Raw genomic sequence first — 139755 nt, 5'->3', positions numbered from 1 at the left:
GTTAAAGAAAAAAAAAAAAGCCAAATCTTTGAATCAGATCTTTGTTTCGTCTTCTTTCACCTCATGTCTCAGTTATTATTTTGAGGTTTAATGTCAAGTGTCTCTTCCCTGTGAACTTGTTCTGGTGTGTTTCCTACAAGGGGGTTGTTGCATTTCTTCCTTTACCGTCCTTCTTCACCCCGTCTGTACCAGCACATTTAGAATATCTTCCCCCAGTTTGCTTTGTATATGTTTGGGGTTTGTTGTCAAATGTCTTCCTGTCTGAGAATGAACAGCAGATAACAACAGATTCTTCTATATCGGATCAAATACATTCAGGCAGAAAATACGATCAGTTTAGTGGGTACAAAAACCTGGACAGTGGCGAAACAAGTTGTGCCTTTTACTGTTCCAGAGTAGTGGCGCTATATTCAGTAGAAAATGATGGCTATTACATCAGCTCTGCAGTGGATAATCTTTATGAAATACACCGGTTCTTATATAGAATTGTCAGGTTGGGAATAGATGTGCAGTCGTTTCGGGTACCAGCTCATGCAGGGGTTGAAATGAGGGAAATATTAGATCTGAATGGTAGAATTGCTCTTGTCAGTGAGTACAACAGAAACAAAACCCTTCCAGCGGCAGAGGTTATGGGACGAAGCTCGTAAAGGCAGGTACTTGTGTCAGATCCAGCTGGAGGAAGGAGTGGGGTGGCCACCGGTGAGTAGCCTGGGACACACTCAGTTAAACTCAGCCTTACTCTTATGGGAAAGCATCCAAATGGAAAGTGAGCCTGCTTCAGCAGAGACTGTGGAACATGTTAATCTTTGTTTGTCCCAAATGTACAAATAAAAGGCAGTTATTAAGGAAGAAGCTGGAACTTAAGGGGATCAAACACCTGGACCTTAAAACAGCCGTTTTCGACAAACAGGACTGACTGGAAAACAGAAGGATTCCGTAACATGACAGCTGGTGGCGCTAACGCTCCGCCTCGTCACAATTCGCCATTCAAACGAAGACGAAGAAGAGGATTCGCTTTGGCAAATATGGCTGCGCAGTGTTGATGGCGGTGATGGAACAGCAACAAAGACTGACGCTCAGACCTTTCTTTGTTCGTAATTTAGTTTAACAGTTAACAGTGTTATCTTTTATTTTAATTCACGACCGTATCTGCCCGGAGCCCGCGCCATGGAAACAGGTTTGTAACCGTAATTTTAGCCGCTTGGCTCGCTGATATTAGCTTGCTAGCTTAAGTCCTGTATGCAAACGACGAAACTCCGTTAATAAATCACTCAAAGTTATGTCGGCTTCAGATGTTTTAAACCGTAAATGCCTGTTTTCGAAATGACTGAAGACGTTTTCTGTGTCGATGAGACCGACTCTTGAATTCGGCAAACATGATTCCCCATTGGCATTTCAACATTTAAAATAATACATTCATGTGGTGTACTACAGACATCTTGCACCATCTGAACGTGTGATGGTTTAATTTTTGCGTCCCACTAAAATTAAGTGCAGCTTGGTGAATCACACGATTCTTTACTTGGGTGGTAAATTGGAATTTGTAGTATTCCACTGATAACCAAAACGGAATTAAATTGTCAGATTTTTGAATGGAGTTCGGGTAATGCGCTCAGGTCTGTTTGTTCAAAGGGATTTATTAGTTACGTGATTTTAATATATATAACTACACGATTCAACATGTTAGTGAAGGCACTGTTACACAGATATTTAGCTATTGTCATCGTTTTAGCTGCTTTACTAGGCTTTTGTCAATAGGCATAACTGCCTATTTGCTTGTACGGAGACAAAATAATTCCGAACTGCATTAGAATTTTTTTCAGTTAAGAACATCCGTCTTGATGGACACATCTATATGTTTGTTTGAGCATGACCTAAGACAGTTTCTGATTAACTGAGGCTGACTCTTCAAATCGTCATCCCGTTCAGTTAACCGGTAAATTCACTTAATCGTGAAACTGATTCGTGATTACGTGCCTCCAGTATTCTGCTGATGAACATAACAGCGTTAAATTGCTAGATATTTTAATAGAGTCTGGTGCGATGTCTGATGTGAAAAGCACTTTCCCGGGCCTGTGTTCTGTGGTAGAAAACTAGATGTGCAGTGTTCATTAAAACCGACTTACTACATGAAACAGACTGAGAATTGTTTATATAAAAGAATATTTCACAACTAGAGTGGACCCAAATATTTATTTCATTTTTTAATTTTTTTTTTAAAGTGCTGTTAGAATTGTTTCTCTAAATCTGCCTGTGTTCCTCGTCACGTTGCTGCTGAATGTTATTTAACTGTTAAACTGTTGCTGTGTGTGTTTTCTGGTCCAGAGGAGCAGGCCAGGAACCGTTTCCAGTCGGAGCTGGAGTTCATCCAGTGTTTGGCCAACCCAAACTACCTGAACTGTGAGTGACAGCACGCACCAGCTAATGTTACTGTGGTTTTATGAAGGAATGAGAATTGACAAGAGGGGAAGGGGGCCTGCACAGGTTTTTTTTTTATCAACTGAGAGAATGTTATTACAGCATTCGTCTTATTCAAAGAAAAAATCTGCTAAACACACTTGTGTGACTCTAATGTTATTGTAACACAGGATATTCACCCTTGGTAGCGGACGTGCGGCTCGGTTGGGAAGCGGTGGCACACGTGCTTAGTGTCAAATACATGGCATTCCTGGAATTTAAGCGCTTTTAAGCATATATCTGGTGTTTCTAACTCTTACATGAAATAACCATTTTACAGACGTTACAACGAGCACTGTCGTCACCTTTCTTCGTTAAACGAAGCCACGCAGTATTAACCACAGGTCGAGAGCTCACTTGGGGTGGTGGGCGGTGCGTCGTGTCACCGATGTGCCTGCAGAGACTCACGTAGTTCAGGGAGGCAGACCGTAAGCAAGGTTATTTCCTGTAACTACAATTTACGGATGTGCCCTAAATGCCTCACATGCAGACTATTAGACTGTAGCTAGGCGGCTGAGCACAGAGAAGCCTCTGGTCCCCACTCTACGGTGACCCAGAGAGCTCAGCGCACTGCAGCTCGAGAAAACGCACGCAAAGAGACAAAACAGAGGCAGATTAACAACGCATGCGCTGCAAACGCGCACAACACAACCAAACAGACAAACGCGCTGCAATTAGGGCAGACGACGATGGAAGTGTTTCCACAGGACAGTGCTTGCTGTTCAGTGCTTTGTGACTTTTGAAGTAACTGAAGGCGCCTACTCGTCATTGGTGTTGGAAAATGAGCTCAAATGTAAGTTTTTGGTCAATTTTAACATCGTCATGTAGCACACTAAAATAAGCTTCACCTTCCTGTAGTGTTTGTAAACGACTTGTAGTGTTTCTACTGCTTCTTATTAAAGTCTGGTTACGTGATCATATTTTTATCTCGCTTCATATTAAGTTCTTCATTCTGCTTGTAATAAATAACTCCTCCTCCTCTCACATGAACACATTCGTAGCTGGATCAGTAAAGCCAGAGTTAACAGCTTCGTCACCCCGGTTATGTGAGATTCAGTGGAGTCAGATAACCCAGAGAGAGCCGGACTAGGCTTCAGTTGAAGTCTCTTCATGGTACAGCCCCTGACCTCCTGTGTTTGTTTTTTGTGCCTCCAGTTTTGGCTCAGAGAGGTTACCTGAGAGAGAGGCACTTCATTAACTACCTGAAGTACCTGCTGTACTGGAAGGAGCCGGAGTACGCCAAGTTCCTCAAGTAAGACAACCTGCTGTATTTTAACATGTTCTCTGTTAGAGGATAAGTGCAGAGAGATTCTGTATTTGTTTTTTGTTTTGTTTTGTCAACAAATCCCATGTGCAGACTCAAACCAACACTGAACGTCTCGTACCAGCAGGTACAGCGTGTGTATCAAAGCCTGATGCATCCGATTCCTCTGAGCCACAGAGCTCCATTGTTCCCAGACTATTAAAAACTCATCAGTGAGTCACACTGTAGTTTATTCAGACTCAGTCCCCCACACACCGAAATACTCACTAGAGCATCAAATGTGGTTTAATCCGCAGCTGAAAATAGTCCCCAACAAATGCACCGTTTCTTCCTGTTTGTTGGATTAAAAAGTACAGTCAGCAGCTGTTTTAAGGCCATTCAAAAATAACTACCCAAAAGTTACTGGAAAATGTAGTTTAACCGGTCGTGTCTCTTTTCCCTATCACTGTTCATAACTGTAGTTTGGGGATTTTGTAAATTATAAGATGTTAGCTGGACACAATCAGAATGAACACGTGCATCAACTGAGAGATATTTTAGTCTGAGTTTGGGTTTTATGTATGATTACTGTCCAGGCTTTGATAAATAGTTTTCCTTCTACAGTTTGAGAGTAAAAGTGAAGAATTTTAATTTTAATTTTTTTTAAACTTTTAACAGTACAGACCCTGACTTCCTGCTGCTTAACTTCCCCCTGTCCTCTCCCTCCGCAGGTATCCTCACTGCCTGCACATGCTGGAGCTGCTGCAGTACGAACACTTCAGGAAGGAGCTGGTCAACGCTCAGTGCGCCAAGTTCATCGACGAGCAGCAGCTGCTGCACTGGCAGCACTACTCCAGGAAACGCACCCGGCTGCAGCAGGCGCTGGCCGATCAGCAGCAGCAGCCGCAGCAGCCGCCGCACGGGAACGCTGCCGCCAAGTGATGATGCCACTGGAGGTGGGAGGAGGCGTTTACGCGGGAACGCCTGGATTGTAGCTCAACTGGTGCTGGATTTTGGAGGCTTATATCAATGTGTGAGAGTTAATGGAAAATAGCCTGACTTCAACATATCAGCCAGTTTTCTTTTTTGTACATAAACATAAATATTTTTGATAATGGTCTTTTTTAAAATGTGGGTATTACAGAACTGTGAGCACGACATGTACTGATTGGGACGTTTTACAGTGTAAAAATCAACTTGTCAGTGCTCTCAGGTGGACACTGATCAGCTGACATATAGACCGACACTGATAAATCTGTGATGAGATGAAGTCAGATTATTTACTCAAACTTTGTGTGGATCCTCACCCAGTAGAGTTTATTATGTTGGGAATTTCATTAAATACATGGAATCGGTTTATTTGTGAACTCTCCAGTGGCACTAAACCTCGGCAGCAGTGAGGAAGTCTGCTGTTGAAAACCTTCCGTGTTTCCCTCGTGCGTTCACCTGAAACAGAACGACACCAGCAGAGGAAAGATGATCCAGGGCTGTACGGATCTCGCCTGGCTCCAACATTTCACTCCCAGATTTCCTGCCATTCGATGAGCTCTTACTTTCAACTTTCTCTGTTAAGAATCTGTAACACTTTACTTTAAATCCCCTTGTTTAGCATTTCTAAGCAGTATATAAACATTTTAATGAATGATTTATAACAGACTAAATTGTCCTTAATGCTGCTTAATATTACACTATAAAGTGTTTATTAATTTAAAGTATTTGTCAGCAGTCATAACATTACCTATGAATATTTTCTATTATTCCAGCTGTGTTTTACTGTGTTGTCATTCATCATCTGTTCATCCAGCAGCCTCCACTGACGAGTGTCCACAGGAGGAGTTAGAGCTGGTAACACAGACGTTGATAAACACTGCACTATAGTGAGTTAATAGTGGATCTGTGACTGTAAAGTTCGGGAAATAGTAGTCCAGGACCGTATACTGCACAGTCCTGGATCAGGGTCGACAACTTAACACGTATGAAGCTTAGACTGTGACATTATCATTTCTGTTTATGAAGAGCGTAAAGTTAGTTAAACCTTTTTGAAAGAAAAATTCTATCTCCAAGGTCATCGTCACACAATTCGAGGCAAAATCATTCATTCGTGCCTCAAGGGGCAATCAGAGAGAGTTAAAATGCAGAAGGATTAATGACTGTGGTCAGTCTGGACAACAACATCCAACACCACAAAGGCTCATATTATGTTAAGAAATGCCAAAAGTGCAGTTTCCTTTCCTTTCCTGTTTGTTTTACATGCAGGCAATCTAAACACATCCCTGAAGGCATTAACCTAAAACAGCTGCAGACTGTGACGATAGTGGTAACTTTTAAATGGAAGAATCAACATTTCAAGTTGTTACAGATGGTAAAACCACAGACCACAGTGAGAGAATCTGACAAAAATGGACTTGCTGGATATATAAACAAAAGTGCAACAAACATTGCTCAGACAAGAACAGATTCGCTTTTGTTTTCCTTCCTTCCTCATGTCTAATTCTACACTGTTCCCCTTCTTTTTAATAAAATACTTGAGATTTGAAGTTTTATGGTTTCCTTCGATTTTTGAAATATTTAATATTTTACAGCAAGTTAAGCAGAAAGAGCTTTAGCTAACCGTGTCCTGACTGGTGTCGACGGTGCTCATTCACATTGTTGGTGTTATATGGTTGTAAATGCAGCTTTAACGTTTTTTATCTTTTCGTTGTGTTTGTCGATATCACAAAGACTAATAATAACTCACGTTGTGTATCTTCTTTTTCTTACACAAATTACTACGGGGCACACAGATATACCACAGTATTATAGGGCCTCAAAAACAGAACAGTCGACATGTGTTGATGCATTTATTTGTTTATGTATTCATTTCAATTTTTACTGTATTCATCAAATTGTGTATTTATCTCGCCATTTATGTATGTAATGTGTCTATGCATGCATTTCATTGATGGAGCAGTTATTCTTAGTCTTTCATAGATTTATTTGAAGAAAAGAAAATCATGCTAAAATGCTTGAGCAACAGTGGTGGAAGACGTACTCTGAACATCTACAAAATATATGAACCACGGTGTAAAAAAGCTGTTACAAGTAAAAGTCCTGCATTCATGGATTTACTGTAGTAGAGCAGAGAAGTAGAGAAGTACAAGCATCAACATATACTCAAATTACCAAAAGCAAAAGTACTCATATGCAGAGTTTCCCCTTTCAGAATAATAAATATTATACAATTGAATTATAATTATTAATGCATTCATGTGTTCATCGCTTTAATATTGCGGCTGGTAAACGTGGAGCTAATTGTAATTACTTTAAATACTGCTGGGTGGTTTAATCATATAATACACATAATACAATATATATTTTTTTGGCTGTATTTTGTCTTAATCTGAAAAGTAAGTAGTGAAGCTGTCAAATGAAGACAAATGTAGAGCAGTAAAAAGTACAATATTTACCTCAGAAATGTACTGAGGTAAGTACTGGAGTAAATGTACTTAGTTACTTCGTCACTCTTTATTAGTAATAATGTGTTTTTTCTGAGGCTGAGAGTAGAATAAGCGCAGCTTTTGTGTAACGCTGAGCTTTATTTTGACTCGTGGTTTTACTCTGAAGGACTGTTGTCGGAAGTCGTCCGCCACCCGGACGTTTCTCGCCGCTACACATCCGGCGTCGCGCTTGGCTGTAACGGTGCTACGGCGTCAACGGTCCAGCCCCTCGCCGAGTAGGTCGCTCTGCGTGTCAGCGGCGTTTCCCTGGCGTCCGCCGCCGACCGTCTGGACGCCGGAACTGCGGTAACGTTTACCTTATTGATCAGTGATGCGTAGTTGATGAATTTATGAAAGTGAGTGTGTTAATCTAGATGTGTAGCGGACTTTGTCGCTAGCTAGGTTTCACAAAAAGAAAAAGTTTCTTGCCGTTTTATGTGAGCATGCGCAGTTTACGATCGTTACAGTTCACCTAGGTGATGATCGTCAAGATTTAATCAAAATATCGATTAACAGGAATCATTCAATCTTTGAGATAAGGTCGTTTTGTTGACCTACTCTGTGTTTTGTTAAACCTGCTTCTCTGAACAACGATGAAAATCCCCCCCCAAAAAAAAAAAAAACTGCAAATTAAATGAACAGGTTTTATCTTGGCGGTGTTGAATCTCTCAGCGGGTCAGAGTCCAGACTGGATCCGCACTGACTGACAGTGGTTACTCATAAACCGACAGGTGTGAAGTTCACTACACCTGGTAAGATTTTTCTAGTCCTAATGTTCATGTCTAATCCACCTGCACTGGTGGAGGAAGAACTCAGACCCTTGACTTCAGTGAAAGCACTGACAAGTCACTGTAAACATACTTTGGAGTAGAAGTCCTGCATCTATAACCTTAGTTTGGTAAAAGTATTAAAAGGACTCAGTGCAGAAAAATGATCCCTGTGCCTTTTATGCTCTTGTGTATCACATCATTGGAGTATGACTGTAGCTGGTTGAAGTGGAGCTAATATTCAACGTTTATATTGGACTGCAAGCCTGAAATTATTTTTATCGAGAGCTGATTTGCTGATCATTTTTCTCGACTAATCATTCGTTTGGTTTGTTGAAATGAAGGAACCAGTGAGAAATGCCTTCACGGCTACCCAGAGCCCAGAGTGACACCTTCACTCAGTTTGTTCAGTCCAGCCAACCGTCAAACATCAAAATGATTACGCCCATTTTCAGAGGGAGGAGCGGCAGGTTTACCTTTGAAAAGCTGGAACCACGAGACATGAGACCAGAGATGATCACGATGGTTTCCAAGCCATTTTCTCAGTTGTCAGATAAACGCAGCGCAGTAAAAAAGCACAATACTTCCCTCTGAAATGTGGCGGAGCAGAGGTATAACGAGGCGTGAAAAGAAATCTGAGGTACTTTACTTAAGAACAGTACTTTAGTAAATGTACTCAGTTACATTCCACCACTGTCCGTCTGTATATCAGTCAGTGCAAGTAAGTTCGCTGACGACTGTAGCTGTTAATAAAGTTTACGGTTTATTAATTGCAAATGACAACAGGTAAATGGCACTGCCTCGTTGTCTGTGGTCGTTTCATTGACTTTCCAACAAGAAATGTCACCAGTCACTTCATACAGAGGTTCTGATTCTAACAGGCCCACCACCTACCACCTTCTTACTCTGGTGGGGGGCGCCAGGGATGGCCAGTCATATCCCGGGGGGGCCTGTGCCAACCCTCTGGCCCTGCCCCTGGTACACGAGGCTTCCAGCCTGTAGTTTAAAGCCCTGTTACTTTGGCTCGCGTGGGCAGGGGCCGGTCTGTCTCTCTGTCGTTAAGTGTTTCACCTTCCCTGAATCTGAAGCAAACCTTTTCCCTGATCCCAACCAGTCGTTCTCTGACACGTCCAACGTAACCCTGAGCTGACGGTGTTTTGGCGTTGCAGAGTAAAGACCTCAGCAGCTCTCTCTCTCTCTCAGGATGAGGATGATGTTGCGGCGGGTGGCGGTGGTCGGGGCCGGGGCGGCAGGACTCTGTGCGGCCAGACACATCCTGTCCCATCCGAACAGCTTCGCCCCCCCGGTGGTGTTCGAGCTCACCGACAACATCGGCGGCACCTGGTGTTACGATGAACGTGTCGGTACGTACGACAACGGACGTCCGATTCACAGCAGCATGTACAGAGACCTCAGGTATGTTCCCGTGCACACAGGTGTCTCTGTGTGTGTCTTCGTGTCGTCACTCTGCTCACTGCAAGGCTATAAATCTACACCGATGAGCCCCGACATCATGATCCCCCAGCGTCGACTATCTCGTAACAACAGCGAATCTCGAGCTCGGGGGTTCATCAGATGGTGCGTGAACAGTGGGTTCTCGTAGTCCACGCGTTGGATGCGGCAGAAATGAGCAGGGACCAGCTCTTTAGGGTCAGATGACTGAGTCGGCGCGTCTCTGGACCCACGAGGCTTGTGGGTTGCTACCGGTTTAGCAGTCCTGAGGACCTCCAGACATTGGTCCGAGGAGAGACAAACCATGAACTCGGGACAGGGTGCCAGGGGATTTGCTGGAATAACAAGTCAGATCCGTGTTGACGCCACGTCCCAACTTACAGGAACTAAAGGATCTGCTGCTGACGTCTTGGTACCAGATTCCACAGGACACCTTCAGAGATGTAGAATACGTATCTAGGTGGTTCGGATCTGCTTTGGTCGTAATGTTTGGGCTCATCTGTGTAATAGATTCATAATACCAGTGAATGAAATGGCAATGTGACAGGTGTCTCTGGCAGTCACGAACCCCAATCCCCACCCCCTACCCCCATGCAACTACTAGGGAAAGTGGCTAAATTGACTGTAAGATACCCAGTTGAAGTATCTTAGTTGGACTTGTTGCATTCACCAGTTTTTTGTCAGTATTTCCCTCTGAGGTACGAACCAAGCTCACGGGTGCTCCAGACCTGTTGTGGCCTGCCTCCACAGTTGGACTTCAGAAGTGTGATGCCTTCTGAATTCATTTGGAGTCAAGTGATTGCAATTTCCCGATCTCCCGACAGGACCAACCTGCCCAAAGAGGTGATGATGTTCCCTGATTTCCCCTTCGACCCTCAGCTGAGCAGCTTCCTGCCCCATCAGGAGGTCCAGAAGTACCTGGAGAGATACTGCCAGAGCCACAACCTCCGGCCTCACATCAGGGTGAGTCGTGCGGCTGCTGGATAGATATTGAAGCTGGTGTCGTGATCCTCACCGGAGCTGAAACCATGAGTCGAGTAATTGATCAGTTCATCCACAGAGAATTAATCTGTAACGATGTTGAGAATGGATGTAGAGCTGCAACGATTTGTCAATTTATCAATTAGTCGAAATTTCATCAGCAACCATTTTGATAGTTGAATAATCATTTTTCAAGCAAAAATTCCAAACATTTGCTGGTTTAAGCTTCTCAGATGTGAAGATTAGATGCTTCTTTTTGTCTAATGTGATTATAAATGAACATCTCAGAGACATCACTTTGGGCTTCTGAAATGATAAAAGCCTTTTGACAGTTTTTGGACATTTCTTGGCCTAAAAGATTAATTGATGTTTTGCTCAGCAGCTCTATTCTTTACTGCGACTCTGCTCTGTCAGTTCAGCACCGTGGTGGAAAACGTGAAGCCTGTCGTTGTGACAAAGGAGGGCGAGGAGGAGACGACAAGGTGGGAAGTGACGTCCTGCGATTCGACTGGTTGTCAGAAAGCCGAGACCTTCGACTCAGTCTTTGTCTGCTCGGGGTACGATGCGACGTAATGCGCATAAGACAGTTGGTTATTTTACTCTTCTTGTTAATCTTGCATTTGTCAAATGTGGATCTACAGGCCTTAACTTTACTATATAATACTGGTGATAATACTATACTTATAATAACTAATGTTATTTAAGTAATTACCTCCCGTTGCCACTTGGTGTCGCCAGAGTGCCGCATTTGTCTGTTTAAACGTGTTTGTTTGTGTTTGTCTTGCAGGCACTACTCTGACCCGCACTTCCCAAACATACCAGGGATACAGAGCTTCAAAGGTACCCTCAACATTGATCCGTAGGTTTTATATTAAATGGGCATGGTACTGTAAACTTAAACCACAAGCTGACTAAAGTAAGGGAATGTTACAGTGTCAGTTGACATCATTTTAGTATCATTTTAAATGGAAACTCCCCCTTAAAGTATAAATATGTGGCTTCTGAGAAGAGCAAGGAAACCTGCACCCTGTCAGTCACTTTTACCTGCTTTGTTAAACACCTTCACCAGGTGCAGCCGAGCAAAGCACAAACCACCCAGTCCAGTTTGAAATGTGCTTCTACGCAGACTCGACAGACTTCGAGTTGTTGGAAGATGGATATTTCCTCTTTTCAGGGCGCCACGCTAACGGCTTCCCTGCTTCCGGTCCATATGCTAGGCTAGGCTAAACATGCATGTACTGAACACACAGATGGAACTGACACCAGTCCTCGCTCTGTTTGCAGGAAAGGTGCTCCACAGTCATTCGTACAGGTATGCGGAGCTGTTCTCGGGTCAGTCAGTGGTGGTTCTGGGAGCCAAAGCCTCAGGATTGGACATTTCCATCGAACTGGCCAAAGCTGGTGCCCAGGTAACAAACGCTGATGTACAGCACTGTGCAAAAGTCAGAAGCATTAAACTAAAGTGAGGATGTTTGCAGAATCAATGCTATGAATAGTTATTATTTATCAGTGAACTTAAACCTAAGTCAAGTCAAAATTTGCATTTAAACCAGCACCAGTTCTCCTCGGTCCACCTGACCACAGTTTCCAGGTTCTTGGCAGGTAGGTTGTTCCAGCATCTCGGAGAACCTGCCTCAGTTCTCCTGTGGATTCAGTCTGTCTCAGTGTCCTCTGTCTCTTCATCGGATCCCAGACTGACTCCATGATGTCGAGCTGAGGTCTCTGTGGGGGCCAGACCATCTGCCTCAGGACTCCTGGTTCTCCTTGTCTCTGCAGACAGTTCTTTATGACTCTGGCTGTGTGTTTGGACTCATTGTCCTGCTTCAGGATGAATCTGGGACCATCATACGCCTCCTGATGAGACCGATGATGGCGAAGAATCTAAACATCTGAAGTGCCTAAAACATTTGCACAGTACTTTTTAACACCTCAGTAAGTTATAACTTTACAGCCGCTTTTAATTCTTTTGAACAATAACACATTGTCAAAAGAAAGGTATGAGAGTCCAGCTGCTGAAAACATAATGTGCCCACAGTGATGATTGGTAGCTCTCACGCTGCGGGAGTGGTTATTGTTTTCCCCCCACGACAGCTGTGAAACATGTTAGCAGTGAGTTTGTTCCGCTGGCAGCAGAAATCTGCCGATCGTTTTGTTTTGGAGGAACAGCATCTTCTGTCTGCTTCCTGTGACTCACAAGAGTTTTTCTAAATCCATGACAGTCTGCCTTCTTTAGAGACATCTTTCTCTTTCTCAGCCCTTTTTCCTCTGACTTTCTGCTGTTGGAGCTTGTAAAAGATCTCAAATGGTTCATCAACTTTTCAAAGCCGGTCGGGTAAATTCAGTGAGAAATTCAGCATGCAAACTGCTCTGAATGTCCCTGCTCACGTGGCTTTCCGTTTTGTTAGCATGCTAATAATGATAAACAGAGGCCTACGGACAAACAGCGCTTTTATGATGAATGTGGAATTAGTTAATGAGGACGAGGAAGGAGAGCAAGCGACTGTGCAACCCTTTCAGTGTGTTCTCCTACTAACAGCAAATGATGTTTTTACTCTGGAACTGCATCAGAACACACACTGTGACAGACAATCTTTCGGATCTTTAGAGAATACCTGAACCTGGAGAATCCCAGTGCATTGTGCAATTGATCAAGTAGCACAAAATCAGTTGAATAAATTCAGAAACACTAAATCTCTCTGAGACTGAACTCCGAGTCGTCCCAGCCAATCAATGTCTCCATCACAATATCAACATCAAACCGCCTCTTCGTCTCTCACCACAACCAAGGTCCCGAGAGACCCGGGTGTCACGTTTGATGACCAGCTCTCGGTCTCTCTCTCTCTCCAGGTGACTCTGAGTCACGGTCGCCCTCGTCTCACCTTTCCTCTTCCGCCTGGGATTCAACAGTCCAGTCCGGTGGTGGCGATCGAGGACGACGGCAGCATTCGCTTCCAGGTGACTGAACTCTCCCGGCACTAATCTGCTCTAATTCTGACCCACTTTAGTTTCTGTTGTGTCATCCGCTATTATTTTTCCACAAAGAGCAAAGAAATGGGGATATATTTACTGATTTCTTAGCAAAATTTTACTTTAAACTCAGTTCAAACTTTTGCTTTTTCCTAGTTAAGTTTAATTGACCACTGTTCCTTGAGTTGTAGGACAGTTTTGGACCACTTGTTGATTTTCCACCTCATAGGAAATTCTAAATACTAGAAAACTGGTGAGTTCAACAAATGCTCTTGCAAATCTGCTCATGCGAGCGGTTCCTGCCTGATGTGCGTGTGGACAGAAATTAAATGATCAGAGTCAGGTTGCCTCATTTGTCAGTGCACACTCATTTCTACGCATAGAATCCAATTTATCAGTTTCTTCTGGTGCTTGAAAATGTGCGTACACTCAGAAGCTCTCCCGACCAGACCTACCCACTGATTCCCAGTGATAGACAAGTATAAGCAAACCGATTCCTAAATTACAGTCACACAAATGAACTCCAGTGTCAACCATCTAATAATGCATATATAATAAACAATTGTTCCTGAAGATGTGAATTCCCAGTTTTGTTTGGGTTACAAGCTATTTATTTCTTCCAGAGTAAATGATGCCGTTAATGACTCTGTTTTGTCTTGTTTCTCTAGTACAGCATCACTGAGCACATGTGGTTTAATATAAGAGTTCCAGAGGATCTCAGTATCGGCCATTTTAATTGGTAGACATACACTGATCAGCCACAACATTAAAAAACGATAACTGGTTTTATGTTGTAAACTGTTAAACTGTGCAACAATTAAAAAACAAATTCAAACACATTTGTAGTCTATGAATTGCATCGAAGTGGTCTGTGTATCTGTTATGTGAACCACCTGTCCCCATACCGTGTCATTATTCCCCTTTGGACCAAACACGCGTGGATTGTTCATACACACGCATTTAGAGCTTGTTCTACACATGCTACGAGAATTGAGGCCCCTGAACTGTCAGCATGTGTTGCTTGATGTCAAAACTGTCCTATTTGACTCATTCATCACTGCAAAAAGTTGGAGCACACTCACTGAAGTATACGTGAGGGTTCAGAGGTTCAGTAAGGACGCCTTCTGAACAACCGTCCATTCATCCATTCCTTCTCTACGAGGGGAACTTTTTTAGTCATTTTCCAGCACTTCCTCATTGTGTATCCAAATAGAATTTAACACCATGTTAAAATGAAAACTACCTGTTGCAGGACGGCTCGGTGGGCAGGGCAGACGTCCTGATGTTCTGCACTGGGTACAACTTCAGGTATCCATTCCTGGACGCAGATCAGCTTGGTCTGGAGATCCAGGACCACCTGGTGTCGCCCCTGTACCGCTTCCTGGTGCCCCCTGCCTTCCCCACGCTCTTCTTCATTGGCATCTGCAAGATCATCTGCCCCTTCCCCAACTTCAACTGCCAGGTGAGCTGAAGTGTCAGTAGGTGGGCGGAGAGAAACTCGTCCAGGTCTCAGCAGAGACTGGAAAGACTCTTCCAGACTGTTCCAGATAAAGTCCGCAACTTTATTTACCTACCACTTTTCAAAACAACTTAGAAAGTGCTTTACAGAGAGAAGAAAGCAGAGAGTGAAATAAGAGAGAGAAGACAACATATAAATCAAAGGGAAATAAATTTACAACCCACAAAATAAAACATATAAAAACAAGAAAACACCAAACAGATGTTTTTTTAAATTATTTTTTAAAGCGCTGTTCCAGTCAACAACAGAAAAAGCTCCATCACTTTTAGTTTTTAGCCACAAGTCCTGAAGACATGAGGCTCCTCCCAGGGGTCAGAAGGTCCTGACCATGTGTTGGCTTGTATGTCCAGAGTAAAACATAAAAATCAAAACGCCAGGGAACCAATGAAGAGAAGCTCAAACTGGGGTATAGTTTTTACTAAAAGCCTCACTGCAAGATTATGTTTCCAAGGAGCAGTTTATACACAGAGAACAGGAAGGACCAAGAATTGAACCCTGTGGCACACCCCCTATCAAAGAGGCTTATGACGAAACATGATCATTAAGAGAAATACAGAGCATTTGGTTAGACTGGTCAGATTTAAACCAAATGATGTGGTTCTAGATATATATGTATGTATGCAAATATGTATGTATGCATGTATATATATATATTAATATATATATGTGTGTATGTATATATATATATATGTGTGTGTATGCATATATATATGTGTGTATGTGTATATATATATATGTGTGTGTGTATGCATATATATGTGTGTGTGTGTATGTATATATATATGTGTGTATGCATATATATGTGTGTGTATGCATATATATGTGTATGTGTGTGTGTGTGTGTGTGTGTGTGTGTGTGTGTGTGTGTGTGTGTGTGTGTATGTATATATATGTATATATTTATCTCCACAGGTCCAGTTTGCTCTGGCTGTATTGGACGGCTCAGTCACTTTACCGTCTAGGGCTGAGATGGAGGACGAGGTCCGCCGAGAGCTGCAGGAAAAGGAGGAGCGTGGAGTCCAGCAGCGCCACCTGCTGATCATGGACAAGGATCAGTGGGAGTATTGTGACACCCTGGCTCACACCGCCGGCTTTCCAAAACTGCCTCCGGTCGTACGCAGCCTGTACGAGGAGGTATGGCGACAGCGACAGGTTCACCCTGAAAACTACCGGAGATGCAACTACAGGCTGATCAGTGACACCCAGTGGGAGCTGATCAATTGAATGATGGAGAAACATTGATGGAAAGTGTAAAAATCACAAAAAACCATGTGACACAAATTAGCATTATAAACTATAAACAGTTAAACTATAACAGTTTCATACAAGAAGTACAGCTGAACGTTACAAGTCCATCAAATACTAGTTTATGAAGCGGAAAATGTTCGTTTTTGTTGAGACTGTCAGAGGTGTGGATTCACCTCGATGCTCATTTCATAAGCTGTTGTCTTGTTAAACAAATATGCTGTTAAGTGCCTTATATTCAGTCTTGTTGAAGGTCTTTTGTCCGCCAGTTGCACCACTCCACTCACTGAACGGCAGGAGACAAAATTATGCACCACCTTGAATTTTACATGAGCCCCATTGACTTTAATGACAATCACCTGCACTCCATCACATGTCGCCTGGGCCGACTACTTTGGTCCAGACTGAAGTATCTCATCAACTGTTGGATGGATTAACATGAAATTACACAAACAGTTATGGTCCCCAGAGGATGAATCCTACTGACTTTGGTTGTCCTCTGACTTTTCCTCTAGCGGAACCATAGGGGGGGGATTTTTTAGTCCACACTGAAATATGTCCACAGCCATTTGATGGATTGTGATGAAATGTGATCAGACGTTCATGTTCTCCTCAGGATGAACAGTACTAACTGTGATGATCCTCTGGTTTTTCACGTACCACCATCATCGGGTCAACATGTTAATTTGCCGAATCCTTTAGTTTATGACCAAATACTTGCAGAACTAATGAGGTTCCCGTCGGGCTCAGCTGTAGCTCAAACCACCACTGTGCCTAATTGCAGCTGCTCATAGCCGCTAGCATGGCTGCAGACTCCTAATGGAGCAATTCATGCGTTGCTACAGACCCTGCGCGGTTTGCTGCCACGCGTCTCCACAAAAATGTAACTACATGTGACCATGTGGAGACAACAGGAACTGTGATTGGTCAGCTTGTTATCTCCCGCAAGTTTCTGATTGGGGATTGTTGAGAGTGGCTGTTCCACCAAAACAGATCTAACAAAGCATCTCTACCGCAAACCTTCTTCTCACCACAATCACGTAACGTTAACACAATTACCTCTGCAGTTGGTGGCATGGGGGTATTTTCCTACTTGAACTTGCCCACCACCAATGTGTATCACAAAGTGAAAAAAAGAATGTAAACACAGTTACTGTGAGGAATATAATGAAAGTATACGGCCTGATCACATACGATACATCCATCTAGTGTTGTGGTTGGGAATTCTCCTTCTCCTGAAATAAAAGCATCAAGTTGTTCTTTGTTTTACTTAAGAAACTTGATGATCAATGAATGACTGAGATGTGCTCTGCTTTGATTAGTAGTAGTAAGACTGTCCTGGATCAGAGATCGATTAGTAGATCAACAGATAGTTAACCGGCAATTGTTTTGATAATCATAAAACATTTCTGTCATTTTTTAAGCAAATATTTCATGGATTCAGCTTCAAAAATGTGAGAATTTGATCCTTTTCTTTGTCAGCCATGATACTAAACTGAATAGTTTTGGGGTTTTGAACTGTTGGTCAGACAAAATAAGACATTGGAAGACGTCATCTTAGGCTGTGGGAGATTATAACAGGCATTTTTCAGTTTTCTGACCTTTTATTGACTAAACAATTAATCAAGAAAACAATTGGCAGAATAATCTGTAATGAAAAGAATCATTAGTTGCAGCCCTAATTTTAGTGACTGTGACCCTTCATGTGACAGTGCCAGGTTTTCACTTGTGCAGAGGAAATCTCAAAATCTAAACAGATTACCATAAAATGCTCTTATCACATTCCTGTTCTCCAGAGGATGAACCCTTTCGATTTTAATAACCTCATGATCTTTCCACTCTCAGGACAAACTTTACATTTTTAGCTCCACCACTACTATAAAGCTATGGAGTGGCTGTGTGGGTCGAGCAATCCACCACTGTGGTCCAGACTGAAATAACTCAACAACTATCGGATGGACTGTGACGAAACGTGGTTCTGATTTTCATGTTCCCCTCTGGATAAATTGTGATAAGTTTGGTGATCGGCCAGCTGAGTGTTGGAGTTTCCCCAATGGCTGTTGCTCTTTCAAAATAAATTGGCGCGGACAGTTTCTATTGCGTCACTGGGGGTCGTTTACAGGCAGTGTTGCCAATTTACCGCCTTTGTCGCTAGATTTACCGACTTTTTTTCACAGAAGCACCTAGTGTGTCGCCAGTGTGGCTCCAATAGCGCAAGGTCGATCTTTCCCTCCACAGACGCACGTCTCTATGCGTCCTTTTCAACTGACCATACAGCAGCTGAGACAGACGTGAGCGAGCAGGTAAATACACCTGAAATCTCAGCTCAGCCGTTGTCTTTAACTCGTGTGTCTGGTGATTCTGTCAGACGACGTCGTGGTCATGAAACCGGGATTTTAGCAGCAGAGCAGCAGCTTGGACGTGACTGCTGGTTAACGTGTCGTCTTAATGGGCCACGTTTCAGTCACTGTTTCATACTGGTTGTATTGGGAATTCAACTGTATTAAATGACTGTATATGTGAGCACAGAGAGCAGGAGAGAAGCGAAGAGATAAAGGGCTGAAACCACCGGACTCTAGGCAGGATGCAAATATGACACGATGACATCATGAATATGTTAATTAGTGTATTACATCATCGAGGGACATTTAACGACTTTTCTAGCAGGTTTTAGCTACTTCCCTCTGAAAGTAGTTGTTTACAGCGGATCCACAACAGTTTTTAACTGCGTCCTCAATTTCGCACTTTGACCACATGCGGTCCAGCCATAAACCAGGTTTTGCACTGGTCTTGTTTTGCATTTGACTTCTTTTAGACCATGGAAATGGTCTACAAATGCTGCCTTTGACCAGGACTCCCTGGAAGAAGAGATCTTGTAACTCAGTGGCACCTTCCTGGATATATAATGGATAAATAAAATAAATAAATGAAATGAGGATTTCAGTGTTACCCCACCAAACTTTAATTCCTGGCAGCAGGGCCCCAGCCAGGACTTTTGAAACAGACAAATAAAACAACATAAATACAATAAATAATTAATAATGTTAATAATCCGTTTTTAAATGGACTTTGGTCCACATGTCCTGCAGCTGTTATCTTTTAACTGAGTAAATCTATTAATTACAGCTTATGAGCCCTTTAAATTGGAAGCTTATCAGAAAGTGGTGCTTAAAAAACAAAGTATAGTTTGCTTTTGGGATTGGCCCTTGGCTGTTACCCAGCCAACCAATTAGCACTATATATTATTAACCCCTTAACAGACATCCCCATTTTTGTGCAAAGCACATAAACAATGAACCGAAAATAAAAAGGTTCCTTTTCTTCAACCTTTTAGATCACAGTCATCATACCCAAGGTCTCCTTAGAAAGGAACCTCTTTTAATTTCACAACCAAAAAGTCAGAGTGAGTATAAGATACTGAACCAAAGTCACAGAGGCACAAACATGAGGAACTGTAAGTTTGTTAACCAAACCCACTTTTTTTTTTTGGCATTAAAATGCAAATCTAAAGCCTGTAGTGGGACCTTTAGTGTGGAAAACCCTGGGGAGCCACAAGTCTGAACCAGTTCAGCGTGAACAGCTGCTGCAGCGACGCGAAGATCCTAAAGTGCTTTGCACAGACAGAGTCAGGAGACTTACAGCTCTCAAATGAAGTAGAATCTGTCAAGGTTGTGTGAAGACTGAGTCCAGTACAGACCGGAACACACCTACTCTAAAGTAGCGCTACCAAAGCCAAAGCGTCCCACAGGCGGGGCAGGGTGTTTTAAAAGGTTACGGCAGAAAAAGAGTAGGATTTCAAAAATACAGTTAAATAAAGTAAAGAAATAGGTTAAATAAAGGTCACTAAAAAAAAGCAATTCTTCAGATTTTGTGTAAAACTGAACTATTTGCAAAAATGCGTCCTGTATCTAGAAATGTTTGTAATTACTGAGTCAGTGTGAGATAAAAATGTGGTTTCTTTCAGTGCTTTAGTTGAACTGTCTGATCTGCAGAGTCAGAGAACCAGCGGATGTGTCTCATCCAGGCACACGGAGATGATAGTCCAGCTGATTAATCATTTCCGAGACGTTCACTGGGATCGAACGGATCCACGCGTTAACCATGAACGAGGCCGAGGACACGGAGAGCTGACGTCAACAACAGACTTTAATCCAGATATTTCACCATAAAACATCAAAATACACGAGTTGAAAAAATGAGGTCTGAGATCTCAGACTGACCTGAGCTCGAAAACGGCAGGAACGTCCGTCACGCAGACACCGGCACAGGGCAGCAACATGGCTCCCAGTTCACAAGACACTTAAAGGGGAGCGCCAACCTTTTTTAAGAATCATGTTCCAGGATGTCAGACGACGTCGCGGCTTCAAAAGTGAAGGTTTGTTGCTACCAATGTGACATGAAAACAACAAAGTCAGCAACTCGTTAATCCTCAACAGAACAGGGTCACAGGGTCAAAGGTCACCTCTAGTTTCTGGCTAACAGCAGAAGGTGCATGTTCACAATTATTGACTGAAACGAGTCTTTAAAATGGGAATAATTCCCCTTCAAGCCTCTCGACTGACAATAATTTCACGTGGACAGAAGCGATTTTTTTATTTCAGTTCTTTGCTACAGAGACAGTTTGGTAGAAATCAGGTGGAAATTTGCTAAATGATTTTCTCAAAATAACTGAAATGGCCCCACTCTCTTCTGGTGGGGGCAGAAGAAAAGTAGCGCTGAAGGTTTTAGTTGATTAATTGATAAGTTGATGGGTTAATCGTAGAAGTCATTCGTCCAATCGTTGTCCGGTTCCAGCCTCTAAATGTGCGGAAGTGTTGGTTTTCTCTGTGAAATATGTCATTGAATATCTTTGTGTTTTGGACAAAACAAGACATTTGAAGACGTTACCTTAGACTCTTGGAGCATTTTCCACTAGTTTTATTTTCATTTTATTATCTATAAAAGAATTTATTCTGAAAATAGTCAACAGAGAAATCGGTAATAAAAATAATCATTAGTTTGTGCCTTAAAGGAAACTGTCCCAGATGTTTACTACATACAGTAGTGTGCAGTAAACCCAATACACGCTGGTTGAAAAAACAAATCGTCAGATTTAACAGTTTAATACTAAGAGGAGACGATGCAGCAGCGGATGTCAAACAGTGACTTCAGAAGGTCAAACCCAACGAAACTTCTCAGAGAGAAGCCACAGCGTTTTTTCTTGAGATTTACTGTTTATCAGAGTATCCACAGAGTAGGTGGAGCTGGACAATTCCTTTCTTTTGGCTTCAAGAACGTTTTTACATCCCTATCCTTAATCCCTCCCACTCTTTTTCTGAGGTTTGTTCTTACGAATGTTCGAACACCACCTGTTCGTGGGGGGGTGCACGTCCGCGAGACGTTCACCCGTCCCGCCCTGTTTGTTTCATTCGCATAAACATCACCAAAGAGTAAAAAGGAGTTTCACTCTGCGGAGCTTCAGGTTCTACCGTCAGAAAGATCAGCAGAAAAGCACTTAACAGGTTTCGCCGTGTGCAGGAAATATTACCGCAGCTTACAACGACGTGTTAAGAGAGCGGAGACAAAGGGAGAATGGTTGAACGTGAGGTGTTACCCTAAAAAAACAAAGTGGTCCGTGACTGACACGAGGGGAGGTCAAGGGGTCGTGTCAGTCCCACACATATTAGTGGTGAGAAGGTTATAGCCTTCGGCAGGTGATGTCACAGTGTCATCACCCGCCGGACAAAGACCTGCAGGAATCGAGAAACTACTGAACGGAAAAAAGCTCCTGATGTGAAAAACCTCTCGGTAAATTGAGAAGCTGTTATGATGATAATAATATGATGAAGAGCGATTTAATGCTGGCTTTGGTTATGTATGTTAGTTTAGTTGTGAGGCGTTAGATTTAAACTCCAACCTACTTCAGATTCATGTTTCCTGATTCTCCAGCGCAGGAAGGTAAAGGTTCTGCTCATGACGACGGGTCTGGATCGCTTGTGAACCGGTTCAGAAAACTGGCCAACGAATCTCTTCGCGCGAGTGGTTCCTGTATGAGGATCGATGTTTTCCCGCTCTGAGCTGCTCCTCCGTTCTGTTTGTGCGTTGTGCTGCGTAGTGTAGGTGTAAAGTCCGTCAGCAGTATTTCCCGTGTGAAAACAGTGCATATTAAAAATCTGCTTAGAGTTAGTCTAGACTGGATTTGGGACACAACCTGTGTCTTTAACAACCAAAACCGCGAGTATATCCACAGACCTGAATCCAGAATCAAAATAAAACCACGTAGAGTTTTGGGGGTCAAATGAAGGTGATGACGTCAGGAAATGAATCCATTCAGGGGCTCAATTTAGTAATCTACCGGGGAACAAATGACCAAACTAAGAGAACAAAAAAACTTAATTTGAGTTAATCAGTAAATTAGTCATTTGAGGACGTGATATGTAATTTGGGGGCAGGTCATTTAAATAAACATCGTCCCCTGTATGATGCTCCACACATTTCTGATTCAGGACATGTGGCTCTTTTTCACAAACTCCCTGTTTCCTGTTCACTGTGGGAGCGATGAGAAATGAGACAGTCATACGTCTCATGGTAGCGCCGGGTGTTCAATGCCACTGACTGAAATGTGTCTGTAAAACTGAGTATTGAAAATGTCAGAAAAAAACCTTCTTTACTGATCTTTGATCAAATAGTTCCAGATGTAAAGGAAATTTTTGAGAGTTATATTAATTTAAAATAATCGTATTTCTAGAGACTTTTTTGTATGTCCACTTGATTTGAGACGACATTTATCAGGTATTGTGTTGTTTAAGTTAAAATGTTGAAGTTTTTATACTTGGCTGAGGTGGAAAAGTTGGTGTATCGGACTTCCAAAACTAATCATGTCAGGCATGTGACTTTAAACGTCCACGATGCTTCCGCTGCAAAGACGAAAGCATCAGATCTTTGTGGAACGATGAGGAGAATCGAACCCTCCTTGAGTTGACAAATGAAACAACCAAAACTCTGGTTTTCCATCTTTTGAGCTTTGACTGCAGCTCTCGTAATGACCCCATCCCGCTCTGTCCTCCTCTTCTGCAGTGATTTACTGGAGATTTAGCTTCACTAACTGTTTACCTCTATGCACCCAGCTCCTAAAAACTCCACTAACAGTAGTGGATGTAAACGTGCATTAATTAGCATTGTCTTTTACCTATTATCTGGAAATCTGTTTAAAATTTGTCCTAAATTTGGACGAAAACTTGGATAGTAACACAACTCAGGTGTCACAGATCCCCAAGCACTAGTCTCAAAGAAATTTCTATCAATACTCAGCACTATTGAGCAGCTATCGGTTCAATGGATGGATCTTAGTCCTGGTGCATAACATGCTGTTTTAAGTCTTTTATTTAAAAAAAAAAAAAACACTCTTATTTCCTAGAAGATTACCCTCGAAGACTTCGACTCATTCTCCATGTGCACTTCTCTTTCAACCTTCTCAGCCGCCTCCTGATCGTCCTCTCCCACCCCCTCCTTCTTTAGGATCTTCAGCGGCCACCAGAGGGAGCCATTCCGGCGGTCCCGGCGGACTGTGTGTTCTACTGGCCAGCAGCAGGGGGCGCCCTTATCCCCCGTCAGGAAGTAGAGGAGGGCATTGAGCCAGGCGTTGCAGGAGGCTAACGGTCGGGTTACCTTGTAGCAGATGGAGACGGTCTTCATGGCGTTGCAGCCGCCGAGCTGCCCCCGCCGCAGGAGCAGGAATAGTGTCCGGGTTACGTGGAACGGCAGGAAGCAGAGCGCAAACAGCAGCGTGATGGTTACGATGGTTTTGATGGATTTCCGCCGCCGACGGATGTAGTGGGAGTACTGTGAGCCAGAGATGGAGACTGAGGTTCTTTCCCGCTCTCTAACTCCTTCTGTTGCCCAATCCCCCACCTGACCGTCCTCACCGCCCTCTATCGAGCTGGGAGGGGAGCGCAGGGTCTGAAATATCGTCCTGACCACCTGAGAGTAGCACCAGGCGATGATGACGAAGGGCACGAAGAAGCCCAACAGGTGGAGGACGATGCCATACGGGACGTAGTCAGCAAACTCCTTATCGATGGCGTCGTCCCAGCAGTTCATGTACCCCTCCCCGTCCTGTTCCCCAGTCCTGTTCCCGCCGTCCCTTGCCCCTCCGGGCCCGGCAACTACGCCGCCTCCTCGCCTGACGTATCCAGTCTGGGCGAACCGGAAGATGGGGCAGGTGAGAATGAAAACCACCACCCACACCAATGCACAGGTCCCCTTCACCACCCGCTTGCTCTCCAAAGTGATGGTCCTCATCGGATGGCAGATCCCCAAGTACCTGGGGAGGACAACCAGCGGTAAGTTTGAATCCGTCACTTTAATCTCATTCTCCTTTTAGTTTAAAAAAGTCTTAACATTCAGGTGCCCAGCTGCTCAATTATGGGTTTATAATGATTTCTACTCACACAACCATGGATGAATGTCCAAACTACAAAAAACGGTTTTCATCGGTGAGCAACAAACTGTAATTTCGCCACCATTTTGGAGACCGTCGCTGTCCAGTGCAAGGGACAAAAGAGTGTCCTGAAAGAATAGTTACAGTGTGGCTGAAGGATCATTTTCCTGTTTTTATTTAAAGGAAATTTATACTTTTGTTCAGTTAAGAAGAGACAAAACCATCCAGAACAAAGAAGCAATTCCGGTTGTTGTCAAGAGTTCATTATTCTGACTTCTAGTTTACTATTCTTCACTCTTAATGGTTTTCCACCTCTTACCACGTTTTGATACAATATTTGCAATTTTCAAAGACAGCTGTTACCTTCTTCAGGTGTTTCTCGTTTTCCTCTTGACTCTGTACCTTTTCCGTTCAAGGTTTTCAATCTATGTCTCCGACTCTGTCTAGGGTGAATTAGTTCACTCCTTTACTCAACTGTGCCACCTCTAAAGTTTGTTTTTTCAGGCATCCCAGGGTCATTAAGCGCCAAGTCAAATAAAACAGAACTTTTCGATGTTCCCAGTCGTAATTACAACGTGGATGTCGACACAAATGCCACTTGCAAGTCATCATGTTCATCATGCTTTAGCATTAGTCCTATGTAGGGGGCCATCTACAGGTCAGTGCCAAGGGGCCCATTGTCTAATACTCCGTCCATGCTTCCATCCGCTACCAGGGAGTGTAACAGTGGTCCCAGATATATGAATTCAGGCTGGTAGCAGCTGTGTCCTGCTATTTATTGTATTTGGGTGAGCTGAGATATTGAGATAACGCTGCTTCTTTAGTTCCATGTTTCTACACGTTTCGTCAGCTGACTCTTGACCTGGGACATTAGCTTTAGACCACGTTCATGTCATATGGGATGGATGGCATGAATGGGAGATAGTCCCATGTTTATAACTTGTAAGAGTTCACATCACCGAACTATCCAAGACGATTGTATGATTATAGTTACTCATTGCTCGTGTGATGGTTACAAATACTGTGCATTGAGAACGTAACGTATTTATTTACCTTGAACGAGCATTTGCTCCATTTGTTTTGTTTTTCAGGCACTTTCCCAGCTGTAATCACTACTTGGTCGTTGACATGAACACTAATGGTTATTTTGATAAGTCTGATATGACATGAACGCAGGATTAGCCTCAGTCCTTTTTGCATCATGACAATGTGATGAATTAGCATAATATCATGTATGAAGCCATCTAATGAGTATTTAAGAAACTTTTGCAGGGTTTTCACTTTCACAAAAGTCAGCTTGAGACAGTCAAAGTCTCCAGCCAGTTAAGTTAAGAAAATTTTAACTCTACACTTCTGTGTAAGATCAGGGACCCCTTGTTTTAAAATTACTAAGAATTTAGATGGTAAATCTGCCATAGTTAATGTAAACAACCCGTGTCGTCAGATTTGATTGACACTAAATAGTCTAAAACCCACCCAATTGACATAAAACTACCCCAGGTATACCTAAGCTTAACTGCTACATTTTGTGGCTCAAATGAAGTCAGTGCCTTGTCAGTCTCAATCATAATTGGAAAGGAGGTGGGGCTGATTCACTGCCAAATGAAATAAAAAGTATCCTAATGGGGTGGAAAACCAACCAATCTGGAAACAGTGGTAGCTGTAGTACCTAAGGAGGTCTAGGCTTAGTGAAGGGCCAATTAACCTGAGAAAGAAAACCACCCAAAATGGTTAAGTGAAAACAAAATAGCAGCTTATCTCTGTGACTAGAATTTAATCATCAACTCAATGATTAATCTCGAAACTGAAAACAGAGAACAGAATTTGGCTAAGAGTAATGATGGTAACATTATTTTCCATTGGGCTGGCGTGTTTCCGGAACATCCTACCTGTGCACGGAGATGCAGGTGAGGAAGAAGATGGAGCAGTAGAGGTTGAAGTAGAAGAGGAAGCGTACGAGGCGACACATGAAGTCCCCGAACACCCAGCTGTCCCTCATCATGTAGCTTGCCACCAGAAAGGGCAGTGAAAGGCCATACATCAGGTCGGTGGTGGCCAGGTTCACCATGTAGGTCAGCGAGGTGTTCCAACGTCGTCCACCACCACTGCTACCACCAGCGCCACAGCAGCCGCCATGGTGGCGGCAGGAGCGCAGCAGCACCACTGAGTTGAGAGTGAGGCTGAAGAGGAAGGTCAGCGAGTAGCAGACGGGCAAGAAGACATACTTGTAGGATTCGTCGATGCTGCAGGACGACGGAGGGAGAGACGAGGTGGGCAAGGTGCCAGACATGTTGGGGTGGTCGCTCTCCGCCGCTTTCGCCACCAAACCGATACCTCGAGTGACGTTGTAGGCTTGGCTCAATCCCATGATGAACCTCTGAAGGCTATATCTGGCGGAGTTGGATCGGTTCAGGTTCCTTTGGCATTATCTCAGCTTCTTCACCGGACTCAAGTCTTCTCACTCACTGAGGTTTTCTTCATTTGTCCGTCCTCTGATCGATCTATTGATCCGTCTATCGAATCTCTCTCTGATCTCTACCTATCTGTCTATCTATCAACCTACCTACCTACCTACCTATCTGTCTATCTATCTGTCTAATCTCTGTCTATTTGTTGTCGACTGATCCATATCTCTGATAAGAAGGAGTTTCTGCGACAAAGAGGAAAGAAAACACACAGTCATTAATTTGGAAAAGCTCGTTCAGAACGTACAGCCGGCATTTTGCTGATGAAGACTGTGTCTCGCTCAATTAGCCCCTCAATCATTAACGAAGCTTTCCGGAAACCTCTCTCCATTCAGGTATCCTTTCTGTATGGCTGGTAGGCGGTCTGTTCCAGCTGTTGAAGCGTTCGGGTCAGGGTTTAAATTCAAGCCCGTGTTTTGAAACAACAGTGGCAAATAATGTAGCTATGATAATAATTTAGCAATGCTGGCCCAGGTAATACTGTGGCTCACACATAGTGTAAAAGACGTCGTTCCAGACTGTTACGAACAGCTTTACTTATATTTAAGCCCTAAAAACATACCAGACCAAGTAAACTGTAGACACATACAGGACAAAGATCAGGTGTAATCATTAAGGAGAAATGCTCTCTTATGCTAATGGACATAAAGGATACATGATTTGATTTAGAGAGAAGGGTTTGGACATTGTACGTGTTTTGAGGTGGATTTGGGGGATCTGAAGCGTAGCTTACATTTTCACGATTTAACTCTGTAATAGTGTCACCCAGTAAAAAGCAATGTTTTTGCTTTTTCAGCCACAGAAATCCCAGTCTTCTCTCAACTGACCACACAGTCAAATTTTGGTTTAAATAAACTAGGAATACTACCTTTACCATGAATAGAAATTTTTAACAGACTTTTATCATTAATGGTAACAACTAAATAAAGGAAGTCACATAACTAGGTAAGACAATAGCAAAATATTGCAGAGCAACTCAGATGATCAGATGAATTTGGCAGAATTCATTTGAAAGTCTGATCAGTAACCAGGAAGCCCATCATCCTCCTGAGAGCCGGACGAGTTTTTGCAAATACATCCGTTATTTTTACCATTCAAAGAACAGATTTGCCATAACAATGTCGAGGTTCCTGTAAATTCCACTCAGCCTGACAGAGTGTTGCAATCTGTAGTTCTTGGTGAACCATTTGGTCTGTAAAACACCAGAAAATTTGACGAATCTGGATGTCTTGCTTTGTCACTGTCACTGTTTTGGCCAACAGTCCAAAACCCAAAGACTGTTATAGTTCACTATCATAGAAAAAGGAGAAAAGAGGCCAATACTCACACTGGACATACAAAACTGTTGTCAGTTCACTTTCTGTTGATCAGGTAACTGATTATTTAATTGTTTCATTCATCAAAGAGGATATGTAAAAGCTGGATTTGTTTCAGAGCGGTTGACCTCACTTGTACAAAACGTGGAAATACGTCCAGTCAGTACAGTTTGCAGCATTTGAACTGGACAGACTGAATCTGCAAATACATTTAGCCTGTTTCTGATAATGAGGAACTGCAGTTTTCAGAACACCCGTGTGATCTGGATCAGAGGGAGTCTGACAGATGTATCGGTCCTACCTTCACTTTTGCTGCTGGTCCTGATCGTCCTCATGGTCTCATCTTGTCCGGTTTCTTCGCTGGAGCTGTGTCTGTTTCGGGGCCGAAGGGTCTCTCGGGGCTTCTCCCCTGACCTTCAGCTTCTCTGTAAATAATTGATCAGCGTTCATTCAGTCAGAACTGCAGGAATGAAACCCAATATAGGGACCGCGGAGCTGGGGGAAGAGGCTCTCACAGTGCAGCTCCGATCTGTTGCTTTTATGAGGCACGCTGGCTTTTTAAAGCGACTGAGGTGCGAAATAAACTCTTTTGTCACATGCCAACACGTTATGGCTTGAAACCACATAGTTGTCTGTTAATTTTGAATTCCACATCTACTTAACATTTCCTCAATTAATTATTCTATTGCGATTTATTTAGCTTTATTTTGCTGCCTATGCACTGCAAATGCAAATTGGCTTGATCCAAGCTGCTGTGATTGTGTTGAATTGTCTCGCATACGCTCCCTGCTAAAAAGACAGTAAACCAAACCACTGACTTCTGTTCTGACAAAGGAGTCATGCACTGTACGTATCTAAAACACAGCATGTTATTAACGTGCAACTCATTTTCACCAAGAAATCAAAAAATTAAAGGTTTATGTTCCCGAAACTCCCGGGAAAATGTTTCCTTGCATTAAAAAACATCACACTGATGATAAAGAGCAAGAATGACTAAGGCCGATAAGTCCTAGTTCATGAGACACCGTAGAAAATGTTCTTTGGAATGAACTATATCATTTACGTTTTAGAATCGCCAATATCCTGACATGCACAGGCCTTTAATCGATAGCTGATGTGTGATATAACCGTGAAAAAGCCAAATAAAGCAGCGGAGGTAATGAAGCACTCACCTTTTCTTCCAGGGAAGCTGCTGAAGCTTTGAGCGTCTCGCTGTCTCCTCTTCGCTCTGCCTCTCGTTATCTGAGGCTTTAATTAGAAAGCAAAGTGAATGCAGTGAACACGTCAGCCCCTCCTCTATTCTCCGTCCTCTACCTCCGACCCTCCTGCTCTGTTCCCTCCATCATCACCATCGTCAACCCCGCTTCAAACGGTAAAGACTGAGTTTGTCCTCTCTGCCAATGAACACACAAGTCAGAGAGCTGCGTGACAAAGCACTGCCCGGTTGTTTGAACACGCAACAGTGTTGAGTCTATCGAACACGGCAACATAATTGGTTGTCAAAAAACGCACAGGTAGCAGAGGTATGAGTAAACATGGCGAGAGTTGGGGCATTAAACCCCTCTGACACTTATTGCAAATCAAATACCTGCTGCAAACAATGAAAAAAGTCCCTCTTCATGTGACTGCAAAAGATCCAAGAATTGATCCAACTTATTAGCCCGGTTCCCAAAGCTGGACTACCACCGGGATCAAAACAGGCAACTGCCCGAAGGTCCCAGACCCCCAGGGCCTCCACTAATAATAATAATAATAAAAATATTGAATTCCTTTATTTTAAAGTTGTATTTTATCAAACTGCTTTTTACTGTGTGCAAAGTAACGGTAACAAAAAGAAGACCTCGGGCAAGGTCGTATTATTCTATTATAGAGAACTGTGAGGCTGCAACCAACAATTATTTTCATTATCAGCACATCTGACAGTTATTTTCTGCTATAATTGATTTACTGTTCAGTGTATAAAAAGTCAGAAAAAGGTCCATCATTATTCCCCGAAGCCCAATTAAGATATTCGTTAATATATTAACGAATACAAAGATGTTGACTTTACTGTCATAGAAAACAATGAAAAGTAGCAAAAATTCCCATTGAAGAAGCTGGTACCAGTGAATGTTTGGCTTTTTTTTTTTTTTTTGGCTTAAAGTTGTTAATCAGTTCTCAAAAATGTTGCTAATTAATTTTTCTTTCAGTCAGCTGAACAATGAATCAATTACTCATGTCAGCTCTAGCGTACTAGCGGGATTTTCGTGCCTGGGGAAATAATGAGACGACAGTGGATGTTAACAGGAGCCCAATAACAAATATTTGGCCTGGGGCCCTTAGGAGGTTAAACTGGCCACGCTGGTTCCAGGCATCCGAACATATGGAAACATCTCAAATTTTGTTGATGAAATCCGAGTTTCGTTAGCTATGTTAGAAAAGTTAAGTTAGCTAACATGTTAGCTCCGGTAGCGCTCCTGTTTTTCCTCATGTTTTAACAAAAAAGCTTTACTCCATATTTCTACTATCTCTAATGTTTTCTTTTGATACTGTTTTTGTAGAGCGCTGCAGGAATGAGTCCTAAAACCAAGAAATAAGTTAGCATTTTGCACTTCCAGTTCCCTCGTCCGAATGTCCAAGGCTTTTTGGATGGGTTTTTTTGGGTTAGATGCCTGAAATAATGTCTGTGTTGAACACAAGCTCAAGTAATTTTCACAAGCTTATTCTATGACATAAATTACGTCAGTAAATATCCCACTCGGGATTTTTTTAAGGTTTTACTTGTCTTAAAAAAGACAGTTGCCATTAAACATCATCACGGCGAACACGGGCACTGATCTACTCACCAGTCCCCTTTTACAGCCTCGTTGTGTTTATGCTCATGCTTTTGCAAACTGTTACTAACTTTCTAAGAGGAACGGCTTTCGTAGCGAGATGTAAGCTCGCTAAATCAAATTACAAGTCGGAAGCTTAGTGGTGGTGGTGCTCAAGTCAAGCAACCGTGGTGTAGTTTCATTTTAGCCTAATGTTAGCTTTTTACTTCAAGCGATTGTATTTAGGCTTCAAAAATCATAAAAGTGGCGTTAATTTGTGAAGATTATCTTGCTGAACAAAACGTGTAATTATCATATACTTTAGTTTTCCACAGATCTTATTTTCTGCAATAAACCAAAAACCAATGGAAAAATCCCATCGGGTTTTTGTCAAGGGAACCACAGTGATGCTAACTTCCGAGTTAGCCTAAAATAATACGTCATCCCTGCAGCACTCTATGCGAGAAAACAGCTGACTAAGCGTGGGACAGGACTAATGATAGCTAATAGGTTAGCTGACTAAGCGTGGGACAGGGCTAATGATAGCTAATAGGTTAGCTAATTTAGCTAGCTGTCTTTCAAACATTAGTTTTTGAGCCTAGCCAGCCTGTGAATCTGGTTTGCCGAAAGTATCGTACTGCTTCACATGCCCCATGTAGCGTCACCACCCCCAAGAGCTAGCTTTAGCATCAGCTCAGTGGTCTCATACACGCTTTGTTTCAGAGCCACTGCCTGTAAGGTTTTCGCTTATTATTATATGTTATGTACTATACTGTATCTACCTCACTACAGCAAGGACAACCAGAAAAAGTCCCTCTTTATGTGACCAAGAACTGATCCAACTTATTAGCCTGGTCCCAGGCACTACAAGTCAGTAGAGCCCAAATTTAGTTGAGCAATCAAAGTTTGGTTGGCTACGTTAGCAAAGTGAAGTTAGTTACGTTAGCTAATCTGTTTGCTATCGTTACAATTGTGCTCCTGTCCCAGCCCACTGACTTAATGTTCTAAAATGTTCTTAAAAATAGAAGGTAAATAAGAACAAACATATGTAAATAGAAATAATTAGTAACTAGTCTTGTTCTTATTATACTGAGAACACAAAGCATTGAAGCAATAAGGGGACACAAAAATACAACTGTCGCAGACCATCATCTTTTTGCCTCTCAAAATATATTTCAGATTAATGTTTACATTCACAAATACATTTGTAATTAATTTTATTTACATTTTAAAATACATCTCTAAATACTCTTAAAGTCACAGTGAAACGAAAAACAATCTCCACTTTGTTAACTACTTTTCAGGACAAAATATTATTCAGCACTTCTGAACAATCCCTCTCTGTTACATCTCACATTGACATAAAGCATGCTCCATTATTTTTACACTCTCATAATAACGTTTCAGTGTGACTTTAAATATTTGTGTGTGAATAAAAAAAAGTAAAAAAAAAGACATTTTCCCTTTACACCCTTTACAGTACATTGCCCTCCATTAATATGACATTCAGCTTCTTATCACAGATCAATGTTAGAAAATGTGGAAATAATCGATATCAAAATATAATTTCTTTTTAAGGCACCGGAGGACATTGCTAGTGGTTTCTAAAAGCCACGGTTTAGATCATCTAAGTGTCCTTGGCTGGTTTACAAACCAAAGGTAAATTGCCGCAGTTGGATGAAAACAAACCCTTAAAAACGTTCAGGAGCTAATTGGAACAGCATGGCGTTAAGGTGGACAACCATGTGGTGACATGAACACCAAGGTAAAAGAGGAATCATCACAGACAATTGGCTATATTAAGTGGATTATTCCCTTCCATTTCCTACAAGTAAACAATAGCATAATGGCTGCCTGTACCTGAAGTGTTTAGCATCAGTTAAAGAGGAATGCCACCAAAATTTCAAAATCCTTTTCTTGTTTTATGCATTTTTTGTGATATTAATATCATAAATTTTAAATGAATTTAAAAAGGCAGCTAACAGACTGTAAATACTTTTAAACTTTTAGCACAAATGGACGGCCTTGTTCTGGTACCTTTTTACTCTTAGGTACAAAGGACTGTCTGAGAATTTTACATTTGCTCAGTAATGTCACCATATATCAAAACAAAATTTGGCGAAATTCCCCTTTTGTTTTGTGTTTTTAGGAAGAAAAAACAAACAAGATATAACAACCAAACCAAAAAAGGTATCAGTTGTCTTGCTACAAATGCTGTATTGGTTTACTGTTCCCTTCTTATACCAGGCAAAAGTAAGAAAGAAAAAAACACAATAAAACTTCAATAAGTTAAGTTAGAAATGACCCTTTTTTCTGATAGCGTTGGACTCCTTTTGTCTCACTACGAAAGTAATATGGACTTTTCTATTTTGTGATGAGGCTCAAAGAAAAAAATTTGATCCCAAAGTTTTCATTCAGTTGTGGTGACCCTTAAATCTAAATGTAGTCCGGATGTCAAAGTGCTCAACTGGTTTGATTTCCACCAGAGAGGGAAACTGAGCGAACTCGCTGATGGACCTGAGATAAAAAATCATCTTTTTTTTTTTTTTTTTTTCCATCAGCAAACACAAATTGAAATGAACAGACTCCATCACAACATGTACGTGTCCTACATTAAAGTTCAATGCAAAAAGAGTTGTTCCAACTAGACTGTTTGAACACGTAAAAAAGAAGGATTTTTATCATAAGTTCCACATGCTCCGGTTGCTACCTGCCTGAAGTTTTAGTTCTTGTACATTACTGAAGGTTTCGTCCTTTTTTCTTCGACAACACCAGCGTTTGTTTCTTGAAAGCATCTCGAAGCCCCTGAAAACCACTTTTTTCTTCTTTTACATTAAATGTTTACGGCTAAATAAGCAACAATTAAAGTAAGTTTGGAAAAAAAAAACATCAACACTCATTATTAATTAAGCATGAAACACACGAAAAAACGGAGCTTATCTGCTTCATCAGAACCGCGTGAGTGTGGTTTAATCACATTTGATTGACATTAGCCATCAGACCCTGAATCAAATATTGCTCAAAGTTTGACTGGTGGATGGAAATGCGCGTCCTGCGCCCTTCAAACAAGTGAGAAGAGCTCGGAAAAAACAACGCTAACCAAAGTTCCTTACGTGAAATAATCAAAACTGCTCGAACTCTGACGGAAAATAGCGTGGGCGTGTGTTCACACCCTCATCTTTTAAAACTAGGTTTTTTGTTTTGCTTAGCGATTGTCTTCTGATGATGTTACTGCTTCTGTTTGGGTCCCATTAGCATTTGGAAATCACTGCGGCCATATTTGTTTTATGGTGGATCTCCACTAATACGCGACCGATTTACACTCAGCCACGTCACGCGCCTTGGGAAGCGGATATCAAAAAAGCCAAGTGCAGAGGCAACCGATGCACACTAGAGATCGACATCCAAGCGGCCTTTTCCGTGAAAGCATCTGTCTCTCCAGGAATAACTACGTAAGCGCTCTGTGGAAGTGAGACGCTCGCTGCGTCTGTCCTCTGTGATAGTAGCGACACTAGCGACACTGAAACGAAACCGAGATGAGCCATTTCTGACACGCTTGCACAACCAAACCAAAGCATCGGGCTGATAATCTAAACAGAGTGGGGGTGAAACTCGCACCCTGACAAACCCGTCCCCTGAAAGTTTCGTTTATTTGTGACTTTGGAGGTTTTGCGGGAAACCTAACTGCTTGTGGGGATTATATTCACTAGCAGAGCAAGTTTTTCCAGTTGATGAAGTGTTGCGCTCTCGTACTGGACAAAAATCGTAGGAAGGTGGTCAGCGTGGATGGATGGATGTATAGAGCTCAGGACTTAAACACCAGGGTCCGGGGTTCGCGTCTTGTGACCCACCTGTTTCAAGGTTCAAGCTACTGAAACACATGGTTAAAGATCTGGAAATACTTGTAGTTTTGGTTAAATATTAAAACGACACTTAAGCTGGCTTTATACTCCGTCCAAGCTGCTTGTTGGATGGGAGGGTAGCTTCGGACACCAACTCCCACCACACCCTCCGGACACTGGGTTGGGGTCAGGTCAGCCGTGCGGAGGTGGGAAAGTACGCTGGCTTTGAAACTACTCGTGGCACTTTACAGGTGAACAACAGACTGCATCACTGTGAACAGGAGAGACTCTGACCTGCTTAATCCAGGTAGCAATTCATTTCTTGCTGTTGTAAATTGGTCGCATATGACCAGAACCTTTAGGAGATGAAGAGGATTGTAATAGATTATAAATCCAGACGTCAATGATCCTTCTCGTACGGTTTTTCGATGGATCTGAGCAAATGACGTCCGAGTCCATCCAAACGTTGTTTCTGTCTGAAACCGAGTGAGATACTGTACAGCTCCTCCTTCCTTTGATGTTACTCGCGATCAGGAAGTGTCACCTGCTAATCATCCATGCATGATGAGAACTATGTCTAGTTTTCTTAACTGTAAAAACTGGCCACCCAGTCTATTAGCCCAAAATGATTTCTATACTATTGTGCTATTTCCACTCCCAGCGTCTACCTTCATTTCCAGGTACAATAGAAAAAACCTGAAAACACAGATCCTGAGTAGCTTATCAGAGGGACCAAAGCACCAACACGAGTCAAATGGCTGACTGCAGTTTAGAAGAAATTGTGACGGAATCTGTGTTGGAGAGCTGTGTTGTGTTTGTCCTTCTTCTGGATGTTTTACAGGCCTCGTAGTCGCGACTAGCTCCTCGCTAGCCAGAAGCTGATCGGAGATGTTGACGAATGGTTTTGGTCTCCCAACGATCCAACTGAAATCTTTGTTGATTTGTCCGTGGTTACTTCTTCTTGTCGTTTCATGTCAACCTGCTGTCGTGTACTCTCATATGAACTTTTCCATTTGGGGGGTTTTTGGGTTATTCAATTTTCCTTCAACTCGACCATCCACTCCTATCTCCCTCTTGTTGCTCCGCACGCTGGAGATTCGTCAGTTTCTATAAATTAGCAGGTTGGCTAACGTTTCGTTGAATTGAACGACTTCTGGTCTGACGTGGACGAGCAGCTCAACCTGGTCCCAGAATGAGCAAATGTCCACGTTAATGTGGAGAAAACTCGAAGGCTTGGTTGAGTTTGTGTGGATCGTCCGGTCTGTGGTCCCGGTGTTAGGTCAGGTCCTGGACGTCCAGGAGCATGGCGTCCTGCTTCGTCCTCAGCTGGTCCCGTACCAACAGGTGGGCCACCAGCTCGGAGCTCAGAGCTGGAAGAAAACCACCAAAAAAAGAACTAGCTGAGGGACGATTCAGCAACTTTTAATGGCCACGGTCTAAATGAATGTGAATAACTTTTATTCTGAAAACACAGAACTCAAGGAGAACAGCAGAACTGACCTGTAGCTACATTACAACAACACATCTGATGACACGCTCATTCCCTAGCCCCCCCAGCCCCTGTGTGTGTGTGTGTGTGTGTGTGTGTGTGTGTGTACGTACCATGTACATCCTGTTGAAGTGATGCTCTCAAGCTGCTGAGCTGCTGCACTGAACACTCCTGCAACTCCCAACGCTCCAGATGTTTCCGCTTAGCAACACCGCTGCTGCCGGCCTTACGATGCGCACACACACGCACACGCACGCACACACACACACACGCACACAGTTATCAACTGAACACACCACTTCCTATACAGGGTTTCTGCAGGTTCACCAAGTTAGATTTAAGACTTATACAGACCGTTTTAATACTACAGAGAAAGTAGCTTAATACCTGTTTCACCATCAAACCGTTGAAAGGCAATTATTTCCAGCAGTATATAACATGAATTCCTAAAGATATTAGAGCTGCAGCTATCGACTATTTTCATCATGGAATAATCTGCCGATTCTTTTTTTAAAAATGCCAGAAAACTGCGAAAAATGCCGGGTCAACTAATTTTCCCTCAGGCCAGGCTGACGTCTTCAAATGCCTTGTTTTGTCTGATCAACAGTTTAAAACACAAAGATATTCAGTTCACTATCATGTGTGACAAGGACAAGCATCACATACTCACGTCTGAGACGCTACAAACAGAAAATATTTGAATCTTAAAACCATTGTCGATTATCAGATTAGTTGCTGATTATTTATTCATTTATTTATATTCAACAGCGACTATAAGCCAAAGACATAACACAAATTAGGGTAAAAGCAGTAGATTTCATTGTCAACATTTACATCTAGGTGTGACAGTGTTTTTCTGTTGATCAACTAATCAATTAATTGACTTATCGTTGGAGCTCTGAATGATATGACTCATTGAATTAATGTGATCTGGACCCAGATGAGCGACAGAAAATGGATGGATCAACCAATAAAAATGATTCATTCTTTTTAGAACTAATATCATTAGATGATGAGTCCACTGAAAGTAAATTAACGGCAACCCTTTGGATACTCGATTAATCAGTTCAGTCAATTTTCAAATAAATAAACTGAACATTTGCTGGTTTTAGCAACGAAACGTAAAGATTTCTGTCATATACAATAGTCAATGAAATATATTTGAATTTTGGACTGATGGACAAAACAAGGGGGTGACAGCAGACAAGAGAACATATTTACAGGCTCTCTTCCGGTTTTACAAAGTTCACAAAGGTCTTGAATATTTTTGCTGTGGACAGTAAAATTAGTTATAACCTCTGGTTGTCAGGAGGCTCAGCAACTCATGATGGACAAGAGTCGATTTTAGCAAAAAACGTCCATTAACAAGCGGATCATTTATTTTAATTGGTTGACCTGTGTCTCTTCTCTGGGTCCAGAGACACAAAACAACTCAAACATCGTTTTGCGTCTCTGTGGTCGTTGTGAGTTGCTTCTTAGTCTTTCAACTGAGCTCTTTTAACACGGAATATAAACAGACGCTTCAAACTAAAGCTCTGGTCCAGGGGCCCCCTGATCCCTCTGGCACCAGGACCTGTGTCCTTTAGGCCATTGATTAAGTGATTACTAGGGATTATTGGTCCACACAACTGAGAAGTCCTGACAAAAATGTGATATAAATAACAATAAACGCATGTACTTAATAAATAATTCTAGGTCTTATTGGTGGTATTGGTGCACACTGCAGAAACCCTGCATTCAAGATGTTTTAAGACCTTCTAAGGCCTTTTATTTTATTTTATTTTATTTTTCTGAGGGAACTGAATCCCTGCTTCTTAAGACCGTGGGGGACCTGAAGACAAACCCCGCTCTAATCGTCTTCATTTCCTCTGTTACTTATTTCGTTCTTGCTTTTCATCCTTCCTTTCACCTCCTTCTCCTTCTGTTCAGCCAGCAGCTGGTCTCTCAGCGTCCTCAGAGCCGTGGCCACTTCCTGTTTCAGCCCGGCGGCATGGCAGCCGTTGTGCCCTGTTCCCATGGAAACCTGATGGCGAGGTAAGGTCAGCGGTCAGATGAAGGCCAACGATTACACAGACTTTGAGCAGTTTAGTCAAACAAATACAAAGATCTACGTGACTTCTCCAAAGGTCCGACATAAAGGTTAAATTGAGAAGCGGCTGCGTTTCGATAGTATTCAAGGACTCGTGCAGCCGGACATTTAGATCATTCACCCTGAAGATACTTCCAGGCTTCTGTAGAGTTTCCGTGCTCAGATTTGGCTGAATAAAAGTTCATTTTCACACCATAATGAAACAGGAGTGGGAGGGTCACATTCAAGGGCATTAAACGCTCGAGTACGATGTGCTACACAATCAGCCGTAGGGCCGGGTATCGAACCTCAACACGGGATCGGAATCCTAAACTGTCCCGGACGGAAAGTTGACGTCAGACGTCTCGTCAGGTTCAGGATCTTGTTGTCTTCTTCGTTGATCTGATGGGTTCTGATTTAAGTCTTTGCCGCAGTTTTAGGCCGTTTTTTATTTAGGCGGACGTCGTGCGCAGCTGCTTGTGTTTAGTCAACATCTGGCTAATTTGGCTTCTTTTGTTTTTGTGGTAAAACAAAATGTCTTTTTGTCATTTCAAGTGTCTCGTGTCAGATAAAATCCAGATGGGATTTTAGACTCTCTTGTTTACACGGTCACATATCTGCGTCTGTGTTGTTCAAATCTCAAATCAGATCACAGTCCTCCTGTGTTTTTGTAGATCAGGGTCAGTCCAGTCCAGAAGGAGTTGGTGATGCACCTGAAGCTGTTCGACAACTGACGAAACCACCAGAAGAAGAAAAACTTCGGATCTTTAGCAGTTTAGTTTCAAGAGTCGTGTTTGTGAACTACAAGACAAGAGTTTTATCGTCTTCACGGCTCTAGGTCACGTCGCTCTCTCGGTCCCACAGATGGTTCAGTGGGGGAACTGATCAGGGATCGGATAAACGCTCGTTGCGTCGACAAGTCTGGAGCCGTTTCTCCTTGTTGCTTTAATGAAACAGAACAACAGCTCATTTTATTTCAGTGAAACGTCAGCTGCCGTTCTCACGAGGACAGAGCAGACAAGACCGAAAATCCACACCCTGTTACTGACACGGTTACGCTACGGGAGTACGGAAGATTACAGATGCGTTTACACTTTTTCAACATCTGGACAGAATGTGTCCAAAGTCTCCTCCAGAGGTGGCTCCAGCGCTCACATTTCAGTCAGCTTTGAACGCTTCTTGGAGGCATCTAGACTGAGCTTATTAGAGATGAGGCAGACATCTGAGTCACCCAAGACACGTGAGGTGACTCTGCAAATGGGGTCAGAAACACTATTGTTCTGACTGGCCGCGGAACTCGAGTATGGCATCGACACTAGTACCAGAAAATGTCATGGACAGCCAGCCCCGGTCAGCAGTAATGTAGAACAGACAGAAAGTGACCTTTTTGGTGGTTCCTTCCTCCTCGTCTTCGCTGTCGCTGTTGTTGATGAAGCACAGCTGCAGGTTTCTGTGGTTGTGAAATCTGTAAACAGAAAATAAACATCCTGAAACTCCGACGGCAGGAGAGCAGAAGGTGGTGTTTGGTTGGTGCTGCTGGTGTTCACCTCCACGGCACTTCTGAACCCCCCCAGTGTTGAAACTCTTTACGCAACGTTACTCTGACCTGTTTATTCCCTTTCACGGTTTCACTTTTTGTTTGGTTTTTTTGAGCTTCTCCTGCCAGTCGAGCTTAAGCAACTTTCCATAAAGTCTGTTAAAGTCTGATCACAGCAGCAAAAGTTTGCAAATTTCTGGATTTACTCAAACTGATTCGATGTCGTTCTCAGTTGTTTTACAAATTTCAGAAACATATTCAGTTGTGCTGAAAACAATAAGCGGAATTTAAAAAATTCATCAACAACCGTTTTGATAACTGACACTTTCTGGTTCCCAAGGATTCGCTGCTTTCCTCAGATTTACGAAACTATCATTGTTATTGTTGTTAATGACAATAACGATGATCATAATACGCTTTATTTATACAGCACTTTTCATAACACAGATATAACACGACTGCTTTGACAAACAGTACATTGGTGTTCAGGTTTGCTGCCTGTGAAGCCAAGTAAAACTGTTGTAACCTGGTCAATAACTATTAGATAGAAATGATTCTGTCTGGGCAGCAGCTTGCAATTATTTTTATATTCGATTAATCTGCCAGTTATTTTTTCAATTAATTGCTATTAAACAGTCTATTAAACATCGAAAAATGTAGTTGAACGTGACGTCTTCAGATGTCTTGCTTTGTTCGACCTAAATTCCAAAACAGCAGCAAATCTGGTCTTTTCAGAGTCTGAAATCTGAAAACATTGGCATTGTTTCACTGGTTTTCCTTGAAGAGTTAATTGATTATCCAAATAATTGCTTTTTTTTCTATTGAATTAATTGACGAATTGTTTCGGCTCTGATCCTGACGCCTTAAACAATAACAAAACCACGAATGTCACCCTGTGTTCAGTACAACGTCATTACACTGAACATACTGAGTTTTTCTGCGGCCTGAAGAATAATCAGACACAAATAAAAGATGAATTATGAGCTTTTAAACCGTCGTAAATCTGCAGACTGTGTGGCTCTGTGTTACCGTGACGTGACAACAGCGACCGGACACCTCCTGAGGTCTTCCTCCTCTTCCTCCCACACGTTTCTCCACACTCTCCCCTGGCTCTCGTCCATCCCCGCCCCCGTCCCCCTCTGCACGAAGACAGGATACCACAGTAATGACAATATTACCCCAGACAGATCCTCTGACATCACATGACCAATGAAACTGGTTTTACTGACATTTTCTAAAGGTTTCTGTAGGAAAACAAAGATTCTAGACAACTGGAAATGGCTGAAAATGGTGTTCAGGCCCTAAATAAATTCTGTGCTTCTTCACGGCATCAACACGTGGATCTTATGGATTCAAGAAAAGCCGCCAGACTGATCACAAATCAGAGCAACAGAAGACGAAATGTCTGAATTGAAGCACAGAGAGATCTGATCTGAGGCCTGTCTACTGAAGCAAAGAGGAAACTGCTGTTGGGAGGTTTTCAGACAACTAAGTTATCATTATACCACCAGAGAATGTACAAATATGCAGCCACAATAAACACACAGTGTCGATAATGTCAGGGTGGTTTGACCGTCTCATTCTTCTTATTTTAGCTCCTCCACAGTCAGAGATGGATTAACAGCCACAACAACATGTTCTCATCCTTTTCGTAATGTAACCAGACGGGGACAAAAATAACAACAAGGGGGGCAAACGGCAGGAAAACGTGAGAGCCTCTTTCAAGAAGGGGGGGGGGTCAAATGTCTTCAGACTGCAGTTGAACTTCCTGGTTCCCTGCAGTGATAAACTGACCGTGATCAATATTCACTCTGTTCATCCACCGTGACCAACGAACGTCAGATGAACAAGTTGAAACGCTCCGATACGAAATAACGTCAGTGAACAGCTGCTGTTGGTAACTGCGCATGTCCTGCAGCCATGGACACACGATGAGACAACGGGCCCTGGACACAGAGGACCACACCCCCAGACTTAGAGAGACCTTCAGGTCATTTTTTTGTGTCATGGTGGCTGTTTTTCGTCTGTTCGTGGTCAAAATACAACCTCCTTACTTCCATTAGATGAGTCTGAGGCTCCTACTCATTAGAGGAGGAACCAGAATCACCACCTCGCGCTCGTCTGCCTCCACCAACTGGTCACGTTGCAGGAAATATGGTCTCGATCGTCCCGTCCGTCCCTGACTTGTGGCGTTGAATAATGGCCAGAAAAGTGTTTGTGCAGAACATTATGATGTCACAGTGAAGTTGAGCTTTGACCTGTTGGATATAAATTGTCATCACTTCATCATTTTAATCTATTAGACAGATAGCGTATGAAATTTTGAGTTATGGCCAAAATCATGTTTCGTGAGGTCACAGTGGCCTTGACCTTTGACCTTTGAGGACCAAATTCAAATCAGTTCATCCTTGAGTCCAAGTGAACGTTTGTGCCAAACTTGAACCAATCCCCTCGAGGCGTTCCTGAGATATCTCCTTCAGCAGAATGGGACGGACGGAGGGACGACCGGGAAACATAACGCCTCCGGCCACGACCGTCGCCGGCGCGGAGGCATAAAAATCTGCGGGACCGAAACTTTTTGAATACACAGCAGTAACAGAAAACCTTTCCAGTCAAAGCTCAGCGTCAACACTCTTCAGGGACAGAGAGAGAGAGACAGACACGGGCTTATGGGAAATGTAGTCTGTCTTTTTTTTTTTTTTTTTAGCATCGTAACCGCTAACAGCTAACCTTGCTTGGCTAACAGAACCACAGACTCAAACCCCGAAGCCCACGTCATCCAGTAAATACCACCGCTCTTCCTCATGGCTGACCTTCGCCCTTTCCCTCCTCTCCTGCTCCTGTTTCTCCAACTCAGCTATCCGCTGGCTCAGTTCCTCCCAGTGCATGATGGGAAGGTCCTGGTAGTCCACAGAGGACGCCGCTGCAATGTGATGATGAAGCTCTTTCTCCTCCTCCTCCTCCTCCTCCTTCTCCTCGGCCGTCTCTTTCTCTCCCTCCATCTTCCTCTCTGGAAAGAAACAACAGCACAAGATCAAGGAAAGTGAATAACAATAATGAAAAACGTCAAATGAAACTTCTGTGTTTTCATACATGAATGATAAATAAACAGCCGACTGTCAGACAGTAAATAAACCCGCTGTGACATTTATGACGTCAAACTTATAGAGAAGTTGGGTTTAGTTTATACTGTATGTACGTACCAAGCTTAGATGATTACAAAATAGGCTTTACCTTCTACCGTAGTGGTAAAATTATAAAGTAAAAAGTAAATAATAAATGAGTTTCCCTGGGTACAGTGGTGGAAGAAGTATTTCGCCTTTTTACTTTGGTAAAAATGGCAATAACACAATGTAGAAATACTCCATTAAAAGCAAAAGTCCTGCATTAAAATAACTGATCAGGTAAGAGTGCAGATGAATGATCATCAATACAACTTACTTTAATTTAAATATTGAAAGTGGGGCTGCAACTAACGATAAATTCGAATCGTTTCATCTGCTGACACTGTTTTGTCTATAATAAGGGAAACAAATGTCCACTTCAACTCCTCACAGTCCGAGGTGACGTCCTCCAGCACGTCAAAGATAGAAACATTCGGTTTCCTTCTGTGCACGGCAAAGAAAAGCCTCAATTCTTCACATTTTAGGAGCTGGGAACAGCAAATGCCGATTCATTTTTCTGTTGATCAACTCATCGACTAATCGTTGAAGCTCTGATCAAAAGTCGCATCTGGGCAGATGTCATGTCAAAAGGTGTGTTGCTGCAGCGTTTCACGTTTTTAGATGTTTTTTTCTTTCCCTCCAGGCAACCTCACATATACAACTCTAACGTGAGGATCTGCTTCTTTTCCGTCTAATTATTTTAATTTTCTTTTGAACAATATTTATAATTATAATAATAATTTTGAGGCTGTGAATATTGGTTGGCATTGTGGGCTCTGGGCAATTGTGATTTGCATTTGTCGCTGTTTTCAGCATTTTTACAAACCAAACAATCACTTGATTTATGGAGAAAATAATCAGCAGATTAGCCGATAATGAAATCGATCATCAGTTGTAGCCATGTAGGAAAAATCTACTAAATTAGCTCCGTCCCAACCTCTGCTTACACACTAATCATCTAACGATGTAAAATGTATTATTATATCGGTCACAGGGAGATTTGCTGCATCGAGTGCTTTTACTTTTAATACTTAAAGTACATTTACCTGATCGTACTCACATAGTTTTACTTAAATAAGACTCTGGATGCAGGATTTTGACGTGTAATATTTTTACAGTTTGGCATTAGACCTGAAAACTTCCTCCAACACTTGGTAGAAAAGTCAAATAACCGGTCAATTAACGCATCAACATAAAGTCAGTGACAACTTTGACAGTCTATTCATCTTTTAAGTCCCTTTTAAGAGAAAAAAAAAATCTGGTTACAGCCTCTCAGATGTACATAATTGCTTTTTTTAATCCATCTGTCTATCTACCAATCAATCTATCCATCTGTTTATCAATCAATCAATCCATCCATCTCTTTATCAATCAATCCATCCATCTATCAGTCCATCTATCTGTTTATCAATCAATCAATCAATCAATCCATCCGTTTATCAATCAATCCATCCATCTGTTTATCAATCAATCCATCCATCTATCAGTCCATCTATCTGTTTATCAATCAATCCATCCATCTATCAGTCCATCCATCTGTTTATCAATCAATCAATCAATCAATCAATCAATCAATCAATCCATCTGTTTATCAATCAATCCATCCATCTGTTTATCAATCAATCCATCCATCTATCAGTCCACCCATCTGTTTATCAATCAATCAATCAATCTATCCTTCTGTTTATCAATCAATCAATCAATCCATCCATCTGTCTATCTACCAATCAATCAATCAATCTATCCATCTGTTTATCAATCCATCCATCTATCAGTCCATCTGTTTATCAATCAATCAATCAATCAATCCATCCATCTGTTTATCAACCAATCAATCAATCAATCAATCCATCCATCTGTTTATCAACCAATCAATCAATCAATCCATCCATCCATCTGTTTATCAATCCATCCATCTATCAGTCCATCCATCTGTTTATCAACCAATCAATCAATCCATCCATCCATCTGTTTATCAACCAATCAATCAATCAATCTATCCATCTGTTTATCAATCAATCAATCAATCAATCAATCCATCTGTTTATCAATCAATCCATCCATCTGTTTATCAATCAATCCATCCATCTATCAGTCCATCTATCTGTTTATCAATCAATCCATCCATCTATCAGTCCATCCATCTGTTTATCAATCAATCAATCAATCTATCCTCCTGTTTATCAATCAATCAATCAATCAATCCATCTGTTTATCAACCAATCAATCAATCAATCCATCCATCCATCTGTTTATCAATCAATCAATCAATCCATCCATCTGTTTATCAACCAATCAATCAATCCATCCATCCATCTGTTTATCAATCAATCAATCAATCCATCCATCTGTTTATCAATCAATCCATCCATCTATCTGTCTGTCGCAGTCCATGTCATCAGTTGTAGTTCGAGGTTCTTCTGTCACAGTTACAGTTGATATAAAACACATTTAACATGGTCACAAAACTTATCGAAATTCTGACAGTCTGGACTGAAGCGGTTTAAACTTCCTGCCGGGTCAGCGGAGCCGAAGCGTCGCCGCCGCAGACAGCTCTTCCCTGCCCGCAGTTGTTTACCAGCAGCGGCGGGACCTCGGAGGGCTCTACCCACCCACCAGTCACATCCAGACGGCCCCGGTTTTCTCCGACATGTCGCCGTCCGTCACACCGCGGCTCCCTGCGGCCCGCGGGCTTCGCTGTGCGGGGGCCGACCGCGGCTCCGAGCTGCGGACTTTTTACGGGAACATTGGAGGAAAGTTGGTTAAAAACAATAAATAAAAGTGGCCTAGAACTAGTTCAGCTCCGTCTGGAGGAAGGCAGGACCTTTCCTTTTCCTCCTCCTCCTCCTCCTCCCCCTCCTCACCCCTTCCGCTGTTCCCACTTTAACCTCTTGGCTTCGGCGGAGTGACGGAGGTTTGAACGGTTAACGGCACCGGTCGCAGGAGCCCATGTACCGGTGCTAGTTAAACTACTGGCTGTAGTTTAAATGGCGAGTAGACGCGCGACAACGTGTCCTCTGCGAAGCTCCGAATTCCCGCCACAGACAAAGTAAGAAGAAAAGTTAGACATGGCCGTAGACGTGGTTCAAACACCAGGGACCGTGGCCCCCTCCGCCCCGGTACGTACTAACACCCCCTCCCCCAGATTTACCAATTCATTTATACATTCACATATGATTCAATTATTGTTTGACAAGAAAAAATCTTGCAAGTTCATTTTGTCAGAGCTTTCAACCGCCCCTGAAAGTCTTCTTCAGCAGAGTTAGCTCGGTCGTCGTGTCGTCACCACTGAGCTCTCGTTTACGTCTCTTTGGTTGGTCGCTCCAGAAAAAAAGGAGTCTCTAAAAATTAAAAAAACAAAATCGACGAATCTGAACCCGTCGCCATTTTAACAGAGTTAGTCAATGATTAAAAAACTACAGTTCCCCAGGAAACGAAAGTCAGGCTCTAGCTGGTTTTTCGCTCTCATAATGCGGCGCTCCAGACAACGCGGAAGTCGAGATCTTCCAGGCTCCTTGAAAACGTACGATGAAAACACCGCTCAAAGTCGGGGGCCACTCCACCCACGCCGACCTCATGGAAAAGCAGCGGTCTGACGTCACGCAACAATGGCGGCGCCCGTGGAGACGTGCACTTTAAATAGTCCACCGTCAACGAAAAGCCAACCTAGCGTACGTTTGCCCGTATTTAATTCAAATAATTCACGCTAGCGTGAAAAAATTAGGTCGGTGTTATCGGGTTGCTAGACGATAAACAATCTCTGGAACTTACCTGCGCAAAAGTTCTTCTATAGTATGATTCTATAACTGTCTGATCTCTAGCAAACAAAACACAAACACCAGCTTGTCATGGTCAGCCATGTTTTTTGTTTACGTCTGGCGTCGCGCACCCGGTGCTCCGATGGCGCCTGATGGTTTCGAAAATCGCAAACTTCAACGGGGAAATTCCGACCTCCGACTTTGAATGACACGCAGCGCAAGTATCGAAATTCAGAGTTTGGTACTTTAATTTCTGCAGTTTAAAAGTCCGGCTGGGAAGCTTCATTAATGATAACGTAACATTTTAGAAGCTGATCATATGGTTTCTGTGTAAAACCTTAATTTGTGACTAAAGTTCTCAGATAACTGGAGTAAAAAGTACAATAGTTCTCTCTGAATTGTTGTGGACTACGAGGACAAAGTAGCCTAAAATGGAAATACTCCAGTAAAGAACAAGTACCTCAAATTTGTACATCAGTGCAGTGCCGAGGGGGCCAACCGGGTACGGGCTCGGGGCCCCCCGGACCAGAACCTCTGAATGAAGTGACTGTTAACATTTCTTGTTGGAAAGTGAATCAAACAACCACAGAGATGCACATTGACCTCAAGGTCTCTCAGTCTGGGGGACGTGGTCTTCGGTGGGGGGAAGGGTTTACATGTCTGTGTCCAGGGACCCGTCGTCTCACCGTGTGTCCATGGCTGCAGGACACGCGCAGTTACCAACAGCAGCTGTTCACTGACGGTATTTCATATCGGAGCATTTCAACTTGTTCATCTGACGTTCGTTCATTAAATGTGATAAACGGTTAATGTTCGTTATTTACATTTAGAGTTGATTTATAGTTATAATCAGTTCATTATTGTCAAGAACCAGAACTTTAACTTGACCCCCCCCCCTTTAAAAGTTTCTGGACCCGCCCCTGCTTGAGTAAACCTACTGGTCACGGCCTCGGTTTTCTTCCTGGAACCACGAACACGCATAAAAACGACCGGTCTCTGCTCCCGGGAGACAGTGTGAAGGGAAAGACATTAGATCATTTCTGACGGTAGAAATATGTTTGTTTTGTTTGTGTCCGAGTCTGGTTCAGGCCTCCGGTCTGCTCTCTGTTTTGGGGACGCTGGTGCCTCTGGAGGCACCGAAGGGGTTAAAGGCCGAGCCTCCCGGTGTCCTGTTTCACCATTTTTTGGAGATGACGACTCAAAGCAGATGGAGGATTTGGGGGATTCACAACAACAAGGGAAAACACCACAGCAGCCGTATTCCTAGAACATCGAGGCCCCAGCTTCTCTAGGATCTTCTGAGAAGCTTCCTGCCGGGAGTTTCCTTGTGTCTGTGCTTTCTGCTTTTACTCACAGTGAACAAAACACGAACTTATTCATGTTGCTGCACTTTTATGGTGAGTGCATTTCACAAAGCCAAGATCTTCCAACAAAACGTTTTTCCTTCTCAGACACTGTTTCGAGTAATTCATTCACGCCAGAGGTCGATTAACCGATGAGGCCACTGGCAGAAAATGATCCTGCAACTGTTTTTATAATTGGTTGATAGTTTAGCTCATGGTTTTTGACTGTTCCAGCGTCTCCAGACTGGGGAGTTTCTGCTTTTCCCTGTTTTTCATCACCGTTAAATTCCCATTTTTGGGGCTCGGACTGTCGGTGGGATAAAACAAAGCATTTTAACATGTGCTGTTGGACCCTGGGAAACTATGATGGACGCTGTTCCACAATTTCTGCCATTTATCGGTGTATTAATTGAAACAGAATTTTTTTTAAAAAAATCGATAATGAAATAGTATAATTACAACAGTTAGTTTCTACCCAGGGAATAAATATATCCATTGATGCCAAAAATACTTTTATTAAGCTGCTCAGAGGATAAAACGTAATTTATTTGACTGAATAAACCGATAAACTGAGCTATGAAACACAAGAATCTATTTGAACTAATAAAAAAAAAAAATTACCATTGGACGAAAATCCTCTGAGGTCACAGAAAAACTACTGGAATCCGATGCAGGTCTGGATCCGGTCTTTTGGTGCTTTTACAACTTTTATTTCATTTCATTAAAGTAAAATGGCTCAGTTTGTGTCTGCTGTTGTTTCCCTTCTTTAGATTTTCACATCTTTTTGTGACCATTTTGAAACAGAGAGAGAGAAAGAAAAAACCAGATTAGACAATAAGAAGTATCTGGGGATGAGTTCTGTGTTAGAATTATAATAAATCCTAATAAAACCGCTGTCCGCGTCCGGAAACCCGGCGAATTCCCTGTAAAACAAAGTCGACGCTTCACTTTCTCACCGTTCACGTTGCTCAGTCTGTCGGCTGCAGTTCCGCGCGCGGCCGGGCGGTGGCGCTGTTTTCACAGTTGGCCAACTACTTCTATTTGGCGAAGGACTATGTTGTAAAAACCTTTCAAACTGTGAATTATCGGTGACCCGGGGCCTCTCCCAGAGGGCCGCTCGGCGCGTTCGGGGACCGTGTGACCGCCTCCGCCCGAGGACTGTGGCCGGTCCGGGTTGGACCGTAGCGGACGGCTGCTCGGCGGTTTTCTGACCTGTGACTGGAGGTTTCGCTGCAAACCAAGTTAGCTCAACGGCTAATCCCAGAAGTCACGTCACCTGTGCGGACTCCGAGGAAAAGTTTCCCCGCCGAGCCGGGACAGCCGGGTGAGTTTTGACTCTGTGCGGCTACGGAACTTTGTGTCGAGTGTTTTTGCGCGGGGTTCGTACTTTAACTCGCTTTCACGCAGCCATTAAATTTGCGTTAGAGACAGCAGCGAGTGAAGCGCGGCTGCGGATCCTAAATGTCGGTCGGACCCGCAGTCACACTCGGATAAGGTGTTTTTTCGGGGGGAAATGCGGTAGAGAGCGGGCAGCTTCGGTGTTCAGCCCGCTGACTCGGCCGCTCTGGGTTTGCTGCTCGTGAGGCCTGCGGGTCGGGCTTCCACCGGGCTTGAGTAAAGCCCGCCGCCGCCGTTGGAGGGTCGGAGGCCGGCTGCTGGCGCCGCCGCCGCCGGGCCTGCGGACCAAAACATGGAACGGATGGAGGTGGACCAGTGCGCAGGCGCAGCTGGCGGGGCAGGAGGCGGAGCACTCCGCAGGTCGAACAGCGCCCCTATGATCACCGGTGTCAGGTCAGTGGTATTACACCCACAGGTGCAGCACCGAACTCCGTTCAAAAAATATTCCATTTATATTTGGCTTGTTTGAAAGAAGCCACACGCATCTCATTAAATGCATTTTACGAATACAAAGGAGCCACTGTTTAATTCGGCATACCTTTTAATACACCAAGCAGTCCTTCCTAAAATAACATAAAATCTAAACTTTTATTGGGCCTGATTTTCCCATGGTCTTTCATAATAGATAGATACATCAGCCTACAACATTAAAAACAACCATTTTGATAATCAGATAATGATTGTAGTCATTTTAAAGAAAAAACCATGTCAAATATTTGCCGTTTGTAGCTTCTCAAATGTGAGAATTTGATGCTTTTCTGTATCACATATGATAGTATACTAAAGATATTTGAATGTTGGACTGTTGACCAGACAAAACTTGACATTCGAAGGCGTCACCTTGGTCTGTGGGAAATATTGAAATAATCATTAGTTGCAGCCCTACACACAACTGTATTTGCCTTGTTTGTAGGGAGCCACACACATCTCATTAAATACGTTTTGGGCATTTTCTAGAAGCCACTGTTTAATTCAGCGTGTTTTTGAGAAACCAAGGAGCACTTCATTGGATAAAATCTAAGCTTTGGAAGTGGTTTGGTCTGTTTTTTCTCACATTCCCTTCTGTTAAAATACTTTGTATGGTGTTGTATTGCCCAGTCGGAAGCTTGTGATTTTGTTTCCGAGGTTGTTTTTTGAGGTTCTTTGGGCTGAGATGAAACCTGCTTTTACCAAATCAGGTTTTTGTTTTTGTCCTGTTAAACTCTGCTATTGTTTGGTGTCAGATATTCTGTCCACAAAACAACCCGGTTCTGACCAAACTGGAGCTTCAACAACTAGTCGATTAATCGATGGACAGAAAAATGGTCTGCAAATATTTTGATAATCAGTTAATCATTGGAGTCATTTTTTGAAGCAATAATACCAAATATTCTCAGGTTCCAGTTTATCATTTGTAAGGATCTTCCGTTTTTCTCAGTTTCATGTCAATGTAAACTGAAAAGCTTTGGTTTTTGGACCGTTGGTCGGACGAAACAAGGCATTCAAAGACGTCACTGTGGGCTTTAGGAAATTGTGGGGGACATTTTCACCTTTTGGGAGATTTTATGGTCCAAACAGTCAATTAAGTGAGAAAATAATCAGAGTTGTTTGAGAATGATGTTGCATGTTTTTGTTGCGATGGCAACTTCTCTGTATGTCCTTTACAGACTCTCTCTCTCTCTCTGTATCTGTACGAATACCATATGTTGTTGATGTCTCTCTCTCTCAGTGATGGGATGACGGTCTTCAGTCCTGTGTCTGTGGCTCGATACAGACGCAGCAGTGTGTCCATCAACCCCAGCTGCCCTTCACAGGTCAGTGTCTGTGTACCAGTGAATAGCCCCTTTACGTTAATGGCACGTTGAACTAGTTTAACATGTCGATCTCGTGTCTGAGTAAACTTTACTGAACGATGTCAGACTGCAGCAGCACAAGGTGAAATATTAGATTAAATGCATGTCTTTTACGGGGTCCTGAGATAAATTTCTCATCTCGGTCGTCAACTTTTGAGCACGAAACCAGTTTAATAATCCAGGACACACTGTGAAAGAGCCAGTTTTAAGTTGTTGAGGCGATCGATCTTCTCAGATCAGATCGGTCTATAAAAACTACAGAATTCTAACGCCTTACAATGGTAATCTGAGCAACAGTCTCTCCAAGTATTCCCGGTGGTTATTCATGCCAAGCTCATGCAAAACTCTTTACATACGGCATGTGAGCTCACAGGAATGACCACTTAACGTCCTGTCTTTCACTTCTCGTGCACTCTCAGGCTGTATAGAAAAGGCAGCAGAATTTGTGATGAAACTGATGAAAATGTTTCAGTGGATTCCTCGTGAGAAGAGGAGGGGAGCGACCCCTGCACCCGCCGTGGTCCGTAAGACTTCGGCAGCAATCAGTGTTGCATAGATTGGGTTACTTCTTCTTTACCTGGGTGGTACAAATTGATTTGGGCAGGTCGGTATAATCTGTTCCAGTTTTTGTACCATCAGAGAGCTCCATACTTAGCTAAAGTCTGGTTTTATTCCAGAGGTTGACACCTTGAGGGAGGGGGATGTGGTTCCTGTGGTTTTTCTGCAACATCAACACGACCGGCAGCAGCAGCAGTGACACGCGGCTCACGGAGGGGATTAAGGGAGGATACTGTGAAAACCCTCAGGGCCCGACTCCAGCAACCGGAGTCAAAACTCAGTCAGGTCACCTTCCGAGGAGTTCGTCCACAAACCAGCTTAGAAATCATGGGGAAAAGACTCCACTTCCAACTGCAGAACTTCATTCAGAATCTTCCCGTTTTTAAGTTTCCTCCGGTATCACAGTGACCCAGTGACACTTGTCTGAACATCCACGGCTACACCGAGAACAGGAGCTGATCACAGATAATTCATGTATTTAAATTTCCAACTTGTAAAGAAATTTTACCTGCACTTCGTGTGTCTTGTACGGACTCAGTCTGGGATCAAATGAAGAGACAGAAGACACTGAGACAGACTGAATCCACAGGAGAACTGAGGCAGGTTCTCCAAGATGCTGGAACAACCTACCTGCCAGGAACCTGGAAAACTTAGGTCAGGTGGACCGAGGAGAACTGGTGCTGGTTTAAAGGCAAAGGGAGTTTGAGCAAATACTGATCTGATTTAGGTTTTTTCTCTTTACTTGCAGTTAATTGATAAAATCAGATAATTCCTGGCTTTATTTTTGAAAACACCCTCACTTTGCTTTTATCACCCAAAACTTTAGCACCGGACCGTACCCCTCTCCTAAATGAAAATTGAAAACTTGGGCTACTTTCACAAGGATTGGGCTGAAGTCAAATCATCAAGTTTTTAAACCCATCAGAGATGCAGCCTGCGAGAGACCGGAAACGCTCTTTGTCCTCGTTGTCATAACTTTCTTTAGCTGAGCACTGTTCTCTCTCTAGGAGCCAAATATCAGCTGGCATGGTGTCTCTGTCACCGTGGAGATGGAGCCTGATATATGAGGTTTTCCATGTCTGAAAAAGACTAATGTCTCTGTGTAATGTTCTGCTGGTGATGTTATTCCCAAAGAGAGCCTGAGCCTCTTTTAGCTCCTAGTTTTGTTGTGTGTTGTTTGCCTTCTCTCATCAAGCCCTGCTGACTTTCAATCCTTGGTGTCTTTTTCGTCTCGCCTTTCAGCTCGTCCCTCTCTCTCCTTTCTCTCTGACCGGAGACAGACTCGACCAGAAGAGGCAGGTGAGGACAGACAGAGTTCAGACTTCCTCCTCGCCCACAACATTTCTCTTTTCTATCCATTCACACCGACGCAGCACCGTCTCTGTCCTGACATCTAAACAGGCTGGAGGTGAACCAGGAAATGGAGAATGAATAAATCGATGAAATTGAATTCTAGTATTTGACTTAAATGAACATCCATCATTTCAACCCCATTGATTTGATTCCAATAGGTGTCAGGTTTTTAAATATTTCAAATTATGTTACACACGGTCAAGATAAATATCACATATCATATCCTTTTATCAAAGAATTTGAAAAATATTTTTTGTCTTTAAAACATTTAAGATTCAGATACAGACCCGTGTGTTTCTAGACGACTCAAATTAATGTCTTTATTAATTGTATTTCTGCTCTCAGCTCCTGAATGTGTTGTTTTTACTGTGAACTAGTTATTACTGTGATATGACCTGGAAGAGCTGACTTGTTCCAACAAATCACCTCAGGCCAGTTGTTCCATGTAGAGTATTTGTCTGTGACTGATGGGATGTCCTCGTTCAGGGTATCTACAGGTCTTGAAAAGGCATTAAATTCAGTTTCCTGAAAAAAAGACCTTTAGAAGGTATTAAAAACTCTTAAATTTAATAACTGCGGTCTTGAACATTTCTCTTGCCTGCTGTAAACAGGAACATCTGCTAAAACTTTTTTTGATGTTAAACGTCTATAAACTACAAGTGAGACACTATGTTGTGCTGCGAGAAGCTTTTTAATAAAAATACAATGTAAATTTGAGCAAAAACTTAATTATTTTTTAGATGGCGAATCTACCCAACTGTTTCCTGCCACTTATCTGGGTCCAGGTGACATTAACTGATTATTATATTACTAAGAATTAATTGTTATATACAGCTGGGAAGTACCGACAAAAGTGGGATTTAAACGTCAGTAAATTAATGAACGTGATCAATAATTTTAAGCATCATTGTTCCCACTGGTTTTCAGTCTTTTGTATAAGTTAAGACTGAGAAAAAGGTATTAAATTGCACTTATGTGGTTTTAAAAAGAAGCGTGTCTCAGTGAACTCTGATAGACCTTCACACTCTTGCGGTCTTAACAGGCACTTGGGCACTCTGGCAAGTACTGGTACTGGGGCAGACCCTGAACCTGACGTCAACATGGAGGTTAATAACAGCTGTTTGTTTGTGTGCAATACAGGAGGAGAACATGGAGATGACGCTCAGAGGGAGTCTGCAGAGACTAAGGTAGAGCACTTACACGACACTGTTCCGCCTCCTTGAAGTTTAAACCAAGTATAATTAACCCCTCCTCCCCTCCACCTCTCTCCCAGTTCTTCCAGTCTGATCCCAGTTCCTCCAGTCAGTCAATGGCACGACCACGCATCAGTGGTGAGCATCTCCACGTCAGCTCTTAATTCGACATTTTCTGGTTTTGGCTCGTGTCATTTAGGGCATTTTACTCACCAAATTCATTTCTAGTTCAACATCAGAGGATTCATACTGAATCCAGATCAGAGGCTCAGACTGAATCGGGATCAGACTGTTTAGACTTATCCAGATGACACTCTTAAGACTATATTCAGTTTAGAAGGTTCAGACATTATCCGGGTCAGTGTTAGATTCCAGATTTAATTCAGATTAAAGGTTTCAAAGTGAAGTCAGATTAGACTGTTCAGACTGTTTCAGACACTTGAGACTAAATCTAGATTAGGGCGTACACACAGAATTCACACTGGATCCAGATCAGACTATTCAGACTAAATCCAGATAAGAGGTTCAGACTGAATTCAGATCAGATTGTTTGAACTGAATCCAGATTATAGGGTTCAGACTATATCCAGATGAGTCTGTTTAGGTGAGTCCAGACCAGAGGGTTTAGAGTGATTCCAGATGAGATGGTTTTAAACTAAATCCATATTAGAGTATTCGGATTGAATCTGGATCAGACTGTTCACACTGAATCCAGATTAGAGGGTCTAGCGTGAATCCAAATCCGAGGTTTCAGACTGATCTAGATCAGACTTGTAAAAATAAAGCCTGGTTCCATGGTTTAGACTGAAGCCAGAGCAGACTGTTTAGACTGATCCTGATCAGAGGGTTTGGAATGAATCCAGATCAGAAGTTGTAGATTGATCTGAATTAGACTCTTCAAACAAAATCCAGGTCAGAGGTTTCAGTCTGAATTCAGATGGGGGCGTTTAGACCGACTGAGTTTTCTGTTTTCCACCTTTTCTTCTTCAGTGGTTTCAGTCGCAGGACAGCGGTGTCACACCCAACTCCTCCCCGAGTCCCACCAGGAGGTTCAGGTACTCACACACACAGAAAAACCTGTTTCTGGTTTCATTCTGCGTTTAGCGGCAGCAGGTTGTGTCTGTTTGCACTTACATGGATGTTCACTGTCCAACAGACCAGCAGTCAGTGCCACCGTGAGATGGCCTGCATTAACTCCACTGAAGAGGAAAGGTAATTAGTGTGTGTGTGTGTGTGTGTGTGTGTGTGTGTGTGTGTGTTTGGTCTCATATCAGTGGTGGAAAGTAACTAAGTACACTTAGTTGGCCACTAGGTTGCGCTGTTACACAAAGGTGAAAAATATGCGAAGCCAACTTGTTCAAACTCATCTTAGGTCAAAGGCCAGTCTGCTTAAATCGTTGCACGTAGCATCTCTGGACACTAAACGTTGTGGGATCACAAGTCCAGATTTCATTCCGGGCTGGTTTCGCCGTGTTTTCTGGAATACCCCTCAGATAGAGTCCTGCCTTGGGGGAATGTTTTCCAGTCTCTCTACTGCTCTCACCCTGAGACCTGCACATGTATCTAAATGCCTGTAAATCAGTGAACCTTCATTTATCAGGTGGAGTGGAGTCCGATGGACCCCCAAAGAAGCTTTTTGTTGCAGGGGTAACAGATCCCGCCCACCGCAGCAGCTACACGGTCAGGTGAGGTTCACCTGAAACACACACACACACACACACGCAGTCGTTCAGTATTAGTATCCAATGATAAATGAAAAGTCATGAATAAAGCCCCTTTTTCCCGTCTCTCCTCTTGTCTCCCGCTTCCTCCCCCTCAGTGTCTCTCAGTCGACGGCAGACTCTCCACCAGCAGGAGGCGTCAGTCCTCAGTCCAGCCCTCTGTCCCTCTCTCCTCCCCCCTCCTTCTCCCCCTTCAGCTCCCACCAGCGCCCCGGACACTAAACCCTACCCACTGTGGGCGCGGACTGCCCACGAGCCTCTCCAGAGACCCACAAACCTGGAGGAACATCGACCCTCATTGCACCTTATTTCTGTCCGAACCACCTGCCAGCATCGCTGTACGTCCCGTCTCTTCCTGCGACCACATTTGACGGACAGAGGAACCACAGGAGATTGAGATCTGAAGGTTGAGACATGTCTTTGCTTTCAGTTCAGTATTCAATACCTGGATATTTTTTTGCAGCCTAGAAGCTCATCCAAATGGCTGGCTGGATATTTAAACCCAGTACCACTAATCTCATTGGGTAATCCCTCAATCTAAATTCAGTTAATCCCAGTTCAGTCCATGTCGGACTAACGTTGTTCCGTGTTGCTCCAACAGCCGGGAAGAAAGACTTTCGCTTTGTCCCTTTCAGAGCACAGAGGGTCATAGCATGAACCCAGACCTCCTCCACAAATCAGACAGTTCGCATAGGATTCATCATCAGCGCCATCACGAGATCGTGAAAAATCTTTGGGAAACTTTTTGAGGACACGCTGGTTGTGTCGTCGGGCATAAGGCTGGAATTATGTCTCTGCAAAGATGCGCATATACGTCTCTGCAGTCTCACAGAGAGGGATGAGTATAGGCGATGAGAAACAGGCAACGTGTTGGTGAACCCGAGCATCAAATAAGCTACGTGGTTGATCCAGATTCGTTACTAAGAGGAAAAAAACGTAATTTTCATACATGTTGTGCAACAGTAAAAGAACAAAGCACACGGACGTGTCTGAACGACCCCTACGTTCAGCTCAGAGGAGACAGTCGTGTTCCTTGGCTGCATTTCTCTGAGAACTTGCAATGGCACAATCACACTGAGCGGTTCTGCGGACACCGAAGGGCCCGAAATGAGACCTAGCTGATTTTTATGCTTCTTGCATGGACGAAATCTCGAGGCTGCCCATTGGAAGATGCGGCTGAAGTCCGATCTGACTCATCGGTCCATGCTTTTTATGTTCCAGATCTTCTCTGATCCATGATTTGGAGGTTCTGAAGAAGCTGTGATAAGGTCTTGAGTTGTAGTCAAGACACAGACGTAGGAGACGACAAAATATCGATCGGAATCGTCTCTCCAAAGGAGTCGAGGCATTTCAGGAACATCTGGTTCCACCTTCAGTGATCCAGTCAACACCTGCAGGAACTAAAGGAAACTGAGAAACTTGGCTCAGTATTCTGCTTTTTGTCCTGGAGTTGTACTTGTTGGAAATCAAGTTTGTAAATTTATGGAGCTTTCTATCGGGAAGATGTAAAAATCCTCCGATTTTTGTAGACGAGGTCCTGAGGCCGAAGTCATGAGTGTCCATGACTGACGGATCCGTAGAGTAACATCTGGACCCTGCCAGCACTTAATCAAATCAGTGAACCAGGGTTACTCACTTATTGTGCATCATATCATTTCTGACGTCAAATTTCATGGAGTATATCTGTAGAACGTCGGCTGAAGATGAAGTCAACAGGACAGATAGCTACGTATACGAAAACCTGAATGTCCCATGAAACACTGTAAAAAAACAAAAAACCACAGCCAAAAGTGGTAATTGTTGAGTACCTTTCTGTCTGGAATTTGAGAGTCCAAACCAGCTACTGAACATAGTTTCAGTCATTGAAGCCTAAGATTTTTGTGTTTTAACGAAATGTTTTAGTCGTCTGTCGCAGCTGAGTCACCCTGACTGAAGCCTTCTGGTTTTCCTAGAAGAAACTTGACAGACTTTAAAGATTCGCCTGCAGTTTGTTGAACTTTGGCCGAGGGTTTTGTAGTGCGATGAGACTAGTTTGCTAAACTGGCTCCCAGTCAGTAGAAGAATGAAGAACCTGTGGTCTGCAGCACCACTTCTGTTTGTGAATAGTGTATCTATTTGTGAATACTGACGGTCGGAGCGGCTGACGTGCGCTCAGTTCTCTTGCAGGGTCTGATTGTACATAGTGAATCTGCAGGAAGCGCCGTGCTGATCCGGACTTACAGCAGTTGATTATTTTAAGATCAGAACCGACCTCGGTCCTCGTGGTGACGGCTCTGGAGTCTTTCTTTTGTCCACTTCAGAGAGATCCCCTTCGTTTCAGATTTCAGTGGTAATCCTGGGGCCGGGCAATAATTCTGTCGTCGGGGTATGAGCTCATGTCGCTGGTGTACAGATTTCCGTGGTCCGGATGATTCTGGGCAGGCTGTAATTAAGAAACGGACTCATTTGATGCACAACAGTGAAACACACGTCGCTGTTTTGAACATCAGTTTATCTGATGGGCTTTTCTCACATATCTCCTGTACCGTGTGATATCCAGTCAAAAAAATATCCGTATTAATATTGTGAAAATAATGGGGACCGCGGTCCGCCAGCCCTCGGGGGTCCGGTCAGTATTTTAACGGTTTCATTCCAAAATCCGCTTGAGCTCGTGGTGCAGACCGGAAACTGTCTGGGGTCGACCAGAAAAGACCCGGCACAGCAGATGAGAACGTATCTGCCGCAAACGTCCCACCCGAGGCTCCGTAACAGTCAGAGTCACCCCCCGCGACCATCACCCACCCCTCAGAAATGTTACTTGGATGAGCACGCGCGTGTTTTTTTTCTCTCTTTGTCTTTGATAGAAACTATTGTGAAGATTCAGTACGAGTGCACGAAGCCGCGACTCGGTCTCCCCAGAGGGGTCGGAGGTGGTGAGGGTTTCGGAAACGAGCTGCACTTCTGCCTCGGCCTTTTGCCCTCGCGCGGTATTGCACGGTTTTGTACTCTCGCTCATCGTCGTGCCTGAACGTGTCGTCGCGTTTCGCAGCAGCGACATTCGCGCCGTTTTCTCCACACGTGTTGATTTGACATCGGCTCTGAGAGATTTGACTTCCCACGCTGACAGGAAGCTCTTTTGCAAGAGCATCCTGCTCTTTTCTAGTTACCTGACCCGTCACCTGTGACATATGTTTTGTACATAGTCTGTAATAAGCTGTTTCTACGGAAGTGTCTTTATTCCCCCTCCCCCTGAAGAAAAGCAATGAATTGAGGTGAATGGGCGAGCGTGGGGCGCTGCTGAGTTCCTTCAGCGAATCTTTCCAAATCTTTTTTAGTGACAGATTTGACATTTTATTTTCTATTATCACAACTTTGCACAGTAGTTAGATCATTTGGATCTTTCTCTCTGTTACTGCTCGGTAACATTTTGCCATGTAAGAAATGCTGTTAAGTTTTGCTGCTTTTTTTCTGGTTTTCCTGCTTTTTTTTTTTTTTTTTTCTCGACTCGTTGCGGCCTTTGGGAGTCTGTCCTGCTTCTGAGAAATGCAAATGAAAATGATTCCGGATTAGTTTGGGTCAGTCGCCGGCCCGACCTCAGCGCTCGGATCTAAACCGGGCCCGAAGACGCAGCTTTAAAATGTCCAGTAACAACGCGAAGCTTCTCGAGACGGACAATAATCACGTTTACGCTTCGGAGGTCGGAGCGGCGCGCGAAGTGAAAGCTTTCGATACCGGTGCCGATACGGTACCTGAGGTTCGGTACAGGTTGCTGCTGTCCGGATAATTCTGGGCGGGTTGTACTTAAAAAATGGACTCGATGCACAACAGTGAAACACAGTTCAGCATCAGTTGTATTGTGTTTTATCCAGTCAGAAAATATCCGTTTGGTACCGGTACCTTACTTTGAGGGAGAGATTATAGGTATAAAACAAAAGCCAAACTGGCAACATTCTGCTTTGAATCAGGCTCCTACCTGATGAAGGATGAAAGACTCTGAATCTGCCCGGCGTGTTGATGCCGAGACGTCGCTGTGGTAGTGATCCTGATATTAAGTTTGTTCGTGGCAGCGGAATTTGCGGTTTCACCATCAACATTTGTGAATTCACAAATGTTCTTGAAAACGCAGCCACAGGTTTTTGGTTTAGATTTTTATAATCAGCAAACGTGTAGAGACACAGTTGGAAAAGTCTGAAGCTTTTTCAGAAGAAAGTTGCGTTTTTTTTTGTTTTTTTTCAATGACCAATAACTGACAGACTTGGACCTGGCGAGAAGCAGGATAGACTCTCCTCAGCCCTAACGACACGTGGCCAAACTCATGCAGCTGTACAGACACAAACTGTGGCTTTGAGGCTATTTTCTTTGTGTTGTTTTGAACTTTGCACACTCACCATCCCATACTGTTGGTAGGTATGAAGAGGGGAACTTGCTTCTATGTAGCTGGATCACAATGTGACGTGGACTCTTGGTCTCTGTAGTTGAACGTCAGTAGCTTTCACTCTGGTGCTCGTATGAATTTCTGCTCCAACGAATGTTTTTAAGCCAAATATTCTTCGTCAAAATGCCGGTTTTGTAGGAACAATCTTACAATAGCCGTGCTACCGGAAGAACAGTATTCATTATGTGTATGTTTTTGTCTCGTCCTTACTGGATTTCCCCTTTTGGTCCCACCGTAGCACAGATTCCCAGAAGTGTCTCGAGGCTCAAATCGCTGCAGGTCCGCTCGTTTTTTTCTTTCCGTTGAATGTACGTGTCCGACAGAGCTGGAGGTTCCGCTCCTCTCCTGGGCCCCCTCGCTGTTTGACGTCAGGCTCTCACCACCGCACCGGCACTTCGGTACCGGTCGGAACCACTGGGCGTTATACCGGGACCTGACTCAGACAGTTAAATTATGCTGTGAACGGCGGGTTGCAGGTCTCGATCGGTTCAAATCGGAGGACAGTATCTGACATAATGATATTTAATGACATCTGTCGGTCGGGTAGCAGCAAAGCCTCCTCTGACACCGCTGAACGCCGGTTTTAAAAAAGAAAAACCTCCAATGACATTTGTTTACCTGTATCTTCTGTTTCATGACGGACGATAAGCTGAGATGATTTCGGCCTCTTGACACTTCCTCTCGCAGAAGCTTCACCCATGAAACGTCACGTTTTCAAGAGTTTTGACAAACTGCTTTATTATTTTTGTTCTTGTTCAGGCAATGATGGACCTTTTTCACCAAATGGAAGTTTCTTCTCGTAACAACAAAAACCGACCTGTTATAGCGAGAAACGTTTGGTTTGGCAAAGTAACAGGATGAAGTGATATGTTGCAATAATAACAGGAGAAACGAGAAAACGTGACAAATGTCTTGTTATAACGTGAAAAGTTTCTCATTTTAACGAGAAGCAGAGCAGATGTTCTCAGCGTGGATGTAAGATTAGAGGTTAAAGCTTCCTTCTGTTGGTCCATGTAAAAACCCTTTACCTTTTTATTTTCCTTCTCCTGACGCCAGTGATACTTTGATCAGTGCGCTTCTCTCTCTCTCTCTTTGTGTTGTTCTGTTTTGTCGCCACTGAGACGGATGTTTTGAGCGAGTAACCGGTCGACGTGTCTTCAGTATTAAAGCAATATTTCACTCTGGCAGAAACGCAGTGATTTCTCAGCACCGACGGTCAGAACGCAGAGACCGACCCTTCCTGTGATCCGTGCTTCCCTCGAATCTCACGGATTGGTTTATTCTTAGAGGCCCGGAGAGGACGAGGACAAACTGTACACGTCGACAAAATGATCTGAAGTCGATGTCCAGTTCGTAGGTTTTTCCTACGAACGCGAGGATGCGGACGTCTAGTTGACGTTATTTTTGATTAACTTTCGCTTTCAAGAATACGGATTTGGATTATTTGGATTTTGTTTTTGCGCAATTTAGAAGAAAGTGATTTTACCTTCTCAGCGTAACGAGTTTTCTCTCGTTGAAGCCACAAAATATCAGTTTAATATTAGTTTAACTGTGTTTTTGTGTTATAACTAGAACTGAAACGATAAGTCAATTGATCGATCAGTCAATCAGAACAGTAACTGCAGGTGTTTGATTTCCTGCGTCTCTTTGTTTTGGACTGCTGGTCGGACAAAACAAGGCGTCTGAAGACGTCAACGTGGACCTCGCAATGTTCTCATTGGCAACTTTTCACTATTTTTGACATTTACTAAACGAACAGTTACTGAATCTAAGTTGATAATGGAAATGATTGTTAAATGCAGCACTAATTAGAACGTTTCAGTGTAAATTTCCCAAACTATCAAAACCATTTTTTCCTGATCAATTAGTCGCCGTTCAAAAGAAAGACTGAAATAATTTTTACGATGAAAGCTTGAACTGCGGGTCCTTTTTACGTGATCATGAGAAAACAATAAAAGAGAAAATAAGACAGGATGTTCGTAACGTAGAATAATATCACACTCCTGAGAAGTAACCTCGATAACTGCCCTTCAGAAAGTCGTTTCGCTGTTTCTTCCTGTTTCCAGCCTCCGTGCTAAGCCAACCAGCTGCTGGCTCTGGTGTCACATGTGAGAGTGGTATCAGTCTTACTAACTTAACTCTCCGACTCAAAACGAAATAAGCTAATTCCCAAAAGAGTATTTGCCACTTTTAATTTAAAAAAACCCAAAAAACAAACTTTTGCTTTTCAGCGAAATCTGCGAGGTTCTCGTGTCTTGAACTGTTTCTATCTCGGCTTTATCGCCACCTTCCAGGCTGTGAAACTCCGATCCACAACAAACGTTTCCGATGAAAACTTTAAGCACTTTAAATTTTTGGTGTTTTTTTTCCCCCGAAAGAGCAGAAAGGTCGTCACGTGGTGACACTAAAACTCTGCTGTAACCAAACCGCGATATGTGATTTATGACTTAGACCCCGATTCGTACCTGGAGAAAAGCGGGATCGTATTTCGGGTGGAACATAATTTGCTGTGCTGAAACATGACAACAATCTACCAGAGTGAGATACAACTTTAAAAAGGGCTGCTAGAGTTTTATTCAAGATGTTAAAGGGAACTAAAAGCACATCTATGAAAGCATTCACACAAGTATTTTCAAAGTGTAAATAGTTTTTCTTTCTTTTCTTTTTCTTTTGGACAAATTCTCTACAGAAGACAGATGAGATGATGTATTTTTATGCAACTGAAAAATAAAAGTCTATATTCAAGTGTTCATTCCCTCCTGATGATCTCATGGCTGTAAAAATGACGCAGAATGACTTTAGTTTTTAGTGGAAACAATTCATGTACACACCATATATATATATATATATATATAATATATAAATATATATATGTATATATTTACATATTATATGGTATTTGAAAACTATCAATAAATGAAAATCTGTACCATACCAGAAAATGTGTTATTTGTCAGGAACAACAACTTGCAAAACATCTCTTGGAAGATAATTAAGGTTTGTTACAACTGTCTACTTTTGTCCATCACTTCCTTCATCAGTTTTTTCTAATTAATTTTGTCGTGAAATAAGAAACATCTAATTTTGTCTTCAGCGCGTCCGGTCTGAGACAAACTACGCTGTATTTTCATGCCGAAACGATTTTTGATCGTAGTTGATTAAATGATTTGCAGTAAATCGCCAACAAATCTTTAAAAACAATTAATCGTTTAAGTCTTTTAAAGATAAACAAGTCTTAACACTTGCTGTTTACAATCTGTACAAACAGGTGTGTGGATATGCTGGTTTTCGGACCGTTGGACGGATAAAACAAACAGAAAACAAACAGTTACCCAGAAAAAAAAACAAAAAACTGATTCATCGATAGTGGAAATAACTTAGTTTCATCCCTGGTGTTTTTATGAACTGGACGACGGGCAGCAGAAGCATGCAGCTTCTTTCAGGCCTGAAACTAACTATTATTTTTAGAGCTGAAATAATTTGTCCATTTATTAATGAATCTGCACCAATTATGATAATCAAATAATCGTTTTGCATTTTTCGGTAAAAATTTGCCAGTTGCAGATTCTAAACTGCGAAATATTTGTTTTCTGTTTCGTGTTAAAGTTGTTTGTTTGTGTTGTGGACTGATGGTCATAAAAAAAGCTATTTCAATCTGTAAAGCTGTGAGACTGTTTCCACTGTTTCTTGGTCTCTACTAGACCCGATCGATCGTTCAGTCAATAAACACCAAACAGAGTGAAAATAACTGTGAGTTGCAGCTGAAATTACTTTATTAAATGTCAGAAAAAGTCGTTTTGTCCGACCAACAGTTCAAAACCCAACGAGATTCAGTTTCCAGCCACAAAAATCCTCACACTTGAGCTTAATCGATAATTAGACTAAAAAGAGAACAACGTGTTGGACTGTTTGGCACCAACAGCACTGAAAAAGCAACGGTCCCATCACATACCAAAAACAAGCAAAGACCAGGACACTCACCTCAGATTTCTTATTTTTTACTTGACATAATTAAAAGGACGTTCTTACATCACTCGCAGCCACTGGTTGATAAAAGGTTGAAGTCAAAAAGCAGGTTTTCTACCTCCCGGCAGCTTCTGTCATGATCATCAACTGCACGTCTGGTTCTCTACATTTTTCTTTTTGTCACAAAACCTCATGATGCGTCAAACCAACAATGGACGTCTCCCACCAACTAGCACTGTGCATGTGTCCAAAGCCTGATGTGTCTTACTAATACATATTATTAATTAGAGCCTCTTTAAAGATGAAACTTTATATCTGTCAGCTGTTTTTCAAGATGTGTTGAGAGTAAGAAAAATACAGAATAACACCACTTCTCTTTTAAAGTCCCGGTCGTTCTCGGGGAAATCTTTGTGATACACCGTCTCTTAGTTTGCTCAGTAAACTCATTTTGTTCCCTCGGTTTAGTCATCGGAATCCTACAGTTCGTTTGCTCTTTCTCGCCTTCGCTCCATCCTAGTCCGTGTCCACCGGAGGAACCAGGGTCTAAATCAAGTTCTGGGGAGATTTTACCCCCAAAAAAGTCCCTGCTCAGGGGGCGGAACTTTCTGAAGGTTCCTGACGTTTCCAACCAGCTGGATGAAAAAATGTTTTGTTTCCTGCACAATAAAAAAATGTTGGGAACCAGTTTCTCCAGTTGCATCTGTTTTCTGATCCAAACAGAGACGTCAGTCAGAAATGACAGATCTTCTTGCTCAGTTTGCACCTGATCCTAACTTTTCACCGTTATCAGAATATATCGATGTTTCTTCCGATATTTTAAGTTTTCATTCAAAATAACAAGTTAATATTTAGCTTGTGTCTAATAACGAGGGCAAGAACGCGTCAATAGTGTGTTTTTGTTTTATATGTTTTATATGATCTTCTCTTTCTGTAATGCTCTTTTTTGTAAAGTGAATTGAGACACGTTGTGATTTTACACTCAAAATAAGCAGAATCTTTTTAAAATCCAGATGGTTAGAAGAGTCTTCGATGATCTTGGAAACATCTTCAGAACAACCCTGAATTTTGTTAAACCTCCTCCTGGGTTTTTCCAGACATTGTTGTGGGTTTATTTTTTTATTAATTTGAGGGATTCAATTATTACGTGAAGGAATGAAATAAGTACTGAGAGCACCGACCACTAATCTGAGTGAATGATTTATCATCTAATTTCCCCGACACCATCGTCTCTACAGGTTTACAGCTCGAGGCGGGTGATGATTTCTGGATGTGAAGCTGTAGCTCGACATAATTCTTCGTGATATCAGAAACTGTCCTGAAAACTAAAACTCGCTGAGGAAACATAATTCAGCTCCAAAAAGCCTGAAATCTATTTTACTACAAAGAAAAAAAAAAAAAACCGACCTGAAGTTCATCAGTCAATACTGAATAGAGAGATTCTGCTCTCTTAAAAAAAAAAAAAATGTGTTTTTGGATCCAGAATGTTTTACAGCTTGGATCCACGAGAACGGTGCGTTTGCTTTATAAATGTTGAGAGATGAGGATGAACTGTTGACCAGCTGTTGACTAGTTGTTAACGAGTTGTCGACGAGTTGACAAACTTTGACCAGTTGTTGAACTGTTGTCGACAAACTGTTGACCAGCTGTTGACTAGTTGTTAACGAGTTGTCTGAGTTGACGAACTTTTGACCAGCTGTTGATGAACTTTTGACCAGCTGTTGACTAGTTGTTAACGAGTTGTCAACGAACTTTTGACCAGCTGTTGACTAGTTGTTAACAAGTTGTCGACGAGTTGACAAACTGTTGACCAGCTGAACTGTTGACCAGCTGTTGACTAGTTGTTAACAAGTTGTCGGCGAGTTGACAAACTCTGTTGACTAGTTGTTAACAAGTTGTCGACGAGTTGACAAACTTTGACCAGCTGTTGTTGTTGACTAGTTGTTAACGAGTTGTCGATGAGTTGACAAACTGTTGACCAGCTGTTGACGAACTGTTGACCAGCTGTTGACTAGTTGTTAACAAGTTGTCAGAGTTGACAAACTGTCGACGAGTTGTTGACTAGTTGTTAACGAGTTGTCGACGAGTTGACAAACTTTTGACCAGCTGTTGAACTGTTGACAAGCTGTTGACTAGTTGTTAACAAGTTGTCGACGAGTTGACAAACTGTCGATGAGTTGTTGACTAGTTGTTAACGGACCAGCTGTTGACGAACTGTTGACCAGCTGTTGACTAGTTGTTAACAAGTTGTCGTTGACAAACAGTTGACAAACTTTGACCAGCTTTTGACCAACTGTTGACCAGCTGTTGACTAGTTGTTAACAAGTTGTCGCATTTGTTGACAAACTGTCGGCGAGTTGTTGACTAGTTGTTAACGTTGACAAACTTTTGACCAGCTGTTTGTTGACTAGTTGTTAACAAGTTGTCGACGAGTTGACGAACTGTTGACTAGTTGTTAGTTGACAAACTTTGACCAGCTGTTGACGAACTTTTGACCAGCTGTTGACTAGTTGTTAACAAGTTGTCGACGAGTTGACAAACTGTCGACGAGTTGTTGACTTGACCAGCTGTTGACTAGTTGTTGTTGACAAACTTTGTTGACTTAACTGTTGACAAGCTGTTGACTAGTTGTTAACGAGTTGTCGACGAGTTGACAAACTGTCGACGAGTTGTTGACGAACTGTTGACCAGCTGTCAACAAACTGTTGACCAGCTGTTGACTAGTTGTTAACGAGTTGTCGACGAGTTGACAAACTGTCGACGAGTTGTTGACGAACTGTTGACCAGCTGTTGACCAGCTGTTGACTAGTTGTTAACGAGTTGTCGACGAGTTGACAAACTGTCGATGAGTTGTTGACGAACTGTTGACCAGCTGGTCAACAAACTGTTGACCAGCTGTTGACTAGTTGTTAACGAGTTGTCGACGAGTTGACAAACTGTTGACCAGCTGTTGACTAGTTGTTAACGAGTTGTCGACGAGTTGACAAACTTTTGACCAGCTGTTGACGAACTGTTGACCAGCTGTTGACTAGTTGTTAACAAGTTGTCGACGAGTTGACAAACTGTCGACGAGTTGTTGACTAGTTGTTAACGAGTTGTCGACGAGTTGACAAACTTTTGACCAGCTGTTGACGAACTGTTGACCAGCTGTTGACTAGTTGTTAACGAGTTGTCGACGAGTTGACAAACTGTCGATGAACTGTTGGCGAACTGTTGACCAGCTGTTGACTAGTTGTTAACAAGTTGTCGACGAGTTGACAAACTTTTGACCAGCTGTTGACTAGTTGTTAACGAGTTGTCTACGAGTTGACAAACGGTTGACGAGTTGTTGACGAACTTTTGACCAGCTGTTGACTAGTTGTTAACGAGTTGTCGACGAGTTGACAAACTTTTGACCAGCTGTTGACGAACTTTTGACCAGCTGTTGACTAGTTGTTAACGAGTTGTCGACGAGTTGACAAACTGTCGACGAGTTGTTGACTAGTTGTTAACGAGTTGTCGACAAGTTGACAAACTGTCGACGAGTTGTTGACTAGTTGTTAACGAGTTGTCGACAAGTTGACAAACTTTTGACCAGCTGTTGACGAACTGTTGACCAGCTGTTGACTAGTTGTTAACAAGTTGTCGACGAGTTGACAAACTGTCGACGAGTTGACAAACTGTCGACGAGTTGTTGACTAGTTGTTAACGAGTTGTCGACAAGTTGACAAACTTTTGACCAGCTGTTGACGAACTGTTGACCAGCTGTTGACTAGTTGTTAACAAGTTGTCGACGAGTTGACAAACTGTCCACGAGCTGCTACCCGTTGAACCTCCGTGACACTGACCTTGGTCAAAGTTGAGCTTCTTGCTGGAGGAGCCGTCGCCGAGTCCTTCGATGTCCACAAGGTCACTGTTCACATCCGAGTCATTCAGCGCGCTGAGGGTCACATCTGTAGAAGGGGGGGGGGCAGTGTGTCATCATCGTGTTTAAATCTGATTGGACAGGAGTTACTTCCTGTCGTTTCTCACCTGCCGTCTTCTGCTTCTTGATGGGCGGGGCCAGGGAGGGGCTGCTCTGAATTCCCGTCGCCACGACGACCTGCGAGGTCGGCACGGCGATCATGGCGGGAGCAGCAGAGGCGGGCGCCGGCGTCATGGCGACGGCGGATTTCTTGACGTTCTTCTTTGGGGATTCAGAGGAAATGGGGACTCTGCTGTCCTCGTACAACTTCCTCTTGACCGTGCTCTTTATCTGAGCTCTGCAGAAGAACAACACACGAGAAACATCCGCACCTGGTTTACCTGACGCACCTGGTTTACCTGACGCACCTGGTTTACCTGACGCACCTGGTTTACCTGACTATGGAGCAGAATACATTGAGGGGGTTTAAAGGGCTTGTGTCTGGATTAAAGGAACACTTTGTCATATTCTTTTTCTCTCTGAGAGTTAAAGTTCATTGATTTGATTTTTGACCAACCACTACCACAGAGCTGAAATGACTAGACGGTTAATCGATTAGCCGAATGACGGAAAACTAATTGGCAGCAATTTTGATAATTGATTGATTGTTTGAGTTGCTTTTCTAAGCAAAAACTGTCGAAACAAAAATTCACTGGTAGCAGCTTCTCAAATGTGAATATTGGTAATTTTCCCAGCTTTCTGCGACAGTGAACTCGACGTCTGTGGGTTTCTAACAGCATCTCAGACAAAACACGCCACTAGAACATGTTGACTTGGACATCAGTGAATAATGATGAGCCTTCTTCACTATTTTCTGACATTTTACTCACTAATCAATCAGTGGATTATTAAGGAAAATAACTGTCAGATGTATTGATAATGACAGTTGACTGAATAGAATGACTTCACCTGAGGTTTTCTGTCTGTTAATGACTTTACACAGAAAAAAATTACTTTAAACAAATGAGAACAAAATTATAAAAACAAAAACAATGCAGGTCTTAAAGCTAGATTTTCACAGAGACCAGAACCACCAGACAGAGGACCCATCATAACTGACATCCTACTTCAGTGGTGCGAGTTTCTACCTAATCCCCGATGAATCAAATCACGTGGACTGAAGTTTGATGCTGAACCCGTGAGGTTTCTTACTAATGGCTCCTTTGAAAACCCTTACACATGCAGAAAACCCAGTGGAAGTAGCTTCATTGCTTCGATAATAACAGTTAAACTGTGCCTTTAGCACAGGCCGACTTACACAGTTCGCTCTTTGATCACAGTGCTGATGTTGTTCAGGTCGTCTCCAAATCGACGCACCGCCAATCGAAGCATCTCGATCTCTGTCTCCGTCCATTTGGCTCTGAGGACGAGGACACAGTCAACTTACACTCAACACGCAGCGCAGACAACGGTTACATCTGCCGGCATTCACAGCTCAGAGCACGAGCGATGCTGTCAGGGAGAAGAAGTTTAGCTCAAACATTTTGTGGATCATAAAGAACTAACTTCAGAGACCAGAGGAACAAGGAGTCCTTCAGCAGGTGGTCTGGTCCCCACAGAGACCAGATGTCAACATCATGGAGTCAGTCTGGGAACACATGAGGTGACAGAAGACACTGAGACAGACTGAATCCACAGGAGAACTGAGGCAGGTTCTCCAAGATGCTGGAACAACCTACCTGCCAAGAACCTGGAAAACTATGTGCAGGTGGACCATGTAGAACTCGTTTAAAGGCAAAGGGGGGGTCACAGCAAATACTGACCTGGTTTAGGTTTTCTCTCTTTACTGAACTTTGTTAAAAGCTGTTCATGGCTTTATTTTTGAAAACACCCTCACTTTACGTTTGGTGCCTCCAACTTTTGCGCAGTGCTGTAGAACTGCCTGGCTCAGTGGGACGTCTGATTGGCTGTAGTGTAACAGGAAACACTGCTCACCTGGACTTTTTAATTATCACATCATGTATAACACCTGTTATATATCAGATTAATCTGATCTTTCCAGGTTTGTGCGGCTCTGTTTATCTGTATATCTCCACCCGACTTGCACTAATGTGCAGTGGTCTATATTATTATTATTACCTCCATTGTACAGTGTATATTCAGCAGTACAGCAATGAGTCTTTAGTCTGTTTTTTTGTATTTATTGTTATTTTTTATGCTTCATTTAGTCTATCCATCCTTCGAAAGACTATGGAAAAAACAGGCCAAACACAAGTTTAGAGTTTTGATTTTATTTTACTACGTCCTGCTTGGCATATTAACAGATCTCCATCTAAATTATAAACAATTTATACCCAACAGTATTATGTCAAATTCATGCAAAAAAGCGGGCGCCATCATGTAACCACAAAATATAAAAAATAACCTTCTCCCTTGTGGTGTCAGAAAAGTGATTTACAGAGCAGATATGTGCGGTGCTGGAGCAGACAAAAAAACGCAGCCTGTTCCCGAGTCAAAGAAGAAGCCTTGTGTGTGTGTGTGTGTGTGTGTGTGTGTGTGTGTGTGTGTGTGTCTCACCCTGCGGGGCTGGAGTCGGACACCGGATGCAGCTGCATGGTCAGCTCTCCCAGCTTGGTGAAGGCAGCTCCCGCCGCTGAGAAAATCTCCCCCACCTGCAGTAAAGAGGATCACGTGTTGGTTCGGATGCAGGCAACGTTACAGTGACGGCAGTTAACAGACTGGAAACACATGGTCACTGTATCTGTGAGGACGGCGGGAATCCTCCGATGCTGCTTTGCCAATCGACAGGTTCACACTTTCTCCCTAAATCATGAGGGTTTTCTAGTAAAGTCTGCAAAACACCTGATCCGCCAAGCTGCACTTTCAATTATTAATCAACTAATCGATCAAGAATTTTTTTTAAGCAAAAATTCAAAAGTCTCTGGTCCCAGATTTTCTACTTTTCTCTTTCTTATATAACTGTAAACTGAATATCTTTGGGTTTTAGATTGTTCAACTGACAAAACAAGAGACTGATGGACATTTTGATTACTGTCTGACAATGGAGATAAAATAAGGGTTAGTTTCAGCCCTAGCTGACTGTCATCATCACTGCTGACTATGACAGCAGGTGATCAGTCATCTTTGGACTGCTGTTTTAAAATCACGTGCGGTGCATCAACTAAATGCCGAATCTACCACTAGAGTCCTTTAATTTGGGAGCAAAAAACTTGATGCGCTTTTAATGAAGTTATATTTTTACCATTAGCAAATGAGTAAAATCAACAGAATTCTGAATTAAGTCTGGTGTACAGCTGTGTGGCCTGCTCTCTAAAAGTGGCTGTTCGGTTTGATGCACACACCGATCACACGCTGGTTTATCCGAGTCCATACCCGGGTAGAACTTACCTTAGCCGAGGCAGACGTCATTTCGGTGAACGAGCCGGAGCTTTTGCCGGTAAATTCGTTATTCAATCAAAACAATAACACAAATGCACACAGCTAGCTGCTAGCCAAAGTTAGCTTCTGTAGCGTTAGCTAGCTATCGACAGTTATCGTTAGCGGGCTTCCATTGAGAGCTTGGCGGGATTTTTCAAAAAACGAAGCTTTGGAAAATACGCATACGATTTAGTGCCGTGATTATATTTTAAATCATTTATAAATTACATGTTCAGAGAAAAATATTATAAATATACAACAAAGGTAGACGGGATGAAGGGAATGACGCGCGAGTTCGGAAGTGGAACACCATTGGTCGGTCTCAGAGGAAAAGGCGGGGCGCGTCGAAGGAGACATTTCATTGGTCGCTTCGCCCAGAGTCACGACGGTTGCCGAAGTCATCCGAGTGAAAGCGACTGTTGAGGATCAGCTGACCGTGAAGCTCGGTCTGGCTGTCGTCCGTCGGCAAAACGTCTCTCAGTTTTTAGTGAATCCGAAAGAAAATCAGCCTCTGACTGATCGATAGGACCCAAGACCGACATGCCGTCGCTTCTGTTCTGCGGGCCGAAGATGGCCGCTTGCGGAATAGTGATCAGCATCTGGGGGGTCATCATGCTGGTGAGTAATCTGGGTCTCTGGAGCCGACTATTTCCTGGATCGGTACTGTTTAGCGACCGGAATGTTCGTGGGGACGTTTTTAGAAAATACACGTCTTCGCCCGTTTCTGTTCAAGTTCGTCGGACCCTCAAAATGATGACTCACAAACCGTCTGTCGCGAACTAGTCCTTGAACGTTATTTCTTCTCCGGTTAATAGACCGAGCCCAAGTAGGCCAACCTAAATGTACATTAGAAAATATTACTGCACCAGCAGTCAGTACTAGAGCTGCAACGAATAATCGATTCATTGATTGGTTGTTATTGCCATCGGCAAAGAAATACATTTTAAATTTTCCAGAAAAAAAAACGCCAAATATTCGTTGGTCTCGGCTTCTTAAATGTGAAATTTGAGGCTTTTGTTTCTCAACTTAATGTCGTTGGTCGAATCCAAGCAGAAGTTTGAAGACGTCTCATTGGGCTCTGGGAACTTACAACGGGCAGTTTTCGCCTTTTGCTTGTGTTTCAGAGACAAAACAATCCATGATGGATGCAGAAAATCAGACTGAAAATGAATGTTAGTGTCGGCCCTTGTCAGTTTACTGTTGGATCGGTGAGCCTGTGTAATTCAAGTTGCGGCCATGGCTAAAGTCCGGTTTTCCAGCCAAATGAATGGTTTTATTTCTGTCTAGTCGCCAAAAGTCTCTAACGTTACGAACAGGAATCAATCAGCTAAATCCCACGGGGAGAACGAGCCTGGAAAACCGACTAATTCCTGACATGTGTTGACTTATTGAACGGGGCGATGGAAATCGGGTTTATGTGTCCGGCCGATGACAGGTGTTAAAGTACACACGGTCTGTGTCTGATGGTTGACTGACTCCGGACATTGTCCAAGAAGACAGATTTGAAGGACGAGGAACTGCAGAGGCAGAAGATTCTGAGTCATGTGACTCTGTGTTTTTACCCTCATGTGACTTTTCAGAGCAGGAAGTCAGGTTTTCCACAGTCGGAGGCAGGAACCACACGCTCAGACCGTAAAACACAGGATGAAGGATCTTCTATTCGCATGTGTATCAGGGCTGCAACTTGTCATTATTTTCTCTGTGGATTCATTTTGTAAAGTTCATTTTCCGGGCTGTAAAACGCCGGAGAGCTGTGAACGGGCTCACGGTCCAAGGTGATGCCTCCCAATGTCTGGTTTTGTCTGATGAACAATCCCAAACCCAGATACAGTACGTGAAGTTTCCACTGGGAGCTTTTCTGAACTTTGTTAATCCTAAAAGGACACTGCAGTGTTACAGCAGCCACTGAGACAAATGAGAACCAGTGAGACTTTACTTCCCCCTGTTTAGCATGTCTAAGCAGGATACAAACATTTCATGAATGGTTTCCACCGCAGTGTTTATCAATGTACGGCTGTTCTAACTCCTATGCAGACGCAGCTTCTCTTATTCCAGCTGTGGTTCACTATGTCGTCCTTCATTATCTCCACTGATTGGTGTCCACAGCAGGAGTTGGAGTTGTTAGTACATTGATAAACGGGGCACCTGCAGGTCTTGACAAGTCTGGAAAAGTACTGAATTTAATTCCTATTTTAAAAAGGCGCTATCACGTGTGACTAAGAAAATCATCACGTATCCACATGAGAAGCTAGAAACAGCAGACATTTGATATTTTTGCTTTAAAAAAGGGACCTAAGCGATTATTCGATGATCGAAAAACGCTTCGGAATAATTTTCTGTCGCTCGACTGATCGATTAATTGTTGCAGCTCTATTTGGTCCAGTTAGAAAATTGTGAGAAACGTCCATCGTAGCGTCCCAGAGCCAAGGTGCCACCTCGTTCCAACAGCGTTTTTACTCTATAAGCGGCTCAAATGATTGTTGTTGAAACTTTTCTGTCAGTTGTTTGACCCAGTGATCAGCACTGCCAGAGACACGTGGTGGTGATTATTGGAAAACTACAGAGTTGTGATAGTCCCGCCTCCACCGACACCCCCCTGCGGCCTCTGCTGCGTCCCCGAGCCTCACCTCGGCCCGATCTGATCTGACCCGGTGTCGTTGTGTTTCAGGCGATGCTGGGAATCTTCTTCAGCGCCAAGTCAGCCGTGCTGATCGAGGACGTCCCGTTCACCGAGGAGGACATTCATAACGAGTGAGTCAAACACCTGACGGACAGGAAATGCATCCTCAGCTGCCGGTTCAGGGGTTTCTGATATTTTGTCGCTCTATGTGAATGAGGGCAGGTTAAATATTGGGAACACTTCTCTGTGAAATGCAGTTCAACAGCAAAGATGAGACGAGACACGAGAAGGTCGTTGGTGCTGTGGCTGTGCCGTGATACACGCTAAACCCTGACTGAAAGTCCTCAGACGTGCCCTTCCCATGCAAATAATCACATAGCTGCTTTGCCACAGCCTTTTCAAGGACTATAGAAATAAAGGGGAGGGTGGATGCGGGTCTGTGCTTGGCTAAAGCATCTGGATCGAGTCTAGGTTTCATGACAGCTGTTTTAAAGGACTGGGTACAGTAAAATAGCAAAACACAGCAAGCACCAGATCAGTCACGACCGCAGGACCGATGCCTCTGTAAAAACTGTTTCAGTTCGAGTTCACAATGAGGCCAGTCGCGATCCGGTTAGCGTGTTGACAGACGGACCAGTACAGGTACATGAACCCGTCTGTTCTTCTCTCCTGCAGTAAAAATCCTCCTCAGAACATCTACAGTCTGTACAACCAGGTCAGCATCAACTGCTTCATCGCTGCCGCCATCTACGTGGCGGTGGGCGCCGTCTCCCTCTGCCAGGTCCGACTCAACAAGCGCCAGGAGTACATGGTCACATAAGGAGCCGCGGGGAGGACCCGAGCCTGACCTCTGACCTCCGACCGCCTGACACCGGCAGCTGCAGGTCATCTTCTGTCCACGCAGTTTACATTAGGATTATCTGAGTTCGGGGCGATCTGGTGGTGACGGGAGGTGGTCGGGCGTCACCGGTCAGGCCCAACTATTTATCTTCAAGTGAAAAGCTTCCATGTGTTTGTCGTCTGTTGTGATGTTTGTTGTTGTTGTCGTTGTCGTCGTCGGATGAAACCTTGCATCATTCCTTCGAACGGGTCATTCATTCAAACGACCAAACGCTGGGCCATTTTGGCTTCAGAACTCCTGCATGTCCCATTTATTTCCTGGATTGGAATTAACACCCTCAGCTAAAGCAGCAGAAGCTAACGTGAAAAGAAATCAGCCCTTTCGGAGGTTTGGAGGTGACGCCTTGACAGTAGAAAGACGGAGTCACTTTTATCAGTTTTATATATTTTCTAGTTCTGAGCTTCAGCTTGAACGGAAGAAACATGGTTGTACCCGCCAAAGTAAACGTGTCAAGGTGTCGCTTCCAGCGAGCTGCCGACAGCAAACCCACCTTCAGGTCCTCCCGCTGTTTTCTGAAGAAATAAAAATGTTGAAGTAAAAGTGTCCACATGCCGTTTGTTACTAAAGCCACCGTGGCTCAAACTGAAAGGTGTTTATGTGACAAAACAATTATGGTGGATGATCCTTTGCAATAAAGTGAGTGTGTGTAAAGACGAAAAGATTGTCTTCATTTCAGAAATGCTTCTTTATTTGCACCATGATTGGTCTCCAGTCTCTTGTAAGGTACATTTCAGTTAAACGGAGATGTGATTTGTCTGATGTTTCAATCTTCCATGTGCAGCACAGCTCTACCAGCAACCAGACTCTGGTGGTTCCCGATCCGACGCCACCTTCAACCTTTCCTTACGTCCTGTAAAATAAATGATATAAACTTTATAGCACATGATTCCCATATGTGTACGAAACAGAACAAATACAACACGTGACTGGTAAAAGCAACGTCTATAATTTAAACGCGCCAACAAGTGAAACTACCCAAAGTGCCAATATGATTAAAATAAAGTGGCAGAGCAAGAAGAAGAATAGAAAACAAAGGAGAGTGAAACACTAAACGAGGATAAAAAGCATCTGTGAAGGTGGCAGCACCTGTTTAGAAGGTGATGCCTGTGAACTGGATGTAAACAACTTTTCTTCTGCCCCGTTTGCTGCAGACTCATCCGGGCCTGTGGTCGGTGTCGATGCCTTGTTTTCAGCGGGGACTTTTACTCTCAGCCGAAATCCACCGAAAAACTGGGCCCTTACACCGCACGGGTCACCGTTTTGGGGGGGTTCAGTTGGTATCTACCACTTGTCCCGCGTGTCATTGCGCCAAAAACACGAATGTTTTCCCGCCTCTGAGACACATCAAACGTTAACGACGACAACCGCTCAGCATCACCGAGAGGGAGACAGCGAGTCGACACCAGAGACGTCCCCGCTTCTGAAAACCACCGAAAACCGATTCTACTCGGCTCCATCATCTGCGCTCCAGGTACGGGTCCAGCTCGCCTCGCTGGTCGTGTAAAGCAGGGGAGGGTAATGGGGGTTGGGGGTTGGGGGTCAGTTTACCGCGTTAGGTTACCGTCGCCTCAGAGGGGCTGGTCTGACTGAAGGCGACCGGACAGAAGCACCTGTCCGGCCGATGCGCGGCGTTTACGAGACTCCGCCACACGCTGCCGTTCTACGGAGCCACAACAGAAAGTTCTCGGACTCTCAAGAACCGACCTCATGTCCGAGCTTCACCTCATCCACATTCAACGGGAAGTTCTCGCATTGTAAAGCGCGTCCCACACCCGACAAACCCGCTGTTTAACCACCGCGGTATTAAGACCAGAAGGTCCTGCTTTCACGACCACTCTCGCCCCGAACCAGCCCGCGTCCTCGGGGCTCCGCTGCCCGTAAAACACCTGTACTTACGGTTTTGTTGATGGGACTGTTTTTGTGGCCCCCTCTCGTCTGGACCGTGTCTTTCTATGGCTGCTGGTGTTGTGGCGATGAGTGATTGAACCTTGGACATTAATCTGTGAAGTAACCCAAGCCGTAAAAAAGGTGCAACACTGTCCCCTGAACCGTGGTGGAGTAGAAGTAAGAGGTGAAACGGAAAGTAAAAGTAAAAGAAGCTCGAAACTGGGCTCGATCAAATGAGCGGGACGAGTGTGAGCGTGGAGTAAAAACATGCGACTCCACGGGTCCTCAGACAGGGTCTCTGTGGGGCGTTAGTGCCGCACTGCAGCGTTTGGGGTTTGAAATTAAACAAGACAGAAAAGGTCAACGCAGGTTTCACACCGCATGTGTGTGTGTGTGTGTGTGTGTGGGTCAGAGATGTCGAGGATTTCAGAGAAAATGTGGAAAAAAGCCCTGACCTCCATCCTGGAGGAGCTGGAAAAGCACCAGTACAGAAAGATGCTGGAGGCTTTGGAAAGGATCCCCAAAGGTCTGAAGACTGAGAGGTCCAAGGAAGAGATGCCCAAAACCATCATCGAGCATTATGGCATAAACGAGTCCATCTCCGCAGTCAACGAAGCCATCGACGAGATCCCGAGGAGGGACTCCGCGGTCCAGGACCTGCTGCAACCCTTTGTGGAGAAGCTGAGGAAGAAAGATGAGACGCGGAACAAGGGTGAGTCCACGCGGTTCTCGTTCATGTTGTTTATTCCGGGCCTCCGCAGGCGTCAGGCGAGCCACGAGCCGGCGCGCGGGCTTTTACGGCTGCGGCAGGTTCTCCGAAGCACCGGCTCAGAGAAATTAGCTTGAGTCCAAAATTTGGATTCAAAGTATATTTCATATGTATTCAAAATGAGTGCAGCTCGAGTTCTGCCACTTAAATTTAAAAACTGTATCGTGAACTCCCGTTGACCACTTTTAATGAGTTTACTAGAAGAGACTTCAAGTTAAAAGCTTTTACTTTTAAAAAGCCGTAGTTAAACTAGAGTACAGACATTATTACACTTGTGGTAGATGCACTGAAGCAAAACTGGCATCGACTCTGACGAAATATACTAATGTGCAGCCTGAGCTATAATGCGACGTTAATGTACTAGGTAGTGGTCCACTGGACACTTTGTTAGGTTAAAAGGTACTTTAATGTGGTAACAGCGCGTAAAGCTTTAGGGTTGCGAACGATTGGCTGTGGCCGAGAAGCGTCCAATGTCAAACAGTCCAGCGATTCGCTGAGGCAACTGTCGCATCCGCGTCTGCGAGAGGACACGTCAACTCCACGTGTCTGCAGACAAAAGCCGCCCGGTCGCTTCTGAGAAATGCTAAGTGAGACAACAAAAACCCAGAGGATGACGATCGCCGTTCGGTGGTCCCACCCTGGGTCTGCTGCCCCCCCCCCAGTGTTCAACGCAAACCGCTCCTCGGCCGTCATGTGTCGCCCGGTAAATAGTTTGAATGGCGTGTTGACCGATTGACAGCGGCAGACCCACCAAAACCAGACCGACACAGTAGCTGGAGCCCGGTAGCTCGGTAGGAACTTGTGTTCACGGAGGCCCAAAGGAAATGGCCCAATACGGGACGTCCACCGACAAAATGCTGCGTTTGCTGCTGATTCAAGGGCGAAATTACAGGCAGGTGACAAATAAATGAACAATATCAGAGGGAAAACAAGAAACAGAATGTGACAGAACCATAGAAATAAACACCGGTGAATCCCAGCAACAAATCAGCGGCCCACAAACCCCCACATGGCCCCGAGTTGTTCTCCCCCCGCCTCACCTGAGGCTCGCAGCCTGCGCACGGGGATGTCGACCAGAAGAGGAAAGCGTGGAGCTGCGTGAGTGTTTAACGGCTTAAATTTCACTTTCAGGGTTTAAGAAGAAGGCCGTGGCACGTGACTCCGAAAGCTCGGATGAGGAGCGAAATGCTGCAGCTGGTAGGTTGAAATGGACGCACACGCCTCTAACATAAACCCACAGATAGTGTTGGAAATTTCTACTCCACAGCAAAATATCTGCACCGGGAAAAACTTCCACCTTTGACTAAAACGACCATAACAGCCACAATACAAGCTGGCATGTGCATTTTAAGACAAACCTCCGTTTTCAGATAGAGACTTTATGAAGAAGAAGAAAAGATTCCGAGACGTGTGTCGTCACATCTAAATAAAATGCAGCAACTGATAAATAAAACAAATGAGAATAAAGAGACAGTTTGGTGGAAGTCATTTTGTAATGTAAAGAGAAGGAGGGCAACAGGGTAGAAACTCGCTGACCGATGTTTGTTTCTTCTTCTACAGATCAACCGAATAGCTGCAAACCTGACAAGGTAGGAGTCAGGTTACAATGAATAACACACAGAGCACAGCTTTACATGCTGCTATACACACACCTAGTCATCACAAAGCACATCGCAGCCAAGGACGTAAACATGTTCTGACAGAAATCCACTCTGGTAGGGCTCTGGCGGAGCGGTTCTGAGTCTCAGAAACACTACGTTACCCAGCAGGCATTCAGGAAAATCAGGATTGTGTAGTCACAACATCGTCCGGTAAAACCCACGGAAGTCAGGCGAACGGCGGCGGCTCTGCCGACATTTCAGATGAACCATCACGGAGAAAGCTGGAGGCGAGGAAAGGTGCAGCTCCGACCCTTGAACACTGAAACACAGAGCTGCACTTTAACATTTACACGCTCTGGAGAGAGTTTTGGAAAAGCTCCGGCGTCATAATTCGTTTCCCTTTACCTGAGCCCCACGTTATCCCCCCGCCCCCGACCGCTGAGGAAACGCGCTTCGACCGCGCGGTGTCGACTGGCGAGACGCTGTGTGGACGTGAACACTGCGTTCCTGCCGGTTACCTTGCGACTGTCCTGACGGAAGACAAAATGATTGTCACCGTGTCTTTCGGAAAGTTTCAGAAGCCTCCGTTCAGCGTTTCGGTGTCGGAAAAACCTTCCGACCCGTGGATCCGTCGTGGGTCGTGTTCTGTTACCTCCCACCTGTTAACTGAAACAGCACCAGCGAGACCTCTTGCATTTTTTAACACGGGGCTCTTCTTGCCTGGACGCCTGCTTACATCAGTGCTACAACAACAAATCCGCGCTTGTCCCTCAGCGAGGCAGCGGAGGCGCCGAGAGCGACCTGAGTTTCGATTCTACAGTGTCGTTTAAAATTAGGTTTGAGCCGGTTCGAATGATTTACCTCTCAGTTATTTGAACTCGATTTCTCTGAAAACACAGAAGTAGGATGTTTAAACCACGAAATGTCACACCTGCCAACCATATCCGCTCTTCCATCGTGAGTAGCTGAGCGTTAACCAACTGTTTATTTTCCAGGAAAGAAAAAACCAGTCTTGGGTGAGTTTCTTTCAGTCTTACTTTATTGCTCACAGGCTTTTGACTTTGGGCCGATTAATTCAGACATTTATGTTTAAATTTACGTTTCTCTGAAATTGTTTTTCTCTCTGTGTCCAGAGAAAAAACATCCATGATCTAAGGACCAGCGGTGACCTCGGCCAAAAGGCCTTGGCTGGGAAAGTTGTGCAGAAATCTGGTCTGCGCACGTATGAAACTAAAGAGAAGGTGAAAAGGTTTTTCTTTTACCTGGCGGTTGCTGATGAGACAGCCTGCATTAAAGTGATGGTGTATGGAGAAGAGCTCTATCAAAAAATCACGGAAAAGGAATCCTACTTGTTCACGGGGGTAATCATGGAAGAGGACCTCATGAAAGTAACCAAAAAAAGCAGAGTCTCCAAGACCAGCACTGTGGAGGTTCCGGAGGAGCTGGAGCTGGAAGCTTTGATGATCATCTATCGTCAGAGTCCAGTTCGCTCCATCACTGAGGCCAAAATGTTCGATAAGACATTAGTGAGTGTTGAAGGAACAATACAAGAGGTGAGTTTCTGTTTTTATATATATATATATATATATATTATGTAGCAGCACACATGGTGCCACAGGCTGGGTGAGCGTTTCTGTGGAAGCCCAGTATTACCGTCATATGTTTTGCGCTATCACCCGAGCGCTCGGCACTGCCTGTCCAAACTGCCTTCCAGTCCCACTCTCACCCAAGCAAAGAGCAGACGCTCGGTGGCTCGACCCGGCCTCGCATCTACAGCGGTTCTGCTCGGGTTAAGCTACTTAGGTTGGCCCCCTGGCTTGATAGACAGCTTCATCTAAATGCCATGGCCTCTGGCTGTCGCCCCTACTTATCCAGTGGCTCTAATCTTACCAGTAACCGCTGGCCACTTCTACCGCACCCTCCCGTGGTACCGTCAGCGCCACAACAGACGCCATACGAGCCCTTTTCCTAAATATAGGCTGAATTCAAGTGTCCACCCTCTGTCTGGTGGACTTTTGTCGTACGCGCATTGACGTCTTCACTGAGGCCACGAGGGGTTGAAATGAGCGACGAGCCGTTGCTATGTAAAGCAGCCATGACAGATGTGGTCAGAATGGGCAGTAACATTTTGCCTTTGCAAAAGCTGCCAAACACAATATTATATCAACATTAAAACCCTCAACTGAGGATCCTCACAGCATAGATGGTAAAGAACCAAAACCAACAGACTATAACAAATCCCGATTATTCATATTCTGCATGTGTAATAAGAAACCTCACAGCATCAATAAACTTATAGAACAAAAATGAAAAAAACCCAAAATGGTCTTAAACTAAATAGGGTACATGTTTATTTTTTGATGTGTTTATTTTCTACATCCCCACATCCTAATGGCTACAGTTCATTGGTCATTTTCTGAGTGAAGTCCGGTTCAGTCCGCACCCAAAGCAGACGCTCTGGTAGTCCGCAGAGTCATGAGGCTTCTTATGGACTAGATGAATTGTGGATCTGGACAGCCCTCAGAGTTCAGGGACTTTCTGGGAACGCGTTCGTTCAGCCCCCGAGTCTGCAAGTGCAGTGAAGTCCGGACATTTGGATTCAGCCCAGCTCTGGTTTTCCAGTGCCTCCCCGCTTTTAGCTGCCCTACACCCTGCCTGTTCGAAACTGCCCACTGCATCGTTCTCAGTATTGTCTTAATCTCGTTGTGTTGGTTTGCTCAGATCGGTTCCGTTGCGCACATCAGTTTGAAGACCAAACGGCGCAAGAAAGAGAAGCAGGATTTCAGACTTAAAGATGACACAGGTTACATCCGGATCAGCTTGTGGGGCAACGACATCAAGCAGCTCAGTGGAAAATCGGAGGGAGACCTTGTCAGGGTGACCAACGTGAGGACCAATCACTACTATGACACAGTATCTCTGAACTCAACTGATTTCACCAGAATTTTCCAGGTATCTGCGATCCACACTACACAATGTTCAACCGGTGTCAGTTTGAAAACATGTCTGGCTTTTCTCCCAGGTCACAGGTTTCTCAGTTTGTTGGCAGAACGAGGCACTGAACCTAAAAACCGCTGACAGTCTTTGTTTGGGCATAAATGACTGACCTGAATCCTGTCACGGAGGAAGCTTTCATGTGTGAAAGTGGTTTCAGAAAGTGTTCAGACCCCTTCACTTTTTGTACACTCTGGTAGATGTAACTGTAAATGGTTGAAACTTCCATTTTTGTCCAGCGATCCACACTCAATAATCCATAATGACAAAGTGAAAACATGTTTTTGGAATTTTTTAGCAAAAATCAAAAAAAAAAAAAAAAAATTAAATCTCTCACTTCTAAAAGTATTGAAATCCTATTCGGGGATAAACTGCCCAAATCCAGGTGTGTAGAGACGTATCCAAGAGGCCTGGAAGCTGTAACTGCTGCCACAGCACTGACTTTAGGGTCTGAACACTTTCTGAAGCCGCTGCATGTATCCAGTGGAAGTATTTCACCCGTTTCTACCCAGCTGCCACAACATTTACAGCCACAGCAGCCGCTCTGAAAACTCACATCTTGTGCTGCACGTTCAGAAAACTGTCTTTTCTTTCCCTCGTCAGAAGTTGATGAGTTAAAGACCAATGGAGAACGTGTTGAACAGATTTCGGAGGTGAAACGTCTGACTGAATCTCTGAGTACGTTTGCCAACGCAAACCTACGGACGTTTAGACGCATTAGAGACGGTTGACTGTCCTATGCCACAAAGAGTTTCATGCATCTGTGATCTTTTCACAGTTACTGTGGAACCTCTGGATCACTAGAAGCACCTACAACAATCAGGCCTCTTATGATGAAATGATATCAAGCCATTAAATCCGATCAGGTTCACACCACTGCCGTGTTATTAAGAAACTAAATGTCAACCTTTGATCGTTTCTCTGAATTTGCCAATATTAAACTAATCTATAAAAGCCTACATAACCAGACTCCTCAGGTGCTCAGTGACCTGCTGCTTCCTCTCAGGGTTCCTTGTTCATTATTTCGTGGTGCATCTTTGGATCAATATGTACGTGGAACCCCTGACTCACAGAACCTTGACAGGAATGAGGGCTGCAACTAACAATTTTCATTGTCCGGTGATAATAATCTTGACGATTATTATTATTTTTTGATCCGTCTATAAGAGATCAAAAAATAGGAAAAGGTGAGGGATGTTTTTCACCATCACTCGTTTTGTCTGGCCAACAGTTAATAATTACATGAACTAGAGAAAAGCTTCAAATACCCACACTGGAGGTTAGTAGTTGTCGATCGACTAATCAATTCAATTGACTGAGAGGAATAAGTGATCTGGTGCTTGTCATCAAGTTTTATGGGGATTTTATTGTATTGTTGTCAGGTTGTTTTGGGTGTTTTTAAGGCCCATCCAGACACGGGCATCGCAAACTGGCCAAGGCCCTAAATGTTGTGGCACGTGTCAAGTTCTCGTCCCCAAGAGAAGAAACATTAGCTCATGAGCTGTCAGCTACTGAACGTTTTCCAGCGATTCTCAGCGTGTCCTGAAGCTTGACTGCGAATGTCAATCTGTCTTTGTGCAGGTCCACAGCGCTGCCGTCAAGAATGTGAGAATTTTGATTATAGGCATCACAAAAGCCAACAAGAAGGAGACTCACCTGGAAGCAGAGTTCAACAGCCAGGTGCAAGCATTTGTGGTGGCATCTCACCTTCTGGCAAAGGCGTTTGGTGTCAGACTGGAGGGTGACTTCGAAGAAAGGCTCCTCCAGAAAATGCCCCTCTCAGCAGATGCAGAAGTTCAAGGAAGTGAGATCGTTAAAATCAGTGCCGCTTAGAATCTGTCGTGAAATAACAAGAGAACAGGCCACACCCGACCATGAAACTCATCAGTTGTCAACTGTCCAATTATTTCTGAGCCTCTGAAAATGAATATGTAAAAAAATGGCTGTAATCCCTAAACCTTTAATGTGATGTTTTTGTTAAACCCTTTCATTAAAGCTGAAAGTCTACACTTTTCAAAGAGCAGTGACCAACATCTGTAGTGTCTGGGACATTTTACAGTGTACTAATCAACTTGTCGGAGCTCGGCGGGACTTAACTCTGTAACCGTGTGGGTTCAGCAGGTCAGAGACGCAGCTCGGAGCCGATTCAGTCAATACCTTGTATGTGATTGGCAGAAAGTTCCACCTGACACGAGTGCCACGGGTCATCCCTCAGTTACAGAAACGGATCATCAAGTTCTGTAGGTGGGAGCGGGGGTTTTCTTCTTGGGGTTCAGAACATCTACCAAATATCACTGATTCCTGCGGTTTATCCCACAACAACAACTTATGTTGTGTCCAGAGGTTCTCACTCATATTCTGTTTCCTTCCTCCAGTCTGTGCGCACATCTCGTGATCATATACAAACTTGTCTGTACTTCTGTTTTTAATACCCCCCGGGACACCTACCCTCACTGAGCACTTTATAGTTATATTTACAAGGACCCAACGTAACCCCCATAGAGTCCTGGTCTAGACCTGCTCTACATGAAAAAGTGCTCTGAGAATACCTCTTATGATTTGGCTGCTATATAAATATAATTGAACTGAACTGAACTGAATTTATCACGAAGACCACACAAAACCGGGTGGTTCCTCCCTTTGCTCTGAAAACAGAGGAATCCAGACCACGAAGACCTGATGCTGAGAAAAGGACGGCCAGCATTAAACTAATCAGTCAAATCAAAGGCAAATTATCAATTAAGAACAAACTAAGTGCAGTGAGTATAAAGGTTGAATAGTCAGTAATAAATAAAAGAATGTTACATAAAATCAAGACAGTTCAGGCAAAGCAGCGGTGGACAGGTCCTACAATATGAGCAGAGGGGAAGTTACTACATGTCCACACGAACTCAGGAGGTCTGAGGGTCTTTAGATCATTTACCTCACTTAAAGGCTTTAGGTTCAGGTCTGCTGTGCCACTGTCAGATCAAGGCTGCTCAAACCCTGCAGCAGACGCACAAAGATCGAAGGTTTCAAACACTGGTGCTGACGACCTGTGCCATCAAAATATCGCAAAAATATAAGTGTTTCCTGTCATCTGAAGTGTAAAAGTAGTTGTGTGGATGAAAAACAAAGTGAAACAGAACCATCAGGTCTGCGAGGAGCCCGGAACCTTCCTCACATCAACACATGGAACCAACAGAAACGTCAGGTTCCATCACGTTCTCCACGTGGTTTTCCATCGTCCGAGCTTCCACCGGCGCTCTCTCAGTGACCTCGTCTCGCCGCGTCCTCTTCTTCTGTGGTGGTTTAACGGCAGCCACTGGAGGATCGGCTCCACCTGCTGTTGATCAGCTCGTGTTCGCACCGCAGCAGCGGAGGGAAACAATCGGCTTCAGATCAGCGGATGATCTCAAAGAGAGGATGCCGCTCTCAGCAGAGGTAAAAATACAAGGAAATAAAGAAGGTGTAAAAATTACATGTATTTGTGGAAGAGGAACATGATTTAATTTTTAACTGTGGCTGGTCACGGGTTTGGTCTGGGTGCAGGGAGTCCACTCCCCTTTGATCGTTTTATCATTTGTTTTTAAATATGTATTTTTTAAAATTGATTTAAAGCACTGTATCTGTTTAGTTAGGGTGGGGTTTTTATCTGAACTGCTGGTTTTGGTTGCGTCTACTTTTTCCAGAGGGGCTCCCCCAGTGGGGGGATGTCAGTAGCATGAGTCTCTGTCTAGTTCACCCACTTGGACCTCTGAGGCCTTTTTATTGAAGCCTGTCTGAAGCAAGTGGGCAATTGCAGGTGCTTGTGGTGGCAGAGCCGGAGTCGGGGACCGAGTCATTTTTGACCAAAATGTTTCAGGAACTATGAGATCAGAGGAACTAAACTCAAAAGCTCAAAATCCCTTTTTTGCATTTTTTCCACCACATCTGAAGAACTGAAGATTAGACAAATTAGACCAATGTCAGAGTTAAAGACTAGAATTACCACCTCGCAGTGATATGTCTCTGCCAACCGGTCAAGTATCAGTTCACATCCACGTCTGTTCAGACCCATAATATCTGTGGTGAGGAATTCGAAGGAAATTAACAAAAGGTATTAAAAGCGTATTTTTTGGCGAAATGGAAGTTATCACTATATTGACATGTGATTCCAGTGGAATCATCAGAACTAGTGAAGAACAACTAAGAAAATATCTGGTTCTTTGATTTTACAAAAAAGTCAAAAAGGTACAAATCTGTGTAAATAAAGACCGAGGAAGACCAACCCTCCAATCAGGGAGCTTAAAATTCTGCGCCTGTGGTCTAGAGCACAAATCCTGTCGGCTACCGATTTTCCTAGAACCAGATCAGCCTCCTCCTGCTGGATGCATCCTAGTCCGATCGGGTTTATTTGAATTTCAACAAGACTTTTAGAATGAAATATGATGGCGATCACTGATTGTTGAGAGGGGATAAGACTCACTTCAACTTTTATTTATACACATCTGCTTTCTGAAATTAAAATACAACTACATAATAATGAAAACGAACAAGTGAACCGTGTCCACAGCTCCAACTCTCCCTCTCGGACCGGTGAAGACCTCTACCGTGGACTCAAGGGTCAGACTTACTCTACAGCTGGAAAAATAGACCCTGAGATAACATCAAATAACACGAAGATTAAAGAACAAATAACTGTTTATTTCTACTTGACTTTATTAAAAAATATTATCAACAAATTCAACAGTAAACATGCGCGCGCACACACACACACACACACACACACACACACACACACACACACAAAAAGCAGTATCCATCCATGTAAACTACATACGCTGTTTCTGTTTAACAGGAGAAAAAACAGACATCGTGTGGAGCAGAAATAGTGAAACTGATTTTACTCATGGGAGGAAAAAAAAAAAAATTCTCGGCAAGCTGACAGCTCATCTACAACAAAAAGCAAAATGACGAATCGATCGATCGGTAAGTGGAAGGTTTCATTCCAAAAAAACTCTGCATCCAATTTACGAAGAATTAAACGTGGAGGATAAAAATGACCTGATATTCCCTGTTTGATTTTCCAAAAATATACAGTATTTATATAATTACATGCAGTGAAATCTCTGGTTGGCAGCTCGTTTTGGAAGGAAACTCTTCACTTCAGAAAATGTGACGACCAAACTGTAATGAAGTGCTACTAAAATTAAAAAAAAACAAAAACACTTGTTTGTTGTTTATCTCTGGTTACGTGCGCACACACTTTCGATTTACATTCAAACCAAACTGAAAAACGAGAAATCTACAAAAATAGACCATTAGGCTTTTTACACTTTGCATGTTGAGTTTTCCTCTGAGTCGTCTCCAAAAAAGCAACTTTGTGCACATCGAACCTGTTTGTACAACATCACCGCTCTTTAATATTAAGATAGATCATCTTTATTCACATATTGACAGATGAACAGATGCTGCTGTCTCACTACGCTAAGCTAACGGCCGCTTTTATTTACTCACGATAAAACCAAATCTTTGAAGGAAAAAATATCGAGCAGTCAGTTGTTGGAGAAGAGATGGGACCCCCCCCCCGAATACACACGCACTTAGCTAATTCAGAGCTAATCAATAACGTGGCGCTTTCTGCGGGGGCGGAGGTCAAACGAGTAATTCAGAGTTACATTTACACAGTCGAATGAACAGGATGGTGCAGTTACAAAGACGCTATTCAAACATACGGAGAAGGAAACTCAGTTAAAGAAGGCAATAAGCCTGTTTGTGGGAACCTTTCAAAATAATAAACAGTAACAGAACTTCGAAATGACTGAGTGTAAATCTAATTCTAATCCGACCTCTACACGTCCCTCAGCGCCTACAAATAAAGTGATTAACTGACCATTTTAAAAAAGGGCCAAACCAGTGTGTTTTTCAGCTTTAGCTCCTTAACACTTCAAATTTGAGCTGGACAGTTTGAGGACTTTGTGTGTGTCTTTTACCTCGTCCTGCAGAAATCCACTGGATTCTATTAGTTTCTGCATCGTGTGAAAATCAAGCAACAGCCTCTTGAACACCAACTGAGCTGCGTAACCCGTCGCAGGAATCGTCGGCTGCATTATAAAATATATAAATTTGGTTCCTGGACACTGGTAAACTTGATTGACCACCATTGATACTGAGTGACCTACCGTGATAACTTGTCAGTGTCATTACAGACTGACCTCTCATAACTAAAACTGCAACTATTAGTAGATCAACAAAAAATTAATAATAGATGATAAAAAAGATAAAGATGATATGGTGAAAACAAACCTTTTTGCTTTTTGTTCAATCATCTTGTGATCCCATATACCATTTTTTTTGGGGGGGGGGGGCACTGCTCTGAAACTGAGTAACCGATGTGAACTGAGACGCGAGATCTGTAGTGAATAAGCTCAAACTTACAAACCTCACTGGTCTGGTGCATTAAGTTTAAATTAAGTCATTTCGAGTCGTTTACTGTTGATTATCTTTTAAAACGCTCACCTGAATTAACACACACACACACACACACACACACACACACACGATCACAGGTGGTGAGGAATGACATATTGAAGCTTTGTGCCTGTTTTTCAGTGGACAAACTGAAAGCGCTGAAGAAGCTCAAACAGACGACGTCCAAAGCTGAACTGAATAAGCTTCAGGTTAAAGTTCTCAAACTATCGTTTGCAGACTTTCGGGAACAGGACAAATCGACTTTAACTGATGAAAAGTTTTTTTGCTCCTTTTTCTATTCGGAAACCTTTCTGCGTCAGGATTTCATGATGCCTGAGCAGCTGAATTTCAACACCTGAAGAACTTTTCACGCTTTTATTGACAATTATAACAATGCGTCTGCCGTCCCGCTCGTGTTCTGCACTCTCATTGGCTGACGATGAGCTGTCGCAGGTACGACTGCGTGAGGCCTCGCAGCTCCTCCAGCGTGTAGTCCTCCGGCATCGGCAGGCGGGTGATGTGCGGTGCCAGCTGGGCGAGTGGGATGCTGAGGGAGTCGGACGCCGCATCGCCCTGCTGCAGGCTCAGCACCACGCGCAGGATGTTGGCAACGCGCTTTGCCATTTCTGCATGAGGGGAGGAGGGGCAGGGGTTGGGTAAGTCACAGCGCCTCTTTTGTGCCGAGGAAGCATCTGCAGGTTTTCATTCTCACCAAACAACAGCAGCTGACTTCACTTGTTAAACCTAGAATAACTAATCTTTTTGGCCACTTGTTTTCAGCAGAAACACTGACCTTTCATCACCTGGGAAGTTGATATGTTAAACTTGTTAGCAAACAGTTGCTTATCTGCACGTCCAGCAGTTACAGACGGGACTGATCCTTCACCTGGATCTGGTGTCTGTGTCACCTGATGAATCTAGGTCCAGCACTCCCTCTCTTTTAGCTCTGGTTTTGGTCTCCACCAGCTCCTGAGGGAAATACCTGGCTCCTTAGCTGCTAAATGCTCCGCTATGTTCACCAGCTGGTCTCTGACTGTGTCTGTCTGCTGGTTGCTGCTGAGCAGGAAGCGGACAGTGGCTCTTTACAGCTGTTCCTCTGAAAACATCTGCCCCCCGCGGCCGAGAACGACGCCGTGAGAGCGGCGAGAGTGAACCAGAGCTGAACAGATAAACAATGAGCTGAAACTCACTGTGAAGCTCCATAAAGCCGAGGGGAGCTGATTCAGGTTCAGCTGATAATTCTCTGATGTTCAGGAGTCCTGGTCGTGAAGAAGCTACAAACACTGTTTTCCCATTTTTGGATATACTGTTATTAAAAAATATAGATTACAGTCCGTCACGTACAGAGCACTAACATGTCACTCACCTTCCTGAACCCCTCATTCAGGTTTATGAGCCTTTTCGTTCACTATGATCTGTAGAAGAACGACTACGTCCAGTTCTGTCAATGAGGCAGAAAATCTCAATCCACGCTCTTCCTCTGTGAGCTCCCTCGGCGCTGGAACGAGCTACTGAACTCAGTTCAGTCAGCAGAATCTCTCGGTCTCCAAAAATCACCTCAACACCTACCTCTTCTGAGAGAAACTACTCACCTACAATACTCTCCCCCTCTCTCATATATAAAAAACACATTTCTTACACACCTACCTGTCGCTCGTGTGTCAGGTGAAACGTAAACCAAGTGTTGTGGCACCTATTCTAGAGGATTCCCCCTTGATCTACTGCGGAGACTGAGTTATGCCTCGGAGAAAAAGGAGTACTACGGGTTTTAAAGCATCCTGCTAAAGTTACTCGTGTGTCTCCTATTGTGACTCTTTCACATACTCCTGAGAAATTCTGCGTCTCCACGTCGACCATCAACTTTACATGCTTGGCTCACCTTCGCCAAACGTCGGCCAATCAGAGGACAGGTATGCTAGTGAATCCAGCTGCTGTTGTGTTCATTTGGAGGGAAAAGCTGCAGACTCTTCCGGACATCAGCTGATCGTCGCTGGTCTTACCTGATTGGGCGAGGCGGTCTCTGGCGGTGCTGCAGGGCAGAAGTTCGATCCTGCTGCAGAGAGACGTCACGTCGGTGTAGAGACGCTCCAACTCGTAACCGGCGTTTTCCATCTGTCCACCAGGAGGAAAACACAGACCGTCTCCTTATCACTTCACATCTTTCAGTGGTGGAATGTAACTAAGTACATTTACTCTGGTCTCTTAAGAAAAGTTTTCAGATACGTGTATTTTCATTTTATGCTACTTTACGAGGCTTAATATTGTAGTTTTTACTGCACTACATTTATCTGGCAGCTTTAGTTACTAGTTCCTTTACAGATTTAGATTTTAAATTTAAAAAAAAAAAACAGTTACATTAAAAATATGATATGTTAAATTTAACCATCTAAAAACATTAAACAGTTAAAATGGACACCACCTTGACCAACAACAACAACAACTTTGCATCCATCAGTAATAAAGATCAAATATTAATATAAGCCTCACAGGGCCAATTCTGTGTTATCAGTACTTTTACTTTTGTACTTGAAGGACATCAGGACAAGAGTCGAAGTGTCTCCTGTCCTCAAAAAGACTCTCTCTCAAAAAGCTGGAAAATGGGTTCCGTCTTATGATCAGGGTCGTCCAACAGTCGGGCCGATACGGTAAATTAAAAACAACATCAAATAATAAACTAGGTTATTAACAAACGACTCATAACCGACGGGGCAACACTCAACACTTCCTGCATCTACTTGGCAATAAAAGCCAGACTGTACTAATGAATTACCTTAGCTGGAAGGCCTTTACTGGGCAAAGCAGCTGCAGGAAGTGTTGATTTTACTGTAGATACCTGTATACGTTGACTCTGCTGCACTGCGACAGCCCAACTTCAGCTCATCTCGACAGTCCTCCACTTCACATTATACTCCTCTAATCTCAGATTTTTATGGTTTTTATTTTTTCACGTAATTTTTTTAAAATGTCATTTGTAAGTGACAAACACTCTAAAGTTGAACTTACAGAATAAATTCAAAGATTCATTGTCCTCTGAAAGTCTTGGCGGCCAAGCATTTACAGAAACACACACACACACACACACACACACACAGTGTCAGTACCTGCTGGATGTCCTGCAGAGTCTTTATGACCCGGATGTAGTCCAGGTAAACCCTCCCTGCAGTGTCCCAGTCCTGGATGGTGCTGCTGTGTTCCGGGACCGCCAGCCCCTCCAGGAACTCCAGCAGGTAGTCGTGGTTGTCGTTGATGATGCAGTCTACGGGAGGAACAATACATGCGTTTACAAAAATGAGAAACTAAATGCATGGCTTCCCCACAAAGATCATTATTTAACTCCTTCCCTCCGAACTCTCTACAGCCCATGGAAACAAATTTTTACATTCAAAACTTTTCCAGGACTTACCGTCCTCTTCTGTGTTTATTTTTGATATTTGAAAACTGACACTGGCCAGAAATCGTATGTCCCTGGCTATAAAAGGTGCTCCTCATTTTGTTTTTAATTTTTTCCAAATCAGGGACAGTTTCAGCATTGATTAGTTAAAAAAAAATGGTATGCACATATTTACTATGTAGGTTGCTGCTTATTTTAATGTTCGGCATCTTATTTTCTCCTCTACCATTGTTATAATTCTGTTTCATCCATTTTTGTTGGAGGACTATAGTGTCATTTATATTTATGCACCGGCACTTGATTTTTTTTTTTTTTTTTTTTGTAATGCAACTGCTGTAAAAGTACCGATACTGAAACTTCAAAAACGCAAAATGGAAAAAGATCATATTTAAAAAAGATGACTCAGAAGAAACACATTCAGGTCACAAACACCAACTTATTTCCGTTGTCGCATCATGTTTCTCTCCACTTCATATTTTCTGAGGCGCGAGTCACAGGACCTTATCATTGTAAACTATGTTGTGTTGCATCAAACGCGACAACTCTGATCCATGAGGACGTGAAGTCTGTGTGAAAACCTGCTGAAACTGATCTGCTGGTGTAGTGATTAAAAACAGGGTCTACCTGAGGCCAGATGCTGGATCAGCAGCCGGTGACACTGGCTCCAGTATCCGGCCCGGTACAGGTGCAGGGCCTCCTGGTGTCTGTCGGCTTCTCGGCGGGCTCGGGTGGCCTTAGCCTCGTGGATCCACTGCTCCGGGATCAGCAGCCTCTCGATCAGGAAGCGCTCCCTCTGGACCGAGTCGTCTGTCTCCTGCAGGGGGCAGTGGAGGGTCAACATCTCCCTTACCGCCCGCTCCCGCTGACTGAAGACACAGAGAGAGAAACATCAGCTAACTCTGGCGTCGGGTAGTTTTTTCTCCTCAGGGACGACAAGTGGAGATGACACAAGAGGAGAGAGATTCAGAGGAGAGAGAGGGAGTGAAGAAGGTGAGGGGGAAGGGAAGAGTAACAGGTCTCACTGCTGCCACCTGCTGCTGCACAATTCTCACTACAACTGAAGCTCCTGCAGGAAAAACTGAATAAAACTGATTTTCTGACCTCGGTTCAGTTAGAGCTGCAACGATTCATTGATTAGTCGATTGTCAGAAAAATAAAGGTTAACTATTTCGGTGACTGATTAATCATTTCAGTCACTTTTCAAGCAGAAATGTCAAAAGAAAAAATGCTGTTTTCACTCAGGTATTAAGATTTTCTGCTTTTGTATTTTCTATCTTGACAAGCAGAATTCATTTGGGGATTTAGACGGTTGATGGGACAAAACAAGACATTGAAGCCATCGCCTTGGACTCGGGTGTTATACTGAGTTATACTTTTCAGCTCCGTTATCTTCAAACCGACGGACCCTATGACACTAAGTGATCGATACAGTTTGTCTCTGCATTTAGTGTTTTAATTATGAAATCAATGAAAAGGGTTTGAGCTTCAGTTTTCACCACCACAAAAAAAAAAGAAAAAAAAAAAGACAAAGGCCCAAATACTTCTTTCAAATACATGATTTTAAATGACCACAGACAAGCTTTACAGGTCACAGGTCATTCAGCAGCTCATCAATTACAAGTAAATGTTTATACCCTAAGATATCTGACGCTCAGCTGCTCCCACGTTTCAGTCACCTGACTTTGTGAAATTACAGCATCACTTTTGTCAGTTCTGAACTTGCTCATGAAGGACTTCTGAAGCAGCTCTTTACAGGAAGTGTCTTAGTTCTCTAGGAACAAAACTTCTGTGTCTGATGAACTCTACCCGCTGCTTACTCATGTGACGTCTAGTCCAGTCTTACGTTAAGTGTTTGTGGATAAAGAAGATGATATGAACGCACGCGTGGTCGGGGATGTGGAGCAGGATGAAGATGGCCATGTGCCAGAGACCGGCGCTCTCCAGCTGAGCGGCGTAGCTGGCGTGGAGGAGCCCCTGCCGCGAGGCGCTCAGGTGGCTGTAGTGCAGCGCCTGCAGGACGCCCCACAGGTGCCAGCTCACACGGTAATCCAGACGCTCCCAGGTGATCGTCAGAGGGTCCAACAGCTGCTGCAGGCTGTAGTGTCTGCAGGAGGACACACGGAGGCGACTGAGGCATTAGAAGGAGCGATCCGCTGATTTCACACATCAAAATCTGTTTATTCATCATTGTCAGTCCTGCTCAGCCTGTGGAAACAGCTCTCACTACAAATTTAAAGTACAGTTTAACAGAAGGCCTCCATTACAAACTGGAGGTGTGGAAAACATGGTGTTTATCAAAGAAAAGAAAAGAAAAAAGAGCCGAGTTGTCTGTGTGAAAACTCGCTTGCCTCAAGTTGCTGCCTGAGGAACGGGTTGACACTGAACCGAAATGTCAACATCCTGCAAAATGTCATCCCAGAACTGGGAATATTAATTTGTTTTTCTACAGATAGGTGTTGATTATTAAAGCTGACAGACAAGATGTCAAATTGTGAAGTGGAGTGAACGTCTGTTTAAATGTGGATCTGTCTGGTATTCACCATCATTCTGAATTTTTATCCAGTCCAGAAAAACACAAATTTGTTTGGTTTTTTAAAATATATTTTCTTGGTGCTGTGACACTCTTGCATAATGACACATTTAATGCATCATTCTGCCAGTAGATGGCATTACAACTAAAATCACAATAATTTTCTAATATACACTAAGTGAGGTCCATCAAGCTGAAACTAAAGCAGTCCGACAGTCCTGTAGGTTTTAAAGTGGAGTTTTCACCGATATAAACAAACTTTCTGCCCTGTTTGTACACCAGGACCACCAAATACACGTAGAACAACATGGCTGGTTTACCTGTCACTGTAGAGTTTGAGCAGGTGGAAGCACAGGTCGTACAGTGGCCGTTTAGACGACGGCGACGACTCCTCGTCCTCCTCCTCCTCATCGTCCATGTCTGGCTCCTCCGCCTCCAGGTACGGAGGCAGGGGGGCACAGGCGTACTTCCCCCCTTCACATGTGCCCTGCAGGATGGACAAAAAGAGGTGATCAGTGGATGTCAGGAGGAGAATATAAAACCAGCACCTGCCTAATGAAGGCATGTTACCACGAGTGACGAGATGAAAAGAATAAAAAGAAGTCTGCTTAAATTGAATAGCTTTAAGAATGAACACCATGTGAAAAGAAAGACGGCAGAGTGACGGAAAGCAGCTCACCTGGAAGGCCGCTTCATATTTGGCGAGGGCGTCGGCCACCGAGGCGGTCGGAGGCAACATGAACCAGAGGTGGACAGCCACACAGCGTTTCCAGTCCAACTGAGAGCACACGTTCACCACAGAGTCAGAGGACTGCCACACCTGCAGGGACGGACAGGAAACACCATCGGCATCAAACAGACCCTGAACAACAAGGTGACGCGCGTCAAACACGCTCCGCTGGACAAAACTGACGTAAAAACATTTGTGTTACAACACCAGTACAGTGAAGCGACAAGTCACAAACCCCTCAGCTACGACTCGTCCAACTCACGAGAAGGGTAGGAAATTCTGTCAGGATATAGAAGCCTATTTTTACACGTTTTAAATTATTTCAAGAGGGATTTTAACCATTAAACAACAAAAAAGTAGAATTACATAGTAATTGCATAGTCAACCAATCAGCAAAATGAGCTGTTGTCCCCATGTCCTATCTTTTTTCTTTAAGGTAAATTGCTCATCACCTTTAAATTAAAGCTAAATTTTCCCGCCTAACATAAACAAACCAAACGTGTCGTACAGGTTTCCCTGCGAGTAGCGTGAAGATGCGCAGTCGTTCCTCCGGCAGGTAGCAGTCCGTCTGCATGCGGTTCCAGTCGGCGAGCTGAAGGGCCAGCAGGTCCCGGCAGTACTGAGAGCCCATGGCCTGAGACAGCAGCAGGGACAGACGGTGGTCTCCTGGGGACAAACAGCTGGATGTTAGCAGTGCTGATAGGATTACTATGGAGACGATTATCACGGTGTTTTTCAGTCCATCTGCCTCATGTCAATCTGATACTTGAAGTTCAGGCACTACTACTACATGTCTGGTACAGACAGGCTGCAGCTATTGGTTTGTTGGTCACTTGTTTTATTTATAACAATCTGCACCTGCACATTTAGAGTCTGCTTTTATCAGGCAGATTTGTTTTTAATACAAATCTGACTTTTTTCAGACTGAGATCAGATCACGTTTGTGGATCAGATGGGAATGAAAACCCTTTCTTCAGTCTGTTTTGTTTTCCTCCTCACTCTTGTCCTTCTGTCTGCAATGTTTCCATTTTTCTGACGCTACCACCGGAGATCTTTGAGCCTCCAGTTTCCTCCTCACCTTCCTTCTGTGCTAGTCGACACGCCTCACTGATGCGGTTGCCCGTCAGGTAGCTGAAGATGGCTTCCGTGTGGCGACCCTTCCCTGCCAGAGTCACTTCCTCCTCCACCCTGCAGGTGGCGCCGTGGGAGAGCCAGGCCGAGAAGGTCCGCCTTCTCTCGAGCTGCTGCTCGTAGTCACTGGGCATCTCGATGTCTGGCTCCTGGTCCGCGGGGCCCAGGCGACCCCACAGGGCCTCACACAGGGTCCAGACCTCGGCCCAGTACCCAAGGAGGGCTGGAGGGGAAAGAGATAGAAAATTACAAAGAAATGGCAGAATTACATCTATTATGGGGTTGGGTGCCGAGATATATAGATCCAAGGAATTCAAAATCTTCTCCTAGTGGATCCTGGTATTTTTAGCACGTGTGTTTGCGAGTTGTTCACTAGTCGTCGTATGCACTGTCATAGCTCTAGTCTTACTTTGAAATTTGAACTTTGATCCCACTTTTCAGCTACGGTTTCATTCTGAAATTGCAGCTTAAAGTCCAGCTGTGTGGCAAATGTTTTTACAGTAAGTTGAGTGGAGTGCATCTATAAATGTAAATACAGCAAGTTCAGCAAGTAGCTTAATCAGAAAAACAAGACGGAGGCTCGATCCCCAAATCAGAGAACAGAGCGGCATTTAGCGGCAGAGTGCAGGAGAATAATGTCCAAGTGCCACCCCCCCCTGTATAACCTCAGGTCAGCCCTGAGACGGTCACAACAAACATTACGAGAATACACTGCAAAACAGCGGATGAGAAGATTCTGCATTGTTGTTCACAAACTGTCTTTCCACCTAAAAGATTGTTTGCTTGAAAAGGAAATGTCCTACCACATAATCTACTAAATACGAAAGAATACCATCAGATAATTTGAATAAACATGATTTTATAATTCTTTTACACTGCATTAAAATCAAATTTCATCTATACCGAGAAATCTTGGGAATCCTGAGTATTAGTTTTAAAACAACCGGACATCCTTCAACCCTCATCTCTTGTCATTACGCAGATATTTTAGCTGGCGTTTAAATTTTACAAATCCATTCTGAACTGTAGTTTCTCTTAAGCCTCTTTCCCTGAGCGCCGTCTCTTACGGTCTGCTTCACCCTGCTTGTCGTTCAGCTCTGTGATCCACTTGGCGTATTTGTGCAGCGCCGCCACACCGGGCTCCGGACGGACCAGAGGGCAGGCTGAGGCGTCTGTGGTGCTGATGGTGCTGTGCTCCAGGCAGATCTCTAGGGGGCGCTGCAGCACCACCTGGCTCTCTTCATCCTCCTCCTCCTCATCACTGGTCTTCAGTGCTGGAGGCTCCAGACCCACCATCTGCTCCAACACCACCTTATAGGGGCTTTCTATCAGTCTGCGGGAGAGCACAGCTCAGTATTCAAGAAAAACGAAAACACTCCAGTTTACTTTTGTGTGTGTGTCTGTTCACATTTCAGGAAAATATGACCCAATATGTGAAACAGATCAGATTTTTCCCAGGTTATTTGTGATTATTGGTGTCTGAATACACTTTGTAGTTAAGATTTATGTTTGGTTCATAGAGTAGTTTTTATTTTTGTTGTTCCGTGTTTCATACTGTATTACGGTATTCTAGTTTATTAAGGTTACTTATCTATTCTATGAATCTGTCGTGACGACACTGAAACTTCACTGGGTAGGATCAATAAACTGCTAGTAACTGTGATCAGAACATATTTTTAGTTTTTAATTCACACTTAACTCAGAGCAAAAAGATCATCAGTGATTGAACAGGAGGGTTTTTCAGTAAACGAGGGATAAGTGATAAATATGGGATGAAAGGGAAACCAAAAACAAAACTTAAAAAAAAAAAAAAAAACCTTAATAAAACATGTCAACTTGGAAAAAACAAACAAACTGTGGTGTGACTCTTCTTTTGTAATGTGCATTCCATTTCATGTCCCTGTTAGACTGTGTGTATGTGTCTTACGGTTTACTCCTTGCAGGTTTTGGCAGGAAGCTGAAGTCGGTCTTGGCCGTCAGGTCTTGGTGGTCGAGCTGTTTGGAGGGTAGTGAACTCAGCCGGTGGCCGCAGTGTGCCAGCGTCCAGCCGGGACCCCACCCAACCCGAAAGGACCGACCCGCAAACAGCCCAGCGTCCATCAACAAACCTCCCTGTGAAACAACACAGACGACACCACACAACATAAATTAGGACTGGGGAGAAATGTTTGTTTTACTTCATTTTTCTGTGGGTGTCACCGATTAACGGCTGTAATGTGGCAGGTAAAGAAGCAGGAACAACCGATGAGCTGTTGAACTAATTGTGAAGGCTTTAACCCATCACTTCCACGAGGGAAGATTTTCTTCTGACTGAATCTAGTGTCTGAAGGTTTATGATCATGGCTGTTAAATGTTAATAATCATTAGTGTAATAAAAAGAATGTAAACGAGTGAATGTGAATCACTGCATGTTTTTCAACAACATGAATACATTCAGAGAGATGCGATAAGAAAACATCATTAATGGACCTGAAGTAACTCCGATACATCAGGACATTTTAAAAAAATATTTATTTGATTGATGGATTCGTTTAGTCGAGAGTCCTGCACCAAATGGTGCCCAGACCATCTGGGCTTACAAGACACTACACAGCAAGAACCGCCAGAATGGCCACATAACGAATCCCGAAGTACAGCCCCACAAATTCCAAAGGAAGCATTTCAAAATGTCAATTTCCATAACAGAAACATCCTATTATGAAGGGTGCAGTTTACTTTTAGTTGCTATGAATTTTTTTATTAATCTCGTAAGAGCCAACTCAACCCATTACCTTCAGACAACCAGGACGAATCAGGATTCTTCGATTCATTTTTTCCCCCAAAATCACTGAACATTGGGCAGCGAAACACAGGATGAAACTCATCTTCAACCAGACCGAGATCACAAACAACCCAAACGCTACTCTTCAGGAATACCTTTACATGTGCCAGCGATAGGGTTCCGGTTCTTAACTGAGCACTGACTGTCTCTTCTGATCAACGCGGACCCTGTGGTGCTTTAGTCACAGAAAGGGGGTGTGACATGCAAGGCCTAGACAACCACCCTTAGGCATTCTGGTTACATACATCCCCAACTCCGTCGCTCTCATTCTCCTGGTGGACTTTTGAGCCGGATTCATTGTAGTGCGCTAAGGTGTTTTGGTGTAGCTACTGAAGCTACGCTCCACAAAAACCTAACAACGCATCAGGACGTGAGATACCATGTGGAGACCTCAAGAACTGCGTTTGTCTGCTTGGGTTTTCTCCTACAGGGAGATGGTTGATAGTTAAGACAACATTAAGGACGTTGAAGACAGACTCGGTAATCTGGTGCTTTTCACTCACACACATCGAGCAAATACATTTCCACAGCAAACCTTCTCACCACGGCGCCCACACTTTGATAGAAAGCGAAGGAAACAACGTCAATGCGGTGACGAGGCGAAACACTAGTTACCTGGATGTGACTCCAGTTCTATAAATGTAGTCTGTAAGTGCAGCCCACTGTAACTACATCACAAAAACAGTTATTGTGGGGAAAACAACTGAGGCGAGATATGGCCTGTTCCCGTATGACACATCCGTCTAGTGGGTTGGTAAAATACAGAAGATTCTTCCAGTTAGCTAAGGTGGTTTTTTTCACATTTGGAGCATCCTATCTGGCTGGCGAAGTGGTGACACAACACGTAGTGTTGCGAGGCTGCCATCAATGGGTGGAATCTGACGCTCAACTATAACTCAAAACCGACTCTAAGTATGTAAGACATTCATGTTTTGACTACAGTAGCAAAAGAAGCAGGTAGAGCAATGACAGCGTCTTTGAAAACAGCAGCTTCTAATGTGAATTAATACTCCTTTGTTCCTTTCTGCATATCTTGGTCTGTGATGTGGCTGATGTTGGCATTGAGGCATCACATGTATATAAACGAACAGTACCGACCTTCCCCAGAGTGACCGACTCTTTGAGGGGGACGGGGCCACCCAGCCGCCGGACGCCAACCGTCCTGACCGAAGGCTCTGGAGTTCGAGGGGGCAGCAGGAAGGAGGAGGGGGCCGGTCCCGCCCAGTGTAATGACCGGGGGGTTTCGACGATCGCCGGAGACGCCCGAGACAGAAAAGGAGGAGGATGAGTAAGGCGGGGAGAGTCTGAGAGCTGAGAGAAGAGGCCGGAGGTAAAACGAGCCTGAAGGAGACCACCCACTGCACAGAGAGAGCGAGAAAGAGAAAACAGTTGTTTTATACATATTCTCATTTCCCTCTTAACATTGTGTGATATACTTTTCCAAATATGTAAATAACAATTAACGACTACAAGGGCACTCAGTAGAGCACAGACCTCCACCAAGGCCAATGTCAGACAACATGCACCAGACTTAAGAGAAAAAAAAATTCAAATTCATAGTAAATGATCCGGATCGGCCCCAAAATTTAATGGGTTCTTCTGTGGACCATGTCCCATCCCTCCACCAAGTTTCCTGCAAATCAGCTCAGTACTTTTTGTATAATCCTGCTGACAAACCAACCAACCGAAACGGGGTGAAAACGCAACCTCCTTGGCGGAGGTAACCAATCCGTCGATTGGCAGACAATTAAGCAGCAAGAATTTTGCAGCAAGTTCTTTAAGTCACTCATCAGGCAGTACCAAATAAAATCCATTTTCTGCTTCTGAAATATGATAATTTGCTGTTTTTCTCTGATTTCTATCATAGTAAAATGAATATCTTTAAACCGCTGGTCAGACAAAACGAGACATTTGAAGGTATCTGGGAAACTGACATCAGCTTTTCTCACTACTGCTTATACTTATTATGGGTTTTTAGTAACATGTTTGCTTGATAAGAATCTTGTTTTCCTTCTGATCCCACTCAAAAAAAAAATGTTCATCTTGCTACTTTAGACATTGCTTTGCTATGCTGATAATTCTAAGTACTCTTTACTAGCATCAGAACACTCTGGCAGAGGAGCTGGTGCACAGCTAATGAGCTACGTCAGCTTCCTCATTTTGAGCATGAAGTGGGCTTGTGACTGGAGGTTTCCATCCCCGGACCTGCAGGATAAATCTGCGTGGTAAAGTCTTAGAGCAGAGCTCGCTACACCCTTGTTACTGACGCTCAAGTGTCCTTAAACCAGGCAGTCAAGCCCCAACTGCTCCCAAAGAGTCGGGTTCTCAGAGTAACTTCCCTGAATAAATGAAGGTTGGTGAGAGGTTTGCGTTTCGTACCGGAGGGTCGACTCTGAGCTCCCGGCAGGACGAGGCGAGGGGACGAGATGTCGGTGGAGACCTTCATCGCTCCCTGATCCTGAAACATGTCGCTCCCCTCTTCATCCTCCGAAAACAGAGACGCCTTCATGATCTGCGGACAAAACGAGAGAAACTCAGCGGCTTTATTCTGGTGGCAGCCTGGTGATGTGATGTACTTCCTGTCTGTGGACGGGGACTCAGACTCTACCTGGAGGGTGTGCGGGTTGATCCCCAGCGTTGATGCTATGTGGCTGGATGCAGAGATGCTGTCGTGCTCTGCAGAGATCAATCCAAGCTTCCCACCCGTTGTGTCCATCTCCCCCCCGAGCGGGTCGCCCTCCTCTCCTCCCAGCATGCTCTCTGTCGGGAGGCTCTGGGTGATATCGGCCATGTCACTGTCCAACTCTGCCACACCACCGGGAAGATCCACGACGTCAGTGGACTGAAAGCACACACAGAAACACACCGTAAGAGTAAGGGATGAAAAAGTGGCTCGATTGTCAGTCATGTGGAGGTTAAAGGGGGATTTCTTTCCATCTAAGATTCGTTAATCCAGTTGGGTTCCTCATCATCATCATCAGTGACTCGTCCTTTTCTTCGTTTTCTGTCTAAAGTTTGCTTATGGAACAACCTCTGACAACCCATTAAATCCATTTCTTTTCCCTGGCATCAGGCTCACTGCTCCCTTCACTGTTTGTTTAAGCTCTGCAGGAGTTTATTAGTTGTGGTAATGTTGCCTGATTGTTGATGGAGGTTAGTGGATAAACCACACACTGATCTCTGTGGACGGTGAATCATTGTCTTTTATGATGTAGATCCTGAACCGGATTAAAAACTCCTCAGTGTTTTTCATTAATAAAACGGCACATCAACGCAGAGGACCGTGTTGCCACTCTGTCGAGTTCTTCCTCTGAATTTTACGCTGTGCAGTTCTAAACAGAGATATTTACACATAATAAACTGAAAATTACCAGAGTTCAGCAGTAAACGTTAAGACACCGAACAGGGTATCACTGTGGTCTCATTACTGAAACTTTTGTTGGCATGAAACAGTCAAACATTTCAAAACACTACTCAGGACGTCACTCCAGGCACACTACAATACCAGCACAGCGTTTATTATTATTTATAAGCACAAAGAAAAGCTGTTCTTCACACAAACTTTACAGACCAAAGCTTAAATATCATCTGCATTAACTTTATTTCTTTCATTAATTGCAATATGAAAATCAGTACAATTTATGCCACACATCTTAAAGTAGGTTAGAGCCTATAATGTTCCCCGCTAAAGAAAGTACAAGTAGCTGTTTATCCAAAGACACAAGAAGCTATAATATAGTAATGTAATAACACCAGCACTTACAATCTTAGTATGAATTCCTGAAGAACACAAACCTTAACACAGCGTAAATGTCTGACCAAGAAATGTGTCCTGAATGGTGATAATACCTTTTCTATGCTGGACTCAGCATTAAAACATGGTCTATTCTTAAGTTAAAATAGTTTCTGACATAGTAAAGACCATTTCCCAAGACTTATGTGTGTGTGTGTGTAACAGGTAAAATCTCTGCCCAAGTTAAAGCCGAAGCAGCAGTAAAGTCAGAGCCGCCGGCTTATCAGAAAAAAAGCTGATCATATTTCATTAAAGATGATAAATGAAGCCAACAGATCAAAATTAAGAAGATATTCAGATTCTGTTATAAACTAAGATTCTTCGGTTTATTCAGAAATGCAGAGCAGCAAAACTACTGTTAAGCAAAAAATGTGTTTTAGTGTAATTTAAGAAAAATTGAAATTACACGAATTACACACACAGTTTAGTTCTGGGAAACTCTGATAGACATTTTTTCAGTGTGTTCAGGCATTTTATAGACCAAACGATTCATCTAAAATAATTGACATTCTAACCAAAAATCACGGCTGTTTGTTTATGAAGTTCAAACAAACAACCAGACAAGCTACAGGAGATTTTCAGGGTTTTCTGTAGACAAATCTGTTCTTGATGTTTGCACTCTGACTGCAGCATTACTCAAATTTTCCTTACTACAGTGGTAGGATGACACGTGGTGTCATTGCTGTTTGTTGAAGTTTGTATTTGTGCTGTCATTAGGATTTGATCCTTTTACTGATAAAAAGGAACCAATAGCAAGATTTTGGGCTTTAAACAGACGTTTCAAACTAACAATAAAAGGAGAAACATTTATTTTGGCTGGAGGAGTTCAGATCTGTAAACTACAAGATACTAGACCTGTTATAACCCGACAACACCTGTGCTAACGAGCCACATGTTCACATTTCTGTTTCCATAAATTACCCTCACGTATGGCCGTGTTTTTCGTTCATGAATGAATCTGAAAAAAACAACGACTGTTCTTTCACTGGCAGGAAGTCCTGCTCAAACACAGCTCTCGCAGTGTTTACTGTTCCCAGTCTGCTGACAATGTTCTGACATTGTTTAGCTGTTGTCAAAATTATTCTCCAACGGTAGGAGCTGATTCAGGAACAGAATCAGTCATTTCGCGCTACACCTGTTGGCTAATCAATATAAAACTGATCATTATTGGGTTGGTGCTCCAAACAAAAGATCAACTTAAACACCTCAGGAGCTTCTAGCATTCTGACAGGAAATAAATGGTTGTGGAAAACCCTCACGCTATCACTCAAAATACTTGTTTTGGGATTAGCACACTGCATGAAAACAATAAAATTTTGAAAATGTTCAATGTTGACAGAAAGAGTAAATAATGTCATCATTGGCCTGAGGAAGGGAAAAAAAAAAAAAAAAAAAAAACTCCAAGAGGCATTAGAGACCTCTCCGTGTTTTTGCAGCCGCAGGCGATCACTGATTCTCCTGACTCAATTAAAAAAGGACCTGCTGGCACCAAACAGCTGGACGCAAGCACGAGTTTGAGTGAAATGCTCCTTTAATCGTCTCAAGTGTGTCAGTGAGGAAGATGATGAGTGTGGGTGGGCGCAGGCTGCTCTACCTGAGCCTGTGGCGCCACCTGCTGCTGGGAGGGGGGAAGTTGCTGCTGCAGCCTGGAGGGAGGAAGTGACATCATCGTCTTCAGCTTCTTGGGGTCGGCTTGAGGCGGGACGTCCTCCTCCTCGTCAGAGTCCTGAAGGCCGTATTTGGAGAAATGGGCCACCTGAGAGAGAGAGAGGGAGGAGTCAGTTACACCTGAGAGATACATGATAAGGATACACCTGACCAGCTCAGAGCTCAGAGCTCATGGTTACAGCTGCCAGTGCTTTCACGGTGTTTGAAACGGTCTATGTTCAGGCTGGAGGTCTTCAAATTTCTGGGACTTTGTTTCACAGAAATCAGAAGCAGGACCAACAGTGGACTTTTGAGGCCCATGCTCATATTGATGTTCAGGAGTTTTCTGATAATGAAAAACTGGCTGAAAGTAACAAACAAGCAAACAATGCTGATATTGTCCCTTAGATTTTTTTTTTTTTAAAGAACTGTGACCCTGAAACATACCGATCTGGACATTGTAAACCTTTTAGAGATCTCTGGTGGACAAACTATGTATGTGTCATCGTTTTTCTAAATGATCTCAAAACTGAATTTTGCATTTCTGTAGTGCATTTTCTTGTTAGTCACTGGCCAACATGTGCAATGAGCTGATATCAGCTGAAATATCGGTCTAGCTCTAATGATTAATAAAACTGGTCTCATGGTCCTTCAGTGTTCTCAGCTTCAGTCATGTCAGTCAAAGTAAAACCACAACTTTAGGGGACACAAGGAAAAAATTCTGAGTCATCTGACTTAAACAAGCTGAGACTAATTACATAAAACCTGTGGGAGCAGAAGTGACTGACCTCGAACACCCAGGATCCTGTCTCAGGTCTGTACTCCAGGAAACGGGCTCCCTGCTTGCGTGAGGCCTTCTCCAGCCGACCCTCGTAGTTCATGTCGGTCAGACGCTCGGGGCTCCTGATCTGAGTGCAGGTCGTCTTGTCGTTTGGCCAAACGCCGTCCAGAGTCACCTCTGCCCGTCTACGAACACACGCAGAGAAACAGCATGGGACTAGGATAGGAAATTTCTTACTAAAAACCATCCCACTGACCAGGCAACAATTACAAAACATTTTCCCAGGGCAGATGGATTTTAGAGTTCCGGGCCTCACTCACCTGTTAAGACCATCCCCCTCTGGTGGCTTGTTCTTGTCGTCCGGGTACACGATGACCTCCTTGCGTCTGAAGTGGACAATCTCGTCGAGGTTCAGCCCCGTAACATTCACCTCACCAGGGAAGAAGATGGAGCCGTAGCCTGTGAGGGGCCAATCAGAGCAGAGCGGTAAGACGTCTGTCCAATCAGAGCTCAAATGCATGGTGGGGTACGACATAACAAGCGGCTTCTCAGTCTCTCCAGAAAAATCCTACGTATTTAAAAACCGCTGGCCGGGCTGGATCTTTAATGAGCTCGTGTTTTTCTACTGCAGATGAGTCGGTAACTGACATTTTCAAAGTGTAAAAATCATTTAAATTGATGTCAGCTTGAAATGCAGCTGCTGAGGAATGAGATGCAAATGAGTGGTAACATTACCTTTCCTGCCAACGGTGAAGTTTTCCACCACACACTCTCCGTTTTCGTCCACCATCTCAGCCAGATCCTCCATCGAGGGGATGGTGTAATAACCAACACGGTTCAGGACGATGCCTGAGAGACAGAAAACAGAATCTGATCCATTCATTCTGGAACCACTGGAGGATTTGCTGCCAATTACATCCTCTAAATATTATTGTCAAGTGAGGCCAATTTAAATGTATTACGATGAATGTGTGTGGGGAGGACAAAAATCCCCACAAAAGCAATTTAGAGTGATTCATGCATTTCAATCGAATCTGAAAACTGTGGTTTTATCTGGAAAATGGTCATCATGGGAAAATGCTCAAACTGTGTTGAAACAACAATTTTAAAGAACATTTTCTAGGCAAGACTGACTTTAAAACTTAAAGTTAGGCACATGCTTGACTGTGTTTTGACAAGGGGCCGCTCACGTTACACGTTGGAAGCATAAAAGTTGTCTGATAACAGTTTAAAATAAAAGGAAGAGCCGTAGCGTACTGGTTGGACAAAGAGAAATTTTACATTAAGTGTTGCAGGGGCCTGTTGCCTGTAGCAGTTTGGCTTTCCACCTCTGTAAATTCAGCACGACTCACTAAACTTAGCAATGAAACAGGTAGTCTGACACATCTGGTTCTCTCTCTCACAGCAGGTTTGTGAGTGTTTTTTTGTTGTTGTTTTTTTTAAACCTCATCTCCTATACATCTGCGTGCAAAAGTTTGGGCACCCAATAATATATTCTGTTAATTTTTTTAATGAAAAAAGGGAATTACTACACCTGAAGTGAACATACATTAAAACTGAGCCTGTCTTCAAATGTTAATGCAAAAAAAATTGAACAGTAACTGGTATGTGCAAAGGTTTGGCCACTGACGAACTGTTTCATGTGTGCGTTTGTTGATCTGGGTGGAGAGCTGCGGTATACGATTGCTCTGGCCGGGATAAATAAAAATGTATTGAACCGAAGCTCCGTGACCATTCTGCCTTTGTTCTGCTCTTGAAAACTCATCTTATACAAACTGTCCTGTCGTATAGTTTGCGCCTGGACTCAAGCTAACGCCGCCTGGCTGGTTGACAGCACTCTCTCCTAAGGAAACCGGCAGCTCAGTGAGCTATCACACATTGGCGGTACATTACAAAGGGGAGCTTAATGATTCAACTTGACATAACTGACAGTGAACCAGAGGGCTCTCTGGTGGACGTAAATCACTGATTTAAGGGCTGCAGCTGTGGAGATCAAACTTCTAATGCATGGAGCTGTAATTTTTAAAAAGGGTCGTTCTGTGTCCAAGGAACACCTCACGATCAGGGTTCCATTCCCGGTCCGTTCCTGGGACTTGTGTTAGGAGCGTAACGCAGGAATATTACAGGTTAACAGGTTTGGTGTAAAAGGATCCTGCAGGGGTTGAACACAGTGTGAAAGGGTTTGTATCTGACCCGCTGGGTGAGGAGACTGTCGGGTCTCCTGCTGCTCCTCCTCCCTCTCCTCCTGCAGAGACTCCTCCCCCAGAGATGCCGACACGTCATCACTGCTCAGCTGACGGCAGAAAAAAAACTCAAGATCTGAGTTCATACACGCACAGGGAACAATAACAACATAATACTAATACAATCTGACCATCAAAAACACTGAACACACGCATCTATCTTTTCTCATTCTGATACTGTACCTATGAAAGAGACAGACTGTATGATTCAACCTGATACTTCAAACTTCAGTCCTGCTGCTCAGATCTGTCACAGTTTCTCAGTTTGAGCTACTGGACTATTCCTGCTGTGTCTGTGTTATTTTCATGCCTCTGACTTCTGATCTTTGTGTGTGAAAATCCGACCTCAGCACCTACAGGTTTGTTTAGATGACGATACAGACTCATCTGTGTTTGTATCAACAAAATATTTGATTATCTCAGATTAACAGAATATTAATGTGGATGTCAAAGCTCCCACTGTCACACTATCCTCCAGGCAAATGCTTCCTCTGTTTATCGAACTGACACAGGCTACATGCTTTGGGATCCAACATTGTAACACATGAAGAAAAGGGCCCAGATCAGATTTGAGTAAACCTCAAAGCTGCTGACCTCCAGGCTGTTCCTCGCTGGTTTGTGCATGTTTAGGTCACCGATGGTGTCCTGCAGGCTGGTCTGGGTGCGGCCCTGCGGGATCGGCTTGGCGATGGGGTTGACGTAGAACTGGGTGACCTCAGGGTCGTCGTCTACACGGCTGCTGGGGCCTGCCAGCTCCCTCAGCACCACCTCCTCCTCCACAAGGCTGAAGACAGAAGAACAAGAGGAGATTATTGTGACATTATTAAAAACGTCCACAGTGTTTTACTTAATATACAACTACTTCTACAGGTAACAAAACTACTGGTTTAAAATGCACTCCGGTTCACCCCAGAAATAACTCCTCCCTTCATTTTAGAGGGGTGCTGGGTCAGCAATAGGGTCATTTGCTGTAGTTTGTCCTACCGTTGAATCTTACTACACTATGCTGAGAGCGGTTTCTAACATTTAGTCTAGTTTTATTATTAGAAACACTTGTATGAACAAAAGCTGGACAATAGAACTTTCATGAAGGTAGGATTAATTGTAAGATTGTTGTATTAGGCAGCTTTTAATAGTGCTGGGAGCGTTGAGCAAACATTCACGCATCATTTGCGCCGTGTTCACACAGGTGCAACTTTTTTTCCACATGACAGCATAGTGTGGCCATATAAATGGCATTAGGGACATGCTGGGGCTGTGCCACTGTAGAGCTGCAGCTCTTCATCTAACAGCTCACTGTAGCCGTTTCTGTTCTGTCTACGATTCCTCCCTGTAATATTTAAACAGATCTGCTGAACAAATGGCCCAAAATACGTCTGTCTCTTGTGTAGACCTGTTTTTATTGAAGCCACGCTAAGGAAAGCTCTACTAAACTGGCCATAAAAACACTGCATGGAATCCTGCTAGAATGGTTTAAGTGGAAAGCTTTTAATGTGGAACAGCGGCAGGAAATATTCTATTGCATTAGCAGGAACTTAACACAGCTTAACGGTGGACAATGTGGTAATGAATAAAACCAAATCAAATCTCGGGGGACCCGATACCCAAGTGGCTATGGTGCGAACAAAACGGGGGTAAATGCCCTGAGCAACGTGTCGCCGGTTGAACCAATTCAACATCATTCCCCTAATCTCTTTACCCACATTTCCTGGTCTGTCAAATAAATAAATAAATAAGTAGATGACCCAAAAAATAACTTAAAATAAAATGGATAATTAAATAAAATCTCAAGCTTAGGGACGATTCAGGACAGCAAAATGAAATAAGACTTAATTGTCATTTTTGAGACAGAACAAAAGACCTGCACAACCGGCTGTCACTGCTATGCAGATTTTAAAAATTCAGATTATTCCATACACCTGTAGAATGTCAGCTAAATGAAGCATAGCAGCTAAACCTGTGTTGAGCCTTCAGTTTAGTGCGAGACACAACTTGCTTTGGGGCTGCAGCAGAAATGTGTTCACGGCTTGGCGTGGTTTAAGTGGACTAAACCAGAAAAACTTATCAGTCTGAATTTGTTTTGGCTTGGTGGACCTAATATTCAGGCAACAGTGTGTATCCGTGCGTCTCTGCTTGTGTGTGTGTTGAGACCTGTGTCCGTTCTGTGGATACTCTGATGGTGAAGCGAGGTCGTCGGTCTCCGTCTGACTGCTGTACTGACTGCTGTTCAGGTTCTTCAGCACAAGTTTCTTGATACTCTTCCTGTGGATAACACACACACACACACACACACACACACACACGTACAGTTACCACTACAGAGGAAGTAACTTCACAGCCTGTGAACTGCAGTGTGGCACCACATCGTCATACATCAACTATGTAGGATTTTATTTAATTAAACATTAATTGAAAACACTGAAATCTTTTTTTCAGTTAAGCACCTGCTGCAGGAGGTAGCAGGTGCTACATAATCATCATGTTAGATTTACCAGATGATCTCACAAAACTGAAATCCAGGGGCAGCGTTTGCCAAATTACAGACCTTTCTAATATATTACATATATTACATGGGAGGGAGGACATCCAATACCTTTTTCATGCTCATACCAGAGAAAGAATGATGGAAAACAAATGATAAGGCAAAGATTTCTGTCGGCACTTCCCAGCTTTATTATAATAATTCCTAGAAAGATAGTTCATCCATGAGCGTGATTTGGACCCATGTATGGATTACTGAACAGGCCTGTGGGGCCAAAGCCTCTGTATGAAGCTAATGTTAATATTTCTTGTTTAAAAGACACAGAGCTCAGTTTAGAGACTACAAAGACAGGCAAAACTATCGTAAAGAGACAAAAAGACCAGAGACCTTTCAGTATGGAGTTCCTACACGGGAGGGGTGGGGAGGCCTACTCGTCTATGCACAGGGGCCCCATTATCTCATTATTTAAGACTTATTAATACATTATTAGGCCTTTTTAGTGCTTTAAGGTTTTTCAAGAGCTCCAGATACCCTGTAGCCATCACCTGCAATAACAAAAAACCCAAACACATTTTCACACGTGTTACTATGGAGATAGTACGGGCAGTGTTGGCTGATGGGTACCTGGGAATGAAGGCTCCATTGGTGAGTGAGGGCTCGTCATCATCCAGGCCGTCGAAGAGCTGCGATTTGGAGGAGGCGGATGAAGTCAGAGCCTTGGGGCGGACCCTGGTTGCAGGTCGAGGGGTCAGCTTGTAGTGGGTGGGCGTGGTCAGAGCCTTCTGGGCCGTCGGATTGGTTGGTTTCAGGCGCTGCCAGAAGAAGAGAAGTTGTGAATGGATAATGACTACAACTATGGATCATATACCTTTGTTTGAATATTTGTTTTATTTTTCAGATTACTGTGCGTGCTGGTTTATGTAAGTACTCTACAGTTTGACCATGACACAGATCGAGCAAAAAACAGGGTATTGGGTTTGCTGGCTAATCTGTGCTGCGTATTTGTAATACCAACAATGTCAACAAAAGCACAAGAAAGGTAGGCTCTGTAACTTAAGACAAATTACAACAAAAACATGCTGAAAAAAAACAGCAGACTCTCACCTCCTCTTTCTTCTTGGGGTCGGACAGCGGATTTCTGAACAGCGGTGAGTCTCCGTACGGTGAATATGCCAAAACGCTGAGCTGCTGCTGAAGCATGGCCTGCTGCGCGGCTGCTGTGTTCGGATCAGTGAGTGCTGGAGGAGAAAAAAACATATCAAAACAGTCAGTACGATCACTGCCCCATCTGTCCGAGGAGAGAGGTCAAACGTACCTCAAACACTGATGCCAACAGTCGAAATGAAAATACGACAGAGAAAAGCTGTTTGGTTTGACGGGAGGACAGGGACTGTTTTAGATATGGGCCGGTTTGTCGGTTGGCATTTAAATTTCTATCAGCTAGTACAGCAGCAGATGGCATGAAAGCAAAAGGAATAGTTTCATACAAAAATTAGAGAACGAATTTTTTCAAGTCCTTCTTACAGCAATACCTACGTGACTATTATATTAAAAGCATTACAGGTTGCTGTAATTGCTCCTCCCGTCCATTCAGGCCATAAAGAGCCCTTACTAATGCTATTCCATTGTTAGAGAAGGGACAAAATCCACAGTCCTTGTTCTGTACAAAAATTCTAAAATTCAGCCAAAGCTAATGTGATGCCTATATCTTCCAAAGTTCACACTGTTTTTAGTATGAAACTCTCTGTGTTTCCTGAAGATAGCCACTTGATCAAGCCTCATATTAGCTTCAGCTGAGTTCTGATATGCATTTTTGCACAGAAGGAGTACTGTGGATTTTGTCCACCATCAATTGCATTAAAAAAATGTCTTTATGTAGGGGTGTCTTTGAAGTCAGCATGGACAGGAGGATTAATTGGAGTAACCAAAGCTTTCAATGTACATGCAGTATGTCAGTGTTTTAAAAAAAAAAAACAAGGAACAAGATACATCAACTCTGACCTTCATCCAAAATAGACATAGTAAAATAAAGTCGACAGACAATCACACAGTCGGTCTCACCGACGGGTTGTTGTGCAGCTCCGAAGCCCAGGGTGCCGGTTCCACTGTTGAATCCAGTTCCTCCGAATGTTCCCATCGTTCCTAGCGTGGTGCCCAGTTTGTTCTGGTTACTCCCAAAGAGAGACGTCTGCCCGGTGCCCACTGCTGAACGCACACAGCTTTGTATTAATACATTTGTGAGGACAACTTCTTCAGATTATCGTCAGTCTAACCTCAACTGCACTTTGTTTCAAATGGAAACCTCTGATTTTTCACAAGTTCAGCTCTTCAGTCGCTTTTGTTTGAAGGTGTTACTGCTACTACAGGTGTCTTGTCTTTTGCAAATCAACCATGGGGGCCGGTTATTAGTTGAGAAGACACAGGAAACTCGGTTGTCAAAAAATTATCGTCAACAATTTTTAAAATCTAAAATTATTTAAGTCATTATCAAGGAAAAATTCCAAACATTTGCTTCTTCAAGGATTTCAAATGTGAGGATTTGCTGCTCTTCTGTTTTGTTTTTTGTTTTTTAAAAACAAATCGCTGTAAACCGATATCTTTGGGTTTTGGACTGTTGTTTGAGCCACTTGACAACATCATCTTTGGGGTCTCGGAAATTGCGATGGGCATTTTTCATCATTTTCTTACATTTTATACAGTAAACTGTCTGTTGTACCCTTCCAACTTATCTTCTGAATTTGAGAGACAAACTACAATGTTCAGGAAGTCCGGATTTTGTACTATTACCCAAAGAATTTTCACATTGGCAAAGATTTATTATGATCCCCTCTTGGCCAAAATAAAATCAGATGGAACTCCAACCCTTTCTTGAGTCTCATCCAAAGAACTGAATCTCTAAAACTGTTTCAAGCTCTCCCCGTAGAAATCTCCACAAAACAGTTCTCTGGGAGGGATAAAATTATTTCCAGGTTCATTTGGCACGGGGGAAAAAATAAAACCCAGAGTTGGCTTTACAACTTCACAACTCCCAAAGGAGGAATGAGGTATGGCTGTACTTGATTTGAAAGATTACTTCTGCTCAGCTCAAATTTATGAATCTGTGTAACCAAGATTACCGTGGCAGTTGGAAAGACATTGAACTGTCACTAATTAGGGATCTTCCAATCCAGGCAGTATTGGGCAATGATGATTTGGGGAAACTACATAAGGGCTTCGTGTCCCCAAAAAACACACAACCCTCACCCTAACCACCTGAAGACCAACCTGGTGTGTTCAAACTGCTCGTTCTGGCCAACCAACAGTCCAAAACCCAACAAACAGCAAAGATTTACAACAATGGTTGCAGATTAATTTTTTGTTGACTGACAAATCATTTCAGCTCTACAGTGGATCATGTTCTACTGCCAGGGAGGGGTCATGGAAATTATATATAGATTCCGATTAAGTATTTTTATCATCTTGGTTTTTGTGCTGTATCATTATCTGTCCGTTCATTGTTTAATCCTTCCTGATGTCAGAGCTCCTGTGTTACCTGTTCCAAAGCTGGTTCCCAGTCCGGCCCCCAGTCCTCCAGTGGCCGGCTTGTTTCCAAACAGACTTCCTCCAGCAGGGTTTGCACCAAAACCTGCACCAACACAAGAAACCTGATTGGTGACTTAAAGTTAAATGGTAATGTTGCCTGAAGAATCGGTGCTGCTGTCCTGGTTACCTTGAGAGGTACTCAACAAGTCTTTAACTCTGCTGTGGCATACAGTAATACCTCATGCAGCTCCCCTCTGAACACTGGCCGACTTACCGAAGGTGGAGGTGTTGGTTCCAGTTCCCAGTGTGAGGGCGGGCTTGTTGCCAAAGAGCCCAGTGCCGGTGCCGAAGGACGGAGCACTGGTGGTGGTGGTGCCGAACCCGGTCGTCTTATTACCGAATAAACTCGGCTGTAAAAGACAACACACAAACAGTAAAATTAAAATCGATTCCCAATCTTATAATTTTCTATTAGTGGGAAAACACTGAGCTGCCTTCAGCCTGTCATTAATCTGCTGCTTAAAATCAATTTGAGTATTTCCTCCTTTTAAAAAATGTGTCGTCTTTTTCTGTGAAAGTAGGTAAGAAAGCGACTCCCTCTTGTCACCATGAGGTCATGAAAGGTCACAATTTATTCTAACTACACACTGATAGTGCTTAACCCCTTAGTATATGATGTGCACATAAAAGTTTAACAACCTGTAAGGAAAATGACCACAGCATCAGTGAGTTCTTACAGTGCTTTCATGTTAGTGGACAATTAAATCTGGTTTGCAAATGAATGCACATTGAAACTTTTTTGTTGAATCTGATTAATGATAATTTTTCAAAGACATTCGGGCTGACACTGATACACATTTAACTGCAACAGCACCATGTATGTAGTTTCCAGCAGTGAACCCATAACGTAAATGCTTTGCTCAGACGCAAACGTAAAAAAAAGCAAAACAAAAAAACAAACAAATAAAAACTAAACAAACCTAAATAGTGCTATATACATTGCTACGTTATCAGCAGCTGTCCAGATTTATTACTAATGATGACTGTTTCAAGTGTCTGCACCCACTGAAGGAGGTAAACTCAAATTACAGACGCTCAAACTGTGAAAATGTAAATACAGCAAATACAAGGGGGAGGAAATCTGCTTCCTCAAGAAATGCACAGAAAGTTAAAACAACTGCATTTATTAACTCAAAACTGGACAATAATGGTCACATTTTAATAGAAACAGTTGATTATGACCCAAACAAAAAAAAGGGTATAAACTTGTGATGAATCCTCCACAAGTAAATCTGTACACGACACTGAGCATAGAAGTTTCTGTTCTGACTGAAGTCATTATTGCCTCTAACTGAAACCCCTAAATTTTTCCCATTTCTAATCGTCCCTCGTCTACTTTGTACCTGTGTGCCAACATTTCCAAACCCTGTGTTAGTTTGGCCGAACAGCCCGGTGCCCGTCCCAAAGCCAGTGGCAGTGCTGGTCTGAGCCGCGCCGAACAACCCGCCTGACTGAGACGCTGCCGTGTTCCCAAACAAACCCTGAAAACCAGGAGAGGAGCAGTGTAAACATACACGGAAACATCCTCGCTCAGATTTTTAAAAACAGTTGTAATTTGAAGCAACAAAATGCTGCATTAATTCTGCACCACGTGAAAGATTTGATTTAGGATTGTTGAGTTTTTCGAGAATATCATCTTGCAGAGTCAAACTAACAAGGCCTTTTTTATTTCACTGCCTGCAGCTCGAGAGGATGTTGACCTGTGAAATCTGCCTCTGAACTTAATTACCGGACATCTACAGAACAGAACCAGCGTTATGTCTGCAAGGGTACCACTGACATTTCATCACCTGTCAAGTTAACGTGTTGGACTTGTTAGCAAACAGTTGTTTCAAATATTAATCTAGGTCCAGTACTCCCTCTTTTATTTCTGTTTTTTGTCTCCACCAGCTCCTGAGGGAAACCTCTGGCTCTTTAGCTGCTAAATGCTCCACTATGTTCCCCAGCTGGTCTCTGACTGTGTCTGTCTGCTGTTTGCTGCTGAGCAGGTAGCGGACAGTGGCTTTTCACAGCTGTTCCTCTGAAAACATCTGCCTGTTGCGGCCGAAAACGACGCCGTGAGAGCGGTGAGATTGAACCAGAACAGTTACGATGTGGTCCGGACAGATGAACGATGAGCTGAAACTCATTATAAAACTCTGTAAAGCTGAGGGGAGCTGCAGATTCAGCTCACAATTCTCTGTAGGTTCTTCACTACCAGAGTCTTTTCATAGAAAAATGTAAAAAATGTAAAAAAAAGTTCAAACAGAATCAATCATTAGCTGCAGCTGGGGGCTGAATGACACATGGAAAACTTGACAAACCTTACTTCTATGTCAATTAGTGAAATTAGCAACCTTATCATATGCTGTGAGGATGTGTACCGTTTGAGATTTTTATATCATATAGTTGTAATTCATCTATGTTTACATGTACATTTTCTTTACTGCTGTTTTTTCATTGCATTTCAAACTGCACAGTGACACAGAAAGAACATCAATGAGCGTTCGACACTGTTGCAATACATTTGAAAAACTGATTTAAAAGTATTCAAGGTCATTTAAGGCCTTGAACTCATTACATACTCTGCAGATTTTCCAAAGACTTGTAGATACTTAAGACACCAACGTGCTAGTGAGCAAAGCTGCATAGAGAAAAAAAGTGATTCACACCATGGTGCTGGTGTTGGCCTGTCCCATAGTGTTGGTGTTGCCAAAGGAGAAGCCGGTGTTCTGTGTGGTGGTGGTCTGACCAAATGGCTTGAAGAGGCTTCCGGCTTGTTGCTGGGGCTGCTGACTGAACAGCCCGCCTGCGGTGGTACCGAAACCGCCGGCCGCTGCTTGAGAGAGGACAAACACAGTACGTCGCTTCACTAGCTGTAATTAACAATTCTCATTTTTGGGTTAGGGGTAGAAATTATATTATTTCTACAATACGCTGTGACATTTCATTAGAATCTGAGAGGTTGAGAGTCCTTCTCAGATGTTTGAACCGTCTCTAGATCAATATGAGGAGATGCTGACCTCTAAAAAAGTTTCTATTGACATCACCACTTACTTGCTCCAAAGGTGCTCTTGTTCTGTCCAAAGGAGAAGCTGGTGTTGGGGGCTGTGGAGCCAAACAGGCCAGTAGTGGCGCTGGATGTGGCTGTGGCTGAACCAAACAGACCGCCCGTCGCTGCAGCCATCTGGTTGGTGGGGCCCTTCCTGCCCGCCTGGTAGTCCTCCAGTCTCAACTCCTGCAAGGAAACACATGAGAAAGGAAAACAACAAAAATCAGACCACAATCTTAAAAAGCCACAGCTTTTAAACAAAATGGGAGTCCAGTTTTACCAGACTGCTACACATTTTTTCACCTGCACATCACCAAACAGCTTCTCCAGGTACAACAACTGAAACTTAAGACTTTTAAAGATCTTTTTTGTGCCACATTGAATGTAAATTAATACATGTCTCACAGTCCTAGCAACCAAAGTATGATGGAAAACCAGTAGGGACGATACGGCCTGGAACTATAGTATTTATTATTATATCACATTTTTTCAGTCCTTCCCAGCATTTTTTACATACTTTAAAATTCTGTAATGATGCAATTAATTAAATTAATGCTAAAAAATTGCTAAAAACTGGCACTTGCCCATAGCTTCTGTAGCAGCAGTAATGACAACTGTGTGCCGTAGGTCTGATGGTGCTGACTGATTACAAAAAAGGATTAAACAATCAATCATTCTATAACACTAATCCCTAAGGCAGGTAAGAAAAAATTAATTAAGACTATCGTAAAGTAAATTAATAACACTTTTTAATGCCTCCTGAGGCCTTTTTTTTTTTAGGAGACTGAATTCAGTGCTTTTTCACAAGCCTCCTTTCCAAGAAATTAATTAAACGTTAAGTCCTCTCCACTAAATCCTGATGTTTGCATTCTGAGTGGAAAGGGGAACTCCAGGTCCACCCGGTGGTCTCTTGCCAGCTGGGTGCTCTCTGCATTTTTGTCTTGGCTGAAATTCCACTTTTACAATTTCATGTGTTTTAGATTCTTAGTGAATTACATATTTCTTCTGATTACAATCCAAGAAATCATGGATTGGAAGTTTGTTGATTCATACACAGCACTTCACCTCACTAGACTGTGGAGGTCTGATAAAAAAGTTAAATGTTTGTTCCTCCTAAAGCATGTGTCACATCCACCGTCTCTAAAACGCTGACCTCCGTTTGCTTTTCCTTCTCATACATGTGATTTAAAAACACAACAGCTAAACAATTTCACACACATTATTCTTGCATCAAATTGTAATCCATTAGTCCATGTAACCCTATGTGGATATGAATAATGCCTCATTTCTCAATGATGAATTCAAGGCTAAATTACAATCTGAAAACAAACAAAGCTGACAACATGATTTGGTCAGTTTTCCGTCGAGTTGCGCCAATGAACTCTCTTTCCAGAGTTTGATACTGTACATATTTGTCAAAAACCTTTCGAGTCCCTGACAGGGCAGACAGTGATGTGTGAATCCCTAAAAGCAGCAGCTGACATGTTGGTCTGTGCGTCGACCTACAAACTCACCTCCAGGGATTTGTTCTCGTACTCCTTCATGGCTGTGATGCACTGGTGCTTGGTGTTGATGCTTGTGGTCACACCAGCTTTCACCATGGTGTCACTTCCTGTTGGAGGCTGAAGGGGGAAAAAAAGAAAGGCTTAATGTGTAAAATGTACAAACACGCTTGAGCGTTAAGGTCTAAGTTTTACAATATACACACGTCGACCAATTCAACTGCTCTTTTTAATCATTTAGAATAAAAAAATCTGACATCAAACTGCAACTTTAGTCTGCAGCTGCCAATAAGATTTCATAAAGACAACGTGAAAGATTTTTCCATAACTTTCATAGTATTTTTTGCTTCCTGAGGTCCTGCAGCTGTTTCCCAGCTGTAAGCAGCTCCTCCATTCCTGAGCACTGCATTGTGGGAAGACTGCGCCCATCAACAGTACACAAAAGTTTGTTTTTTCAGATGTGTAGCGACTGTTTTCAATAAACTTTATTAGGGCTGCAACTACATTTTTTTTTTCATAATCAAACTTTTTTTTCCACAAATTTTTGTCTATAAAATATTTTTAGAAGTTCCCACAGTCCAAGGTGACAATATTCAGCTAACTATGACCGAGAAAAGCATCAAATCCCCACATAACAAGATGAAGCAGCAAATTTGGCATTATCGTTTTAAAAATTACTAAAACATCAATTTGATTATCAAAGTAGTTGCCGATTTCCTGTTAATCGAGTATTCTTTGTAGCTCTAAACTTTCTTATATTTCCAGTGTGAACACAAACAGAAAATTCAAAACCAGTTTAGAGCTGGTATGCAGTATAAACTGGGGCACAGGTACAGAATGCACTTCCCTTTACAGCAAGAAGCGTGTATCTGCATTCTTTCGTGTCCACATTTGCGGCACCTAATGTACTCACGTTGAATTTTACAGTTGTCCCTGGCTGCTGTGCTGCGGAGAAACCCGAGCCTCCAAACAGGGAGTTTGTTCCACCGAAAGGGTTGGAGGCGGTGTTGGTTGACCCGAACAGCCCGCCGCTGCTCGTGCTCGTCCCAAAGCCTGGAGGACACAAGAGGAGTCAAACTTCTTCAGAGCATTTAGAAAATGAAAACTGGAAAGAACTGTTTGGAAACTAAATGGAAGCTGGATTTCTGTAACATGTTTTGTGTCAGCAGAAGCTGAAATTTGCCATATTTCAAAGCATGAAGATGCATTTGTGTGGTATTGTTTCACACAACGTTTGTCCAGGGTTCACTAAGTTGAATTCACTACACACAGAATGCAGCTTAAATAAGTTTCAGGGTGATACCAGCCAAAATACTAATTACATCAATGAAAACCAGCAGGGATGATATGGCCTAGAATTATTTACCAATTGCATGAATATCACAAGATTGTTTCAGTACCTCCCAGCAGTATATAACAATAATTCCTAATAATACCATTAATTAATCATTAAACACAACCTGGACAAGGATAAGCAGAAGAAAATGGACGGATGTATTAACCAATTAAAAAAATAAATTGATCTGAGGTCCACGGGGCCATACCTTTTAAATTAGTATTACTTAGTTCCTATCCTTGGTACTTTATTCTTTTTGGTTTCTGATCTTCAACTCTGTTTTATCACTTGTGTGATGGACCAAAGTGTTCTTGTTTCTCTCTATTGAACAAAAAACTTGTTAATGGCAGTTGGCTGTTTTTAAAAAGGTCCAGACGCGGGTTGTCATTATTGATCTAACCTGATTGAATAGGAAAACCCATAAAAAGGTTTGAATTGTACAACAAAACACTGAAGTAGGGAGGGTTCTCACTTCCAAAAGATGTGGGTTTGTTGGCACCAAAGGCATTGTTCTGCTGCGAGAAGAGTCCGCCGCTGGTGCCTGTTCCGGAGTTGCCAAACAAGCTGGTGGACGTGCCGCTCGCTGCACCAAAACCGAAGCCGGTGCTGGTGGAGGAAGTCGCTGGCTGGCTGAATGTACTGGACCCAAACAGACCACCTAGAGGAAAGTGACGGGAGCAGATCAGTGTTTATTTATACATCTTTAATTAGATGTTCTACATTTCAAAAAATAAATCTCTCTTTTTTTAAGATTGTTTATTAGCTGTACCTACCCCAATCCAACGCTACATACCCAGATGTCTGCTACCGAATGAGTGAGTGCCAGAGTTAGGTTTGTGATGAACTTACACCATTATTCGACCTGTCGAACAATGGTGTAAGTGTGGTTCCAATGGTGTTTCCCCATTGGCCGTTGCTCTTTCAAAATGAACTGGCACAGACAGTTTTTATTGCGTTATCAGGGGTCGTTTACAGGCAGTGTTGCCGACTTAGCACCTTTGTCGCTAGATTTACCGACTTTCTAGACCCCTCTAGTGACTTTTTTTCCCTCTCTCTCTCTAAAAAGCAACTACTGACAAATAAAGCAACTTTTTGGAAAAACTTTAACTACTGTCCGTAGAAGAGAGTCACCAGTGTTGACCCGCGAGCGCAAGGTCGGTCTTTCCCTCACCAGACACACGTCTCTGTGCGTCTCATTCAGTTGACCGCATGGCATCTGACACAGACGTGAATGAGCTTCTAACTTTCTCTCTGATCATTTTAAAGATAAATACACCTGAAATCTCAGCTCAGTCGTTGTCTTTAACTCATGTGTCTGGTGATTCTGTCAGACGACGTCGTGGTTATAAAACCAGGATTTTAGCAACAGAGCAGCAGCTTGGAAATGGTTTGGAAGTGACTGCTGGTTAACATGTCGTCTTAATAGGCCACGTTTCAGTTACTGTTACATACTTGTTCCGTCGTCTGACAACAGAAACAGAAAAACATGTAAATGAGAACAGCTTTATTGGGAAGTTAGCTGCATTAAATGTCTGTATGTGTGAGCACAAAGCGTAGGAGAGAAGTGAACAGATAAAGGGCTGAAACCCGCTGACTCTAGGAAGAATACAGCGACATTTAGTGACTTTTCCGGCAGGCGTTAGCTACTTTCCATTGAAAGTAGTAGTTTACAGCGGTTCCACAACTGTTTTTAACAAGATCCTCAATATCGCACATGGACCATTCACAGTCCAGCGATAAACTAGATTTTGACCTGGTCATGTTTTTATAGCACCTTTCAAAAACAAGGCAATTCAAATCATTTTACGTAAGACATAAAAAGAATTAAGACAAGATATAAAAGACACGCACAGTAACATAGAAAAGACAAAACTATAACTAAAGAACACTATAACTTAAGAACAAGCACAAGCAAACAGAAAAGTCTTCAGTCCTGATTTAAAAGAATGGACAGTTGTAGCAAACCTCATGTTTTCTGGACTTTTGTACAGATATTTTGAGCATAAAAACTGAGTGCTGCTTATCCAGGGATTGTTTGGACTCTGGACAGTAAGCAGACCCGTCCCAGACCACCTGAGGGGTCTGTACAGTTCATAATGGAGGCATAGATCAGAAATATATTTTGCCCTAAACCACGCAGTGCTAAAGAGTTTTAAGTTAGCACTTTTTAAACTTTCTGAATTTTAAAAAATGCTCAAAGCAGAGCAGATTCAGAGACTTGCAGACAGATGTCGTCTTAGCAGGTGAGACAGGACACTGAACAAACAAATAAAACAAGAGCAAATGAGACAAGAGCTGACAAACCAGGTTTATTCTGTGTGGAACCAAACAGCCCTCCTGTGTTGCTGGCTGTCCCAAATGCAGACGTCCCAAAGCCTCCCGTCGTCCCAAAACCTGTGTCTGCAGATACACAGTTCATGTGAGGACAGTTTGACACAACACTGAGTAATGCTTCAAATCACCTGAAACTCTCTCATACTGCACTTAACCAACAAGAGACTGGATCAAGAGGTTTAGTCTGTTCATCATATCAGAAACCTGATAGTGGTTACCACAATTAGAGCTGAATGACATCACCTAAAATCTACGTCAAAGGTAAACGTAAAATTCCCCTAACCGATGACTTTAAAAATCACATCAGTGCATGGTATTTCCTTTTTCCAAGTCTTTTTTAATGACAATATGAACAGTTGAGGTCTCTGGACTTCTCGCTTGTTGTAGAGATTCTGTTTCTGATTCGTACTTCTCTGTATGAAATAAAACATTAACCTTAACCTGAATCTGAATTTTGCCATTTCACATTAAAAAAAATCCCATATATCTACTGAGTACAGTTACTTTTCAGACAATCATCAACGCCAGTATTTAGAGAGATTTGTCTGTGTTTAACAGTTTCATGGGAGAAAACCTGAAATTATACAGGAATTTAGATAATTATTTTACTGAAAGCTGCAAAATTTGTACATTTCAGTCAGTAATACAATCATAACGTCACTAATTAAAAAAAATATGGAATATTATTTAGATCTAATCACCATGTTCTATTCACAATGATAATTTCAGCCGTTTTTGTGTAAATATAATAAGTTTGGACATTGTGTGTGTTTGTTTAACTGTAAACTTTAAATATCCAGGAGCCAGTGTCAAGGATCATCTGTAAGAATCAACTCGGCCTGGTGCTGCTGTGGGTTTGAATTAAAGCAAGTTTAAAGAAATAAATAAAACTACTTACTTTGCTGTCCAAAGGTCGATGAGTTGCCAAATCCACCTGTCCCTCCACCGAAGGGAGTACCAAATGTCTTGTTGAACATCTTGCCCTGCTAGCAGGACTGCATAAGTCTTCTGCCTGAAGGTAAACAAGAAATACCACTTCAAAAGTTTTTATATTGCTGCATTCCTACAGGAACATCTCCTGTTTATATTCTGCAGATTTCTCAAAGCCCACTGTGATGTCTTTAATGTACTTGTCTTGTCTGACCAACGGCCCAAAACCTAAAGATTTCCAATTTACAGTAATATGATAAAGAAAAACATCACATTTGAGAAAATGAAACCAGACAATATTTCACATTTTTGCTTGGCAAATGCCTAAAACGATTAATCAATTATCAAAATCATTGCTGATCCATTTTCTGACAATTGACTGATCGATTAACCAACTAATCATTGCAGCTCTAGACTGAACTAAAATTGAAACAGTGCCTTGAGAAAAATTAATCTAATTCAATTCACAAGCAACAAAAAAAAAAAAAAAAAACAGGGATAGTAACGGAAGAATGCATTTAGGTTTGAGGAAACGCATTTTTGTCTAGAACAGAGGATCCAGTCTTTACGGTGAAGGTGTCACTGTGGACGGACCAAAGGATAAACACTACCTGCTACTCTACCACCAAGTAAAGGAATTTGATTAGATTTGTAGAATTAATCCCTCTCTCTCTATTTCAGTGACATTTCTCAGGTGGACCACGCGTGTCAAGTACTGCTACTGGTCGAAAACAACAAATGCACACTGTCTCTCCACAGTTATATGCACCTGTGTCAGTCAAACCTTCCTGCACCTCCTATGCAGTCATGTGGGGTTTGACTTTGCCTTTCTACCCAGCAGACGAGCAATTTTATCTTGTCTTGACTTCAACAGTTCCCCTTCCGGGCTATTTTGAAATGACATTTCAGACAGTTGAAATTTCAAGCTGGAAACACTTTGATATCTCACCTTTGATGAGATATCAAATATGCTTTGTAGCACCTGTTAGCATTATTTTCAGGTCCTTAGTCAGTTGCTCAGAGAAGCCCATTGTCATTGAGTGAAGAGTCAGAATTTATCATCATATTATAATTCCTAATGACAATCACTGACCTGCCTACAAGGGTCGACCAAGGCCTGATGCGTTAATGAAGTTCTGAGTGTTTTAGAAGTAGAAGGGGGGCCAAACATTTGCACACTATTTTAGTGTTCGATTTTCGAAGAAAGGCTCTTTTTTAATTTCTGTTTGCTGTAGGGGTTGGATTTACTTATTTTCACTAAAGTGTATTTAAAGTGTCAAAAGTAAAAACTGTTCGTCATGTGGAAAAAAGAATGCTTTGTATGCTTTACCGCGTAAGTAGTTTTATTGCTGTAGTTGGTTGAGATGGAGCAAATTTTAACTACCCTATAAACTGTTTGGCAGTTTAATCTGCAAAACTGCCAGTTCTATGAAGACATTACAGAATATAATTACATTCTACAAACCTTATTTTCTTTAAAAATAAAAATAAAAAAAGTGCAGTCAGTGCAGTAAGAATACTGTTTTCAGGATGCTCGTTTCCAAATGCTCTAAAAAGCAGAAAAGTCTGAAGCTTGAAACGAGAAAGGATGAGGCTGGTTGATGAGGCAACTGCATTGAAAGATTGAAAGATTCTAAATGCACTTTTCTTTTACTAAAGAAAATAAGAGTTTCAGGACTGCTGCCAGATAAAAGCTGTGCATTAAAAAGTACAATATTTGCCTTTGAAGTGAAGTGAATTAGATGTTTATAGTAACGTAAAACGTAAATACTCAAGTAAAGTACAAGTACCTCAGTACATAAGCAAATGCAGCGGTATTATTGTGACTGCATCGGTGGAAATGTGCCAGTTGAAACCTGAGCACGACACCGTTTTCAGGTGAAGCTCGGGTCCTCGGACCTGAACTGTGCCGTTACCGCAAGGGGCAACGTCAACCGACCCTCCTCGCTCCACGTGCCAGCTAACCGGGCTGTGTCGTCAGCGTCGCCCGTCGATCCGAAACACAACGTTACCGTCGGCACCTAAAGGTGGGGTGGGTTTAAACCGGTTGGGAGCCGAGCCCGTCCCTCGACGAGCCGGAGCCAGATGAGACCAGTTATAAACCGAGAACCACCACCGACAAACCCGAAGCGTGATTTCCGCTTCAGCTAACTACGCGTTAGCTCTGCGACCCCGAAGCATAACCTGAGCTATCAACAAGCCAACCCCTCCCTACTAACGGGTAGGGTGAGCTTTTAAATCCACACAAACTCAGACCCATTTCGGACGTTTGCCCTGATACCGACAGTTACCGTTTAGAAGTTATGTGCGTCAAGCTAATGTTAGCCACCTAGCTCTCCCGCTAACTACTCAGCGTTGCTACGTAAACGTTAGCAAAACAACAGCTAGGCGGACAAAGAATAACCTGTACTTTCACACACATTTACCTTTAACAACGTTGTTCTGGGTGGTCGGTTTCTCTATCAGCCTTCCTCCAACAGTGTTAAAGCCTCAGAATCCGAAATTTTCAACGAACAAAGTGTCTTTAGCGAAACATCGGCAGCGTCTGATAGCTTCGTGTCAGCTAGGAGGGAAAACTGTCCGCCGTCACGACGCACTTTCATACGTCCTACGTCATGACGCCGCCGCCGCCGCTCGCTTACTCCTTCTCCTTTTCACTTCTTCCTTTCCATCAACTGTTCTGTGACTTCTTGCGTCTTCACTTGTCACTTTTGTATATTCAGACGTGGCGATACCTTATGCTACTAATTCTGCATTTCAGACACAGTCAGGGAAACTCCATTTAACATTTAACAATACAACAACAGAATTTCTATATTTGCTGACACTGATGATAAATGCACATTTTGTAAAGCAGACTCAGAGTGTTGCATGTTTTTTGGGGGTTTCTTTTGATATTTCAGTTCTGGACTGACATAAATGACTGTTTTCAATAGAACTAGACTCTCTGTAACCATGATACCTAAAATATTATAACCTATGAATGTAACATTACTTCTCTGTGTTTCATTGTTAATATTTTGATTGTAATTGGTAAATTTCATATCAATGAAGTAACATTTTTCAACTCTTTCCTTAAATGTAAATAGTTGATTTATTTATCTATGTATTGTTTTGATAATTTTATACAGATATCACAATTTAACATTTCTTTTTGTTAATTTTATTTATTCCTCAAATTTACTTAGTATTATTGTTGTTTGACATTGAAAAATGTATCTATGTTGCTAGTGAACATGTGAAATGAATAGAAAAAAGTACTCTACTGTTGCCTTCAGACATTAATAAAGAAACTAAAACCAATTTAGTCAAATCAATTTTAACTTTTATTATCCAAAACATTATTCATTTGGTAAGAGGCAAAACAAATACTCAGAAGTGGTACAAAAATACATTAAGAAAAGCAGCAAACACAATGCACAGACGAAACAATATCAAAGAAAAGCTGTAAATCTCATGCTCTCCCTCCCTAATTAAATCTGCTGGTATTCGCATTTGAATCAATGTCTGATTCATCACATAATTGGCATTTATTGACTAAGCACTGGTGGACTCAGGGCTGACCGTTAGGAAAATAAATCAACCCTAGAAAGATTATTGTAGTTGTTGTATCCGACACTATTCCATTCAGTTGATTTTGGTACAGTGCTGCTCACTAGTTTGCTCAGCCACATCGCCTTTGCATTGTCCTCTTGTCTTAGCTGCATCGTTCAAGCGATCATTCTCCAAACTGAAGCTGATCCGCTTAGAAACAGATGTAAGGAAGGACGGCTCTCAGATCTTCTGCTGTTGTCCAACGAGAGGGACATCCCAGTTGACCATAACGAGGTCATCAGCATTTACAAACCCACGGCCAAAAGAAGAATTCTCCCTGTTTTCACCAATCTTGCTTCTCATTTCCCCAACAAGACTGCTCAAAACAGCTAGTTCTCAAGATGTTAACAGTTCCATGTTTTTACTACAGATGTATTCGTTTATATGCTGAATCACCCTATAAGGTGTTAATCTTAGTCGGGGATGTGGCCTTTTTACCAAACATGCATCGTTGTTCTCTGCTGATGGGGGGCCACTGAATGTATCGGGTGCCCTTTATATTTTTTCGCCCCCGCCACTCAGACAGAGGACAGAGTCTGTCACTGTGACCAAGCATGTTTTTTTAGACTTAAAAACAAGTGCAAAGATGCAATGTTCAGGGCCATGCAAAGGATTCACTGACGACAACGTGCTAGACAAAGCCGAGGATAGACAGAGGTCAGAGGACAGAGGTCACCATCCTGAGGGCCTGAGGGAAGAAACTTTTCTGAGTCTGTGTTGGAATGAGGTGTTTGCCTGAATGTAGAATCTAAAATCATCTATTGCTGGGGTGGTGAGGATCTTTCCTAATCCTACAACCACTCTGGTTCTGCACCCTCGGGTGTAAAAGTCCAGAGTGCAGCTGCGATGGTGCTGAGCAAGGCAGCTCTCGGACCAGTAAGGATTCTTTCCGCAGAACCAGAGTACAAGGTCTACCCATAGGTCTACTCCAGGTCTTCTCATCATTGCTGGTGATCCTCCACATCAATACTGTGTCATCGGCAAACTTGATAATCGAGTTTAAGCCGTTCCTGACCACACAGTCATGCATGTACAAGGTGTATAGCAGGGAGCTAAATACACAACCTTGGGTAGGGTTTGCAGGCGACAGCCCACCCTGACCACCTGCGTTCTGGCATTTGAAGAGTCCAGGATCCAGGCAAAGGGGGAGGTGTTTGGTTCCAGTTCCCTCAGTTTGTTATGTTACTGTGGAAATAAAATCTGGCTGCAGTCCAATCAAATAGTGTCTTTTTTAACATTACAGCTGCATTCACTGATTTCTTCTGGCCACTTGGGGGCAGCAGACCAAGCTTAAAAACATTACAATGAGCCTCCAACACAGGGAAAGTCACGGTTGCCGGGTGAAAAGAAGCAGGGGGAGATGTGTCAAAGGTAGAAAACGTCCGTCTGCAGCCTCCACAGGACGACAGCAGAGTCCCAAGGAAAGCAGTAATAGAGATTTGGGTGCTGGCAAAAAGCTTAAATAAATGAAAAAATGCAATAAAAATGAATAGATTATAACATGGATTTTGTTTTATTTTAAATATATGTTATACAGTGCTACAGTGACCCTCTCTCAGTGTAGGGGCAGGTAAGATAGTTTCCAGCTTTGTCTTGTTGTCTTATGCTCAGGGTATAACGACCTAAAAAATATGACAGAAATAACGTTTCATGTTGTCAAACCTCACAGTGAAAGCTTCATACAGAAACTACAGTGTGTTAAGAAAAGAGGCTGAAATATGCTGAGATCACGAGCTGTACAGACTTTCTTAAATCTGATATGAACACAACACAGCTGCATGCGTTTACTTGTTGATTCAGTTCCTGTGAAGATGGATGAATTAAAAGGGAAAGTGCCCACTGAGGCTTCATATGCACGGGACCCAGATTTCTTTTGATGTCACAGTCAAGATCACTGGTAAGTGGCCAGAGTAGACCAGACCTTCACATTGTTTATATCATACATTTTTCGCAGGCAAGTCTCACAGAGTTGTACAGTGGGGAGAATATATGAAATCAGAGAGACAAAAAAACAGTATTAATTGGTGTATGGGGAGGTCAGTAGACATCCTTGTTTCCTCCCGCCAGATGAGTGAGGGACAAAACCAGCAGTCTGGACGTCAAACCAGCTATTAATCCATTCTGTGTAACTCAGGCCTAAACTGACAGAAAACATGTGATACTATATATGAGGACCAAAACAAAATGCTATGTATGTCAATCATATAATATATTTTTATTTTATTCTAGTATTATACCACAAACCTAGCTCTAATCTTATTTTAAAACATGAAAAAAACAATGCATTTGCTGTGTATGATCTCCCTACATATTCCTTGAAATTTGCCCTGGAATGATTTATATGAAAAGCTGCAACTACACTACACAGTTTAGGATTAAATTCAAAGTGAAACAATGACAACTTCAATGAATCCTTTTCGAATCTTTGTCACTACCACTTTTTTGTTGGTTAAATTTAGAATCATAATTTGACAGGCTTCTAGAAGCAGATTTCAACAAATACTGACTAAACTATAACAGTGTTATTCTCTTTCATTTTAAGCAAAAAGTTTTCATTTTTTTTCTTAATATTTAATGAACGCTGGATATGACGACACATGATGACCAGTCTGAGGACAGCATGAGTTTAACAGACATAGAGGTTAATTCATTCCATGTGTCTTAGGGCGAGAACCTGTCCTTCGATGAGACGACTAAGAGTTTCAGTCACTAGCGTAGATGGTGCACAAGGGTGGGCCTGATGGTCTGGTCTCTGAACCCATAGATACGACCACTCAAACACAAGGAGCATGATAATACACACATAAAAAGCATTTAGGATGAGCAATAGTGCTTTCTTCGTAACAATTTTTGAGACATCTACAAGCAATGAGTTGTGCATAGTTTACAAAACACTGCTTACGAGCTAATATTGAAACACGTCTCAATATAATGCAGTCCAGTCCAACACCACTCCAACTACAACCTCAATAATTAATCTATAGTTAAATTAATACCTCTCTGACAGCGTCAATCAAGAATGAACATAATTATCTCTGTAGCTCGAGAATTTATGGCTGAACAGATGTATCCGATTACATTAAATTTTAGAGGTGTACCTAATAAAGTGGTTACAGAAGGTAGACTGGTAATTAAGGGTTGTTTTCTTAAGCAAAAAAGCCAAACATTTTACGCTTGCAGCTTCTCAGATGTGAGAGCCTTTGGGTTTTTGGTCAGACAAAACAAGATGTTTGAAGACACTTAGGCTCTAGGAAATTATAACATTTTCCACTATTTTCTGACATTTTTCAAGACACACTGATTAACTGAGAAAATAATCGGAAAATTAATTCATCATGAAAATAATCCTCAGTTTTGTAGTCCTAGTGTTCACCCAGCTTTAGAGGTGTTGGTAGGTGTATTTGTCCACTTTCAACAGAGTAAGGCTAGCTGTTTTTCCCTCTGCTTCCATTCTTTATGCTAAGCTCGGTTAACCAGGTCCTGACCCCATCTCCAAGCTAAGGCAATACAGTGGACACACATTTGATCGATATCAATCCTTTCATCTCATTCTTGGAAAGAAGTCAAAGAAGCCTATTTCCTAAAATGTTGAACCATTCCTTTAAACAGTAACTTAGGTAACTTGGTAGCAAATACGGGCTGATTGTGGATGCAGTCTCTGTTACTACGACAATGAGAATAATTAACAGGCAGTTACACAGCAGAACAAAAAAGAATAAAATAATATATGTGACACAAACCAGAACAGACTAATGTGTGGGGAGGTCAGGACACCAGGTGAGGTTAGATATAGGTTGGTTCTGGATGCGGGAAATGGTGTCAAAGGCTGATGTACCAGTGAAGGGGGCTGCCTGTGTTCACCAGGCTCTTATCACCAGTGCCCTGATGGCCTAGGTGTTAAGACACTTACCATGAACCACAGATTCATCAGTTTGCATCCGTCCAGGACCCTTTGTTCCACCTCTTTCTCTGAGTCTTACTCTTCAGTTCTATCATCTCTCACTACTGTTAGCTATCCAATAAAGTGCCCCACCCAACTGCATTTGCCCCACAACAATAGATGTTAGAAGTTACAACTGAAATGCTGCCAACATTTCAGGATGAAGTGGAATGAAAGCAATTTAATGAAATTGGCATCTTGTTCTTGGTTGTCACAATTATAATATTTATTCTTTCAATGAATTTCAAACAATACTGAAATATGTTGTTGAATTAAATGAGCAATGTTGTTCTCAACATTATAAAGCCGTAATTTCTATTTGTTTCCTGCTCAATTGCTGAAGTCAGATATGTTGACTCATGGAGGCCACCGCAAAAACTTGACAAAGCTTCACTCCTCAGCCTTGGCTGGGACGACTGAGAGTTTCAGTCGGCAGCACATATGGTACAAGAGGACGGGTCTGATGGTCTGATCTCTGAGCCCATAGATGAGAGAACTCAGACATCTGGGGAAGATGATGGTACACACATACAAAAAATTAGTGATGCGCACAAATACTATCCTCGTTACAATTTTCGAGAGAACTTTAAGGATTGGGTTGTAAATGGTTGAGGAGAGACTGAGGCCCAGCTGCACCAGATGCAGCAGCAGTGTGTTAAGAGCCTTACGAGCTGAAGCTTTGTCTGTAGAGGCTGATCTGGCTGCTACCATCACACCAGTATAGGAGGAAATGATCGACAAACTAGAGGAAACAAACAGAAAACCAGTAAAGGCTTTGTCGTAATGATCGGATGAGGGCCCAATCAACATAGCCATGACAGAGCAAATGTCTGTCATCTGCAGGCTCTCCAGGTCTTCAAATGGATATTCTAAAAGCAAGAAAACTCGAGTGAGGACATTTAGTAAACTGAAGGCCCAAACTACAACGATAGCCACCCCTGTGTTTCTGATGGTCATGATGGTAGCGTGCCTCAGCGGGTAACACACAGCTACGTATCTCTCCAGAGACATCACCACCAGTGTGAGAGGAGAGATCACAGTTGTGAGATTGGCAAACAGGGCAAGAACACCACACACAGGATACGTCATCCTTATTCTACTAGCAGCCAGTAGGTACAATACCTGACTTTGTGCCAGCAGTACAGTGTCTGCAAACAGCAGGTTAAACAGAAAAACATAACGGGAGGTCTCCCGAAATACCGGTTTACTCCTCAATGTGAATAACATGGTCCCATTAATCAGGAGGAACACACAGCATGGCACCGTAGACAGAGTGGAAAAGAACACTAATCCCAGTAAACCCTGATACTGCTGTTCAGCAGTGACGTTATTGTGAAACTGAGCTGCATACGACATTGCAGAGAAGCATTTAAGACATGTAAAATATTAGGCTGCTGATGTCACTGGAACAAAAAATCAAAGTGAATCTTCTTCAGTTTTTCCTCCTAGAACAGTTTAGATCCAACGTCTCTTCAACACAGATGCCTGAGGCTTCATAAGAAAAACCCAAGTTCATCCACATACATTTTCCCTGTGTAGATAGCAGGTTAGAGTCTGTCCTTGTATGTATGTGGGCAGAGCTGGTCTGCAGGGTTTGCTTGTCCCTGTTTGCAAATTATGAGCTCTGTCCTCCCAACCTGTTCACATGACACATCACGTGTCAACATGGTTACCAAATCAGTAAGGGCTGACGTAATCTCTCTTCCATTACCAAACATGCTGGTCCATGTCATATTGTCCTCCAAAGTGGATAATCAAAAAGCACATATCCAACTCACTCAAGTTTGGGTGGTATTTGGTTGTTATTTATATTGGTTGTTATTTTGGTTTTCTTCAGTAATAAACTACATCACATTGAAGGACTATATGTAGTGACTGCCCAGTGTGTCCTGGATGTCTGTGTTGGCCATTAAAACTGATGAGCCTCTGTCAATGTAGCTACATTCACCAGTTTCTTTTTCACATAACGCTGGCACACAGTCAAACAAGACGAAGTGGGTGTTCAGATCGAAAACATCCCTGAGTTAAAATGTCACAGGGGGCTGGGTTGGTGCAGATTTGGTGTTTCAGGTGTCGGTGAGACATTAAGTAAACCTCGCATTGGTTTAATTTTTGTCATTTTATTGATTTTCCAAAGAACAAGCCTTAACACTTTTAATGTTCTGATTGAAGGTAAGGCCTTGATTAAGAAGAATTAAAATTCTTGTTGAATGTTTTAGAATTAGTTGTTAGTGCTCCATGTGATCACAGCCAATTATCAGAACTGCAGTCAAATCAGTATTCAGTTGCGGAGAGTAAGAGGCCATCCAGTCTTTGATGGTAGCAATATTGTTTACTATATTCAGGACTAAATGAAACATAGAACTGGGTGTCATCAGCTTAACAATGGTAGGACACAGCGTTAAAGTGACAAATAACATGGACAAGGGGTATCACATACAAACCGAATGGAGCTTTGTGGGACCCCGCATGACAAGAGAGTTATTGGTAGCAACTTTGAAAACTCTGTGTGACACTTAAGATGAAAGCCAATTTAAAGCAGTTCCACCTAGCCAAACCCAGTCCATCCCTCTGTCCATTAAAATGGAATAATCAGTCATATCAAAGGCTGCACTTAAGTCCAATAAAATTAGATAGTAAGATTTCCAGAGTTCCTGTTTTTTAGTTTCTTCAAAATCCAGATTGAAAATTGTGAAATATATTCATCCTTTCAATATCGGATTACATTAAATTTTACAGGTGTACCTAATAAAGTGGTTAAAGAAGGTAGACTGGTAATTAAGGGTTGTTTTCTTAAGCAAAAATGCCAAACATTTTATGCTTGCAGCTTCTCAGATGTGAGAACCTTTGGGTTTTTGGTCAGACAAAACATGATGTTTGAAAACACTTAGGCTCTAGGAATTTATAACATTTTCCACTATTTTCTGACATTTTTCAAGACACACTGATTAATTGAGAAAATAATCGGAAAATTAATTCATCATGAAAATAATCCTCAGTTTTGTAGTCCTAGTGTTCACCCAGCTTTAGAGGTGTTGGTAGGTGTATTTGTCCACTTTCAACAGAGTAAGGCTAGCTGTTTTTCCCTCTGCTTCCATTCTTTATGCTAAGCTCGGTTAACCAGGTCCTGACCCCATCTCCAAGCTAAGGCAATACAGTGGACACACATTTGATCGATATCAATCCTTTCATCTCATTCTTGGAAAGAAGTCAAAGAAGCCTATTTCCTAAAATGTTGAACCATTCCTTTAAACAGTAACTTAGGTAACTTGGTAGCAAATACGGGCTGATTGTGGATGCAGTCTCTGTTACTATGACAATGAGAATAATTAACAGGCATTTACACAGCAGAACAAAAAAGAATAAAATAATATATGTGACACAAACCAGCACAGACTAATGTGTGGGGAGGTCAGGACACTAGGTGAGGTTAGATAAAGGTTGGTTCTGGATGCGGGAAATGGTGTCAAAGGCTGATGTACCAGTGAAGGGGGCTGCCTGTGTTCACCAGGCTCTTATCACCAGTGCCCTGATGGCCTAGGTGTTAAGACACTTACCATGAACCACAACTTCATCAGTTTGCATCCGTCCAGGACCCTTTGTTCCACCTCTTTCTCTGAGTCTTACTCTTCAGTTCTATCATCTCTCTCTACTGTTAGCTATCCAATAAAGTGCCCCACCCAACTGCATTTGCCCCACAACAATAGATGTTAGAAGTTACAACTGAAATGCTGCCAACATTTCAGGATGAAGTGGAATGAAAGCAATTTAATGAAATTGGCATCTTGTTCTTGGTTGTCACAATTATAATATTTATTCTTTCAATGAATTTCAAACAATACTGAAATATGTTGTTGAATTAAATGAGCAATGTTGTTCTCAACATTATAAAGCCGTAATTTCTATTTGTTTCCTGCTCAATTGCTGAAGTCAGATATGTTGACTCATGGAGGCCACCGCAAAAACTTGACAAAGCTTCACTCCTCAGCCTTGGCTGGGACGACTGAGAGTTTCAGTCGGCAGCACAGATGGTACAAGAGGACGGGTCTGATGGTCTGATCTCTGAGCCCATAGATGAGAGAACTCAGACATCTGGGGAAGATGATGGTACACACATACAAAAAATTACTGATGCGCACAAATACTATCCTCGTTACAATTTTCGAGAGAACTTTAAGGATTGGGTTGTAAATGGTTGAGGAGAGACTGAGGCCCAGCTGCCCCAGATGCAGCAGCAGTGTGTTAAGAGCCTTACGAGCTGAAGCTTTGTCTGTAGAGGCTGATCTGGCTGCTACCATCACACCAGTATAGGAGGAAATGATCGACAAACTAGAGGAAACAAACAGAAAACCAGTAAAGGCTTTGTCGTAATGATCGGATGAGGGCCCAATCAACATAGCCATGACAGAGCAAATGTCTGTCATCTGCAGGCTCTCCAGGTCTTCAAATGGATATTCTAAAAGCAAGAAAACTCGAGTGAGGACATTTAGTAAACTGAAGGCCCAAACCACAACGATAGCCACCCCTGTGTTTCTGATGGTCATGATGGTAGCGTGCCTCAGCGGGTAACACACAGCTACGTATCTCTCCAGAGACATCACCACCAGTGTGAGAGGAGAGATCACAGTTGTGAGACTGGCAAACAGGGCAAGAACACCACACACAGGATACGTCATCCTTATTCTACAAACAGCCAGTAGGTACAATACCTGACTTTGTACCAGCTGTGCAGTATCTGCAAACAGTAGGTTATACAGAAAAACATAACGGGAGGTCTCACAAAACACCGGTTTACTCCTCAAGGTGAATAACAGGGTCACATTAATGAAAAGAAACACACAGCATGGCACCGTAGACACAGTGGAAAGAATCACTCTTTCCAGTAAACCCTGATACTGCTGTTCAGCAGTGACGTTATTGTGAAACTGAGCTGCATACGACATTGCAGAGAAGCATTTAAGACATGTAAAATATTAGGCTGCTGATGTCACTGGAACAAAAAATCAAAGTGAATCTTCTTCAGTTTTTCCTCCTAGAACAGTTTAGATCCAACGTCTCTTCAACACAGATGCCTGAGGCTTCATAAGAAAAACCCAAGTTCATCCACATACATTTTCCCTGTGTAGATAGCAGGTTAGAGTCTGTCCTTGTATGTATGTGGGCAGAGCTGGTCTGCAGGGTTTGCTTGTCCCTGTTTGCAAATTATGAGCTCTGTCCTCCCAACCTGTTCACATGACACATCACGTGTCAACATGGTTACCAAATCAGTAAGGGCTGACGTAATCTCTCTTCCATTACCAAACATGCTGGTCCATGTCATATTGTCCTCCAAAGTGGATAATCAAAAAGCACATATCCAACTCACTCAAGTTTGGGTGGTATTTGGTTGTTATTTATATTGGTTGTTATTTTGGTTTTCTTCAGTAATAAACTACATCACATTGAAGGACTATCTGTAGTGACTGCCCAGTGTGTCCTGGATGTCTGTGTTGGCCATTAAAACTGATGAGCCTCTGTCGATGTAGCTACATTCACCAGTTTCTTTTACACATAACGCTGGCACACAGTCAAACAAGACGAAGTGGGTGTTCAGATCGAAAACATCCCTGAGTTAAAATGTCACAGGGGGCTGGGTTGGTGCAGATTTGGTGTTTCAGGTGTCGGTGAGACATTAAGTAAACCTCGCATTGGTTTAATTTTTGTCATTTTATTGATTTTCCAAAGAACAAGCCTTAACACTTTTAATGTTCTGATTGAAGGTAAGGCCTTGATTAAGAAGAATTAAAATTCTTGTTGAATGTTTTAGAATTAGTTGTTAGTGCTCCATGTGATCACAGCCAATTATCAGAACTGCAGTCAAATCAGTATTCAGTTGCGGAGAGTAAGAGGCCATCCAGTCTTTGATGGTAGCAATATTGTTTACTATATTCAGGACTAAATGAAACATAGAACTGGGTGTCATCAGCTTAACAATGGTAGGACACAGCGTTAAAGTGACAAATAACATGGACAAGGGGTATCACATACAAACGCATGACAAGAGAGTTATTGGTAGCAACTTTGAAAACTCTGTGTGACACTTAAGATGAAAGCCAATTTAAAGCAGTTCCACCTAGCCAAACCCAGTCCATCCCTCTGTCCATTAAAATGGAATAATCAGTCATATCAAAGGCTGCACTTAAGTCCAATAAAATTAGATAGTAAGATTTCCAGAGTTCCTGTTTTTTAGTTTCTTCAAAATCCAGATTGAAAATTGTGAAATATATTCATCCTTTCAATATCGGATTACATTAAATTTTACAGGTGTACCTAATAAAGTGGTTACAGAAGGTAGACTGGTAATTAAGGGTTGTTTTCTTAAGCAAAAATGCCAAACATTTTACGCTTGCAGCTTCTCAGATGTGAGAACCTTTGGGTTTTTGGTCAGACAAAACATGATGTTTGAAGACACTTAGGCTCTAGGAATTTATAACATTTTCCACTATTTTCGGAAATTTTTCAAGACACACTGATTAATTGAGAAAATAATCGGAAAATTAATTCATCATGAAAATAATCCTCAGTTTTGTAGTCCTAGTGTTCACCCAGCTTTAGAGGTGTTGGTAGGTGTATTTGTCCACTTTCAACAGAGTAAGGCTAGCTGTTTTTTCCCTCTGCTTCCATTCTTTATGCTAAGCTCGGTTAACCAGGTCCTGACCCCATCTCCAAGCTAAGGCAATACAGTGGACACACATTTGATCGATATCAATCCTTTCATCTCATTCTTGGAAAGAAGTCAAAGAAGCCTATTTCCGAAAATGTTGAACCATTCCTTTAAACAGTAACTTAGGTAACTTGGTAGCAAATACGGGCTGATTGTGGATGCAGTCTCTGTTACTATGACAATGAGAATAATTAACTGGCAGTTACACAGCAGAACAAAAAAGAATAAAATAATATATGTGACACAAACCAGCACAGACTAATGTGTGGGGAGGTCAGGACACTAGGTGAGGTTAGATAAAGGTTGGTTCTGCTGATGTACCAGTGAAGGGGGCTGCCTGTGTTCACCAGGCTCTTATCACCAGTGCCCTGATGGCCTAGGTGTTAAGACACTTACCATGAACCACAACTTCATCAGTTTGCATCCGTCCAGGACCCTTTGTTCCACCTCTTTCTCTGAGTCTTACTCTTCAGTTCTATCATCTCTCTCTACTGTTAGCTATCCAATAAAGTGCCCCACCCAACTGCATTTGCCCCACAACGATAGATGTTAGAAGTTACAACTGAAATGCTGCCAACATTTCAGGATGAAGTGGAATGAAAGCAATTTAATGAAATTGGCATCTTGTTCTTGGTTGTCACAATTATAATATTTATTCTTTCAATGAATTTCAAACAATTGCTGAAGTCAGATATGTTGACTCATGGAGGCCACCGCAAAAACTTGACAAAGCTTCACTCCTCAGCCTTGGCTGGGACGACTGAGAGTTTCAGTCGGCAGCACATATGGTACAAGAGGACGGGTCTGATGGTCTGATCTCTGAGCCCATAGATGCGAGAACTCAGACTTCTGGGGAAGATGATGAAAAAAACTCGAGTGAGGACATTTAGTCTCCTGTCAAAGTCCTGTGTTCTGTCAACCCGTCCATCCTCACCACCCTCAAGGAGGGGTGTAGGGTCTAATGTGCTGGCAGCTGGGTTGTGGAGCCGGTAAGAGGCCTTGGCATGCTAACATCTGGTTACTGAAACTGTTATTCTCATATATGTTGAAAACTGGTGGATGTGACTGGGAAGACGGGCCCACCAGATCAGGACCCATGTGGTGCTTCATTACTGGACTGTTGTGTTAGTCATGGATTGTCCATAACAAAGCATAAGATAGTTCATAATTGCACATAGTACCACGACACCATAGACACTAGGGGAATATTTTGGAGAACTGCTAAACCAAGCCAATGTAGGCATTGTGTTTTGTCGACCTCAAAGATACTTTTACATACTTAGTGCCTCATTTCTTTTTGTTTTTGAATTACTCAGGGGACTATTTGCTTCTTCTTCCTCCTCTCATTGTGTGTTTTTACTCTCAAATTGCCAGCTTTTCTTATGTATTACCTTGATGTATTAATTTTGTAATATTAGTTTCCAAAACATACTTGATAATCTTTCAAAAGTCCTACATTTCTTTGCAATCTTATTTTGAAATTTCTTATGATTTTGTGTAGCTTCAAATCAGCCCTTCTTATAGTTTTATTAATTTGTGGTTTTTAGGACTGAGAGTTTCAGTCGGCAGCATAGATGGTACAAAAGGACGGGTCTGATGGTCTGATCTCTGAGCCCATAGATGAGAGAACTCAGACATCTGGAGAAGATGAAAATACATACATAAAACACAATGTGGACACGCACAAATATGATCCTTTTTAGAATTTTCAAGAGAACTTTAAGGATTGGGTTGTAAATGGTTGCGGTGAGACTGAGGCCCAGCTGCACCAGATGCAGCAGCAGTGTGTTAAGAGCCTTACGAGCTGAAGCTTTGTCTGTAGAGGCTGATCTGGCTGCTACCATCACACCAGTATAGGAGGAAATGATCGACAAACTAGAGGAAACAAACAGAAAACCAGTAAAGGCTTTGTCGTAATGATCGGATGAGGGCCTAATCAACATAGCCATGACAGAGCAAATGTCTGTCATCTGCAGGCTCTCCAGGTCTTCAAATGG

General features: G+C 42.9%; 12 protein-coding genes and 1 long non-coding RNA gene across 22 annotated transcripts in view; 5 read left to right on the top strand and 8 right to left on the bottom strand.

Annotated features, from left to right (window-relative positions):
* The first annotated feature begins 930 nt into the window (after nucleotides 1–930).
* On the top strand, nucleotides 931–6237 carry med31 (mediator complex subunit 31). Its single transcript, XM_040150439.1, has 4 exons — nucleotides 931–1177; nucleotides 2326–2400; nucleotides 3613–3709; nucleotides 4432–6237. Exons 1-4 carry the CDS (start codon nucleotides 1168–1170, stop codon nucleotides 4640–4642), a joined length of 393 nt encoding a protein of 130 aa, XP_040006373.1. The 5' UTR covers nucleotides 931–1167; the 3' UTR covers nucleotides 4643–6237.
* Nucleotides 6238–7360: 1123 nt separating this feature from the next.
* Nucleotides 7361–16477, top strand: LOC120802497 (flavin-containing monooxygenase FMO GS-OX4). Of its 2 annotated transcripts, XM_040150392.1 has the most exons (9): nucleotides 7361–7482; nucleotides 9147–9359; nucleotides 10220–10358; nucleotides 10791–10933; nucleotides 11164–11216; nucleotides 11661–11785; nucleotides 13224–13331; nucleotides 14596–14805; nucleotides 15775–16477. In XM_040150392.1, the coding sequence occupies exons 2-9, from the start codon at nucleotides 9148–9150 to the stop codon at nucleotides 16084–16086; spliced, it is 1302 nt and encodes a 433-aa protein (XP_040006326.1). In that variant the 5' UTR covers nucleotides 7361–7482; nucleotide 9147; the 3' UTR covers nucleotides 16087–16477. The 2 variants fall into 2 exon arrangements, with proteins under 2 accessions (XP_040006326.1, XP_040006327.1); XM_040150393.1 differs by lacking the exon at nucleotides 7361–7482 and having other exon boundaries at nucleotides 9205–9307.
* Nucleotides 16478–23499: 7022 nt separating this feature from the next.
* Nucleotides 23500–26894, bottom strand: LOC120802494 (P2Y purinoceptor 3). The gene is made up of 2 exons (XM_040150386.1): nucleotides 26416–26894; nucleotides 23500–24409 (listed from the first exon to the last, which is right to left on the bottom strand). Exons 1-2 carry the CDS (start codon nucleotides 26892–26894, stop codon nucleotides 23500–23502), a joined length of 1389 nt encoding a protein of 462 aa, XP_040006320.1.
* Nucleotides 26895–33634: 6740 nt separating this feature from the next.
* im:7136398 (schwannomin-interacting protein 1) lies at nucleotides 33635–49339 on the bottom strand. Of its 5 annotated transcripts, none has more exons than XM_040150430.1 (5): nucleotides 49257–49339; nucleotides 42849–43045; nucleotides 38340–38453; nucleotides 36544–36655; nucleotides 33635–36311 (listed from the first exon to the last, which is right to left on the bottom strand). In XM_040150430.1, the coding sequence occupies exons 2-5, from the start codon at nucleotides 43035–43037 to the stop codon at nucleotides 36217–36219; spliced, it is 510 nt and encodes a 169-aa protein (XP_040006364.1). In that variant the 5' UTR covers nucleotides 43038–43045; nucleotides 49257–49339; the 3' UTR covers nucleotides 33635–36216. The 5 variants fall into 5 exon arrangements, with proteins under 5 accessions (XP_040006364.1, XP_040006363.1, XP_040006362.1 ...); XM_040150429.1 differs by lacking the exon at nucleotides 49257–49339 and adding an exon at nucleotides 45778–46040; XM_040150428.1 differs by lacking the exon at nucleotides 49257–49339 and adding an exon at nucleotides 45812–46040.
* A 490-nt stretch (nucleotides 49340–49829) lies between these two features.
* On the top strand, nucleotides 49830–56687 carry LOC120802514 (P2R1A-PPP2R2A-interacting phosphatase regulator 1). The gene is made up of 9 exons (XM_040150422.1): nucleotides 49830–50091; nucleotides 51407–51491; nucleotides 53331–53387; nucleotides 54582–54628; nucleotides 54715–54772; nucleotides 55625–55689; nucleotides 55791–55846; nucleotides 56235–56319; nucleotides 56454–56687. The coding sequence occupies exons 1-9, from the start codon at nucleotides 49991–49993 to the stop codon at nucleotides 56575–56577; spliced, it is 678 nt and encodes a 225-aa protein (XP_040006356.1). The 5' UTR covers nucleotides 49830–49990; the 3' UTR covers nucleotides 56578–56687.
* On the bottom strand, nucleotides 56661–72406 carry LOC120802823 (chromatin complexes subunit BAP18-like). The gene is made up of 6 exons (XM_040150991.1): nucleotides 72024–72406; nucleotides 71193–71287; nucleotides 69934–70035; nucleotides 68744–68973; nucleotides 68560–68664; nucleotides 56661–56710 (listed from the first exon to the last, which is right to left on the bottom strand). Exons 1-6 carry the CDS (start codon nucleotides 72042–72044, stop codon nucleotides 56661–56663), a joined length of 603 nt encoding a protein of 200 aa, XP_040006925.1. The 5' UTR covers nucleotides 72045–72406.
* Nucleotides 72407–72440: 34 nt separating this feature from the next.
* Nucleotides 72441–76227, top strand: rnasekb (ribonuclease, RNase K b). The gene is made up of 3 exons (XM_040150453.1): nucleotides 72441–72671; nucleotides 74722–74804; nucleotides 75349–76227. Exons 1-3 carry the CDS (start codon nucleotides 72594–72596, stop codon nucleotides 75491–75493), a joined length of 306 nt encoding a protein of 101 aa, XP_040006387.1. The 5' UTR covers nucleotides 72441–72593; the 3' UTR covers nucleotides 75494–76227.
* A 13-nt stretch (nucleotides 76228–76240) lies between these two features.
* On the bottom strand, nucleotides 76241–77818 carry LOC120802541. Its single transcript, XR_005709238.1, has 2 exons — nucleotides 77471–77818; nucleotides 76241–76424 (listed from the first exon to the last, which is right to left on the bottom strand). It is a non-coding gene; the product is annotated as an uncharacterized LOC120802541 (long non-coding RNA).
* Nucleotides 76843–84804, top strand: LOC120802496. Its single transcript, XM_040150391.1, has 8 exons — nucleotides 76843–77045; nucleotides 77874–78173; nucleotides 79362–79427; nucleotides 79791–79819; nucleotides 80827–80847; nucleotides 80965–81384; nucleotides 82553–82783; nucleotides 84407–84804. The coding sequence occupies exons 2-8, from the start codon at nucleotides 77876–77878 to the stop codon at nucleotides 84656–84658; spliced, it is 1317 nt and encodes a 438-aa protein (XP_040006325.1). The 5' UTR covers nucleotides 76843–77045; nucleotides 77874–77875; the 3' UTR covers nucleotides 84659–84804.
* Nucleotides 84805–87536: 2732 nt separating this feature from the next.
* Nucleotides 87537–126135, bottom strand: nup98 (nucleoporin 98 and 96 precursor). 5 transcript variants are annotated; one of them, XM_040150340.1, is made up of 35 exons: nucleotides 125948–126135; nucleotides 123490–123603; nucleotides 122562–122657; nucleotides 120730–120915; nucleotides 119835–119974; nucleotides 118934–119041; nucleotides 117425–117605; nucleotides 117040–117206; nucleotides 115732–115869; nucleotides 114603–114738; nucleotides 114339–114431; nucleotides 112868–113011; nucleotides 111911–112044; nucleotides 111431–111618; nucleotides 110476–110586; nucleotides 108919–109108; nucleotides 108275–108374; nucleotides 106817–106930; nucleotides 106402–106540; nucleotides 106089–106266; nucleotides 105248–105409; nucleotides 102469–102702; nucleotides 102240–102372; nucleotides 100959–101218; nucleotides 98967–99151; nucleotides 98107–98372; nucleotides 96987–97262; nucleotides 96417–96574; nucleotides 95858–95998; nucleotides 95499–95665; nucleotides 94531–94752; nucleotides 93273–93514; nucleotides 92359–92513; nucleotides 91258–91369; nucleotides 87537–89883 (listed from the first exon to the last, which is right to left on the bottom strand). In XM_040150340.1, exons 2-35 carry the CDS (start codon nucleotides 123566–123568, stop codon nucleotides 89684–89686), a joined length of 5535 nt encoding a protein of 1844 aa, XP_040006274.1. In that variant the 5' UTR covers nucleotides 123569–123603; nucleotides 125948–126135; the 3' UTR covers nucleotides 87537–89683. The 5 variants fall into 5 exon arrangements, with proteins under 5 accessions (XP_040006274.1, XP_040006275.1, XP_040006276.1 ...); XM_040150341.1 differs by having other exon boundaries at nucleotides 112868–113008; XM_040150342.1 differs by having other exon boundaries at nucleotides 117040–117203.
* A 5310-nt stretch (nucleotides 126136–131445) lies between these two features.
* On the bottom strand, nucleotides 131446–132411 carry LOC120802501 (odorant receptor 131-2-like). The gene has a single exon (XM_040150403.1). The coding sequence runs from the start codon at nucleotides 132409–132411 to the stop codon at nucleotides 131446–131448; it is 966 nt and encodes a 321-aa protein (XP_040006337.1).
* A 2620-nt stretch (nucleotides 132412–135031) lies between these two features.
* Nucleotides 135032–135998, bottom strand: LOC120802513 (odorant receptor 131-2-like). The gene is made up of 2 exons (XM_040150421.1): nucleotides 135311–135998; nucleotides 135032–135147 (listed from the first exon to the last, which is right to left on the bottom strand). Exons 1-2 carry the CDS (start codon nucleotides 135996–135998, stop codon nucleotides 135140–135142), a joined length of 696 nt encoding a protein of 231 aa, XP_040006355.1. The 3' UTR covers nucleotides 135032–135139.
* A 3289-nt stretch (nucleotides 135999–139287) lies between these two features.
* The window catches only part of LOC120802821 (odorant receptor 131-2-like), a 3995-nt gene continuing 3527 nt past the window's right edge, over nucleotides 139288–139755 (bottom strand). The window contains exon 2 of the mRNA XM_040150989.1: nucleotides 139288–139755. This exon is cut by the window's right edge and continues 409 nt beyond it. Coding sequence (XP_040006923.1) covers nucleotides 139288–139755 — 468 coding nt within the window.

Source organism: Xiphias gladius, chromosome 17, assembly GCF_016859285.1.
Source record: "Xiphias gladius isolate SHS-SW01 ecotype Sanya breed wild chromosome 17, ASM1685928v1, whole genome shotgun sequence".
Lineage (NCBI taxonomy): Eukaryota > Metazoa > Chordata > Actinopteri > Istiophoriformes > Xiphiidae > Xiphias > Xiphias gladius.
Note: the sequence above shows the minus strand (reverse complement) of the source record. Positions and strands in the feature narration are given on the sequence as shown.

Bases quoted from the DNA above. Each gene is read 5' to 3' on its own strand.
- LOC120802823 (XM_040150991.1), bottom strand. From the start codon at position 72,044: ATGACGTCTGCCTCGGCTAAG. The intron at 71,288-72,023 runs GTAAGTTCTACC...TCTTTACTGCAG, and splicing joins TGACGTCTGCCTCGGCTAAG to GTGGGGGAGATTTTCTCAGC. The intron at 70,036-71,192 runs GTGAGACACACA...CCTCGTCCTCAG, and splicing joins TCCGACTCCAGCCCCGCAGG to AGCCAAATGGACGGAGACAG.
- LOC120802497 (XM_040150392.1), top strand. From the start codon at position 9,148: ATGAGGATGATGTTGCGGCGGGTGGCGGTGGTCGGGGCCGGGGCGGCA. The intron at 9,360-10,219 runs GTATGTTCCCGT...ATCTCCCGACAG, and splicing joins AGCATGTACAGAGACCTCAG to GACCAACCTGCCCAAAGAGG. The intron at 10,359-10,790 runs GTGAGTCGTGCG...CTGCTCTGTCAG, and splicing joins ACCTCCGGCCTCACATCAGG to TTCAGCACCGTGGTGGAAAA.
- LOC120802494 (XM_040150386.1), bottom strand. From the start codon at position 26,894: ATGGGATTGAGCCAAGCCTACAACGTCACTCGAGGTATCGGTTTGGTG. The intron at 24,410-26,415 runs GTAGGATGTTCC...TGTCCTCCCCAG, and splicing joins ACCTGCATCTCCGTGCACAG to GTACTTGGGGATCTGCCATC.
- rnasekb (XM_040150453.1), top strand. From the start codon at position 72,594: ATGCCGTCGCTTCTGTTCTGCGGGCCGAAGATGGCCGCTTGCGGAATA. The intron at 72,672-74,721 runs GTGAGTAATCTG...GTTGTGTTTCAG, and splicing joins TCTGGGGGGTCATCATGCTG to GCGATGCTGGGAATCTTCTT. The intron at 74,805-75,348 runs GTGAGTCAAACA...TCTCTCCTGCAG, and splicing joins GAGGAGGACATTCATAACGA to TAAAAATCCTCCTCAGAACA.
- LOC120802513 (XM_040150421.1), bottom strand. From the start codon at position 135,998: ATGTCGTATGCAGCTCAGTTTCACAATAACGTCACTGCTGAACAGCAG.
- nup98 (XM_040150340.1), bottom strand. From the start codon at position 123,568: ATGTTCAACAAGACATTTGGTACTCCCTTCGGTGGAGGGACAGGTGGA. The intron at 106,931-108,274 runs GTCAGATACAAA...TCTGTCTCTCAG, and splicing joins ACAGTCTCCTCACCCAGCGG to GCATCGTCCTGAACCGTGTT. The intron at 106,267-106,401 runs GTGAGTGAGGCC...GTGTGTTCGTAG, and splicing joins GAGGGGGATGGTCTTAACAG to ACGGGCAGAGGTGACTCTGG.
- med31 (XM_040150439.1), top strand. The intron at 2,401-3,612 runs GTGAGTGACAGC...TTGTGCCTCCAG, and splicing joins CAACCCAAACTACCTGAACT to TTTTGGCTCAGAGAGGTTAC. The intron at 3,710-4,431 runs GTAAGACAACCT...CTCCCTCCGCAG, and splicing joins GAGTACGCCAAGTTCCTCAA to GTATCCTCACTGCCTGCACA.
- im:7136398 (XM_040150426.1), bottom strand. From the start codon at position 43,130: ATGTATGAAAACACAGAAGTTTCATTTGACGTTTTTCATTATTGTTAT. The intron at 36,656-38,339 runs GTGAAAGGAAGG...GCGCATCGTAAG, and splicing joins CTGAACAGAAGGAGAAGGAG to GCCGGCAGCAGCGGTGTTGC. The intron at 36,312-36,543 runs GTACGTACACAC...GTTTTCTTCCAG, and splicing joins ACTTCAACAGGATGTACATG to CTCTGAGCTCCGAGCTGGTG.
- LOC120802514 (XM_040150422.1), top strand. From the start codon at position 49,991: ATGGAACGGATGGAGGTGGACCAGTGCGCAGGCGCAGCTGGCGGGGCA. The intron at 53,388-54,581 runs GTGAGGACAGAC...TGTGCAATACAG, and splicing joins GACTCGACCAGAAGAGGCAG to GAGGAGAACATGGAGATGAC. The intron at 55,690-55,790 runs GTACTCACACAC...ACTGTCCAACAG, and splicing joins AGTCCCACCAGGAGGTTCAG to ACCAGCAGTCAGTGCCACCG.
- LOC120802496 (XM_040150391.1), top strand. From the start codon at position 77,876: ATGTCGAGGATTTCAGAGAAAATGTGGAAAAAAGCCCTGACCTCCATC. The intron at 79,820-80,826 runs GTAGGAGTCAGG...TTTATTTTCCAG, and splicing joins ATAGCTGCAAACCTGACAAG to GAAAGAAAAAACCAGTCTTG. The intron at 81,385-82,552 runs GTGAGTTTCTGT...TGGTTTGCTCAG, and splicing joins TTGAAGGAACAATACAAGAG to ATCGGTTCCGTTGCGCACAT.
- LOC120802501 (XM_040150403.1), bottom strand. From the start codon at position 132,411: ATGTCGTATGCAGCTCAGTTTCACAATAACGTCACTGCTGAACAGCAG.